The sequence below is a fragment of the Polypterus senegalus genome, chromosome 7 (assembly GCF_016835505.1).
Source record: "Polypterus senegalus isolate Bchr_013 chromosome 7, ASM1683550v1, whole genome shotgun sequence".
In the NCBI taxonomy this organism is placed as follows: Eukaryota; Metazoa; Chordata; class Cladistia; order Polypteriformes; family Polypteridae; genus Polypterus; species Polypterus senegalus.
Window position 1 is genome coordinate 70947419 of NC_053160.1, and position 131243 is coordinate 71078661.

General features: G+C 38.8%; 1 protein-coding gene across 1 annotated transcript; it reads right to left on the reverse strand.

Annotated features, from left to right (window-relative positions):
• Positions 1 to 39841: 39841 nt before the first annotated feature.
• hsd17b3 (hydroxysteroid (17-beta) dehydrogenase 3) lies at positions 39842 to 94417 on the reverse strand. The gene is made up of 11 exons (XM_039758862.1): positions 94207 to 94417; positions 70452 to 70498; positions 68042 to 68117; positions 62965 to 63072; positions 58842 to 58909; positions 56144 to 56188; positions 53519 to 53553; positions 53278 to 53359; positions 50855 to 50920; positions 48102 to 48251; positions 39842 to 40255 (listed from the first exon to the last, which is right to left on the reverse strand). Exons 1-11 carry the CDS (start codon positions 94355 to 94357, stop codon positions 40160 to 40162), a joined length of 924 nt encoding a protein of 307 aa, XP_039614796.1. The 5' UTR covers positions 94358 to 94417; the 3' UTR covers positions 39842 to 40159.
• Positions 94418 to 131243: the final 36826 nt, after the last annotated feature.

Here is a 131243-nt window from a genome sequence, read left to right on the forward strand (position 1 = left end):
CCTCACATGCCCATGACATGTGGCATTGGCTGACTGATGATTTTGTACTGGCCAGTGAGCATGTCCTGTAATGGTCTGGCATTCAACCAAGAAAGGTCCCACTTGGAACCAGTGCTACAGGCATCACCCACCTGCCCTGTGTGGTTTTGTTTTCTTTTACAGTTCAGTCACGTGAATGAGGAATAGGAAGCCATTACTATAGGCAGGGCCTTTTCCCCTGGCATGCCCATTGAATTACTGAGTTGCAAATAGCACCTAATTCAAATTGATAGATTTTAATGGTAGCTCTATAGTGACATTTCCACACATTTCAACTTGCAAAACTGACTTTCAGGCAAATCAGAAAGTGTTCATATGACTTTGTGTCCAAGACAGAAGAAAGGTTTCGACAGTTTCAGCCCCAAAATGGAAATCTAATGTTTGTCATTCACCGCAGAGAACATTCACTCGCATTGTTTGTATTTTAATTTCCTAATTTCATTATCCGCCTTAATAAAAGGATAAGTGTTTGTGTGTCTGTCTGTATTTCTGTCTATGTGAACGCTCAGTTTCTGTGTTTCTGTCATTCCAACAGATGGTGCATCATATACATTTTTAGTAATAAAATGCATTGCATTTGTCATTTCAATGGATGGCACATCACAAGCATTAACACTGCTTTTACAAAACCGATACCAAATGGCATATAAGAGAGACATAAGCATTATATTGTTCACCGCAAACATTACAACTGACCTCTACTGTACATTGATTAACTTGTCTTAGATGGGTAGCACAGCTAGTTTCTTACAATACAGTGTCTTTCGTGCTTGTCATCTTCCATATTCACACCTGAGTCATTGCATTTGTCTTAGTTGCTCTGTCTAAATGAGAGTTAGAGGATTTTTTTTGTGAAGGACCAGACTAACGACTTAAAAGAGAGATGTGCAAGGATCGAACCCAGGAAGCAAAACGTTCTTTTGTCAGAACAAGGGTGAAACAAGAATTGTAGTCGAGAGTGCAGCTAAATAAGTCTTAAACCCAAAATCACTAAATCTCAGATACCTGATGATATTCGTATGGCCATGTCACATAGAACAACACTGGAGAATTCTGGGACGCATCATCATGGTAGCCATCATTGCTGTTGTCAGTATATAGTGACGTCCACAAGAAAAACAAAATGGCGTTGTTGCATAACTGTACCTTGGTAGAATGAATTCATTGGGTGTAAAAACACCAAAAGGGTGTATAAATTTGTTCCCAAAAATGAATAAAGTAACCAATCACAACACTGGCAGTATTTGTTATTAAGGAGCAACACACAATAGCAAAAATGGCTACAAATAGAAAATAGCGACTAAAAGATATACAAAAACAGGCCAGGACAAAAACTGGTTTTGCTCAAAACAGGTCTCACACTAAAGTGGGACCTCAAGCAAATGGGAGTCTTCAGGCTTGGCTTTGGTCAAAGCATCCAGTCCCATGGCTCACATTCTGTAAATGGTATATACACTCAAAATTATTTATGGTCTTTTATTATACTAGTGAGTTTGAACAACACAACCATGACAAATCATTTTCTTTTACATAATGTTAGGTATGAACAATCGCTGGCAGAAACCAGAGGTGTTGCTTATGCTATACTGTGTAATAAGTACCCTGCCATATACGTAGGACAAATGTCTAAGAAACTGGGCACATGTATCTATGACCATCAAAATTCTGTGAAAAAGAGGAAAGATTCAACATCAACAGTGTTCAGCCATATTGACATAACTTGAATTGGAACAGCAGCTCAAGTTAGGAGAAGAGAAATCTCAAGAAGTGCACAGCATGTGGTTCACGGATCAAAACATGATTAACACATGCATCACCTCGAATTCATCAGTGACTCACACCTCCTTCAACATGAAACGCTGTTATCCCCTTATGTCTAATCATTTATTCTCTGATGAAGATACTTGGCAGGTGTCAAACGCTCAGGAATAAAATGTACTTGGAAATGTGCTTTCCTTTTATCTGTAATAAATGTAGAAATATACATCTTGTGGTCTGAAAGGGGCATGCCAGCTCCCCAAACACCCAACACAGATAGACGCAGGCACAAGTCCAGCAACACACATTCTTTTATTTTTGTCATGGGAAACTCTTACCTTAAGCATTTCCAACAGCACAGTATAATAAAGCAAAGTACCAAGAAGCACATAGCACTTTGTCTTCTTTCCTCTCTCTTTCACTGCCTTCACTGTTCCTCATCCTCCAGCCAGCGTCATCTTCTCCCGCCCAACTCTGGCTACAGGAGCTGTGTTAAAGGGCTTCTTTCATGTGACACCTGGGAGTACTTCTGGTGGCCTCTTAACGTGATCCTGAAGCACAGTTGGGTAAGGTGGGAGCCCAACAAAGTAGGGCTCCCCAATCCCTGCAGCCACCCATGGCAGCACCCACGGGACCAAAAAGGGATAAGTAGCAGCAATCCATCTCCCATTAAGCCCTCAGGGAATCTGTGGCATTGTAACAACCCAGGGGGGCTGCCATCTAGGATTCCAGGAGAGTCAATGCCCTATGCATGCTCTCTTCCACAGTCCTCCCTATATAACAGCATCCTGGCTGGATACGGGCATCCGTCACAATGCAGATGTAGACAAACTTAATAGAACACCTTTGGACAACAGATCAAGGCTCCAAAACAACATTTATTGATTACTTTTCACCACTAGATGTCACTGTTATGTGATGTTTTGAATATTCTGAATGATCAAATCTTTTTGTGAATTATTCCAGTTGATTCAGTCTCTAGAATGCCATTACTGCTGCAGAAGAACTCACTTTTCCAGCTTGCCTTTAAAGGCTGAGGGCAGGCCATTAGCAGTGATTCAAGGGGTGGTCCCGCCTCTTGGGGTACCACCCACAAAACACAAAGAACATAATGACATTTAAAGAAACAGTACATAAGTAATTCTAAGCATAAAAAAATAATAATACATTAAACATAACAACTAAATGAGCAATGAACAGAGTGATATTGTCAATAAGCTGAAAAAATGAACAAAAAGGGCAAAGAAAAGGACAAAAGACAAAGAAAAGGAATATAAACACAAGCCAAAGAAGGAACCCTGGTTAAAACATAACAGTATTGGACATAAAACAGAAACTATAACCAAAGATGGATGCTCAGTCGATCACCAATATATTCACACCCACACTGTGACAATTCAGAGTTGCCAATGAACCACTACAGCAATGCCCTCAGTGAGTGTGAGGCACTGGAGTAGCCCACAATAAAAAGTCACTTACTGGGTTATGCCCACTCACATATTTGTTATAACCAAGCTCATTTGTAAATTGTTTTTGTATAATTTCATTTTTTAACATTATTCTCTCATATTGAATATGTAGATTCATGATTTGTGTTTTCTTTGGATATGAATTATTGCTGTGTTGAATTTACAGTATGTTTATCTCAGAAATCGTTCACAGTGAATGTTACAGGGGCTGCCATTTTGTGTTCCTGTTTCCATGACATGTACAACTGCGTTGGATGACAATCATCATTAGAAACATAACAAATTTAACCAACGAGAGGAGAGCATTTAGTCCATCAAGCCCATGTGTTTAGCTAATAGCTAAGCTATCCAAATATCTCATCCAGATTCTTCTTAAAGTTTGTGAAGGTTTCTGCTTCAACTACATGTATTGGTAGTTTGTTCCAGAGTCCCATAACTTTTTGTATGAAAAAGTGCCTCCTGGCTTCACTTTTAAATGCACTTGCCCTTAATTTCGACTGATGTCCTCAAGTACGTGATTCACCCTTACCTGGCTGGGTGTGATGATGCAGGTTCTTGCTCCATGTTCCCATCTCTCTTTTGGGAGCCACTTGAACCCGACACCGTCAGTAATGTAACCGGATGAGCTGCACAATGAGGACACCAAACGAAGCAAGTGGAATGGTGTAAAGTGCAGAAGTGCTTTTATTAAAAACGAACAAAACAAATCCAGTGTTCAAAAGAAAGTGCAGTGCTGCCAAACTTCAATAAATAAATAATCCATAAAAAAACAAGTGAAATGTGCAGGTTAAAATAATCCAATAAGTATTCTATTCAAAAACGAGGTTAAAGCAACAATGGCTGGAAGCAGTCTTTTAAAAACCCAATGCCTTCTTTAGATGGCGGCTCTCCGGTTTCTCCCATCTCTATCCTGCAACAGGAGAGTCATCCTACTTTCTCCTTTCTGGTCTGGTAGCTTCCCGATCCCTGCCTTTGTTCAGCTTCTCCAGATCAAGACTCAGGTTCCCCAGCGACCAGGTTGCTCACGCTAGGGCTTCAGCCTCCCAAGCCTCCAACTCCCGCTGCCTTCTGCAGGGATCTAACCACCTTCCAGTCAAGCGCTCCTCTTAAGTGATCAGCAGGAATGACCACCACTTTCTGCCCCAGAGTGAGAGCCAAACACTCTACTAAGGGGGTCTACTCCCAGCTGCCTGTCGTTTTTATAGTGAGCCTACTCTTGCTCGCTCACCCACTCACTCACTCACTCACTCACTCACTCACTCACGCACCGGCTCCTTTGCCTCCTGCCTTCTTCTCCCTTAACCTCCATTCTTTTCTTTCAGTTTCTTTTCTTTTCCTTCCCTTTTCCTCCACACTCATGCTCCTACTATATATAATAGGTACGTGGAACAGGTGCAGCGATTACCAGCTCCCGGAATCAATTACGGATATGGATGATTCCTCACCTGTGGACTTAAGCAAAGAAACACCTGCATCACGTAGCATCCGAGAACCACTCTGGCCACACTACCACGTCCCCTCTTTAAGCTGTGAGTGCGGCGATTATTTATTTAAAACCTGGCTTTTTCTTTCTAAGCCACAGACCTGCTATATCATACAGGGATGCCTCCTTAATGGAAGAAATGGGGGGAAAGGACCTTTAATGGGGCAATACAGAGGGCAGCCCTCCTGGCATGCTACAGTGCCACAGGTTTAGAACATGGAAGCTTAGAATGCATGGAGAACTGAGCATTCCTCTGCAGGGCTGCTGCCAACCCTCAGAAATGTAGTCAGAAGGAGATTGTGGAACACCTGGAGCACTTCCGGGTGCTTTATTAAAGGGGCCAGCTGCCACAACTCAGGGAGCCAGAGTCAGGAGGAGGAGGAGGATGAAGCTTGCTGGAAGAAGAGTGGAGGCAGAGAGAAAGAAGAAAGGAACAGTGTATTGGTGCTTTGTACTGTACACAATGTGAATTTCCCTTTGGGATTAATAAAGTATCTATCTATCTATCTATCTATCTATCTATCTATCTATCTATCTATCTATCTATCTATCTATCTATCTATCTCTCTATCTGTACTTACTGTGCTGTGTAGTGGGGACCAAAGGAAAAGTGCTTTCACACTTGCTGTGTGGCAAGACTGTGCTCTGTGTTAGTTGTGTTTGGGGAGCTGTATGCCCCCTGGTAGTGCACCCTGGATCAACTTCATTAATATATCATCCAAGTATTGCCCAATTTTCTAAATATTTTCAGATTCATATTAAGACAACAATTCAACAATATTACTTTCTGATTATGAGTTTTGCCCAAGCTCTGGATTAGACACAAGATATCACTGATATCTTTGGTTTTCGACTTCAGCATGTTCTTGGCTTTTTTTTTTTTTTCTTCTGACCTGTCATTGATAGTCCTTGCCTCTAATACATCTTGGCAGTACAATTCTGACAGGCAGACTTTGGAACACACTAATGTGGGAACAGCAGACAGTAACATTTCAAACATCTTGGCAAGGCTCAGATCGAAGCCTCCAACAGTGTGCACCTGCAGCATTACCCAACATGACCCTGCATCCAAACCACATTTTAAGTTTTTCTAAAGCACTCAAACATTGTGGGCCCCAAAAAAGATCCCAAATCATAACACTTGCAAGGCCTAGTGGATGCCTCCACAGCTGTAGAATTTGGAGTAAAATCCCTTAGGCCAGGGAAATACTGAACACTATGCAACGCGTGAACTTAAGGACGCTGCTGCTATTCTGTCTATACTTGCATGTGTAAATCTGGAGGATTTCACCAGGTGGCAGTACGACAAATCATCACGTGGAAAACAACATCCTGTTTCGCTGTGTTGTGAGTTGAGGGAAGAAAGATGTTAAAAATAAAAATTCTTTGCATCCTGATGTTGTTGCGAAGGTGCAAAAAAAAAAACAGCAACACAGAAGATGGTATGTAAGACCTTGAAATGCATCGTGTCATTACGATGGGAAATGTGCGACACTTGTATTGCCTATGCGAGAAATGGAGGAAGAAAAAGCACCATAAATACATGCACATGTCAGCATTTGATTTGCTTCACCGCATTGAACCATTCATCAAATATTGAAGTACACAGATTGATCTTGTTGGAACTGCAAGTCTGCCATCACATGTTGATAATCAGAGGTGGGTAGAGTAGTCGAAAATTGTACTCAAGTAAGAGTAAAAAAGTACTTGGTGAAAAGACTACTCAAGTACTGAGTAACTGTTTGATCATAATAAGTAATTTATTTTTTAGAAATGTTGTAATAAGACAGACAAAAATATAAAATAATGTGCAAATTCTGCTATTTCCAAATAATAAAATAAAAAATGAGTAAAAATAAATAACATCTTTACAAAATAAAGTTTTTCACAACAAAGCTTTTGAAGCCAATACCTACAATAGGTAACATGTATGTATGAATAGTGCAAACTACTTACAGTGACAAGATATACTGCACACCAGAGGTGCCCAATACAATGCGATCGACCGATAAAGGTAGTGCAGGTAGATCGCGTTCCATTCAAAAAAATGTTTTTTAAATGTGAGTCTATCATATATCCTTCCTATGGCATTTGCCACTTGATTAACATACAGGGCGGCCAGTCTGAGATCTCTTTTATTCTAACACACTGGTCATCCCGCACCATGATCAAATGTGCAAGCTACTGCAAAACTCCAGCTATCTAAGTGATCTAGTTACCCTTCTAATTTATATCGACTAAAGAAGGGATTTAAAAAAAAACTTTTTGGGGAGGGGGGGCAAGGATATGGGCTGGATGTGGAATTGGAAGAGGATTTTTTTCTCTCACAATGTCACAATCGGTGCGTTTGTCTGATCTGTCAATCTATCATTGCTATTCCAAAGAAGGAAAATGTGGAAAGGCACTTTCGAACTGTTTATAAAATCTACGAAACTGACTTCCATCCGAAAAGCGATCTGAGAAAGAGAAAGGAAAGGGAACTAAAATCGTAGTTAATCGGACAGCCGTCATTTTTCACTGGGCTGAATTCAAAAGCAAAGGCAGACACACCAAAGCATCGTTCCAGGTGAGTCACTTGATCATTAAGCATAAGAAGTCCTTCCAAGATGGAGAGATGATAAAAGAGGCCTTTGTTGAGGCAGATGGCTAGGAAGAAATTCCTGCTGAGATTTTGAGACCCCTGGCCGGAAAAAAAGGAGCTTCTCCATGTCATTAAACATGCAGAATACAGGCAACTTGATAACGATCAATGGCAGCTAGACTTGCCATTTTTTTTTCCGATCTGACCAATGGTCAATATGATTAGCTCAGTTAATGCTTTCAAACGAAAAATGCAACATCTGTCCTCAAAGCTGCAGCACGTTGATTTGGGGAACATCCAATACCTTGCATCAGAGCTGGAGACACAATGGAAGTCGTGTGCGCAACTTGACAGCATACGCTACACAGAGCAGATTGAAAATTGTCTGACAGACTTTGACAGATGTTTGCAAGACTCAGCTTTACTTGAGCCAGTTGCTACATTTAAGTGCTATCCATTTAGGGAAGATGTTGAGGGTGATTCACCTGCATCAAAAATTGCAACACTGTTTCACCTAAAACTCCTCTACATTGGAGGATGAGAATTTTTCCACTACAGGCGATGACATTCAGCTGAAGTATGGGGCTCACGGACAGTTTTGGAACTTACTCACAGAGGAAAAGTACCCAAATATGAGGAAATGTGCTACCTCCTTGACTGCATTATCCGGCCCTACTTACTTATGCGAGTCAGCCTTTTCCCACATAAAGATTATTAAATCAAAATACTGTAGTGACCATAAATGCTTTGTACTGTACACAATGTGAATTTTCCTTTGGGATTAATAAAGTATCTATCTATCTATCTATCTATCTATCTATCTATCTATCTATCTATCTATCTATCTATCTATCTATCTATCTATCTATCTATCTGTACTTACTGTGCTGTGTAGTGGGGACCAAAGGAAAAGTGCTTTCACACTTGCTGTGTGGCAAGACTGTGCTCTGTGTTAGTTGTGTTTGGGGAGCTGTATGCCCCCTGGTAGTGCACCCTGGATCAACTTCATTAATATATCATCCAAGTATTGCCCAATTTTCTAAATATTTTCAGATTCATATTAAGACAACAATTCAACAATATTACTTTCTGATTATGAGTTTTGCCCAAGCTCTGGATTAGACACAAGATATCACTGATATCTTTGGTTTTCGACTTCAGCATGTTCTTGGCTTTTTTTTTTTTTTCTTCTGACCTGTCATTGATAGTCCTTGCCTCTAATACATCGTGGCAGTACAATTCTGACAGGCAGACTTTGGAACACACTAATGTGGGAACAGCAGACAGTAACATTTCAAACATCTTGGCAAGGCTCAGATCGAAGCCTCCAACAGTGTGCACCTGCAGCATTACCCAACATGACCCTGCATCCAAACCACATTTTAAGTTTTTCTAAAGCACTCAAACATTGTGGGCCCCAAAAAAGATCCCAAATCATAACACTTGCAAGGCCTAGTGGATGCCTCCACAGCTGTAGAATTTGGAGTAAAATCCCTTAGGCCAGGGAAATACTGAACACTATGCAACGCGTGAACTTAAGGACGCTGCTGCTATTCTGTCTATACTTGCATGTGTAAATCTGGAGGATTTCACCAGGTGGCAGTACGACAAATCATCACGTGGAGAAAACAACATCCTGTTTCGCTGTGTTGTGAGTTGAGGGAAGAAAGATGTTAAAAATAAAAATTCTTTGCATCCTGATGTTGTTGCGAAGGTGCAAAAAAAAAAACAGCAACACAGAAGATGGTATGTAAGACCTTGAAATGCATCGTGTCATTACGATGGGAAATGTGCGACACTTGTATTGCCTATGCGAGAAATGGAGGAAGAAAAAGCACCATAAATACATGCACATGTCAGCATTTGATTTGCTTCACCGCATTGAACCATTCATCAAATATTGAAGTACACAGATTGATCTTGTTGGAACTGCAAGTCTGCCATCACATGTTGATAATCAGAGGTGGGTAGAGTAGTCGAAAATTGTACTCAAGTAAGAGTAAAAAAGTACTTGGTGAAAAGACTACTCAAGTACTGAGTAACTGTTTGATCATAATAAGTAATTTATTTTTTAGAAATGTTGTAATAAGACAGACAAAAATATAAAATAATGTGCAAATTCTGCTATTTCCAAATAATAAAATAAAAAATGAGTAAAAATAAATAACATCTTTACAAAATAAAGTTTTTCACAACAAAGCTTTTGAAGCCAATACCTACAATAGGTAACATGTATGTATGAATAGTGCAAACTACTTACAGTGACAAGATATACTGCACACCAGAGGTGCCCAATACAATGCGATCGACCGATAAAGGTAGTGCAGGTAGATCGCGTTCCATTCAAAAAAATGTTTTTAAATGTGAGTCTATCATATATCCTTCCTATGGCATTTGCCACTTGATTAACATACAGGGCGGCCAGTCTGAGATCTCTTTTATTCTAACACACTGGTCATCCCGCACGCATGATCAAATGTGCAAGCTACTGCAAAACTCCAGCTATCTAAGTGATCTAGTTACCCTTCTAATTTATATCGACTAAAGAAGGGATTTAAAAAAAAACTTTTTGGGGAGGGGGGGCAAGGATATGGGCTGGATGTGGAATTGGAAGAGGATTTTTTTCTCTCACAATGTCACAATCGAAGTGCGTTTGTCTGATCTGTCAATCTTTAATTGCTATTCCAAAGAAGGAAAATGTGGAAAGGCACTTTCGAACTGTTTATAAAATCTACGAAACTGACTTCCATCCGAAAAGCGATCTGAGAAAGAGAAAGGAAAGGGAACTAAAATCGTAGTTAATCGGACAGCCGTCATTTTCACTGGGCTGAATTCAAAAGCAAAGGCAGACACACCGAAGCATCGTTCCAGGTGAGTCACTTGATCATTAAGCATAAGAAGTCCTTCCAAGATGGAGAGATGATAAAAGAGGCCTTTGTTGAGGCAGATGGCTAGGAAGAAATTCCTGCTGAGATTTTGAGACCCCTGGCCGGAAAAAAAGGAGCTTCTCCATGTCATTAAACATGCAGAATACAGGCAACTTGATAACGATCAATGGCAGCTAGACTTGCCATTTTTTTTTCCGATCTGACCAATGGTCAATATGATTAGCTCAGTTAATGCTTTCAAACGAAAAATGCAACATCTGTCCTCAAAGCTGCAGCACGTTGATTTGGGGAACATCCAATACCTTGCATCAGAGCTGGAGACACAATGGAAGTCGTGTGCGCAACTTGACAGCATACGCTACACAGAGCAGATTGAAAATTGTCTGACAGACTTTGACAGATGTTTGCAAGACTCAGCTTTACTTGAGCCAGTTAAGTTTAAGTGCTATCCATTTAGGGAAGATGTTGAGGGTGATTCACCTGCATCAAAAATTGCAACACTGTTTCACCTAAAACTCCTCTACAGTGGAGGATGAGAATTTTTCCACTACAGGCGATGACATTCAGCTGAAGTATGGGGCTCACGGACAGTTTTGGAACTTACTCACAGAGGAAAAGTACCCAAATATGAGGAAATGTGCTACCTCCTTGACTGCATTATCCGGCCCTACTTACTTATGCGAGTCAGCCTTTTCCCACATAAAGATTATTAAATCAAAATACTGTAGTGACCATAAATGTATTGAATTGTTAATGTGCCATAAGGGTTATACAGTTATGCAAGGTACAACAACATATATTTTATGTATAAAGTATATATATATATATATATATATAGCATTCTTAATGTAGGTAGATCATTTCGACATGGTCATTTAAAAAGTAGCTCACAAGCCAAAAACAGTGTGGGCACCCCTGCTGTACACTGACAGCATAATACTGCATATTCACTTGCCTCCAAATAGCACAGCTGATAGAAAATAACATTAGAACAAAGCAGCTTGTACACATACAAGAAGTCTCATTTTACCTTGACTGTCTGTGACTGTGCATGTTTGGTTAAAACGTGCTTGTTCTTCACTCAGTGAAGTGATAGTTAAGCTTCAGCAGGAGTTGGTTCTCATTTTTCATGTATTTTTTCTTTTCCTGTCCGCTGTCTGTGAGGAATTTGTGCCGCTAGGACGCGACAGATTGTATGTGGTCATGTGACTGCATGGCTACGTCTGATTTGTGAAACAGAGTCATGTGATTATTGTTGCTACATCTGATTGGTGAAATGGAGTCTTGTGATTATTGTTGCTACTTCTGATTGGTGAAACAGTCATGCAGTAGATCCACTGGCGGATTCTCTCTAGCAAAAATATAGCGTACTGTATCTAATGAAAAAAAAGTAACGATTCCAGTGTTGCCCGATGTAGCGGAGTAAGAGTAGCGGTTCTCCTTCACAAATGTACTCAAGTAAAAGTAAAAAGTATGGTGCAGTAAAACTACTCTTAGAAGTACAATGTTTTTAAAAAGTTACTCAAGTAAATGTAACGGAGTAAATGTAACTCGTTACTACCCACCTCTGTTGATAATAAACCACGATGCTGACATTATGTACCAAAACTGGAACTCACACACACCACCCATATTTTTCCTGATACGGCAATTCGCACAGGCATCACATTAATTTCTGACGAGGTGCTCAGAGGACGCGTCAGAAGAACTCTGGGAATGCATGGCAGCCATGATGTGTGCATGTAAGCATGCTGAGCGTGAAGTATAAACCAGCCTTAAAAATTAAATACACGAACAGAAAGAAAAGCCAAAAAGGACTGGCAAAATAATATTTAAAATAGAAAGAAAACAATAAATCAAAACAAAAAACTGTGCCAGGGAAGAGACCACATAACACACTGGGAGAGCATCATAAGAACCGGAGATGCAGTAAGTTAACCATAAAGGCTACTTCAGTTCTAAACTCCAGCCTGGATTGTCCAGAGGCCATAGCAGAGAGTAGGATGTTGGCTGCTACCATGAGCCATGTCTCACACCCTCTGCATGACACGCTGGTGACCAGTAGAGCATCTCCAGCACAAGGACGATTCTACCACAGCGATCCATGGAGCACTACTGGAGCTGTTTATTATCAATTGCCTTGAGGTCTAAATTCTGTTTAAGTTATGCTTTTTTCTGCAATTTTAAATAACATTTATTTATTTATCTACTATATAGAAGTATGTATGTAAATATTAATTTATTTGTATTTATTTATCCTGCTGTTTCATCTTGAATATATTCTATGCTGCTTTTGTGTTCTATAGCTCATCTGTCTATCTATGTCTGTTTACCGCGCTGTCTGTCTGTCCACCTATAGTGATAGTTTGCCCAGTCTAAACAAGGTGAATACATAAGGAACTCTTGATACCTCAAAGCATGTCAGTCTCTTCCTCCATTTGAAGATCAGAACTCAGCCACTGCAGGACATGCCCAGGAGGGACACCATGGGCATATGGATCATCCAGTGAGGGCAACATGAAGGACAAACAGCCCAGTCTTATCCTGTCAATGGTAAAAAGGAAGAGCTGAAGCTCAACAATCAATTGAGAGGAAAAAAAGAGGAAAATCCACCCTTTTAAGGAAGTTACAAAGAGAATCTTTGCCATCAAAAAGAACCATGTACAGTAGATGTTGTTTTTCCCTTTTTGAAAAGCCCTCATACACTGTACTTGTGGAATTGTATGGAGCATTGGCATTGGAGTACCTAAAGTCTATAAAATACTTTGTTTAATTCAAAATGGAAGAGCTACAGCACGAGTTCCGTAACTGAGTGCCAACTTAGTATTGGTGCTTAGCCTCTAATTTCCTGGCACTTTGTTAAAAGTTGTTTCCAGCTTTGCACCATATACTCCTGAGATTACAAAGCTCTGGTTATAAGTAACCATAAAGATAAATTTAGCACACCCTCCCAAAAATGAATGGATGGACATATCTTCACTTTGGTGTGTTGACAGCAGTCCATTTAAAATCAGGCACTACACTCATGTGCCATGAAAGGCAGAGAGTGCAGCACTCTCTGCACAGACTGTCAGAAAATCTGGGCTGAAATGGTACCTTCTGCTCTAATAGGTGCCAGCATACAAATGGTGCAAGCACATCAGCAAGGAGACACCATTCAGAGGTCCTTAAGTTGCTCTTAAATCCTTAAAGAATGTCCTCATCACGTCTGACTTTCAATTCTCAGCATTAAGTGTGATCACATTACAAAGAGAAATGAAGTCACAGCGTCTCTGTGCTTAGCTGTCTGGAAACATTTCCTTTAATAATGTTGACTTGTTGAACATTAATGAAGCCTCTCTTCCTCTTAAGACTCCCTTAAATCACATTAATCATCATTATTTTTTTTCATGTCTTATTAGAAACCTCCCTTCAGCAAATTACTCTTTAATAGAATATCAGTTAACTACGGTCTTGTTTAAGGTGTCTGTGAAAACAAGTTAGGATCAGCCAGCCAACCACTTTTCAATGGCTGCATCTTGACACCTTTGCAGGTTTATTCTCAATAGTTTTTGAGGAAAGCAGTTCTGTTTTGACCAAAAGATTTCTGTTTTTGTGGTGCACAAAATCCAACAATTGTCAGAATCACTCATCAACAAGAGTTAAATCATTCGTCTCTAAGCAGTTTGAGATATGAGCATCATGCCGCTTCTTATATGTTTTATGAAGAGCTCCAGACTTTTTTTTTAATACCTTTTTTCTTTAATGAGTCTTGCTAAAGCAGATACACAGTATGGGCCAGAGCTCTGTAGCACAAATTATCCATCCATACATCCATCCATTTTCTGCACACATGCATCTAGCTGAGTGTCATGGAGGTCAAAGCCTATCCTGGCAGCATCAATAAAAAGGCAGAAGCCAGCAGTGCCCAAGCTGCCAGTTCACAACCCCATTCAGTGCCAGTCTAGACTCACCATTTCATATAAAGTAAACCTTTGGAGTGTGAGGAAGCAACTGGAGTGTCACAAAGATACTTGGAGAACACGCAAACTCTACCAGGGATCTCAAATTCCAGTCCTGGAGGGCCACAATGGCTCCCAGTTTTCATTCTAACCCTTTTCTTAATTAGTGACCTGTTTTTGCTAATTAACTTTTTTTGAATTAATTTTAATTAACAGAAGAACTGGAAAAGACAACAGAGAATAGTAGAAATGAGTACAGATTAGTTATGATTGCAAATATCTGAAGAATATAATCATTCTGTGTCCATACAGTCTATCAGGAATACAACTGAAATGTAGCTATGAAAAAGCCAAATTAAAATAACAGGTTTTACCATTTTTTTTTAAATGATCCAGAGTACTAGCCTGCCAAATTTCTGTTGGTAAAGTATTCCAGATTTGGGATATGTAAAAGAAAAGTTAACTACTTGCAACTACTAAGGGTTAAAAGCCAACAAAGCTGTTTTGCTGTAACTGTAGATTATTCATACAGACGCCTGTCATAAGACAGGGTGCAGTAAGCTGACCTAGGACAATTTCCTCTTTAGGAACGCGTCTGTTAGACACAGGAAAGATGACCTTTCCTTCTTATGGGCACATCTGACATGTACACAAAACAGAAACAGATCGCAGATTTGCACAATGTAAGATGCAATGCTTAAGTAACTGATATAATGCTTTTATAAGTAAGGGGAACTGGGAGGGAGGAAGAAAATATAAAAAAGCTGGCACATAAAGGGGAACTTTGCTCTTCTGCCTTACAACGCATGAATCCATGAACTCACCTGTGCCTGAATAAAGACTTTTTTAATTAGTGACTCCTGTCTTCCTCGGAGATTTCTTCCACAGGTACATAACAGCAAAAGGCCGCCTCACCACTTCTTTTAATGTTTGGCTCTTTGAATTATGAGCAGACCTCCATTCAAAGATCTGAGGTTACGACTTGAAGTGTAAGGGGAAAGGCATTCCAAAAAATAGGATAGAGCAAAATTATTTCAGGCTTTATAACCCATTAGTCGTATTTTAAAGTCCATTCTGAATGACACAGGTCACCAATGTGACAACGCTAAAACTGGGCTCAGATTTTTCTTTTTCTAGTTAAGATTCTGTTAGCTGCATTCAGTACTAACTGTAACGATTTCTCAGATAGTATAATCTGCAGTAATTCAGCGTCTTTTAAATTTATAAGGGGTCTTTTGCAATACTCCTTAAGTGAAAACATGCAGACCTAGTGATCTGGTTAATAAGCGATTTAAAGCTCAGGGCAGAGTCAATGATTACCTCAGTCTTGACTTTAAACCATAAGGGATAGAGTTTATTTCTATTATCCTTAAATTATCCTTTATTTCTAAAATCCTTGGAACTGGCGCCATCAACATTATCATGAATCACGTCATTTCTTTTAGTACAATATGATTTAGCTCTTTTTTCATTTAACAAAAACTGGAAATTAAACATTTGGAACCATATCAGCTGAGAATTATATTCCACAAAAATTGAGGAACACTGTATTATCCATGCAGTGTTCCATTTATTGAATAAACTTTCACTTGTGTTTCTGCTTGTAATGTTTTGTTTTTGATGTATGTTGTATTTTATGGCAAAACAATACATTCATAGATCGTCATTTTCTCATCGGCCTAATACATTATGAAACCTAATGTCTATCCTTTGCTCCTTCGATGCGGCTCCAACGATCTTTTCTCGACCTTATCCACTGTTTACTAACTCGTACCATCAGATCTGCCACACACTACTCACTTGGGATCAGAGGCAACACCATCTGCACTCACTGCCCAAGTCAGAATGCTTCCTGGCGCTCTCTGGTGTCCATGCATTTAGTCCAATAGATTTAAGCAGTCATGCTCATCTTATAAAAGTGTTAAGTTTTGAATGCCTACTGTGAAATGATCAAACTCGACACACTCAAAAAGGTTTGAGGCAGCCACCCTTGTGTTACCTCTGGCTGCATTGGGTTTTGAAAATCAGACTGAAGTGTCTTAAATGGAGTCCAAATGTGAACTGAATACAGGGTGGTCCAGATCTAATTATGCAAATCCAGATAGTCTGGGTGACTTTGATTTATGCGGGGACGATTCCAGTTCGGTGCGAAGACGATTCTTCATGTTGTCAGTTCGCACACTTCTCGATGGTCCGGGATTTTTCAGGTGATTTTCTATGTAATAAACTTAATAAGTTATAGCATAATGAAAATTGCATAATTAGATCTGGACCACCCTATAAAGGTTGCAAAAATTACAACTTTAAATGCCAACACCAGAAGTGACATATGGGAACCGGACGTGACCTTCTTCTGATGTCATAACTGGAAATTACGTCATCGTAGGTGCCGGAACCGGAAATTACATTCTTTCAGGTGCCAGAATCGAAGTTACGTTCTCCAGTGTGCCGGAACTGGAAGTGACGTTCTTTCATGCGCCGGAACCAGATGTGATGTTCTCCTAGGCCTCCAAAATGTCCTAGTGCTGCTGAATTAGGTGATTTTAAAAGTGGTTTACCTCACGGATCACTGCTGAGGTCACTTTACTTATTAAAAAAAAATAATGCACCAGTAATTTAAACAATAAGCTGGATAACTTTCCAGATAATACCAAACTTGGTGGAACAGTGGATAAGGTAGAATCTGTGAAATTATTACGGAGGGACATGCACAAAATAAATAAAGGCTTGGGAAGATTTGTAGTAGATGACATTTAATGGTCTGTAAGCAAGAGTGAAGTACAGTATTACTTGTAGGAAGTAAAAATGTGAAATTTGAGTACACAATGGGAGGTCTAAAACTGAAAGTACACCTTATGAGAAGGACCAAGGAGTCATAGTGGACTTTTGACTTTCTACATCCAGACAGCGGACAGGAGAATTTAAGAAGGCCAATAAGATGTTAGGTCGTATGTCACAAGTGTGCTGTGCAAGTCCAGGGCAGATGTTTTTAAACTATATAATGGAGTATTGTGTACAGTTTAGGTCTCCATATTCCAAAAAAAACTCCAGAAAAGAGAAGGCTGATTCCAGGGATATGAGGTTTGAGTTATGAGGAAAGACTTAAGGAGATGAAGCTTTTCATTTTAAGCAAATGGAGATTAAGCAGTGACATGACTGAAATATTTAAAATTATGAAAGAAGAGAGTACAGTGGCTGCCAGCTACTAGTTTAAAATTGACTCATCAGCAAAAACATGGGGACATCAATGGAACTCTGTTAAGGAAAAATGTGTGTACATTCAGAAAGCTTTTATTCACACAAAGAACCACAGACAAATGTGGAAGACCAGTGGATCTCAAATTCAGTCCTGGAGACCCCCTGTGGCTGCATGTTTTTGTTCCAATGAAGTTACAAAACAACTCAGCCATTTTATGTTCCATTGACATGATTTAACACTAGAATTACCAGAGCCTACAAAAAAACTCATAGATCTGTCCCACCTTAAATTGCTTTGCACCTCTCCATCAGCGTCTTTTGTCCTTTAAATGTATTGATAAACAGCAAGCAGCCGGCTATCACATCCCCCACCTGCGAACAGTTTTCTCAGCTCAAGTCTGTTTACCTGCATGTCAGTTGCTTGGAGTTGTATAGAGCTATTCAAGAAGTGCACTTGTTCTGTTATATTTGTACCTTTTGTGAAAGTGTTTATTTGATATTTGGAAATCAGGCTTAACACATTATACACTTCATGTCCACATTTTGTCAATTATTACTAAAACATGAAAAGCATTTCTGTTTTAACGATGTGCTTACTGTACATAGATTGTTGTAGACACAGAACACACATGAAATGCATGTGTTCCAAATAACAATATAGTATTTATGAAAGGTGTGATTTTGCTTGACTTCTCACTCTATACAACTCCAAGCACCTGACACGCAGGTAAACAGACTTGAGCTGAGAAAACTGAGCGCCGGTGGGGGATGTGATAACAGACTACTTTACTGCTTATCAACACATTTAAAGGACAAAAGACGCTGATGGAGAGGTGCGGAGCGATTTAAGGTGGGACGGATCTACGGGTTTTTTCATAGTCTCTGGTAATTCTAGTGTTAATTAACTGATGGCATTAAACATTTGTATTTTTTCTATATAACTCCCTTTTGTTGTTTTCATTCTGTTCATTGTTTTACAGTTAACAACAACTAGAGAAGACAGCCTGCTAAAACGACACTGAATGCTGAAGGGCTGTAAGTGTTTCAGCGTCAGATCCACTAATATTGTCATAGCTTTGCAGCCTCTGCTGTAAGGACACAACCTCAAGTCATCCCTGTTGACACAATCTTGAGCCATCTTATTGCAATGCACTCACATTCTTGGCTCAGCAGAGCAATGTCACAGGGCCATCTTACCAGCATCATAGACCCCCAGGCCAAGTACTGCACTGGGGTCCCTGTTTTGATAGCAAAACAGAAACATACATAGGCATCAGAAACATTGTGGGCCCCTATGCTCCTGGAGCCCCCCCGGCCAGTGCCCATTGTGCCCATATGTATTCTCAATCCATCCTCTCACGCTGAGCCTTTAAAAACATCAGTTTCTCCTAATGTGTTGTTTCATTCCAACTGTCTCTACTGAACTTTCAGAAAACACAGCATTATTATCATTAATGTTTGAACTTTGTTATGATACAGTATATATATATATATATATGTCTTTACATATATTGGTCAAAGAAACAGATATGTGATTAAATCCTCTTTATTTGATACATTTTAGCCATCTGTACTGATTGTGCTTCTTTTGTAATATTACATCAAGCTCATTTGATTCACAGTTTAACAATATCTGTAATTTAATACAAAGCAAAACATTCCAGTAACGTTTGTTCATTTTGCTTCAGTGCTCGACTCTTCATTTGTCATCTTATTCAGCGATCTGTCGAGCTTCGCAAGCTACACATTAGTAGTGACAGAATAAACGTTCTCAGAAGAAAATAATAGACTAAACAACCCGAACACCTGGAAAAGCCGAATGAAAATCATAACAATGAGTAAAGTTTCAAAAAAGAATAAAAAATACACATGTAAAATACACACATGCTTGGTATGCTCTATTAAAAAACACATTTAGTTTTGTAATTTCTCCATTGACACTAAAAGACAAACTTTAAAATAACAGCTGCTTTAACTAACCTAGGAGATCAATAAATAAAGAGATTGGTTATTACAAAACATGGCAACTGCAAGGGGTCCCCAGCACTGAGTATGAGAGCCATTATGGTAGACAATAGCATTGGAAATTCATTTGTTGAATCAACCTTATGCTGCATAAAAGAGGCAAACAGGATTGTCAGGCTTGTTGGCCTGAAAGTCCTCTTCTTTACAAAACTGCTGCCATGTCTTAATGTTCTAATAATCTATTGAGTTGTTGTAAACTTTTAAAACATGTTTGCAGACATGTGGAGTTGATCAATAATTGTATTTATTAATTGTGTATGTAGCTGTAAGTAGTGTCTTCCTTTCTAACAGCACAGAATATCATTTTTTGAGCGTGACCTGACAGTCAGATCTGGGCCGAAGTGAGACTGATTCTGGATATGACCAAGGAGAACCCAGAATTACTGGTGACAAAGCAAATACCATCCAGTGAAAGCCCTGACATCTTTTACTTTATTTGAATATTCTCACCACCTTTTCCAATTCCAATGTAACATCTAACAATAATGTTTAGCTAGAATCCAGCTCTATACACAGATAAGTGGCTGTGTATCTATCTGTCCGTCTCATTACTATGTCTCTGTCACGCCAACAGGTAGCACATAACAAACATTTCTAGTAATAACATGAAAGTAAATACAATCGAGTCAAATTTAACAAACCTAAAATCAACTTCCACATGAGAGAAAGAGAGGAGAGCCAACAACAAGAGCAATTCTTTAAAAAAAAAAAAAAAACAGAAAAGAAGGGAGAATATTGTTTCCCCCAATATAAAACCTTAATCTAAACTGTTATTAATTAGGTCTGCCATATTTTTAAAAACTGCAGTGGGCTGGCGCCCTGCCCGGGGTTTGTTTCCTGCCTTGGGCCCTGTGTTGGCTGGGATTGGCTCCAGCAGACCCCCGTGACCCTGTAGTTGGGATATAGCGGGTTGGATAATGGATGAATGGATATTTTTAAAAACTTTTAAAAGTAGTAAGTTTTATTACAACATGCATTACAAAATACATTCCATTAGATGGTGCACTGCAAACTTTAATGCTGAGGTCTTTGTTGATTACTTACATTTCATATCCTCTTAGTTTTAGACTCTTTGAGTATAAGAGCATTTTCTTCAGTGACAAAGCCTGAAATTGAAAAGTTGGGGGTGCAGGGAAACAACTGGGTGGGCAAGTGATAAACCATTCTTACGTTCTAAAACTGTGTGGGCCGGAGGCGAGCTCCCTTGGTTGTCCCCTTGAAGTTCAGAGTGGCTTGATTCATTAGTGACTGAGGTAAGGATTGTCTTGTGGTCCCCTTATAGGTGAGAGACTCAAATGATCGACAACTGACGATTAACATAAATCAAATAGAAGCGTCTGGGGTGCCTGGCCTCAGAATGAGTAGCTTCTCCAATGGTTTCCTGCTTTCCAATACACTTCCCCTCAATTTGCACTGATGTGATTTACAATCTATTTTTAAGAATTCAATCAGCTTTACTGAATTCTTTGGGAATTTTGAAGAACCTGAATTAAATCCTTACACAGCCCTCTTGCATTAAGAATTCTTAAAAAAGCACTGTAGCACTTTTTAAAAACATATTTCCCCCCAGCACATAATGTAATATGTGTTGGTTTACATTATATGTGCTTTTTGCCATCTTTAGTCTAGATAGCAAAATTAGAGCCAAGCCTCCATCGGATTTTATAATAAAATGTAATTAATATTACTTGTAGCCTTCATTTTTTTGCAGGATCAGTTGATTTGAAAATGTTCAGTGCTTCTGCATAACAGCTCCACAGTTCTGGGTTCTTAAGGCCAGCTTGAGACCCGCCCATCTTCTCCCAGTGTGCATGTTAGGTTAACTGGCCAACGGCCACTCAGATATGTGACTAAGGCTTGTAATGGAGTGGTGCCCAGCCATGGTTGGTTACCAACTTGCGACCAGAGCTTTTAGGATACCAAAAAAACTTCAAACAGAATAGAAAAGGAATAGTTAGTGGATACGTTCTAAAAAAGATGAAATGATACTTTACTTGCATGTCCAGCCAACATGCAACACACTGCCACTCTCCAGCACCATGATAAACAAGAAACCATCAAAATACAGAACATTATTTTAATTGAAAACACAGATCATCCTACCAGATATACTTGTAAACTTGTAGTAGTCTTGTGTATATACTTTTATTTATCATTTTTTATCATACCTGATGCTTCACCCAGGGCTAATGCCTGCCTTGCCCCACTGCTACCAGGGTAGATTTCACCCAACCATGGCCCTGAGATGAATTATGTAGTTCTGATAATGGATAGCTGGATGGGCCTTTCACCATCACTGGGGCCAGATTTACATGTTGTAAACTCATCCGTACCTGAAGCACAACAACCAGCAAAATGTATGAACCCATTAAGACAGAAGGCTTTTGAGCAGTATGAAGAAAGCAGTAAGTAAAACTTGGCTCTGTTTAATCAGAGGTATTCAGCGCAAACAGTACTTTTTAATTACATTTATATCAGACTTGCAAGGCACTAAAATGTCTCAGCGTTTCCTTTAGTTGGAGCTATGACAGACAAGTATTTCTAAAGTAAATCAAGTTTTGTGTTTATTTTTACCCAGTCATGTTATTTCAAGAAAAAATAGAAAATGGATAAGGAAATCAAATCATTCCAGTTGTTGTTCTAGAGGTATTTCCTGCCATTTGGGAAATATGAGAAGAACATGCCATACTTTTGGAAAGTAACAAGAGTTCAAAATGCCAACATTTAATAATTGCCAGTGCTTCTAGGAAAATCTTGATTTATCCCTTCAGATAAAGAAAGGTTAGTGTTTATAATAAAGTTAAATTGCTTTTACAGCCAGTGGTAAATATTTTTCTATACCTAAAACACAAAAATTACTTAAGATCTTTCAGAAGAGAGACAGTGGTTTTTCATAATTAAGTAAGAGATCCAAAATATATTCATAATATAGCCATTTTATAAGGGATACATAATAAATACATTTTATACATAATAGATTTATTGATTAATAAAGCTTGGAGCATCACAGTTGAGATATTTTGACCTGCAGAGCCACAGCACCATGCGTCTCCGCAGGTCTATGCCAGCAGTTCCAGGGTGGAAGTGACTGCACATCTAGACCAGCAGTTTGGTAATACACATTTATACCTCGTCGCAAATCAAATTGATTGACATGCTAACCACACCAAACCCTAACCGCAACAAAACTAACCCTTAACCTTAATCATTTATCCTACATGCTAACCATACTAAGCCCTAAACTTAACCCACTGTCCACTAACTGCTGTTCTAGAACTGCTGGTCAGAGACCGGCGGTGATGTATGGTGCACTGGCCCTGCAGCTGGATATTATTGTCCACCTCTAACTGCATGCCAACTCGTCTCTATCTTTCTTTTTCTTCTGTAAATTGCTGCTTCTCTTCCATTTTTCTTTTAGCACTACCTTCTCCTTCTCTGTTGGTGGCCTGTGTCAGACCTTTCGGGGCATAACTTACTTTGTACTTCCCCGGCATCACACTTGTTTTGTTTCATGCCTAATGGGAAGGCCAATACTTAAACAAAAATCTTTTCCCAACTCAAAAAAAATTGATACATTTATTAAATAAGCTAATTTAATGAGAAAATAGTTAAAGAAATCCATTAACCAATAGTGTTGGATTGGTACTAAAATTGTTAATTTGGTATCAATTCCCAATAAACCGAAACAATAAACGCTCAGTCACTGTGAATTCCCAATCACATTAAAGCAATAATGGGGGTCTCTCATGAAGTCCACATCATGCTGAAGCAATAAGTGGGTGTGGGGGTTAGACTCGTCTGAAGCCCCAATTGTGTCAAAATGTGTAATTTACATTTGTGAAATCTACAAAACACATTTGTAATAGTAGATGTTGTCCCAAGGGGTTAGGGTGGGAATTGGGTTTGAGAGGAAATGCGACATTTACTTCCGGTACCAAAAATCCCGAAATGCTAGTACCATACCATTTTAATATTTGGGGTTTTCAGAACTTTTCCAGTACCGGTACAGCGTAAAACTCTAATGAACAATTCAGTCAATAAAAATTTATAACCAAAAAACAGAAACAAAAAAATGAATAACTAAAAACTAACAGAAAAAAACACAAATTAAACCTGATACATGAAGGAAAAACATGAAAAGAAATAACATAACCTAAATCCGAGACAAAATGTAAAAAAACAGAACTCTAAAACTTAAGGTGTCAAAGAGACAGGAAAGGTACAAAAAAACAACTTACATCTCAATAACCAGAAAGGTTTACTGACTCCAAGAGAAACAGTATGCTTCTTATAAAATGGACTGGAATACGCAGTACATGTATGTGAAATAAAATAAAATGCAGGGTTAGAATCTGAGAGTCACCAGATCTATCAATGAAACCAAAATTAGAAAAACAATCAAAGGTTAGGAACAAGAGCAAAAGATTTGAGAACAAGGAAATAAAAAAATGTCTTAAAGTCACAAAAAAAATACACAGACAGGTTTTAAATTTGGGATAAAAAATGGCAACTGAGATGACCTCTTAACCTCTCAGCAATTGACCCCTAGAGGTCATGCCCCTAGCAACCAGGATCCACATCAGACAAAGGAATTTACAAAATGGCAGCTCTCAGGCTAAAACAAAATGGTGTTATGGCAAAAACACTAATAAATTCTGCCCCTACTATTGCATAGCCTGCAAATAAGTTAATCACAAATGCATTAAATCTGACTTCAGAATCAGAATCTGTAAGTTTCAAAACCCCAGTAGAGACATATAATTAGCCAAAATTCATTCATAATAAAGCATAAAAAAAATTTAAAAATACCAATCATAAGAAAATGAGCCACAGCAGCAACTAAGCTTGTTAAGAAAATAGTAACTGTCTTAAGGGATCCAAAAAACTGACAAGACTAAATCTAAATCATTCATCAAAACTGAAATTAAACTCAGAAACAACATTGTAAAAAGTTCTTAAACTAAGTTAAATTATTTCCCCCTAACTGAGGCTGACTTTGATTTAAGCTTTGTTGTTTTTATTTTAAAATTTATTGAACGCTCGGATAGCAAATCTACTGCAATGTCCTCCTAAAATACGTTCTCAGTGATGATGTCAGACATAATGATGATGCCGAATAGCATGCCTAGCAGTGAAGGTCCTCATTATAAACAGCACAGGCCAAAAATACTAAAATGACTTTACTGTCAGAAACATAAATACATAATAAACAACACAAAAACACATGTAAAATTATAAATGTAAGTTCCTGCAAATTGAGGTTTTGTGACTGCAGCACCAGTTAATTGATGTCCTGCCCATGTAGTCATATAACAAAATGTAAGGAACCAGGAAAAAAAAAAACACAAAATTAAATGTAGACCAGAATAAGGTGCAAAATGACAAGCATTAAGAAAAATATAAAAATGGCTAAGACACTTCAGTAAACCTTTGATGAACAATTATTATTATTTTGTTTTCTGAATTTTGCTGGTATTTGCTATGAGATTGTATAGTTTTTGATAATAATCTAAACTTCGGTAACTACATCAGCATCATTTTGGATGTAATCTTTTTAATGGACAGATCTGTACAGCCACAGAACTTGCTCCAAGAAACCCTTAAAATCAATGCCCATAACCACGACAACATTTATTTCAATAGCACATTTTCATACAAACAATGTAGCTCAAAGTGCTTTACAGGATGGCAAAGAGAAAGTTACAAGAAAAGACCAAACAAATAAGATTAGGTAAGAATATTAATGAATAAGGTCAGGTCAGGTCAGGTTGGGGAGCATGCACTGGTACAGAGTGTTGATGCACCCACCTTATGACGAAACAGCTCGGGATCCTGGTTGACAACCCCGCAGGCAGACATGTGGCCCAGTCCCGCCCTCCAGAAACTGCACCACATGGCCGTAGTGCCGTAAATGACACTCCCTCACAATGCAGTTAATGTGCTCCATGAGCTACAGCTCATTCGACACAAAGTCAAGGATTCTCTGAAGGTCACTGGATAGTGTCCATGTCTCGTAACCGTATAGCAAGGCAGAGGCGCCAGGACTGTAAAGACCTGGACCTTCATCCCTTTGCAAAGATATCTGGAGCACCTGTGGTAAAGTGAAGTCTGCATCTTTTTAAATAAATAATCACCGCATTCCCATCTTGGTAGAAAGGGGCATGGTAGCGTGGCAAGAGCGGTTCCTGGGTGCGATGCGGGAGCGGATGGCCCTACACTAAGTGCACAGGTGTAGGATTTTCCATGACCTCAGTTGGCACCAGGAGCTGCTAATCGACACAGTTGTGCCACGTCCCCATTTTAAAAAGGGAAATGCGAGTGCAAGGACGGGAAGAATCAGGAATCGGAAAGAATCATGAAAAGAGGGAGGTTAGATGGAGAAAGAAAGAAAGAAAGAAAGAAAGAAAGAAAGAAAGAAAGAAAGAAAGAAAGAAAGAAAGAAAGAAAGAAAGAAAGAGGAGAGGGCAGAAGGTGGAAGGAGCCAGTGCGAGCGAGTTGAGAAGAGCAGGCTCAAGGGAAAGAAGGCAGGCAGCTGGGACGTGAGAGCCCCTTGAGTTGAGTGAGGCTGACACCCGGAACTGAAGGAATGATTGCTCCGACTGAGTAATTTGGAGCGCCGTATAAGACCAGAAAGGCAGTGGAGGTCGAGGAGGCTTTGGAGGAGAGCATGAGTGCCCTGACTGTTGGGGACCCAAGTCTTGGTCTGGCAGGGGAGCCTTTCCATAGCCATGGGACAGCAAACAACCAGACCTGAAGGAAGGTCAGCTGCGTGTAATGCTAGGGTGACACTTCTGCTACAAGGCCCGTATGGGATAAGCAGATGAGCTGCCAGTTAAAAGAGGAATGCACTGGGATTTTTAAAAAGGGAAGTTTCCTGTGTGGACTCTGGCCCGGACACAGACAGACGGACAACATAGTTCACCCAACACACTGTTTATTTACACTATATACAAATTTACCGTGCACTCCAATCCCCAGTGCCTTCAGCACCGATCCCCCAAAGTCCAGGCCTTACAGTCAAACAATGCCTTTCTGGCCGCCTCCAGTCCTCTCTCCAGCTCCGTCCTTCTTCCACCCGACTTCCACTGCTGACTGGAGGCGGCCCCTTTTATAGGAACCGGATGGGCTCCAGCTGCTTCCGCAACCTCCCGCGGACACACCCCTGTGTGGCGGAAGTGCCAGGCTCCCGGGATAATAAGTCACTGGGGAGGCCTCCAGCATAACCAGGACGGATGCCCCCTCTTGGTCTGGAGGAGGCACAAGCCCTCCTCTCGTCCTCCTGGGCGTCCCGGCCGGGCTCCAGCACCAGCCGGGGACCACACCTGTTAGATGATTTTAACTTTATTTTAATGGACTGATGACTATCAAAAGTTTAAAAGGCTCCCAAAAATGAGAAGAGGGAGCATGGAGCCGGACCCACACCGTCACTGAGCCACATACCCCTTTCCAGCAACCTCATGACCCCATGCTCTCCCAATCTGTCTACTGACTTTATAGGAAAAGTCACCAGAGACATGAATGTCAAAGTAAATAAACCTCTCGACAATGTCGACATTCTCTCCGCAGACAGACACACTGCTGATGGCTATGTCTAAGAGGTCATGAAAGGCCTGGATTTTTACCAACGGATACATTTCCTGACCCTAGTCCTCCCCATTTATCCTGGCTTGGGACTGTAGTATTGTTCCTTGTCTTTCTGCAGGCTTTATTAGATACTGATCTGAAGACTAAACCTGGATCATAACCAAAACATTTTATTCAAAGACAAATAAATCTAAAGGAGTATTCTGTTACTGTAGTTAATGTTCAGTATTACAGTGGTCTCCACAGCTGCCCCAAATCCGTCCATTATCCAACCCACTATATCCTAACTACAGGGTCACAGGGGTCTGCTGGAGCCAATCCCAGGGCGTAAGGCAGGGAACAAGCCCCAGGCAGGGTGCCAGCCCACTGCAGGGCGCACACACACACATACCAAGGACAATTTAGAATCGCCAATGCACCTAACCTGCATGTCTTTGGACTGTGGGAGGAAACCAGAGCTCCCCGAGGATACCCACACAGACACGGGGCGAACATGCAAACTCCATGCAGGGAGGACCCGGGAAGCAAACTCGGGTCTCCTAACTGTGAGGCAGCAGCGCTACACACAGTGCCACCCTGCCGTCCCTAATCATTTTTTGTAATTAAAAGTTTCTAAACCATGCATGCTGCTCTACTGGTAGCACTCTGTATGTTGGATCCAAAAAAACTGTGTCAGGCTTAAAAATCCTCAACCCATCTGACATTAAGAGGTGGTCAAGCAGCTCATAATAAAGAATATAAAGAGAGATGCAAAGATGTATTTGTGTCAGATGGGTTTATCATATGCCAATTTTATATCCACCTTTTTATGACAGAAGGTGAGTGTTGCTTGTTCACGCAGAAGTAAAGTGTAATTTAATCAAGTGGATTTATTTTTGGCCTAATCATAATGGAGATATTTCAAATTGTGTGCTAAAGTGATTGTAGGATTATTGAGGTATGCTTTTCATAATACTTGTTAGTACATAGAACATTTGGATGAAAAATTCTGTCTGCAAATTTATGGATGAGATGTAACAGCTTTTCTGTAGATTCATTTTATAAATGCATTTCACAAACTCAATTATTGCATTACTGGACTATTAGGAGGCTGCGGCTGCTTCAGCAGAAATGGGAGGAAAAAGTGGAAACTTGGAAAGGAAATCTTCCCATTAAAATGCTGCCAAGGTCCTCTGTAAGTTAAATTTATTAGGATTCTTTTTTGGGATTTTTTTTTATTTATTTAAAATTAATTTTACCTATTGAAAAACCAAGTGTTGCACTAAGACTCTTTCTGTTTTTGTAAATTTTGAAAAGACTATTTTTAAAAATAGAACTTGAAAAAGACTTTCTGAAGGATTCAGGTGGCAGACCAAGAGTACTATAATTCAATTTTTAGTTAGCTCTTTAAGTGAAAATTCACTTGGTCATTTATGACAGGTCTCTAGGTCACACTTATAGGTAATCTTACCTAAACACAACTAAAATATCTGACTCCTTCTTCTTTCGGCTGCTCCCATTAGAGGTTGCCACAGTGGATCATCTTCTTCCATATCTTTCTGTCCTCTACATCTTGCTCTGTCACACCCATCACCTTCATGTCCTCTCTCACCACATCCATAAACCTTCTCTTAGGCCTTCTTCTTTTTCTCTTGCCTGGCAGCTCTATCCTTAGCATCCTTTTCCCAATATACCCAGCATCTCTCCTCTGCACATGTCCAAATCAACACAATCATTGTCACCATCTCGGACCCATATAACATAGTTGGTCTCACTATCATCCTGTAGACCTTCCCTTTCACTCTTGCTGGTACCCATAACCTGCATGTCCTCTTTCACCACATCCATAAACCTTCTCTTAGGCCTTCCTCTTTTTCTCTTGTCTTGCAGCTCTATCCTTAATATCCTTCTCCCAATATTCTCAGCATCTCTCCTCTGCACATGTCCAAACCAATGCAATCTCGCCTCTCTGACTTTGTTTCCCAACCATCCAACCAGAGCTGACCCTCTAATGTACTCATTTCTAATCCTATTAATCCTTGTCACACCCAATGCAAATCTTAGCATCTTTAACTCTGCCACCTCCAGCTTTGTCTCCTGCTTTCTGGTCAGTGCCGCTGTCTCCAACCCATATAACATAGCTGGTCTCACTACCGTCCTGTAGACCTTCCCTTTCACTCTTGCTGATACCCATCTGCCACAAATTACTCCTGACACCCTTTTCCACCCATTCCACCCTGCCTGCACTCTCTTTTTTACTTTTCTTCCACAATCCCTTCCACAATTACTCTGTACTGTTGATCCCAAGTATTTAAACATATCCGCCTTTGCCAACTCTACTCCTTGCATCCTCACCATTCCACTGACCTCCCTCTCATTTACACACAAGTATTCTGTCTTGTTCCTTCTGACCTTCATTCCTCTCCTCTCTAGAGCATATCTCCACTTCTCCAGGGTTTCCTCAACCTGCTCCCTACTATCACTACAGATCATAATGTCATCAACAAACATCATAGTCCACGGGGCCTCCTGTCTAATCTCGTCTGTCAACCTGTCCATCACCATTGCAAATAAGATAGGGCTCAAAGCCGATCCCTGATGTAATCCCACTTCCACCTTGAATGCATCCGTTACTCCTACAGCAGACCTCACCACGGTCACACTTCCCACATACATATCCTGTACAACTCTTACGTACTTCTCTGCCACTCCCGACTTCTTCATACAATACCACAGCTCCTCTCGAGGCACCCTGTCATATGCTTTCTCCAGGTCCACAAAGACACAATGCAACTCCTTCTGGCCTTCTCTGTACTTCTCTATCAACACCTTCTGAGCAAACATCACATCAGTGGTGCTCTTTTTTGGCATGAAACCATACTGCTGCTCACTAATCATAACCTCACTTCTTAATCTAGCTTCCACTTCTCTTTCCCATAACTAAAATATCTGACTATGCCACCCAATTTTATAGTCTGAGAACTCTTGAAATTATTTTAACAAGCTAAAAAGTTTAAGTAATAAAATTATTAAACCAAATCTTAACAATAAGAACCTTTATAATTTCATGATAACAGTAAACAGGTTCCTTTAAATTAGGCGGAGATTAAACACACAATGAAAAACACAGCAGCAATTTCAAGACAAACATTAATTTCTGTCCCACCAGACAATATAAAATCCACCAAGAAGATAAAAGTAGATGAGAATCTAAAAATAGCTGGAGTGAAAACCATTTATTAAGAGAGTACACCGTCCACATTGTAAACGTCTGTTATAGCATAACAGTAGAGGATACAACCTTTGATGGTGCAAAGTCCAAGTTGCGCACTGTGTTACTGCAACAATTAAACTCCCAACTGTCCCACTGAAACACTGTGTTCACCGAATGGCTTGTTTCCCCACAGAAGTCTTGCTAACTTGTCGAATCCTTGTCTGTGTCTCTCCCTCGTGGAGTGAGCATTCTTTTTCACTTCGGGATTCTTTGTGTTTCTACGACAACCTAGGCACGCCGTGCTTCTTGTAAGCCAGCTTCGCTCAGTCCCCTTCTGAGTATTCCTTCTCTTGCTAGACCCACAACTGGTGTCTATCTCGTAAAACTGTCTCTTCCTCCCTGGAGGTAGATGTCACCATCTGTGTGTCTCGCATCTTGACAGCCACATACCATCATCTGGCTGCGAGTTCCTGTGGTCCATACAAGTGATGTTGATAGTGTTCTTGGTGGACCAACTCTACTCTACACCACCCACTGCCCAGAAGTATATAACTGATTCAGTCTCTGCCTAGATCAACATGTCAATCGATTAAACAATGGTACATACCAGTTTCTTTTGCTAACAACAGTGTAAACACATTTTCATTGGTTAACACTAGAATCCCTGAAACCTACGAAAATATTTGTAGTTCCAGACCACCTTAAATTCCCTTGCTCCTTTTCATCAGCGCCTTTGTTTTGCTAATATGTCAGTCAGCATTGGCAGCGAGCAGCCTGCTATCTCATCCTCCACCAATGGAGCTGAAGTCGGATACAATGTTCTCCCATCTGATGTCTGTTTATCTGGGTGTGAGGTGTCTGGAATTGTATAGGATAAATAACATCTCGTTCTTTGGAATACATACATTTGAAATACATACATGTGTTCCATGTCTACAAAGATCTGTGCAAAAGTAGGACGTCAGGAAATGCGAGGCAAGAAATGTTGAACACATAAATAAAACAAACATTTTTCATGTTATACTAATAATGACAAAATTCTGATGTGAAATGTATAATGTGTGAAGACTGAAGTCCAAATATCAAATAAACACTTTCACAAAGGGTATAACAACTGCACTTTTATTCAAGAATATAACAAAAGAAACAGAAATTGCTCAATTTACATGTTGCTGTCAATGAGTAAAAACCAAAACTCAAATATCAATCGACACAAAGTCAAAATGTCTGCTTGGGTGGTGTACAGGTAAGAACTGCTGCCTTCTAATCAAGAGGTTGTGGGGTTGAGCCTGAGTTCTCCCCATTTTGAGTAGTGAGCTGCTATTATTATTAGTATTACATAATAAAAACGTTGATTCTAGTGTTAAACAATAGTATTGCTGTCAGCTACCAAGAAGTACATACATCACTGTATGCCAATTTGAAACCAATGCCCCAGAACACACTAATTTTAAATTTAAGCAAGCAGTTCTGTATTACAATATTGCATGTTGATGCGATACCAGTCAAAGCAGTCTGATCTTAAAGCAGGTGACTCCTTTGCAAGACAGGTAATTCTGTAGATGTTATAAGAAAGGTGCTATATTGTGCCCGACCCGGCACAGACTGACCCAGAGACACGTGTAAAATACAAACAAGACTTTTATTTTCTTTAGCTGGAGGGCACGTCTTCCCCGTGAACCCCCCAGCCACAACACAGTCCCAAAAGCACTTAACCCACAACACAAAATCCTCCACCTTGGAACCACCACTCCTCCCAGGCAACCTCGTCCCTTTCCTCCTGATTCTGGGTCCTGAGTGGTTGATGCTGGACCTTTTTATAGCCCACCTGGAAGTGCTCCAGGTGCTTGATCACCTGTTGCTAATTGCAATTCCGGGCAGGGCTGTAGAGGTGTCAATGTTGGCTCCTCAGATCCCCATGGAATCCTGTGGGAAACTGAGGCACCATCGTTAACCAAGGAGGCTGCCACCAAGCGTCATGGGGGAGGTACTGAGAAGCCCATGGCTGCTCCCCCGGAACATAAGTATAATGGACATCCCGGCCGGGCATGGGACCCGGCCGCCTGCCACAATGTCCAACAACAACAACCTGTAACAGAATTATTCAGGAAATTTGCCTTTTCACTCATCACCCCAGTCTCAACAAATATGACTATTGCCCTCTCATCTCTTGACTTTTACATTTATTATTTTACATGTATTATTTATTTAGAGAGATACTCTTGACAGTCACAAATGCCTACCCCTACACTTGTTCACACTGGGTATACTCTGTGTGTTTGTTGAAAATTAAAGCATTTTTCAGTAAGTGTAATTTGGTTTAAGAAAGATATTAGCTGCAAGGTTTAGCCAAATAGATTTGATATATAGAGTTATATAGACATCACTATCACTGAAGAAGAATGATGGCAGCTTCTCTGGCTACAGTCATGTTTCTTTGGTTCAACAGACCAAGTACTTCAAATTTCCAATCTGCAAATGGGCTGAGGTCAAATTTTTTTTAACGTTCCCTTATAGGAAGTAATTGTCAGGACCAGATAGCTTCTAGACTTCATTTCCTTTGCTTTTATTAAGTGTCCATTTCTCTTTCTAGTAAGATTTTCACTGTCCTCTGTATACATGGCACAAGGTTGGTTTAAGATCCCACCCGGATGGCTTAGATCCTTAACAGAGAGTTCATTGATTAAGGCCTCCATGCCATCAACACATGCCCAGAATGGTATAAAGTAATGGTAGAGCCACCCCTGACATGACAGTGCAGTATTCCTACTACTTCACTGCTTGATCATTTACAAATTGTCCAGAATGCTTCTGCATGTCTTTTGACTGGCATTAAAAGGCGTGAGCACATTACTCCAATCATGGCGTCTACTCATTGGCTTCCTGTTCAGTGCAGAATTTAATGTACTATTGATTGTTTTTTTAAGCTTTAAATGGGATGCAACCCCAAATATTCAGATCTTCTTTACCCAAATTCAGCTACCAGATTATTTAGACACTCAACAAAACACATCTTGCATGTGCCATGGACACATTTAAACAAAAATTTGACTGAGCATTTTCTGCTGCGGCTCCACGGTTGTGGAATAGATTGCCAGTTGAAGTTAGGTGTGCTTCCTCCACTTTGTTTTGAGATCAACACTTAAGTTTACTCATCTGTTCACTCCAGCCCTCACAAGCATTGCAGACATGTTTTAATTTTCTTACTAATTTTTCAATGTATTTTTATTATAAATTCTGTTATTAGAGTTAGAGTTGTTTTGTTCCTACTCTTAGATGTAAGTTTTACGGTGAGGCTTGGTGATTTTTCTTCTTCCACATATCACCTGTAGAGTTCCTCCATTTGGACCCTGTCTTGTTCTCTTTATATATGCTTGTTTTAGGATCAGTTTTTCAAAAAGGTATCATTTCTTTTCACTGTTATGCAGGTTGACGCTCAGTTAGTATCTATCTGCCACTAAAATCTGATGAATCTCCAAACACAATTATTACTTGTTTTGGGGATGTTTAGTAGTTGATGTCAAGAAACTTCCTTCAAATAAATGAAAGTAAAACAGAAGTTGTTATATTTGGTTCAGCAAATTCTATCAGCCTTATCAATAAAAGTTTAGGCCCTTTTGCCAGCAAATGTGCACACCCATGTCAGTAATCTTTGTGTCATCTTTACAGAGCAGATAATAGATAGATAGATAGATAGATAGATAGATAGATAGATAGATAGATAGATACTTGCTTAATCCCCAATGGGAAATTCACATAGTCCCGCAGCAGCATACTGATAAAAACAATAAAAACAGTATTAATTAAAGAGTGCTAAAAATGCAGTGCAAGTTAAAAAATGCGAGGTGGAGAGTGTGAGGCAGGTATAACAGTCTATAATCTTGTGTAGTGTTAACATTAACCCCCCAGGTGGAATTGAAGTGTTGCATAGGGAGGGGGTGGAACGATCTCCTCAGTCCATCAGTGGAGCTGGACAGTGACAGAAGTCTGTCACTGAAACTGCTCCTCTGTCTGGAGATGATACTGAAATGTCAGTTTCTTGCAGCTTTAAGAAGATCACCAAACTGAAATCTGTGCTTTTGTTTAAAGACTTAGATAGTTATTCATGTGTTTATGTTTTCTCGTCTTGATTATTCTAATTCTCTTTATTTGGACATTAGTCCACCTTCCCTATCCCATTTGCAGTTAGTTCAAAGCACACAGCAGCTAGTCTCCTGACTGGTATGATGAAGACAGAGCCTATTTCTCCAGTGCTGGTTTCTCTGCATTGGTTGCCAGTTAAATACAGAATACAGTTTATTATTTGTCTTTGAAGGACTCAATGGTTTAGTACAGTGGTGGGCAATGTCAGTCCTAGAGGGCCACAGTGGCTGCAGGTTTTTGACCCAACCCAGTTGCTTAATTAGAAAAAAATCCTTGCCAATAATTTAATTTCATGTCTTGCTAGTGCTTTAACTCTGCCATGTCAGATCATTCTCATATCCTAGATTTTCTTTTCCTTTCTAAGGAAATCATCCAAATGATTTGAAGTCTAAAACGGGTCAGTAATTCTCAGTCCTTCACTTTTTTCTCTTCACTTTCCTTCCAAGTATTCAATTAAACCAAATATTGCACAATAAATACACACAGGTTTAAATGTAAACAAGCTAAATGGAGAAATGCTGGCTTCTTTTGTCATTTGCCTCTTATTGCTAATAAGGAGCAATTAAAAACCAAAATACATCTATTTAAGACTAAAATAAGCAGTAAGGGTTCAAAATGTTAACGAGCAAGACAACTAAAATGAAGCAGAAGTGTTACTTGAGCAATAAGTGCTTCTTATTCAGTAACTGGGAGGGAACAAAAATCTGTAGCCACTGTGGCCCTCCAAGAACAACTTTGCCCACCCCTGGTTTAGTACCATATCATATCTCAGACCTCCTTTACCCCTACTCCACCTCTAGGCCTTTGAGCTCATCTGATCTAAAACTTCTATCTGCAGAAACAGCAGACTACTCAAAATTACACTTGCCACTGTAAAAAAGGTAGTCTAGCAAGACGAAAGGTCAGAGATCATTTTCTGGACTTTCCACATATGTAAACCCAATGCTGTCGAACCATTCGTCATTTTTGTGATGCACACCTTGTGAACTTGGACTGAAATAGTCTGTTCTTTATATTTAACTAACTGCCTGCCCATTAGGAAAAAATCTAGAAAGGTGTCACCATATGTACAATCACTAGAGAGCAAAATCATACTGTGCATGCCTAATATTTTCTGTTTCCAACAGTTATGGCAGTAAAACTAATTTTAGATATTTTTTGAAAATCATTCAAGGGTAGAAGGTATGATGTATTGAAGTTATTAATATAATAATGAAAAGGAATCAAGGTCTTCTGATGCTCAGCCTGTCAAATTTCCTGAATTCATAAATGAGATAACCAAAGGAGATACAGAACGTCTACACAGATCTGCCAAATAGTACACTTTCAAGGATTCTCCAGGCTGCATTCTATCCCATGTAATGCGGCTGTCACAGATGTAGCCAAAATTTGGCAGGTGCTCAAGTAAAATGAATAATAAATGAAGTGCAATGAAGCAATGAAAATAATCAAAGATTTATTAAAATAGTCGTTGAATGCGTATCATTGGTAAGAAACTACAAGAAGTAAATGTGCAGAAGGCATTGTGCATTTCAAGGATTTATAACCAGGGGCCTCATGTATAAACGGTGCATATGCACAAAAATGTTGCGTACGCCCGTTTCCACACTCACTTTGAGATGTATAGAAACTAAACTTGCCGTAACGCCACACACATTCTCACTCCAGCCTCACCCTGTGTGCATTTCCACTTGTGAAGGATGACCGGCCATTTATCCCGGCCAATACCCCCAAGCCGCCAGGTGGAGCCCTCCTTGCAGCATGGAGGTCTCCAGAAGACCAGCAGGGCATCATGGACAATGGAGTTTTTATGCAAAGCCCTTCTGGATGCCGTGGGGGCCACAGGAGGGAGCTGCAGGGAGGACCGAGGGCTTCTTCGTGCCCTGTGACCCGGAGGTTCGTCATTGGAAGAGCGACGGACTTCCGGGTTGAAAAAAGGACTATTTACCCTGACCAGGAAGGAATAAGGACTTGTGGACTGTTGGGCAGAAACACCTCCAGGTCAGGGAGTATAAAAGGACTATGGGAACTCACAGACAATGAGCTGAGTTGGGAGGCAGGGTGGCTAAGCATCTGGGAGTTTGGAGGATTGGTTTATTTGAGAATTGTTGGTTTATTAGAGAATTGTGGAGAGGAACGTGCTTTGTGCACATAATTATTATAATAAATAATAATTGGACTTTTATCTGGTGTCTGACGTGTGGTCTGAGGGTACAAGGGTGCGAGCAAGTCCTTAATCTGTCACACACTTTTGTCAGTAAGCCATGTTTTAGTGTGAGTTCTACGCACAGCGTTATGCATGACGCACCAGGTCTTCTAAAAATGAAAAGGTAAAATACTGAAAATAACTATATATAGAAAACAATATGCATGAAGGAATTTATACATAAACCTAAAGCCATTTATTCTTAGCATTTGCCTTAAAAGAAATACAGAAAAGAGAATTTGTAGTTTGTTAGTCAACACTGTGATGACTTTGGTGGTATTCCAATAATTACAGTATCACTAGCTAAAAAACAGATGCTTCATAATGTCACAAACGCTTTAATAATACCATTAAATAATAATCTTAAACATGTCTACTTATTTAAATATGAATGGCTTACTGTATTTTTTGTTCACTCACTTTCTCTACCTTTAAGCAGATCTCTTCATGTTCAAGTGTTTTATATTGTAACACATAGGGCACCAGAGTATAGAGCAGGGCTGCTTAACTTTGCTCCCAGAGGTCTGCAGCGGCTGCAGGATTTCATTCCAACCAATTTCAGAAATAGAAACCAAGGCTCGTAGATACTGTAATGAAACCTGGTATTTAATCATATGGCATGTGAGTGATTTCATTCTTTATCACAAAGGCTTATTTTCTGAGGACATGATGATATGTTTTGTTGTGCAGATCAGATGTGTACTCCTTGGTCCTTCTTGCTCATTTACATCTAAACATTTTATTAAAAGATATGTCATGATGCATATGCACAGGTTTAAGCAGAAGCATGTTAGCTGGAGAGCAGGGGATTCCTTTGTCATTTGTACCTCCTTATTAACTGATGGCTGATTAAGAAAACAGGCAATAATTAAAACTTTAATGCCGCTGTTTAGAGATAAAATAGGCATTTGACAGTTCTGAATTGTAACAAATGAGTTAAGTAAAAACTAAACCCAAAAAATGAACTTTAGTAGTAAATAAATTGGTTCTAATTTACAAATTTGATTAAAGCAAAAACCTGCAGCCCCTGCAGACCCCTGGGAATGGACTTGAGTACACCGAGTATGGAGGAATATTTTGGACAAAATTAAATAATGTACTGTGAAATGTAACAATATGCTGCATAAATAAAAAAATGATATGTCAGCATAAATAAATGTGTCATGAAATATGTTTGTATTGCTTTTTTCTTTATGTATTTAATTATTTTTATATTTTAGTTACACTGTAAGCTACAAGAAATAGGCCTTGAAATGAAAGCTGTCATTTTTGCCCATCAAAGTTCATAGGGTGGGCTCTAGTGAGTCCTCTGTTTTGATTGGTAAGCCGTCAGCAGAGGGATACACACAATTGCAACTTTGCACAATCCTGTGAGCTACAAGGTGCCCAAGGCGACCGAAGTGCATGCTGTGACTGTGCACATCCATGGAAGATATGAGTGCTGACAAAGTTGGCCACAATTACTGCACGAAGCAGCTACTTAAATTCAAGGGGCCATAAACTCGTCATTCTCACAGGAGTCCGGAGTGCCTGCCTAGAAATGTTGATGGCCGAAGGTTTACATGCATCAAATCGCAGGACCAAACTCTTAAATTTCATGGGTAAAAATGGCAGTTTTCTTTTCAGGAATTATTTCATGTTTGTGCCATGTCATTGAGACAAATACATAAAGAAATAAGAAGCAAAAATGTGTTTATGACACAACTATTTATACTTGCATACCATTGTGTTTTTAATCATATTTGTCACATTTCGCAATACATTAACTTACTTGCATATTTTTTTGTGTTTTTTTTTTATTTTTGCCTGAAATATTCCTGTATACCACAACTCCATGAAGTTACAAGAATTTGACAATAATTTTATAGTTATTTGTCATGTCATGTCATCTTATAACCTGCTTAATCCTCATCAGGGTCTCAGGAGTGCTGGAGCCAATCCAAGCAAGAATAGAGTGCAAGGCAGGAACAGACCCTGGACAGGGCACCAGCTCCCCACAGGACAAACATCCACTCCTCAAGCACACACACGGCCAATTTAGCGTTGCCAGTTCACCTAACCTGCATGTCTTTGGACTGGGAGAGGAAACCCACACAGGCACACATGCAAACTCCACGCAGGGACGACCAGGGACACAAACCCTGATTTCCTTAATGGCTGTCACTGCTCCACCATGCCGACCACAGTCATTTGTGTAATATTCAAAATTCTTTCAACAACATTGCAATAGCCCTCGTCAAGATTTTTATTACAGGGCATTATGTCTTTTAAAATAAAGGTGATGTTATTTCAGAAATTCACATTTGCAGGCATGTGTTCTGATTTATTGATTTTACAAATCTATTGAATGGCAGCATAGATGCGGGGGGCTACCTCACAGCACCAAATCCAGCTGAAGCACACACTCACATGCACGTAGGGTTAATTGGCAGCACTAATGGGACTGTGTGTGAGTGTGTCCTCTGATCGACTGGCAGCCCCTCAGAATAGACACCAGAAAGCTGACCTCATTTTATTGGGTTTGTGTTGTTGTTGAAACTACTTTCAATTTGTCTGTCCAGGCCTGTTGTTTACATCCAATCAGCTTTAAAATTCTCCTCTGACATCATAAACCAGGGACTGTATGTACAACGTGCAGAGGGGAGTAACCAAGTGCACCCCTGGACTTAAGGACATGTCGTATCTGTTTAGTGTCGAGCACATTAGAGTGCAAAGGGACCTAATCGGGGTCTTCAGAATTCTCAAAGGCATTAACAAAGTAGTCGCAGCTGAATTCTTTTCTTTTTTTAACAGGGAATCACATACTCGAGGACATCAGTGGAGACTAAGTTGAAGTGCATTTAGGACTGAAGGCAGAAAGCAATTCTTTACTTGTAGAAAGTGGAACAAACTACCAAAATATGCAATTTAAGCCGAAACATTGCAGCATTGAAGAAGCATCTAGATGAGATATTGGGACTGCTTCACTATAATCTAAGCAAACAAGCTTGATGGACTGAAAGGTGTCCACTCATCTGTCAAATTCATGATTTTCAAAAGGCACGCCAAGTCTCAAATATTAATACATTTAAATGAAGGCAAATGTGTTCTTTCCAAGCTTCTTAATACATTTTTATTGACAAAGAAAGGGCTATTTTTATTCTTACAACATGGGATTATGTGTACCTTTTCATGCAGTTCTTGTTTCAGGATTTCAGTCCCTGACTACTTGAATGTAAATGACTACAACAATGAGTGTGTGTGTGTGTGATTGTGCCCTTTGATTGGCTGGCCCCTATCCACTGCTGGTCCCTTCCTTCCTTGCACCTGATATCATTGATGGTCCCCGTGCCCTGTGACCTTTGTAACAATAAGCTGGTTAGAAAATGGATGGAGAGATGGAGCTGTACACCTAGTGATTGAACAAACTTATCAGGTTACAAAGACTACAAACAAAATATATTTAAATAACAAAACGTTTTTGAATTAACAGTATGAACTGGATGTCTTTACAAGGGATGTGTACACAATACAAATACAAAAATTAAAAAAATTGTATAATGTATACTGTAAGATGACACAATATAACAATAGAGAAAAAGAAAGGAGCTTCTATATCAGGGTCCATCTTCGGCACTAATATACTGTACATTAAATAATGAGCCATAGAAATCAAGAGGAAATACGTTTATTTACTTGTTCCAGGAAAGTATCCAAAATGAAGTCACTGTGTATTATCTTTAAGGGAATTGCCTTTATTATCCATGCCTGTGGGAGAAAGAAAATAGAAAAACAAAATAAAAGTGGGTAAAGATTTGAAATACAGTGCAAACTTATCTTATCTTATAATTGTAGCCTGCTTCTTTTCTGTTAAGGAGTGGTGCCATGCTGAGTCCTGTTGCCTTACAGCTGTGGAGTCCTGGGTTCAAGTCACAGCCCAGTCAATGTGGAGTACGCACATTATCCCAATGCCCATGTATCCTACATCCCAGTATCATTCCTATCCCAAAGTTCAGAGCGTTAGGTTAATTGTCAGAATATGTGGCAGATAGTGTCTTACGATGCACTTGCACCCCATCCACGGCTGTTTCTGCCCTACCAGTGTGGAGATTGCACATTTTTGCCATATCGTTTCTACTTTCATACGTCTAACACTTGCATTTTATGTTAATCAGAAACTTAATTGGCTACATATCTCTATAGCAGCCTTTGATAGACTGAACCCTTTCCAGGGTTGATTCCCGCATTGAGCCTGATGTTGCTGGAAGTGGCTCTTGCAGTCCTGCAGTAGAGCTGTGATTGGTTACTCTGTTAAATCAGTGTATTCAAATGTCATATTTTATTATGACAGAGAGCTTCTTTTCTGTGCCGTGGTGACAATTGTTGTGAAATGGTGACACCAACATGATTAAAATGGTAAAATCCATCAAAATACACCCACAAGCCAGACCAGGACCTTTACTAGCCTGACTAGAGAATAGTCTCACTTCAGGTAGCCTGACCCCAAACTAAATAGGCAGGCTTTGGCCTATACAGGCCCAAAAAAGGGCTTGTAATTTCAATTTTCAAAAATATACTTTAAATGATCAAAATTCACTAAAGTCCTATCAAGGGAGTGAATAAAACATCAAACCTCTGATTTGATAGACAAGACAAACACATAATCTTTATAAAATATTATTCAAACTAGCAAATTACCCGCGCTTCGCAGCGGAGAAGTAGTGTGTTAAAGAAGCAATGAAAAAGAAAAGGAAGCATTTTGAAAATAACGTAACATGATTGTCAATGTAATTGTTTTGTCACTGTTGTGAGTGATGAGTGTTGTTGTCATATATATATATATATATATTTACACACACACATAAACATATATATATACATATCTATACATATACACATATATACATACATATATATCTACATATATACACATACATACATACACACACATATATACACACAAATACATATATATATACATACATACACACACACATATATAAACATATATATACATATACATACATATCTACATATATACACACACAGCTATTTCGTATCAGTGCAATACGCTGCTTGTTAAAACGGATAACTCCCGCTCTTACGTGCAAGTCTGCGTGGATATTATGAACTATCGTATTTGTTCAAGTTCTATTTAAATTTTAAATAGATGGAATTTTTATTTAGTCGACAGAAATATCTTTGGTAGGAATGGTAAAAACAGACAGGAATATTATTCGTGAATAAATCAACTCAAACCTTAAACAACTTATAATATTTTGCTCTCCATAAAAATATATCCTGTCTAAATTATACAAGTTAGAAATAAAGTAAACGTTAAAAGAACAAACATTCAAATTTCTTTACTCTTATGTAATTTTATATAAAAATAAACTTAGATTTTAAATATCCCAAAAGATTTTGCTCTCCATAAAAATATATCCTGTCAAAATTATACAAATTCAAATATGAACATGCTGCATAACAAAACCTGGAAATATAAATAAAATGTGTTCCTTTCAGCAATAACAAATCAAATCATTCAGTTGTCTTTGCTCATATGTCATTTTAGAGCTGGACGCCTGGCATCTTTTTTTGGCAACAGGTTCGTTTCTGTTTGGTGTGAGGTTCTGTGTTGTGGAGATTCTCAGGATGGATTGCAGGTGCTCATCAGTGAGGCGACTCCTGTGTGCTGTTTTGTTAGTCTTTATCACTGAGAAGAGCTTCTCACACAGATATGTGCTACCAAACATGCACAAGGTTCGAGCCGCATGTAGACGGACTTTTTGTTCTTCAAAGTCACCAAAGCGCCGTGCAAACTCAGTGCGCAGTGCGCTCAGTTTATCAGCAAAGTGCGATTTGGGAACACCGTAGTGACGACTTGGTTTAACATTACTTGGCAACAGGGAAAGTGGGGCAAGGTGCACTGGTGCATTTGTGTCTCCCATAAAAGCAGCTTCACTTGAAATCACTTTGTGATTGTGCACGGGTTAAAACGTCCGCTGAAGTGTCAGATTCTTATTTAATTATGCTGCTTTCTGTATCTTCTGCATTGCATTCAGGTTACCCTGATGTTTTATCTCATAGTGCCGCCTTAGATTAAATTCTGTAATTACAGCCACATTAGCTCCACAAATGAGACACACGGGTTCAGTAAACATATACTCAGCCTCCCATCGGTTTTTAAAGGCTCTATTTTCAGAATCAACTTTTCTCTTCAGCATCGTGTGAGCTAGCTTCGCAATAACTTGTTCGGCAAGGCGGCTGAAGCGCTGCATTATGGGATCTGTAGTTTATTGTGTTACCAGCGCTTCATATACCCGGCTTTAATAACAATAATACAGTATATAAAATGATCTCGGGCGGATATAATTACACGCCGGGCGGATGTGGCCCGCCCTTGAGTTTGACACATATGGACTAAATAGAACTTGAAAAGATATATTTTTTCAAATGTGATCGCAATTCAAATAGAGTTGACGCGCACTACAGCCTGCATCCTCCCTCGCTGTTACTTTTTACCGCTCATCTAATGAATACACTGAGTATGGCTTTACCAAAACAATCATTGATGGTGAATAAAGTATCCATTATTCGAGTATGTAGATCGGATATATATATATATATATATATATATATATATATACCCGCGTATCGCAGCGAGAAGTAGTGTGTTAAAAAGCTAGAAAAGAAAAGGGAACATTTTAAAAATAACGTAACATGACTGTCAATATACAGTATTTGTTTTGTGAGTGTTACTGAGTGTTGCTGTCATCAAGGATTTGATTATCATTATTTCTTTCAATCAGGTTCGTATTTGTAGGATGTGTTGTGTTCAAGTTACATTCCGTGTTTGTCAATCGTTGTAAAGATGACAGGTTTCATTCATCGATTCGCTTCTTACTGCATCAATAAACAGCTCGTCTTCTTCTTTATCTGAGACCTGACACACTGCATGCACGGGTTTTTTACACTGTCTTCCTTTAGCGGACATTGACTTTTTCCACCGTGTGCTTTGTTTCCGCAGTAGCTGGATTTATGAATATGCTTATCAGACGCTTCATATTTTTGCTGCCTTTTCAATTGTGTAATTCGGTTTTGTTCAGCTTTTGGAACTGTTGCTTTTATCTGTGCACTGCGCCAGTTCACGTGAGCCACTCGTGTACATGCATCGAAGGTTCCCAGCTGTGCTGGTGCCATCTCGTGCTATGTCCATGGCTGTATTTAATGTTACCTTAGTCCTGGCACTTTAAAACTTTCTCTCGCAGTTTCGCTGAGTTTGTGTCAAACACCACCCTGACCATCTCATCTTCCTCTCCATAAACACAGTCCTTCACCCGTGAATATTTAGTGGAGTTTGCTATTGGATTGCCGCTGACGGACGGCCTTATATGGGCAGGCACTAAATTACAAACGCCAGCGGCAGCCTGTCTATGAACTTAATTTAAAGTGTAGGTTTACATCGTGCTTTGTTTCCGAAGTAGCAGAACTCATGAATATGGTTGTATATGTCACTCGCTCGCTTCTTATTGTTTCGCTGCCTTCTCAATTATATAATGCATGTTTTCTTCAGCGCTTTTTCGAGGTCTTCCTGGTTTTCTATGTACTGCGTGATTACGTGGGAGGCGTGATGATGTCACACGAAACTCCGCCCCCACGGCGTTGAAGCTCATCTCCATTACAGTAAATGGAGAAAAACAGCTTCTAGTTATGACCATTACGCGTAGAATTTCAATATAAAACCTGCCCAACTTTTGTAAGGAAGCTGTAAGGAATGAACCTGCCAAATTTCAGCCTTCCACCCACACGGGAAGTTGGAGAATTAGTGATGAGTCAGTCAGTGAGTGAGTGAGGGCTTTGCCTTTTATTAGTATAGATAACAAAAAGAAGCACAAAATATAAGGGCAAAAATGAAACGAAAAGGGTTTGCCTAAAAAGGTAATCCAAGGCTGAAAAAAAAAATAACAGAAAAACCCAAAGAACAATAATCACACACAAAACACAATGAACCTCTGCTGGCATCTCTTTTATCTGATTATAAACAGCAGTGGTGTCATGGTGGCCCCGCCTCTTGGGGTTCCACACATAAAATATCAGGAATGTAGCATAGAAATATAAACATAACTACTAAATACATTTTAAATAAATGATTGATGGTATTTAGATAATAATCAAAAACAACTGAAACTAAAGTTCAAAATGAACAGAAATGACAAAACATATATAAATCATGGAATGAATGTAGGCTGATGCATAATAATGTGGAACTGTGCCTTGATCTCTAAATGTCGAATTTGTCCATGCTGATATGAGTAATGCTACACTAAACTAAAAAATTAAAACATGACATGCATCCTTTGCCTAGCCAAACCTCATATCTCCATTTTGATTTGAATTGGAACCTCTCCCAGCAGCATAAGCAAGCAATGCCTAATAAAGCAATAAAATTCTCACTTAGCCAATTTAGTTACTAATTAAGTTATGATACAAAATCTGTAATGTGAGCGAGAGCCAGAATAACTGGAGAAAACCCAAGCAGACACGTGGAAAACATGCAAACTTTTTACAGGCATTGGCAAGGCCAGGATCTGAGCTCCGATCCCCAGAGCTGTTAGGCTGGACTGCCATACACTGTCATGTTGCTCTTCTTTCTTTATGACTTTATGATAATTTTCAAAATTTATTTAATATTTTGTGCATGTTTCCTACATGTTTGTTAACTTAGAGTATTGTTAAACACATTAGGCTGTAAAATATAATACCAGGCACTGAAGGCAGGTTTCTTTTCAATTGACAGCTTTATTGAGAAGCTAGTTGTGCCAGCTCTATGGCAGCCTAACTTGCAAGGCATGATTAACCAACACAACTTTGCCAGTCCCATTAATTTAAAGTCTTTCAGACCTAGACAGGTGCCATGCAAGTCTTATTTCCCCTGAAAGACAGTTTGCAAAATTAATCTCTATACAAAAAGCAGAAAAAGACTTGCATCTTTTAGTTCCTGCTTTTGCTAATGCTGAGAGACATTAAGGTATGTTTTCAATGTCAGTGCTACTAGTCAATTTCTTTTGTTATTCTTAGATGTTGTCACGCATTGGATGTCTGAGGGTCACCTTCCAGGCTCAGATAGGGTACACAGTACCACGCCAGAATGAGAGTGGGTGCTGTCACAAACAGTATTGTCTGGTTTGTTTCCCCTGCAGTGCCAGGAAGATGCCGAATGAGGGCAGTGAGTCCCCACCCATGGCACCCTGGGAAGCACCACCTCTTCCGATCGGACTATATAAGATTGGGAGTGCCCAGAAAATGTCTGCTCAGTTTTGGTATTACATGACAGAGCTCCTTGTTTTTTAAAACTGCTCAAGAGAGACACTCCTTTAGAAAAGCCAGATAGGCCACCCTGATAATCAGTACACCATCGCACACTATTTTTGTTCTGTTTTTTTGGACAATATCAGTAATTTGTTTGGTCCAGCTGGCGCCCCAAATTTTTTTGGCTCTATTTTGATTCCTTCCACTCTGATACTGTATTTATGAAAATCTTTTCAGTTTCAGCCTTTAGTAATCCTTCCATCTGAAACTGCACATACAGGTAACGTGTGGACTTAACCGTACAGACTTAACAAAATAAATTATATGTTGACACCTAGAGCCATTAGTATAAAAGCCTGATGTAGGCTCTCTGTGCCAAATTATATAACAGTTTTAGCTGCAGGGCCATCTTTTGTGCACAGATTATGAAAATGATAAGTAGAAGCTAACAGATTTTTAATCAGTAAGCCATAGTACAATTATAATTAAAGTGTAGTTATATTTAATCATGCTAAAGAACAGTAAAAACTGAAAATTATTATGACAGATCTTTTTTCTGTCACTCAGATGACTTTTTGAATGCTTTCAATAAGTAGTTTTGTGCCTTTTTATGCAGCTCAAGTTTTATGACGTCAGAGACTAACTTTAAAGCTCATTGGTTAGAGGTACATGGCTATCCTGGTCAATTTATGAACAATTTTAATTCCAGAAACAACAGAACACAGAAGGAATTCGATTGATCTTCTCAGTAACTCTAAGTTAGACAAACAGGTTTCAAAACGATTGGATGATAAAATTGTTTATAATTCTGAAGCTGGGTAAGCAGGTTCTTCAAAATGGTGATAGGGGAAACAGACAGAAGCAGTGAATGTGATTTTGCATGCATGTTATAATCATTACCTTACACAGAGAAATGTAACTACAAGGAGCAAATTGCATAATTGTCACACCTCAGTTCAGTGATACCTTTGACACATTGATTTGTGTTTAATGTAATGTCACAGGTTTTGTTGCATTCTTATTACCTGTATTTACATTACTTTTCCTTACTAAAATTTCATGCCAACTTAACCCTTGCTGCCCCGTGAGTTCAAATCCTAATCTAGTCAATGGGTGGTCTTTGCTGGTTCTCCCTTTCTCTGCGGATCAGCAAACAGAAATTTCTCTAAGTGTTTCAAGTTGCCTTGTATACTTAGAACAAAATTGTATGTGCAAGAAAGTACACAGAGATGAAACAACACCATGCCCAGCATTATTTCCTACCTTGTACTTAAGACTGTAGACCCTTGTGCCCTGCAATGCTAAACTAGAATAAATAAATTTGCTAATGTGAGCAAGAAATAATAGTTTGTATGCTATTGCTTCACTGAATATGAAAAGTCATATAAACAAGGAGTGACCGACTGCCTTGAATGAATTGAACTAATTGACACAACTTTTCAAAATATTTCAAGGCATACAATAACACAATGGCATAAAAACAAGGACTGAAAAATGGGGTTCTGAGCTTTATTTAGGACCATGAGGTGCACAAAAACAGTTGTTGAATTTACAGAAGAAGGGAAAAAGTCATGGCATTGATTTTTCCTTTTTATAAGAAGTACAAACTAAGGATTATTTGTTAAACCTGCATATTCTAGATGTGTTCATTCAATCCGGAGACCATTAAGGGTGAGAGACTGACTGACCATGTCATAATGTAACCACGATGAAAGAGCCACCTAGCCATCGAGGCACACAGGATGATAAGACTCCTAGCAAGACAAGCTGCGATCCATCCAGGTATCCAGGTATTGGTGTCATTTTCCACACTCATTCGCTTTGCTTCTGCTTTATTAGGAACTTTATGTTAGAGGAATGTTAATCTATAATGCACGAATAGAGGTTTAAACATTCTCTTCTACTTCAATTAAGTGTTCTGTCTTTTCAACTGGTGTCATAGGTATAGAGAAAGCGATGATGTATTGAGCTGCAGTAACAGTCAACCCTGATGGGGACCACAAGTGAAACTGCAAAATGCAGCAGTATCTTTGTGTCAAGTTGGTGAGTGTAAAGATACAAGGGTTACAGCAGAGATTTGAGACACTCTGTGTAATAAAAGAGTCTTCAAGTGAGAAAAGGACCACAGAAGCACCTTTCCAGAATGAAACAATGGTGCTACATGGCGAATGACTAAACGTCCAGTCCTATTGTCATATGCAGTTATTTTCTTCCTTATGGATTTTTTGGTTCAGCTAAAAAGTCTTTCATTGTTTATGAAACAAGATTATAATTATATAGATTATTACAAATTATTATTACTTACCAGAATTTCATGAGTGAAGCATCCAAAAGTATAATCTCCTAACAAAACAAAGTCCAGTGATTCAACTACAAAGTCTTTTGCTGATTTGGTCACGACATTTTTCTTCTGGTAGCGGGTCATTGCAGTTGAAACTCCAAATGGGGCAATACACTGAACAAGTACAAAAAAACGCATGTTAAAAATGAGCAACGTTTTTAAAAATAATAAATCTTCCAAAAACAAAATTAAACATAAATGAATTGTGAATACAATTGAGGTTTGTTCAAATAAATGAAGGTAAGATATTTGGAGCCTCTTTTCAGTGAATATAATGCTTTGTTTTCACATAAATTTTGGATTTTGCTGTTCTGTTTTTGTCCCACTGTACCCAGCTATATTTTATATTGTTACCAATATGACAGACAATGGAATTTACCATCAATTTTATTTTAATGGAAGTATCCCTGTCCATATAAAGTTTAAAAACCTCAGGAAAGCATGGCCTACTTTCAATAATTATAAAGTGCCACACTTTTAGGTCCAGGGAGTAAGGGCTGTAAGCTGAACTGTTTGGCAACAGTGTAACAGAACTTCTCGATCACAATACATTGTACAGGGTGAGCCAAAAAGAATTACAGTACCACATTTCAAATGTTTATTCTACAAAAATTCTATATGGTAAAATAAATTTCATTACGACACAAGAAAGGGTATACAAAATAGATTTTTTTCACTATGTTTTAAAAATTATGTCTTCAAGGTGGTGGCCATCATTAGCAATACACTCTTTGAGACGTTTGCTTTCAAAGGGAATAGGGGTGATTTTGTGGCAAATAGCATCCTTGAAGGCTTCAAGGTTTTGATGTCAATGTGTGTATACTGTACCTTCTTCTACAAGAAGAAATTGCAATGAGCGAGATCAGGTGAACATGAAGGCCACCCAACATTGCTGCGCAGAAAGATCAACTGTCCTGGAAGCATCTCTTGCAAAACTTCCATGGATCTCCATGCCGTATGAGCTGTTGCTCCATCCCGTTGAAACCAGATCCATCTTCGTCCAGTTGGGACCGCAAAAAGTTCTCTAGCATTTCAATGTAACATTCTGAAGTGATGATGACCGTTGCTCCCCTCTCCTCAAAAAAGTAAGGGCATACAATGCCAAATTCTGAAAAAGCGCACCAAAATGTAACATGCTCACTGCGCGGGGGTCTCTAGTGAAATTCCACGAGGGTTGGTTTCAGCCCCATTGCTTGCTTACAGGATTTACGCAACTATTCAAATGGAAATGTGCCTCGTCACTGCACATGACAACGGTATCTCAGTTTGCAGAATCTTCGCTCAGAACTCTCTACGGCTCTCCCAGTTTCTCTCAGTGCGTTCCTGCACTACCATCATTTTGTAAGGATGGAAATTAAGGTCCTCATGCAAAATCCTCCTCAAACACGTGCTGGGAATGCCTAAGGCAGAAGCATGTCTAGGAGACTGTAAAATTGATGCCTTTACAGCTTGGATGTTTTCAGGCGTTCGTATGGTCCAAGGACGGCCTGGAGATTTTCTGTTCAATGTTGTACCCCTCTGTCTAAATTTAGCCACCCACTGAATAATTGTTTTCCGATTTTGGACGTCACCGTTAAGGAGGAATGCTGAAGTGCGTTCGGAAGGCGCGTTATGTAGTGATGATGGATTTGTTGTTTTTAAAGAACACTTCAAGAGCAAAACCATGGTGCGCATCCAACCAAGGCATGTTGCCGACTGAAAACTACAAGGGATTGTCTATCAAAGGACCCCATGCCCAAGCCACACGGCTGCATCTACCTCAGGCAATGACCTTGAGACATGTGGTAATTCATTTTGGCCCACCCTGAATAATGGAATGGATGGGAAGTTGGTCCACTTTATATAGGGAGCGATTTTGAGTTCAGTACTAGAAGAAATTACCCCAGGATTTATGCACTGAGACCATAGAGAATATGGTCAAACAGTCTTTCACATCAAAAAGAAACTAAGATTTGAAAGCACAAGTCAGATATTCACAAAAAATTAATTAGGTAAAAAAATGGCAGAGCAATAGAAGCATATCAGAGGAATGGTGAACTCAGATGAAGGTCAGGGTATCAAAGGTTTTGAGGACAGTCTTCCAGCTGCTGGCAGGTGTCTGTTCACTTGCGGGTGGTATATTATTAGCAAATTATTAGAAGGGTTTACATACAAGTTAGGGAAGTCTCTTGCAGCCCACTTGCCATAGATATATTGGGCCTTGCTTTCAGCATTACATTTGTTACACTCCAGATTGCAGTAGAAGAAAGGCTAGAAGTCATTCTTCACACGTTTTGTAATCAAAATTCAGTGGATTTAATTTGAAGGCAAAACAGATCAAATTCTCATTTACTCAATAAGGACTGAGTTCTTTGTAATCGCTAACAACTGTCAACTCTTGCATGTGCTCCTCCATGAGCCCCTTTCCAGTGTCATTGTGTCAATTTCTGTCCTTTTATACTAATCATAGATATTCTTACATGTTAAACACATGTAATGATTAGAAACTTTCCAGGTATTACTCACCTAAGTCAGAAGTAGTAAAATGTAGTAGTAACAGTAGTAGCAGCAGTAGTAGTGTAATAGTGCTAGTGAAATTCTTATTTGCATGTTGTATGGGGGACGCTTTAAAGTTTAAACTCAACAGACAGATTTAACTAATTGGAACTCTTCTATCTAATCTCTTTTTTTTTTTTTTTACAATTTTCAAGCCAATGCTTGATGGGGTTTATTATTACCTGAATAATAACACCTGCTGAGTGGTATTCCGCTTGAAGACCTCTTGAAAACCTTTCCACAAAGACCTTAAAAAATGTTGCAAACAAGACAATAAAGCAATGAACACATTTTGAACAACATTTGCTTGGAGTGATGAGTATTTAGGTATTTTAATTTCACTAAAATCTTATCAATGGATGAGGTAGGATATTGCATGAAGTAGCCCAGCAGTCAGGGTTTTTAACTTTCTAATAGCCCAGGCAGTACCTTGATTTTTTTAATAAATGTTTTCACAGATTTTGCAGAAATAAGGTACTGGTACACACATCAATTGCCGTGTTTTTTTTACTGGAAAAACATGCTATGTGTCTCATTTTCAACTTTCTTTATTAATACCATCCATTCTGTTATACCCAGGGTGTCATTTATTTTGCTTAAGTATATAATTCATAGATTTGCTTTACAAATAATTTGATAGAAAATTAAATTGTAATGGAAAGGATCAGCAAACATAATATACAGTGGTGTGAAAAACTATTTGCCCCCTTCCTGATTTCTTATTCTTTTGCATGTTTGTCACACAAAATGTTTCTGATCATCAAACACATTTAACCATTAGTCAAATATAACACAAGTAAACACAAAATGCAGTTTTAAATGATGGTTTTATTATTTAGGAGAAAAAATCCAAACCTACATGGCCCTGCGTGAAAAGTAATTGCCCCCTTGTTAAAAAATAACCTAACTGTGGTGTATCACACCTGAGTTCAATTTCCGTAGCCACCCCTAGGCCTGATTACTGCCACACCTGTTTCAATCAAGAAATCACTTAAATAGGAGCTGCCTGACACAGAGAAGTAGACCAAAAGCATCTCAAATGCTAGACATCATGCCAAGATCCAAAGAAATTCAGGAACAAATGAGAACAGAAGTAATTGAGATCTATCAGTCTGGTAAAGGTTATAAAGCCATTTCTAAAGCTTTGGGACTTCAGCGAACCACAGTGAGAGCCATTATCCACAAATGACAAAAACATGGAACAGTGGTGAACCTTCCCAGGAGTGGCCGGCCGACCAAAATTACCCCAAGAACGCAGAGACGACTCATCCGAGAGGTCACAAAAGACCCCAGGACAACGTCTAAAGAACTGCAGGCCTCACTTGCCTCAATTAAGGTCAGTGTTCACCATAAGAAAGAGACTGGGCAAAAACGGCCTGCATGGCAGATTTCTAAGACGCAAACCACTGTTAAGCAAAAAGAACATTAGGTCTCGTCTCAATTTTGCTAAGAAACATCTCAATGATTGCCAAGACTTTTGGGAAAATACCTTGTGGACTGATGAGACAAAAGTTGAACTTTTGGAAGGCAAATGTCCGTTACATCTGGCGTAAAAGGAACACAGCATTTCAGAAAAAGAACATCATACCAACAGTAAAATATGGTGGTAGTGGTGTGATGGTCTGGAGTTGTTTTGCTGCTTTAGGATCTGGAAGGCTTGCTGTGATAGATGGAACCATGAATTCTACTGTCTACCAAAAAATCCTGAAGGAGAATGTCCGGCCATCTGTTTGTCAACTCAAGCTGAAGCGATCTTGGGTGCTGCAACAGGACAATGACCCAAAACTCACCAGCAAATCCACCTCTGAATGGCTGAAGAAAAACAAAATGAAGACTTTGGAGTGGCCTAGTCAAAGTCCTGACCTGAATCCAATTGAGATGCTATGGCATGACCTTAAAAAGGCGGTTCATGCTAGAAAACCCTCAAATAAAGCTGAATTACAACAATTCTGCAAAGATGAGTGGGCCAAAATTCCTCCAGAGCGCTGTAAAAGACTCATTGCAAGTTATCGCAAACGCTTGATTGCAGTTATTGCTGCTAAGGGTGGCCCAACCAGTTATTAGGTTCAGGGGGCAATTACTATTTCACACAGGGCCATGTAGGTTTGGATTTTTTTTTCTCCCTAAATAATAGAAACCATCATTTAAAAACTGCATTTTGTGTTTACTTGTGTTATATTTGACTGATGGTTAAATGTGTTTGATGATCAGAAACATTTTGTGTGACAAACATGCAAAAGAATAAGAAATCAGGAAGGGGGCAAATAGTTTTTCACACCACTGTATAAATGCAGAATGATAATAAGCAATAAATTATTCAATAAATATAATGGAGAAAGAACAAAACCTACAACATAATAAATAACACAATATAGCCGAGATTTGAACCCAAGACTTAGAAGGTCTGAGGCAGTGGCATTGACCATTGCAATGGAAGGATAGATTTTTTTTATAGATTTAGTTTTGAAGAATGTGACACACAGTTGAGTCCAACGCAGTGACCATATTTTAAATTGTTTTCTTTGATCATGGTGTCTTTCAAGTTTATTGCCACTTTTTATTTTTGAGAATTGTCAGTAAATAAAAGTACTTTACAAATAAATACCTTCGAAGCTGAGTAGATGTTATAATATGGACAAGGAAAAGAGCCCGCACCAGATGATAAATTAAGAATTAATCCTTTCTGCCTAAATTTAAAAAAGCAAAAAATTATAACATTTTTCATCATTTACTGATAATAAATGTACCATGCTTACAATTAATGAATTTCACACTAAAATAGACTTACATGGATTCCATGTTAGTTTTGATTAAGGTATAGCATGCATTAAAATTTTACTAAGTACCTTTTTAGCATATGAGGCAAAACAATCTTCGACATCTGCAGGGAGAATAAAAGAGTTAAAGAGGATTCAGCTTGCAGTACCAGAATGACTTCTTTCTAATCTAATGGGTTACTGATCTTTACGATTGACTGCTTTCTCTTCCAGGCTTGGTTCCTTCCTTGTATGCAGTGCTGTCCCCTGCAAACTACCGATGTTGGAAATTCGTTCTTTAGTTCTAGTTAATTAGAAGTTAAAACCTGCTGTTATTGGCGCCTGACATTTATGTGGATGCCCACTTCAGACCTGTCCACACTCTCTTATTTCTTTGTAATCGTCAGAAAACTGATTATGGCAGTTATGGTAGTGGCAGCAGACACGTCAGTCTTTGCACCCTTTTTTTTTACTTTATTTGTCACTTGCTGATTAAGAAATATATTTTTTGTGAGCCAGAATTAAAAATAAAAATTAACTGTAAGTTACAAGGTACTAGTCAGCACAGCTGCTAATCAGATGCCATTATGTGCATTTGAAAAAAAATCAGACATAAAGATTATTAATGTAGTTTAACTTAATAAACTGTTCAATTAATAATCTCCAAAATGATATCCAGCGAGGAATATCTGACTAAGCAGAATGAAAGTGGGGACAAGCATATCTGATTTAAAGGCGTGTTTAATAAAAGGAAAAACTACACTGCAAAAAAATGAAATCTAAGCAAGTACTTATACCATGGCATTAAATTTTGTTTTCCTTATTGTAAGAATTATTGACTTATCAAAAAATTTGTATTTATGATTGTAAGAGCCAATCTTAGAAATTTAAAGTTTTGAGTTAAACTCATATTAATTTTGGCTTAATTTGAATAGAATATAAATTTCTTCCATAGTCATAGCTTATGGTATAGTCCTTTCCCCCTATAAGTTAGTAAGAGATAGAAACTTCTTGTTATAACTGAGAAACAGTGTGATAATAAGCTCAGTTGTGTTTAGAACAGGACCCAGTAAGCAGAGACTAGAAAGACCCATTTTCAACTTAGAAATGGGATAAGCATACAGTTTTCTGACCGTTATGAAATGGTTCAGAAACATCGTTATAAAATGGTTCAGAAACATCGTTTTGAAATGGTTCAGAAACGTTAAGTAAATAGTAACGATTTGAGATGTAACAAGACTTAATCTTTTAACAGAACTTTCTTAACAAGAATTTTTTCTTTTTTTTTGCTATGTTAATTTTACTTTGAAATTTAATTAAACTTTTAAAAACGAAGATATTTTGTCTGTGGAATCATTTCTGCGTGTCAAGCTTTTGTTGAATCCAATTTTTTGAGTCTTGAACTTTGGAAAAATGCAGCTACAATGATTATTTGCCTTACTTTAAGAAATCTTGTCAAATAAATTGTACTTACCCCATTGGCAGATTTTTTTAATAAATAAGATCAAAACAACTCCCATTTAAAGTTTTTGTCTATTTTTTGCAGTGTAGCTTCTAGTAAATGATGTAATTTACCGTTGTGATGTTTCTCTATTTGAAATTACAAGCTAGGAAAATGGATGGATGGAAAACAGAGTGTCCATTGTAGCCACTTTTATCAACTCTCCCGACAGTATTTGGTTTGCATCCTTATACACAGTAAGGTTTCCTTGAATAACCCATGCAGGCCACCTCATACAGTAAATAAGCTAGAACACGTGGAATGGGTGGTCTGTTTCTTACTAGAGAAAGCTTCGTTCAGTAGTGTCTGGTGTGATGATAAAGCTATGTAGGGCAAACTAGCTTACTTACTTTTATTGTGGTCAAAGTGTATACTTCCCACATCCTAAGATGATTGAATTGAATTGACCAGAATATTGATTTTAGGGCTGAATCAAAAGGATAGTCAATTATTCAGGGCCAGGGTCAACACCGGAAAGGCTCAATACACAAGTGGTAAGCCAACTCCAAACTCTGTTCTAACATAACTAGAAATCTTTTCCCTAACTAAAGTAATTTGTTGACAAGATTCATCACTGATTTTGATTTATTTTTTTGTACAAACACTTGGACGCAGCCTGAAGTAGGCCATCATCTTTTATGGGCTGGCCCAGAGGACACAACAATTAACAACAATCTTCATGACACTGCGATGTGACAGAAATGAGAAAACCAGCAGAAAAAAAAACAGGCAAACATGAGGAGGATGTGTAATTGTCACCAAATCTGCTACTCTAAAACTTTAATTTGTGCATTCATTTTTTCTCTTTTCTTTTACAGCTAAGTCCAGTATATGGTTGCCAAATGGGACAATCATTAATCTATCAGATGGCACACCAAGTTTTTACCTACATGTACTAAGGCTAGATCTTACAGCTATGACTATAGACAAATAAATAAATTGACAAACCAAATTTTTCCTACACTATGACCACTGTGACATCCTAAGTTTTATTCAAAAGAGAAGATTTTTTGAGAAGAAACAGCTCTTTACTTGAATTAATCAGTACAAGCGTCAAACAGTATACTATATGTCCACCATTATACTTATCATTAGTAGTAATTGTAGCTGTGTCATGTACCTTAAAAAGATGGTAATTATATGCAGAGTATCAGGTTTGTTTAGGAAGCAGATAATAGTAAATTAGCTTACCATATTTGCTAGATATTACATACCATAACCAAAGATGTCATGTTGCAATTGATCAATTTAGGGATAATCTGTATCAAAAGACAATACATATATGTTAAATAGTATAGTTGAAGTGACTAAACTACTGTAATTTCTTAATTAAAATTTAGCCATTAAAACAAATAATCAAATTACAGAATATCTGTTTTGTAACCAGATGCCATAATGCAATTTAAGGGTCTTCTGGCAGATTTAAAATAGCCAAGCCCAAATGAGCACAATAGCATTTTTTGAAAAGCAGCACTTAAAATGTGAATGAATAATCCTGTGCCTTAGGGGTCTGGTGTAAATCTGGAGCATTGTTTAGTTAATCAGCTTTGTTAAGGACTGTCACGCATGAATGCCAAAATGGGGGGTACTTCCAGGCTCACCTAAGGTATGTGATACCACCACGGGATAAAAGGGGGCGCTGTTGCTGACAGTCTTGTCTTCTTTTTCCCTCACAGCTTTGAGAGACCTCCCCTTGAGGGCAACAAAGCAAAGGAAACCCCACCCGTGCCAGTTGGCTCAGTATAAAGGGGAGATACTCCTGGACGGTGGAGTGTGTGTTCGGACCTGACTGCTATAGACAATGAGAGAGACTGTGTCCTATAAAAGAGCGCTATCCCAGGGGAACTGTCCCAGTGACAGCGTGCCAACGAGTGCATGTTTTATTTTTGTTGGAATGCCCTGTTGGCACCCCAAGCATTTAGATTCTACCCTGCCTTATTCACCCCGCTATAGAACTACACTACTGAATTCATCATAGCTAAGTTCATTCCAGAAAAGGTTTTCTAAAAACGCAAAACTATAGCAATGTAATTAATAATTGTATAACATATTGCAAAGTTTAAGGTAAGCAAGTAAAGAAACGTGTAAGACTAGGTAGGTTATGAAAGTGTATGTCATGGACTACAATATGTATAGAAGGAGTGAAACATAAATTAGAAGCAAAGTGATACTTTATTGCTCAGTTAAAGACCTCAAAGTTTAAACTAAGGGGCTTGGAGATCATAAAGAATGATGTTTAGTGGACAAAGGCTTAGGAATTCAAGTAGACTTTTATTTTGCATTCTCTTTTTAACCTTACCTATATATAAGAATTTCTATGTGACTGGAGCTTACTGACACTTATGCCTGCCTACACTATGTAATGAAAAATAGTAACCGTAAGCACACACCCTAGCCATCGCAATCTGACAATGATGATCTTTTACATGGATGAAAGGAGAGAACGAGACAGCTTGGTGATTTGTGCGTCACGATTGCTATGTCGTTTTGAAATCCCATAAACTGTAACGGCGGTCATTGGAGCTTTGAAAACAAAGATGTTAATTACAGAATGATTTTAAGAGCAACATGGGAGCATTTCTAAAGAGTTTTTATCATGAATGCATTGTAGGTTAGGGGTAGTTGCAACAGAGAATTTTCATTTCTAGAATAAGCAGATTTCTTTTATCGTGCATAGCTAATACGCTTATTTGTATTACTCTGTTGTGTTATATTCCATAATTACATCGTAAGTTTATCTAAATTGGATATAGAACTACAAAAAAATGTCTAACCAATATTATAGCTGTGATTTCACTTGTAATATGTCAAAACAATAATGCTATTGAATACTTTTGGGATATACTTGTTTTATCCAAGTCAAAGCGAACGTTATTGTCATCTCAACCATATAAAAGTACAGTATACAGATAGACGATATTGTGATGCTCAGGGTCCACAGTGTAACAACATGAAGTGCAAATAAAAAATTAAAAGTAAGTTAAAAATAGAACTAAAATTAAAATTAAAACACAAACAAGACAAGACATTGTGCAAAGACAAGATTGATGCAATGTATGGTATTATGCAATCTAGATACAAAAATACAGTCAATAAAAATGTAATATGTAACATTTAAAGTAAGGAGATCAACAATGCTAAACCAATAATCAAAGACTTAGAACGTTTCCCTAATTTAGTACACCATTTTCAAGACTTACTATCAAAAATGAAAATGAGACTTTTTAGAGGCTATTCCTGATGTTGGATGATTACATGCAGAGCATCACTCTCTTTTCTACCAGAGACTCTCTGTCATCGCACACATCAACTTACAGAATGGATGCTGTTATTACCAACAAACTGCATAAAAGATGACCTGGAGATACACCTAATCAAAGAACAAGCAAACATCAGAATTGTGAGATAAACCAATCTTTCCACTAAGCCAAAACACTAACCACAACACTAAAGTCACGAGTAAAGAGAAAAAAGAGTTGTTAACCAGGAATTAAAAAAATAAAAAGGTCCTATGGAAACTGCAATGTGTAGGCATTACCCACAAATCTGGATGCCCTAGATAGCATTGTGTCCCACTACCTGGAGAATCCTGAGAAGTGTTACCAAGGAGAGAGATGATGAAAATGTCATAAAATGGTGGTGTGCTTGGAAAAAAAAACAAAGATGGCACTGTGGTAAAATGATAATAAAATGTCAACCTTGTAAAAAGTGTATCTACTGCAAAAACTTAAAATCGAAATCCTTGTGTCCTAAACACCTAAAATTGTTGACAGATTATTAATTTTCATGCATACAAGTCTACAAAAAATGTACACAGTTATCAAATCACAATTATAAAATGGCATTTGTCTAAACTATAGGTAACTTTACCTAACTACTGTGATAATAGCAATTAAACCATTTCCAACATACCTTTTCCAGATTTTCAGTGTCAAGAAATCGACAAGGCTTGTAGCTGTTAATCATTCCAACATTGTTAACTGTGTGAACAATAGCGATAAGAGCAATTATTACATTTAGCAGTTGTAAATGTCATATGTAAAGTACAAGCCAGCATTCAGGCTAAACCGTTTTAATAACTAATTAATTGTGTTTTTCCTAAGACCCTGCATTAGCCAACAGATATCACAAGTAGAAAAAGAAAAGAGAAATAGGAATGGTGTGTGTATGTAGCTTTAACGGGAATTGTATTTAACATGAAATGGAAGGGAAGACTTCTAGACTGGCGTGTTTGCTTTGCCCCCAGTATTCAAGTTTTAGGAAATGAAAAGTATTGGATAAATTAGGTTAAGAAATAAAAAGGTGGATAGCTTTTGGATGGATTTAACTTTCCAAAACAGATACTTGTAGTTAAAATAATTTTTCATTAACATTTGTTGATTGTTACATGTTTTTAATGCATGACTAATACTTGCTTATTTGTTTGCATCATTTATGTTTTGGATTTTATGGGAACCAAGTTTTGTGTGTCCAATCACCTGATAGTTGCTAGGCACATGAAGCACATATGACATAATGGCGGCTATGAGATATACATGATCCACTCATTAAAGGAATACTCCACCCAAAAATTATATTTTATTATATGTTGCCTACAAATAAAAATGCATAATCTCATGTTTTCATGCAGAATACAGAGGAAGAAGTTTTTGACGTAACAAGTCTATAGCGGCCAGTGCTGTATCACTGCAAACGATTTGAAAAAACGTCCATGGAAAAGAGAAGAAAAAAGTCTCACGTGACTCGTGCTGCAAAATCCATATGTCTGTTATCCAGCTGCTTACTCACAACATGCAAAAGAAATGCTTTTTTTTGCTAAAATATTGTTAAATAGATACTTGCTGAATTGTTAACAGGTAATGTAAAGATATGGAAGCCATATTTTATTTATATTTTTGGAGTGAAGTATAGTGTCATGCTGAATCAAATATATTTAACTCAATGCCACAAAAAAAGACAAGCAGTGTGTGGAAATATTTATATTGAATAATATAAGAAATTGAAAAATATGGAGCAAAATACAACATATATATACAGTTGGGAGTCCCAAATTAAGAAATCCCCATAATATCAGCACCAAGTGATGGCAGCTGTTGGCTTTGCCTGATACCCTGTAATTTTCTTCCTGGCTCCTATTTTCTTCCACTTCAATAATTTTGAGGTGTGCAGTGCTGCTCGGCCTCTGATCCAGAAAGTGCCCATTGACAGATGCTGCTGTCAGCTTCCTCTATTCTGTATTCCTTCTGAGTGTCATGGATGTATCTTTGCAGGTGTCCTCCAGATCTGATATGATCCTTCTCACAATATGTGTGATAAAGAGCTTCTCCGCTACTATGAAGTTTGTGCAGCAATGAGAATATTGTTCTGCCTCTGACTAGGTGTTTCAAGTGAAGTCTAGCGGCTTTAATGGCATGTCATCCATACACAATGTTGATGCATACATTGGCATGAAATCACATCACCCAGGACTGTCTTGCAACATATACACAAATAGTATATACACTATATTAATAAAAAAATTAAAGGAACACTTTGAAAACACATCAGATCTAAATGGGAAAAAAAATCATGCTGGATGTCTATACTGATATGGACTGGGTAATGTGTTAGGAACGAAAGGATGGAAATGAAAATGATCAACCTACAGAGAGCTGAATTCAAAGACACCCTGACAATCAAAGTTAATAAATGATGTGGCAGGCTAGTCCATTTTGCCGAAATTTCATTGCAGCAACTCCAAATTGTACTCAGAAGTTTGTGTGGCCCCCCACGTGCTTGTATGCATGCCTGACAACATTGGGGGGGCATGCTCCTAATGAGACGACAGATGGTGTCCTGGGCGATCTCCTCCCAGATCTGGACCAAGGCAGCTCCTGGACAGTCTGAGGTGCAACCTGGTGGCATCGGATGGACCGAAACATAATGTCCCAGATGTGTTCTATTGGATTTAGGTCAGATGAACGTGGGGGCCAGTGGATGGCATCAATTCCTTCATCCTCCAGGAACTGCCTGCATACTCTCGCCACATGAGGCCAGGCATTGTCATGCACCAGGAGGAACCCAGGACCCACTGCACCAGCATAGGGTCTGACAATGGGTCCAAGGATTTCATCCCGGTACCTAATGGCAGCCAAGATGCTGTTGTCTAGCCTGTAGAGGTCTGTGCGTCCCTCCAAGTATATGCCTCCCCAGACCATCACTGACCCAACACCAAACAAGTCATGCTAAATGATGTTACAGGCAGCATAACGTTCTCCATGGCTTCTCCAGACCCTTTCACGTCTGCTCAGGGTGAATCCACTTTCATCTGTAAAAAGCACAGGGTGCAAGTGGTGGACCTGCCAATTCTGGTATTCTATGGCAAATGCCAATCAAGCTCCACGGTGCTGGCAGTGAGCACAGGGCCCACTAGAGGACGTCGGGCCCTCAGGCTACTCTCATGAAGTCTGTTTCTGATTGTTTGGTCAGAGACATTCACACCAGTGGCCTGCTAAAGGTCATTTTGTAGGGCTCTGGCAGTGCTCATCCTGTTCCTCCTTGCCCAAAGGAGCAGATACTGGTCCTGCTGATGGGTTATGGACCTTCTATGGCCCTCTCCAGCTCTCCTAGAGTAACTGCTTGTCTCCTAGAATCTCCTCCATGCCCTTGAGACTGTGCAGGGAGACACAGCAAACCTTCTGGCAATGACACGTATTGATGTGCCATCCTGGAGAAGTTGGACTACCTGTGCAACCTCTGTAGGGTCCAGGTATCGCCTCATGCTACCAGTAGTGACACTGACTGTAGCCAAATGCAAAACTAGTGAAGAAACAGTCAGAAAAGATGAGGAGGGAAAAATCAGTGGCCTCCACCTGTTAAACCATTCTTGTTTTGGGGGTCATCTCATTGTTGCCCCTCTAGTGCATCTGTTGTTAATTTCATTAACACCACAGCAGCTGAAACTGATTAACAACCCCCTCTGCTACTTAACTGACCAGATTAATATCCCATAAGTTTCATTGACTTTATGCTATACTCTGATTAAAAGTGTTCCTTTAATTCTTTTGAGCAGTATATATATATATATATATATATATATATATATATATATATATATATATATATATATATAACATATATGTATCATAATACAGGTCAAGTGGAAAGTAAGAATTAAACAAAAATTTATACTCTACTGAAATATATTACACTATACTATACTAGTGAATACACAAAAAAGTAATAGGTAATTTAATATACACTTTGATGACTGTTGAATTAATTTGGTTATTAGGAAAACCTGGATGTAAAATGAATAACAAGTGTCAACTTTTCTGTATTATCTATGTAATTGGGAAATGATTTACAAAACAGACAATTATGCTTCAGATTCAATCCTACTAATATTATTTATATGTCTATTTTTCTTATAGAAGTTTCAGGGTCTTCTCGGTGAATAATATTTACAACAACAGAGATGCTCATGCTGATCTAATGCAGCTTAATAATTGCATTATTTTTTTACTACATTTATATGAGGACAGACTCTTTCCCTGTGATCTGCCCCTTTAAATTAAGAGGAATGTGTAACAGCACATCATTAATTGAGAGAAGGTGAGACGTTAATGGCCAGCATACTGCCATTAGCAGGCAATCAGTTAGACAGCTGAGCAAATTGAGGAGAAACACAAGGACAATGCAAGGCCAGCTGCAGATTAATTAAACTTAGTACTGATCTTCTGCCGCTGTTCATTGCGCCAGTAGATACCTGAGGGTCATCTTCTCTTAGTTCCATACTACACTGTCTGGTCTTGATCCACTGCTAGTACGATACTCTCCCAGGTACACTGCAACTGACCCATGCTGAACAGACACACATTGTTTTTTGGGCTTTTACACTATCAGGCAGCAAGTTGGTACAGATAACAATCCAAATTGCCTTCCTAAATGGCATAAGGAGACAACACAGCTGACTTTTTACAGTATGATATACAACATAAGACCCTCATTAAAAACTGATGTCTTGTTTTGAACAAAACAGAGTAGGCCACCATACCCAGAATTCCAATTTCAAGTCCTTTAAGTTGCTCTTCCACATTTTCATAGATGTCATTCATTGTAAAGTCTGCTTGAATTACTTTCACCTTTCTTCCTGTTGTTTCAACTGAAGAGGAAAGAAAAAGTAATAATATGAGTTGGGAGTCAATGATACAGTATATCCTTTTTCATCATTGTAATGAAATTAGAAGGGAAGTGGGAAAACTGCACCAAGCCCAGCCAAAACTAAGCAGTCAATAGTAACTAATTAATGTGTTTGAAAAGGAAACCGATGGCAAAACATCAAAGACACCTAAAAAAACAAAGAAATACAGAAAGGGAAAAAAAAGCAAAACAGGATAATTAAAGAAATTGATAATAAAAATCATCACAGTGAATTAAGAGGTGAAAGCACAAAAAAGCACGTAAGCCTAAATCTTTGAAAATAAATCAGAACTCCTTCTAAACTCAAGAACTTTGAATTTATTCTTGAAAACTGAAGTTTCAAGGAGAAGCAAGAGGATGAGGAGGTGGCAGTCTTGGCAAAGCAACACACTCAGTGCCAAAGCACTGACTGCCCTTTTGGTCTTAACTCCTTTGGAAGACTAAACAATAATTCAAAGTATTAATGACCGCGCCTTAAGGGCAATGATTAGTTAAGGAGCTTAATTAACTAAACCAGACATAATTAAAAAGAAAGGGAAAAGAAAACAAGTGATAATGTGATGATCATAATGCCCCCTTAAGCCAGATAACATTATACGTTTGAACATTGACCACTAGCCCCTTACACACATACTGTACATTTGGGGGCTTATCATGAATTTACTGATCTTATCTTATTCTTGCCAATCATGAAGATCTATTAATTTCTAGTTAATTCTAGTTCTAGTTATTTATTTCTAGATTAATAGTGTTCAAACCTGACCATTCCAAATAAGGGCTTTCAATCCTAAAAGTTTTAGAGAAGTTCAGTCAGTCATTTTTCAACCCGTTATATCCTAACACAGGGTCATGGGGGTCTGCTGGAGCCAAACCCAGCCAGCACAGGGCACAAGGAAAGAACAAATCCCTGGGCAGAGCACCAGCCCACCCCAGGGCACACACACCCACACACCAAGCCCAATTTAGGATCGCCAATGCACCTAACCTGCATGTCTTTGGGCTGTGGGAGGAAACCCACGCAGACATGGGGAGAACATGCAAACTCCATGCAGGGAGGACCTGGGAAGCAAACCCAGGTCTCCAACTGCGAGGCAGCAGGCTACCACTGCGCCACCCTAGAGAAGTTCATAAACCATTTAATTTTAACTTGTTGAGAAACTGGGAAACAGCAAAGCGAAACATTTGACACAAATACAGAGACTTCTAGAAAAACTTTGCTAAAACTGGTAGAGAGCTTTCCTGTTACTTAAGCACATTCATTCCATCCATTTTATAACATGGACTCAATTTTAATGCAGAGGGTTCAAGACCATGTCTGGGAGAAATAGTGCTTAAAATCCCTTGAGAATCCAAGAACAGCTCACACAATTCAAGATGTGTCTAATTTCTAGTCATTTACAAATGGCTAATTCTGTTATATAAATTAACAACTGTTCATGCTTGTTTGTGAAAATTATTTGATTGATCATTCATCTGCATAAATGAATCTGTTATTGAAAAGTCTGTTATAATTTGATCTTTCTCTCAAGTGTGTTTTAAATATGCTGGGTGTGATGTTTTCATTTTTGGCATAACCGTTTTATTACTTTATTAGGCTTACAAATGAGAAGATTACACAGCAGGATTTTAAGAATATCAAGTTCAGCTTTTGTTCCTCTGTTACTCTGTACTCGTGACAATAAATTTGTACTTGAGACTGAACTCCAGTGGAGCGATTTATTGGTAAATTCCTGACAAGGCCTGCAAATGTGAAAGGGGTCACTGAATATACAGTAGGTCTGTGAACTGTGTGCTCACTTAAAGCTGGCTCCAAATAAGAAACAGCTGTGTATTAAAAATAAAACTTAATTGGTTCCTTTTTAGGGTCAAAGCCTTTCCAGTAGCAGCAAGTCCAGTGCTGAAAATGGCACAAATCCACCTCACTCGTCTGTAGAAAAGCATTGCGATCTCTTCTAATGCAATATTCAGCAAATCAGTGAGCAGACGCAGTATTACGTTACAACTAAAACACACTTCTTTCACAAGCTTGAAATTTATTTTCAAGTGACTGTTATCAGCAACTGTCTGAAAGGAATGAATAAGGATAAAAACAAAAGATGTGACAATTTCAATCACAAAGATCAAGCCTCCATATTCAAAACTACTGACTTAGAAATATCTCCAACCAGGTTTAATCATTTTATTTTATTATATTTTCATTTATTTTGCTTTTGAAATGTATTGTGCTCATTGCTTTGAGGGTAAGTAAAGTAGCATTTTCTGATTAAGCTATTCAACTTGCAGCATTTTACCACAAAACTAAAAAAAAAAATGTGGAAATGACATTTTTTATATTTGTTTTTGAAAATGTAATGTTTCTACATTTATGTAATAAGCTTATTAAACTTATTCTCAATATTCTCTACCGCATTTGATTACAATAATAAAAAGTTTTTCTTCTTACATTAGCTAAAATAATTGAGGCCTAAAAAAAATTTTTGACTCTCCATATGAGAGTGTTTGCACTTGATGCAGACAATCCATGCGGCTGTTATATACGTTAGAAAAAAGAGAACTTGGTCACCACATAAAATTATGCTCATAGTAAAAAATATGCATATAGTAGGATGTAAGACTTTGTGCCATAGCTGTACCTTTTAGTGGCCTTGCATGATAATCACTAGTTGGTGTCATAGATAACAAAAGGTCTACTGTAGAAATGTGTGATGAAGAATGTGGCACTTGGAATATAAATGTATTATTATTATTATTATTATTATTATTATTATTATTATTATTATTATTATTATTATTATTATTATTATTATTATCCAGGATGACTTACAAAGCTAGTGCAAAATGCTTGTAACACATTTAAGATACGACAATCACCTACACATTGATCCTCTTATTCTCCATAATTCTCTTCAAGACTCTGATACTCATTTGGAAAGCCCTGAAATGTCACACTCTTCTTTTTTGTCTTTGCTTCTCACTCAGCAAAAACTGCTGAGGTTTTCTAATGTCAGGCATCTGCTAACTCCAAAGGCCTACACTGTGGCTTTCACTTTACTCAGTGTTTCTAGGTCTTTCAGGATGGATAGATAGATAGATAGATAGATAGATAGACAGACAGACAGACAGACAGACAGACAGACAGACAGACAGACAGACAGATAGATAGATAGATAGATAGATAGATAGATAGATAGATAGATAGATAGATAGATAGATAGATAGATAGATCATGGTTTACAGTCACAGTGCTGTTGGTATAAAGGAGTCCCATTAGCTTTTCTTGATACACTTCTGCTAAATAATTCCTTGACTAAAAGTCCTAAGTGTTAGTGTGTCAGACAGAGGATGTGCAGCATTGTTCAGATTCACACTTAGTTTTGTTTTAATTCTGTCCTTTGGGGGTCCAGAGTGCATCCTGTAACTGAGCTTGCCCATTTATTTAGCTTGTTAATTTGGTGGGCCTCACTTGAAGGTATATCACAGCCAAGCCCACCACCGCATTTAATGCAATAAAATATATAATAGATGTATTAGTTGTATTACATGCAATACATCTGTTTTAAGAGAGACATTCTGAGGAGTACCACCTATAGATGCATACATCTTTAATCTATAAGTACTGCATACCAAGTTTTCAATGTACTACTGAATATTTTATGTACTTACTGTAAGCTGGAAACTGACAGACTTGAGATGGAAATGTTGTTGTAGAAGCAGGATCGGAATTGTGCTTAAGAGAACAAGTTAAAAGAACACATAGCCAGTAGTCAAAATTCTCTTACAAATGAATGTCAAGAATGAGGTGGTAAAACAGACTGAATTAATGTGTCTTCTTTTACTAAGAGAATAATCAGAAAGTAATAAATAATAAAGAAACTGTCCATTGCCCACCAATGGGCTACTGTATGTTAGTGCACATTTTTTATATATTTTTTTCAGCCAGTCCCAGATGTTGGAGACAGCACCCCAAAAATGAAATAAAATTATCATTTCCTCAACACAGGAGGCAAACTGAGACTGGGAACCAGCAGCAAACAGCCCTTAGGAAAAGTGGCCTAAATTTAATAGGCGGTCAGAGGATAAGATAGTATGGAGTATAATGATAAAAGTTATTTGACTTTATATCTACACGTCAGTCAATCTTAAAATGCTTTTGTATAATATGGTTGATGGGAAGCTAAGCTGATCGTAGCAGAATTGGGCACAAGACAATATTTGAAGGGTAAACACCTTCATCTAAACACTAGGTCACTTTAGAGTTATCAGTTAATATGAGATGTATTTTTTTTTGGATGTGATAATAAACCAGAGTACCCAGAGGAAAAACTTACATAACAGTGAGAAAAAGACCAAACATCATACATACCTTACCTGGCAAAAAGCTGAAGCCAGATGTCTGGAGCTGGGAATCAATAGAAGTTACGCCTGTGCTATTTTTCACCGTATGCCACTACATGAAAAAATACTGTTTATAAAAAAATTGCAAGTATTTATTTTCGTGAACCCTTCTCTAGGCACATGCACATACCCAGCTGGTACACATATGGCACATTTTGCACTTTGATGCAGCCCTGAATATGACGCCAGTTCAATGTATGGCAAACAGAACCCATTTGTTTATGTGATAGTACTTTATGAGTTTATTGGGTCATTATTGTCACAAGTGAAATCCTTACTTGCATGTGATAATCAACACGCAACACATTGCTACGCCCTGGCACCATAATTAATAAAGTATAACTACTTCATTTTAAAACTTGTTTTTCTTATTCTTACTTATGAGCAGTTAAGTTAACACATCTTCAGTAATCTCATATGAACATAGGAATTACATGCAGACATTCATAAGGTACCACAATCCAAGATAAAATACCACCTCTTCATGACCAAGAGAACCTGAATAACTGCCAACAGATTATATGGTAGCTACTTACCAATTTCGTTTGCAACTCTTTCCAGTTTTTCAAGAGTTCTGCTGATGAGGACAATGTTCATGCCTCGTTTTGCAAACTGAAAAACAACCATTTATTCAATTAATCAAAATTGTCCTGATAAGTGTAGTGGTCATTAAATTGCACCTCACCAAAGAAAGTGAGTCACTAAAAGAGAGAGACATGCTATGCGACATAAGGACTTAGAACATACAGGCATTCACTCTTACAGAATCTGAGTGCAAAGAATACCAGATCTTCAAATGACTGTCCAGTCATCCATTTCCTAGTTCACAAATCTTGTTCAGGATCACACAGGGCTGGTACTTACCCTGTTATGGTACCACATTTGGCAGAAACAAACCCTGAATTGACCAGCAAGTAAAATGATTATGAGTTAATTAAATAAAGCAATTCTACTATAAATGTGATAGTATTAAAAAGTATGCTGTCCATGGTGCTGAAAATTATATCCTTGAAGGTTCATGGGGTCATTAATGTTATGTGTAGAGAGTACAGTGGAATTCTTACTTGCATGTGTTACTCAGCAAGCAATACGGTGGCACTCGATGTTGCCATGATTAGAGAGTAGAACTCCCTTACCTCAAAACTTCTGTCCCATACTTGAACAATTTCCAAGCATGCTTTTCATTAACAAATAAAACAAAGAAGTTTATATTACACATATTAGAGTTCATTTGTCTTCCAGTTTAAGGCTTTACAAAGTTAATTTTCAATATCCACACAAATTTTGCAATTCAATTAATTCACAATGGGGAATCACACTTTAAAATGCTTCTGCAAAGTTGTTGAAATCCTTTCAGTAACAAAGCCAAAAAGCAGCATCACTGAATGTCAGTACTAATGTTTAAACTGAGAAATTCTATAGAGATGGGTGAAATAAACATGCTTAATTCATATCGTCAATGACTGGGTCACGATTAGATAGATAGATAGATAGATAGATAGATAGATAGATAGATAGATAGATAGATAGATAGATAGATAGATAGATAGATAGATCTAACAGTCATTAGTCCATCCATCCATTATCCAAGCTGCTATATCCTAACTACAGGGTCATGGGGTCTGCTGGAGCCAATCCCAGCCAACACAGAGCACAAGGTAGTAAACAAACCCCAGGCAGGGCGCCAGCCCACCACAGCAGTCATTAGTCATCCATGTTAAAGAATTGTGCCAGGCTAACGTCACTCACAGTAAAACAAAAGTAAAATGAAATTATGTAAAAGTAAATGACTATTAACACAGGGGTAAAAGTAATGTTCATGACATGAGCTACTGTATAGTTCATGAGCTGTGTACCAGTTTTGCAGCTTCTTAATTACATTTTCATAATTTTTATAATGTCACCAAAGTGTCCTCACATATCTGATTTAGCATAATGCGTAATTATGAATTTTGTGATATATTTTCCAGTAGTTTACTTTGCTTTTGTAGCATCAAATAATACAGTATGTTGCTGTAATGATGACAGGGAGTGTCTTGCCAAATACATGGGTGTCTTTCTCAATGGAGAAGAAAGTGAAAGGTGTTCCTTTCACTCTCTACCCCGTAGGCGCTCTCAGAAGCTGGCCATTGTTTTCACTATCAACTGAAAACTTGGCTGCTGCTGCTTTAGGATTGGAGAGAAGAGATTGGAAAAGTGTTGATCAAGCACAAATACTTTGTTTTTGTATAATTATATTCATTTTGTCTGAACCTGTTACATATTTTTAAAATTTTGGACTTCACCCAAACCCACAGAATTTAACAGATATTAAAATCCCCTGTTACACCCATTTTGTTTACCCACTGTAGGACTGTAACTTACAGTAAAATTAATTGAACTTGTTGATTTATCTGCATACTGTGTGTGTTGGAAAGATTACACTATCAGTGTAAGGGAGAATGTATGGATGTGCCACCACAAACTCCATTAATATCTGCCATGTGAGGATTTTTAACTTTGTAAAATCCATCTTTTTAAATGTACAAACCACTTTTGAAATTGACTGTCATACTAAGCAAGCCTGCTGCAATGTTTGTATTATATTGTGAGAAACCCTGCAGATACTTTAAGTATCTCCCTGCACACTTTGGGATCATTCATGTTGTGTGACACTCACTGTGTTCCCTTCTAATCCTTAACTAATATGTGTGTGCATAATGTCTGAAAGAAACATTGCATTATGACAATTTCACATACACCCTTCTCCACTTGTGAAAAGTGCTCTAATCTTGCCTGTGGGTAAATGAGCTCAAATATATACATATCATATTAAGAAGTGAAAGGAATTTTTTTAAACAGCAAAGAATCTTAAGGATCTTTTTTATGTGTGGAAATTTCACAATTCCCAAGCAAAAAGTGCAATAATTGGTGTAATCAGCTTCAAATAATGTTTTGGAACATTACCTCAAAAGCATATTCTCTCCCAATTCCATCGGTTGCTCCAGTAACAACTGTGGGAAAAAAAAACACAATTTTGAATAACAGAAATACAAGTAAGGGGTTTTTGAAACAAAAAATACATTGCATTTTAAATTATAGACAGCATAGTGGTACACTAGTCAACGTTGTCGAACAGCTCCAGTATCCTTCTTAGAAGACTCAGCCTAGAAAGTGTGTGTAGTTCTTGCGCCCACCTGGAATTTTCTGATTTCTTTTGGTCTCCTAAAGCAGTGCAGGTGTAGTTGATTGGTTACTATAAATTGCTCCGGCAGGTATGTGTGTTCCCTGCAATGGCCTGGCACCCCATCCAGCTCCTATTTTACACTCTGTGCTCCTGGGATCCTTGCAATATTATACTTTCTGTGTTCAGTATATATGTGGCCCTTTATAGCCTTAGGCAAGCTTTGTACATGATGATATTAGTGCTTGGAGATCTGCACACATCTTCAGCCAGACGATAGCAAAATAGAAGAGCTTTTTATGGAAACTGCATCATAACTATGGGCAGAGTGGTGACTCTGAGGCTAGGGATTTACACTGGCAATTGGAAAGTTGTCTGTTCGAGTCCCATAAACACCAAAAGTGACTCTACTTCAGTGGGCCCTTGAGCAAGCCCCTTAACCTGCAATTACTCCATCCTGGGTATGACGTTAATCTGCATGTAGGCCCTCCAACCTGCAGGGAAACCATGGGGGTTGGTGGCAGAATTGGCACTGCAGCCACCATAAAAAACCTCTCACTCGTTGGCTGCACTTGGGTCCTAATCTGGGATCTGAGTTGGTTTGTCATGTGGTGCTCCTAGCCTCTCTCATCATAACTCAAGGTTTCTGAGTCTTAAATTCCTTAGTGAGGATACATAAAAGGACTATGAACTTTCACTCTCATTGTTAAGATGCACTCATCTCTTGTATATATTTCTCTTCTGGTTCGTCCAGCTTCCACTTCAAAACCGGTCCCGTCCACACACAGCAGACACGGCATTTCTCGATTCCTATTCGACCTCTTCCAAACCCTTCCCCATGCTGCCTGCTGCTCCTCTTCAAAACCGGTTCTGCCCACACGCAGCTGACACGCAGTCCACCAACACAGTGTCAGCAGACATACACACAATCCTCTTCCCGTTACCACAGGTAATTCTTCACCTCATTCCTGTCTTCCCATCCAAGAGTACAACATTGGAACTCCAGACCAGCAGTGCAAACACTGTCATGCACTATACTGGCCTGCTGAGCATAATACATCCAAGTACTCGAGGTGCTGCCACGATGGTAAAGTAGCTTTACCACCTTTGCGGGAGCTACCAGTGTCTTTACAACAGCTTCTTACACAGCAAACATCAGAAGGTAAAAATTATCGTGAACACATTCAAGAATACAACCCTTCTCTAGCGTTTGCTTCCATGGGTGCACAGATAACTCAACCTCCTGGCCACGGACCATACTGTTTTAAAATACACGGGCAAATTTATCACCAAATCTCTCCACTATACGCTAACACTTCTACCTCTCCAGGATATGGACAGTTGTATGTTTTTGACACAGCACAAGCTTCTGAAGTACGCTTACAAAATAAAGCAAACTCTGCATGCTGTGAAATTTACTTCTCCAGCTAGATTCAATGCTCAGAACCATCAACCCCTTCGCTAAATCATGCAAACACATGCATGAAATCTCTCAGCCCAATCCAACAGCATCTGTACGAATGGTTTTCAAGGAAAACCCAGGGCAGGATTTACGAGGATACAATGCCCCGACATGTCACACTAATGTTGCAACGATTTTCGTCGGAGAAGGTGGTGAACCCCCTGCCGAAAGGGACATTTGCATCTATCCCAGAGGCAACTCCTGTAGAGAGTCCTGTACAGATTTGCACGCTCGATATGAATTGTGATCCTATGGTTTACCCACTTTTATTCCCTTACGGAGACATTGGCTGGCACAAAGATTTACAACATGTTCCCGATAAAAGAACCGCCAAACAAATCAGGCTTACTCAATGCCAATTTTACACGTACAGATTATCAATGAGGAATACATTTAGTATTTTGCACTCCAGTGGCAAACTATTCCAGCAGCACATCGTAGATGTGTATGTTAAAACAGAGGGCACGCGTCTCAGCTATCTCAGATTACATCAACAAGATCTGTGCGTAGAACAATACAAAGGACTATCAGACGCACTGCAAGCAAAGACTGAAAACAACAACGTACGTGTAAGCAAAATGATCTTATTACCGTCCACATTTCCAGGAAGTTCAAAACTATTGTTGTACGTGGCTTTTTCTAGGGTTAGATCTTTTGACTCATTATCTGTCGTCTCCAGCAAAACACCTATTCACAACTGCGTCTTTCAAGAAGTATCTTTCTTCTTGATTTCTGAATTCCTTCCTCACCGTTTTCCATTCCTATTCTTACACCGGCGTACGCTACAGCGGGCATCAGCTAGTAATTTAATATTTTATCTAAGAAAAAATGGCACTACATATCTATCTTTGGCATGTCCTTATTATTATCTCTTATTAGTTCTCTCCTTATTAAATTTTTTGGCAAGATCTATGAGTTAATAAGCATAGGAGCACAAGAATAAGAGTGAGGAGTACATCAGGTGAGCAACTTTATAATGTTTTCTGTTAATTACTGTGCATTTAGAAAGTATTCGACTCCTTCACTTTCTGCACACTTTATCATTTTGTAGATTTAATTTTAAATGGATATATTTGCCATTTTTGCTCATTAACCTACACTCAATAACCCATTATGACAAACTGAAAACGTGTTTTCAGAAAAGTCTGCAATCTTCTTAAAAATCAAAAACTGAAATCTCTAATTCATATAAGCATTCAGACCCTTTGATGTGGCACTCCAAATTGTGGTCATGTGTATCGCGTTTGCTTTGATTATCCTTGAGATCTTTCCAGCGTCCTGCGGGAGACAAATGGTGTCTCAGCCATCCCTCACAATGGATAGACAGAAAACAAAACTTAATGCTCACTCCTTTTCAAAAACTATTTTATTTTTTTCACCTTTACCCTGTCTCTCATTTATCAGTTTCATTTATTACAATCAAGCCCATCAACCCATGCCATTCAAGTTCTCTGGTTGTGGTTTGCAATATGTTTAATATAAAGATAGCTGACAGTGACATTTTGTGACCTGTGCTGGTATCACAGATTGGCATTATACCCTAATTCTGTATTTCATTTTAGTAGAAAATCTGTATTTTCACGATTGTCTTGAGATAATGTTATGGATGAAGGTGGTGTCAGATGATATGAAATGTTGAAGAACACCAAGGAGAATGGAGGAAAAAAATTTGGGAGGTATCTGGCTAACCTTTGAAAACCCAGAAAATAGCTATGGAACCATTGATGATGATGTGAATATGCGGAATGTTTTTTGGAGTTGATAAAACAGACCAGAACACAGAATAAAAAGCGTGTTTCCTTACATCTGAAGCCATGGACAGAGGTACAGCATCTGCAGCCTTGTCTTAGAATGCTGTGCACACAAGAGGAATGGGCACATATAATAGTGCATCAGATGTTCTTCCACGTAACTGTCAAGTGATGAATGTAAGAATGGAGAACTCTGAGAACTCGCCTGACATCACATAAATAGAAGCAGGTTGCATGCAGCTCAGAAACTGTGCCTGCCAGAGTGGGTTGTCACCTATTGCTCACCTATTGCTCTCCGCAACATGAAGCTTCCCTGTGGTCTTTAAAACATGTGACACCACAAAGCCAATTCTTGAACTGAAACATTCTATTAGAAGTGGCCTCGGTGTGGAATTTAAAAGCAAGAAAAATAAACAGCAAATACAGCAGGAGCTAGTATGATGTATTGTACAATCACCATCAGCTCTGCTTGTGTTACATAGGTCTGAAAGACAATACATTATTTGAATACAGACACACCTCTATACTGGAGATTTAACATATAAAATAAAAACAAATGCCATTGGCTAATTATAAAGATTAAATAATAATTTTGAAAACCCAAGCCTCCTCCATTGGGTACGTACCTAGCACATTACCATAGTAGGATTCATGCCTCTTATTTGCACTGCCATTGTCACCGTGTGACTCTCAATGCTCGATGATGAGTAAGGAGTTAAACTGTACCTGGACACCAAGGTGTTCGTATCTGCAAGTGACTTTGGTCTGAAACAAATAAGACCACACTATTTTTGCTGTTAAATTGTCAAGAAGGAGTCCTTCTCTGCCATCCCAACCCTCTGCAAATTATGCCAAAGAGTCATGAACTAGGCAGGTCATCCGAGATGATCTGTCGATTCAACACCCAGGTGCCACCATTGATGAACTGTGACTGACATAATAGCTCTCCTAACTGCAGTCCCTTTTTAACTAGTCAACTGCATGCTGTGCTAATTGCAAAGAGCTGGAACTTAGCTTTTCTTCAGATTGATTACATTTGTGAAAGAAACTAGGCCGCATTGTGTTTGAAAAGCTAATCTGAAGTCATTTTTAGCATTTTTCAGGATTGCATCATTTCACATGGGTGGTTTAGTAATACAAAGAAGCATTGTAATGTGCCATAATATTTTGGCCAAAATGCACAGTTGGAAAAATGACTGGATGCCTGACACATGGCAGATGCGACATGAATAATTTGATCTTTTTTCATTAATGTTTTCACAATGTTTACTATTGTTCAACGAAAGTCACTCCCATTGAAGCCCACTACCTATTTCTTAAGTATAAAGTATAATATAACTTTGGTAAAAGACTTTGCTTAAACTTTTAATAAGAATACAACTACAGTTTGCATCCTTTCACCTTAAATGCCTTCTGCAGTCCCTGTTCTCTTTCAAAATCTTTAACTCACTTCATCATCAGATAAGGTTGTTGTATTTGCTAATCATGGTGCCAGGGAAAGGTGACATGTTGCATGTTGTTTAGCACATACAAGTAAAGAATCTTACTCGACTCTACGCTGTACACGTGAAAATAATCCATCTTAATAAAAGGTGTCTGTGTGTCAGTCTGGACGCTATGTTTCAGTCATTCCAACAGATGGCACATCACAAATACTAATGCTGCTTTTTTGAACCTCATACCAAAATGGATATAACAGAGACATATGCTTTGCATAAGGCACTGAAAACGCTGACACCGAGGTCTATTTTAATTATTTAGATTTCATCCCTTCAAAAGTAGTACAGCTAGCTACCTATAAATCATATAAACCTATACAGGGTGGTCCAGATCTAATTATGCAGATCCAGATTGTCTGGATGACTTTGATTTATGCGGGGACGATTTCAGTTCGATGCAAAGACGATTCTTCATGTCGTCTGTTTGCACACTTTTCAATGGTCCGGGATTTTTCGGGTGATTTTCTATGTAATAAACTTAATAAGTTTTAGAGTAATGAAAATTGCATAATTAGATCTGGACCACCCTACAGATCTATACCTGTAGACAACATAAACATATACAATATTCATGTTTACTTCACATTAGACTGTTTAATAATTTTTCTGATTGATGAAGTTACTATTTTTATTTCATTCTGTCTTTTACTACAGTGAATTATTTCTGCCACATCCATCACCACCCTTCTTCTGGCTTCTTACAAATACATTATGTCAGGGATGCCAGGGGCCATGACCCGGCCGGGACGCCAGGAGGGACCGGAAGAGGGTCAGAGCCCTGCCTGGATCACGTGGGGTTTGCCTTCCGGGTTGCTTTGGGGGCCACGGGTCAAGGGCATGGAAGCCTTTCCCTGTAGGGGCCCGTGGTCACCGCCAGGAGGCACCCCAGTGCCTTGGGGACCTGTTACCCCAGCACTTCCGCCACACCAGGAAGTGCTGGGGGGAAGATTTATGACAGCGCCCGGAGAGCAGCCGGGAGGACAGCCGGCACTTCCGCCACACTGGGGCGTGGCCAGAAGAAGATTGCCGGGAACACCTGGGGCTCATCCGGGTCCTCTATAAAAGGGGCCGTCTCCATTCATTCGAGGCTAGAGTCGGGTGGAAGGAGGACGAGGCAAGAGGAGCTGTGGAGGCGGCCCGAAGACAAGGCATTGTGAAGCCAGGACTGTGTATTGGGGTTTGTGCACGTGATTAGGTCTGAGTGACCATTGAACTGGGTCTTTGTGACCATTATATTAATTGTAAATATTGTAAATAAACGTGTGGTGGTTTGAGAACAACATGTCCGCCTGTCTGTGTCCGGGACAAGTTCACAATTATTAATATGTCCCTTATGAAGCTCAGGCCCATATCTAATAAAATAAATAAAGCATTATACTAATTTGTTTTTCTCGTAGATGGTGCTATTATATAACATTTCCAGAATTATGGCACTTTCCACTTTCTCCCCATTATGTGTAGGTTTATGCTAACACACCAATGACATACTGTGAGGGTCCTTTGCTGTAACAGCATGTGATGTTTTGTGAGGACTGAGCCAGATGGTTTAGATTCATCACACACTTATAAATGTCAGTCTTATTCCCAAAATTTAGCTACTGCATAGCAATCAACTGACAAAGCAGAACAAAATGTTCTAGAGCCATGTTCTCACCATAAACAAAAATCTAAGAAATACAGAATAATTGTTCTTAAAACAAAAAAGCCCATTTAACTGCTGCATAATCAGGAAGCTTCTGGTAAAAAAATAATAAAATAATATTTTCTTTACTCTATATTTCTATCAGAAAGTCTGAAAGAAGATAGTGTTAGTAATTATATTTGTGTAAAAATATAGGCCTTTTACCAGTAGTCGACTACCCCAAATGAGCTCAAAAACCATCAAACCAAAGTGGTTTATTTATTTAATAGATAAGGAGCAAGAAAGGAAGATGTTGCAAACTATACACTGAAATGATCCAGCCAGATCTGGAGTTTGGTAAATACTGTAATTTATCCATCCACACATTATGTTTCAAAATCAAACTTCCATCCACTAGTGTTTATAGAGTCATGGGAGGGGGCTCTGTCCCACCAGTATCAGGCACAACTCAGGAATCAAGAGACTCAGTCTTAGTGCAGGTTACATTCAAACAAAACATAGACTGCAACATGTCCTAATTATATTTCTGTGGGGCAGGCCAAACCAAACCTTCAAGCGGTGCATTTGGATTTTGTGGGCAGGCACTAGTCAAGCAGAATTTTTTAATCTAAAATCAAATTAATCTCAGTCTTGATTTTTATCAATCTAGTTGGATTCAGAAGGTACTTGGACCCCTTCACTTTCTGAAAACTTTTTTGTATTATAAATGTAATACGAAATGGACAACTTTGACATTGTTTAGGACAGAGTAGTGGCTCTGAGGCTAAGGATCTGTGCTGGTATCTGGAAGGTTACCAGTTCAAATTCTATTATTGCCAGAAGGGATCCTGCTCCGTTGGGCCCTTGAGTAAGACCCTTAACCTGAAAGTTGCTCCAAGGGTGCTGTACAATGGCTGACACTGCGCTCGGACCATCCAAAGGTCAGGCAAACAGACAATTTCCCTTCAGGTATGGTTACAATATTCCAGATTTCTACCCATCAATCTACACCCAATAGTCCATAATGACAAAGTGAAAACATGTTTTCAGAAAGGTGTGCAAATGTATTAAATATTAAAAACTGAAATCTGCCACTTACATAAGTATTCTGACCCTTTACTGTGGCACATCCTGTTTGCTTTAATTATCCTTGAGATGTGTCTAGACCAGGGGTCTGCAACTCCAGTCCTGGAGACCTACTGTGGTGGCAAGTTTTCATTCTAACCCTTTTCTTAATTAGTGACCAGTTTTTGAGAACCTGACAGAAATGAAGACCATCTGAGCAGCATTCCATCAATCAGGAGTTTATGGTAAAGTGGCTAACTCACACTAGGAACTTGCCAAATGCCATTTAAAGATTTTAGAGTCCTCCTTGGGCCACAGAAGGGCTTAACTGCAGACTGCATGGAAGTAATTGCCAGCTATGATTTCAAAGTCTTTCCTTCCCCTTGGGCAGTTGAAGTTGAAGGTGCAAGGGTCTGATACTTTACCCAGTATTTGTTGTTTCATCATTGTTAATTTCTTAATTATTATTGTTTAAAATTAACCATTGGCTTGTAACTATCAATTTTTGTGTTCATTTTTATGATTTAAGATATGCTTCTGTCATCATATACAACAGACCTGAGTGTGAGGCCATGTCGGTTGACATTCAAATGAGCTGAAAACTTGAGTGAGCAAAGAGAATTGGAAGAATCTCAAGGCTACCTTTCATTTAAAACATCTAAGATTCTGAGCAACACAAAGTGGGATATATATATATATATATATATACAGTATATATATATATATCATATATATATATAATATATATATAGTAAAGGGTCACTGTTGCCCTTTTTAACCCCAACAGACAGATGCAGGACGCAGGCTAAAACACCAAGAAATTATTTAATTTCTTCCTTTAAAGTGCCCACAAGCACCACAGCCACAAATAAACAGACAAGTAATCATTAAACCTCTCAATATAATTCTCTCTTTTCTCCACCAAACCTCTCAGCAAGCTCGGTCTTCAGCAGTCCTTTATATAGTTCTTGACCCGGAAGTGCTTCTGCTCTTTCTCCCACGTGATTTACCAGCACTTCTAGGTCAGACAGAGAATTCAAGTTTTTTGTCAGCCCAGAAGTACTTCTGGTTTTCGGTCCTCATGACTCGACAGTATTTCCAGGCTATAAGGGAAGCACAACTATATATATATATATATATATATATATATATATATATATATATATATATATATATATATATATATATATTTACTGTACAGAGCTATTCAAAAATGTATTTGAAACAAACCGTATAAGACAGAAAAGTTTGGTCCTATGGTTCTTGAGGTTGCATGCACTCAACGTGAGCACCATGTGTAGTGTGACAAACATCAAAACGGTATCCCATTTCTTGCCACAAACAAGTCAATTCATCCCTAGTTACTGAATTCACAGCTTCCTCAATTTGATGTCGCAAATCTTGAAGATTAGTGGGCATAAATGGAACAAACACTCTTTCTTTAATGTACCCCATAGATAAAAATCACAGGAGGTAAGGTCTGGAGACCTGTGAGGCCATAGATGATGAGCAAGATCTTGTTGTCCACCTCTTCCAATCCATCGTCCTGGAATGGTGTTGTTCAGGACCTCCAAGTGGAAATGAGGTGGGGCACCATCTTTCATGAAAATGAACTCATTTGAATCTTGAAGTTGAATTTTTAAACTTTGAACTTTCATCTATCCAGTGATGCACAGAATGTGTTTCTGACTTATACAGTTTGGTTAAAATAAATGTTTGAAATCTGGTCTTTCATTTATATATATATATATTGTCACAAAAATGAGACATGAACAGATAAAGGTTTGGGGCAGCCACCCGTGTAATATAGTATCCCGGCTGCAAAAGTCGTTTTTATCAAAATAACCAGCACTGAAGTGCATACAATGAAGTCCAAAACAAGACTGAGGGAAAAGGGAAAAGGGGCAGGTTTTTAAAGGGGAAGACAGGAAGTGAGGTCATAAGGATCGGGCACGTGGTCTTCAATCATTGGATCACACCCAGACATGACATCAGAGGGGCCGGAGCTGGTGAGGTCGACTTCCCTTGGCTCGGTCCCAGAAGTGACGTCAAGAGAGCCAGGTGGAATCTCCCGGGAATGGTCTACAGGCAAGGGAGAAAAAGAGTCAGTGTACTCTGCCACATCCCGGCATGCCGCCGAACTGCCTTCACTCAAGCCCTTTAGCTGTCTCCTGTGCGCACGTGTGTGACTATATATATATATATATATATATAAAATATATATATATACTGTATATATTTTGACACCCACTGCACGCCCAACCTACCTGGAAAGGGGTCTCTCTTTGAACTGCCTTTCCCAAGGTTTCTTCCATTTTTTCCCTACTAGGGTTTTTTTGGGAGTTTTTCCTTGTCTTCTTAGACAGTCAAGGCTGGGGGGCTATCAAAAGGCAAGGCCTATTATAGCCATTGCGGCACTTCTTATGTGATTTTGGGCTATACAAAACTAAATTGTATTGCATTGTATTGTATTGTATTAGATTTTCCCACACTCAATCACCACTGATCTCTGTTATACCTTATTGCAGAACCAGCTGAGGATAGAAAGGGCGAAGATCCAGAGCAAGGGAAAGAGTATGGTGGAAAGGATTTAGAACTGGCCTGCATCTATAAATATGAGGTGTTTGATTGCTTTAAAAAAAAATGGATGAATTTTTACATCTATGCAGAACTGATGCTCTGAGACAATAACAGATTGGGACTGTAGTGGAAATGGCTGTGGTCATGGATGCATGCAAGAATGTAGCATAACAGGTTTAATATGTAGACCAGTTATCACATTAATCTGAGCTTATCTTTCTTGGTCTGGTTGTCTGCCAAAAGGTACCCAACAGATAACATCAAGAACAGATAACATCCAAGAAGTTCAGGCCACTGAGCATCACGTGGAGAGCAACTAATACTGATAAACAGATACAAATAAGCAGAATTGTACCACTGGAAAACAGAGAAGACTACTGCAATAGGCATTTTTAGCTTTTCAATCACAGCTCCCTATTTTTTAGTTAATAAGGAGTATGAATAATGTATTGTATTGCTAACACCACAACTGAGATGAATGCATTTTATATTCTAAGAGAGGAGGTCCGAATTCACAGCACACGCACCAATTATTATATATGTGGTGACAAGTCAAGCAAATTGCTAGTGGATGTCACAACTTTTATTAGTCAGTATAAACTACCTAACCTTGACACTTCTGTCTTCCTTACCTGAAAAATTTTAATCCCATTGCTGTTAATAGCGATAATACCTTAACCAGTAAAACTGGGCAAAGAAATCAACAGTATAGATTACTGCAGAATTTTCATTGTAATGTATACCTGATGATTCTTTAATCAGTTTTATCTCAATTATTAATCATTTGTTTATTGTTATCCGTTGTTGATTGTGTTCAGTATTTTCCTTGCCCTCTGTATGTTGAACTTGAGGGTGCAGGGTCTTCCAACCCTGCAGCTGTGGGACCACCCTTGACTTACAGTATATAAGTTCCAAGGCATTAGCTTGTAATCTTGTTCTTCAGTTCCTGGATTTGGAATCCCCTTTGAGACCCGTTTTCTGTTTTAACTGTTTCATTAATGGATTTTTGACTGGTTTATGGTTTTGCTCTTTGAATTCCGGACTTGGTTTTGATTGTTTTTTGAGGTGTATCTTTGAGACAGCATTCTGTATTTCTGCCAATTTCTATCTTTTTGTTAAATAAACATTTCTTGCAGGAAACATTGTTTTTGTTCATTTGGGGGTTGAGTTTTTAGAGCTTCCTTCTCCCTTTCTTTGATTTATATACTTTGGGACCTTTTGCATGTACAGGCCGCAAAGCATACTTTTTGAGATTGAGGATCAAGCAAAGGGGTCGATCTACTATTAAACTGATAAAACTTAAGCTTCGGGTCCCCTAATCCTGGAAGGGGACAAGAACCAACTTTAAATTTCATCCCCTATAATTCAAAAACTATGAGGTATGGGAAATTTTCATGGTCTGTGCTTCAAGGGCCAAATATCACTACAGCATTTGAAATAAGAATAAGACTCATGATCAGTATGGTCTGAACTTTGCAACTAAAAAAACTACTTACGAGCAAGAGAAAATAGTTTCCAAAGAAATGTATTATATGGAATAGTTTATACATGACTTATACATAAGGGTAGTCTGTCAGTTCTGCAATCCAAATTCAAAGAGTTAGGTGCCAAGCTGAGGAGCAGAACTGACAAGGTAGTCTTCTCCGAAGTTCTGCCTGTGCCACGCGCCAGTCCAGGTAAGATTGAGGAGATTGATTAGAAGGCTTAACTTCTAATAAAGTTAATGACTATGAGGAGGCAACAAAAGGATACGATCAAAGTGGAGCTTATGATATTATTTATCTGGATTTTCTGAAAGCATTTGATAAGGTGCCACATGAAAGGTTGGGCATCAAGTTAAAAGAATTGGGAAGTATTACACATAGAAAGTAAAAATCTTAGGTTTGAATACACAATGGGCGGTTGGAAAATCGAGAGTACACCTTATGAGAAGGAGTTAGGAGTCATGGTGGACTCTAAGCTATCAACTTCTCGACAGTGTTCAGAAGCCATTAAGAAGGCTAACAGAATGTTAGGTTATATAGCACGATGTGTGAAGTACAAGTCCAAGGAAGTTATGCTCAACCTTTATAATGCACTGGTGAGGCCTCATCTTGAGTACTGTGTGCAGTTTTGGTCTCCAGGCTACAAAAAGGACATAGCAGTGCTAGAAAAAGTCCAGAGAAGAGCGACTAGGCTAATTCCAGGGCTACAGGGGTTGAAGTATGAGGAAAGATTAAAAGAGCTGAGCCATTACAGTTTAAGCAAAAGAAGATTAAGAGGTGAAATGATTGTAGTGTTTAAAATTATGAAGGGAATTAGTACAGTGGATCGAGACTTGTATTTTAAAATGAGTTCATCAAGAACACGGAGACACAGTTGGAAACTTGTTAAGGGTAAATTTCACACAAACAAGAGGAAGTTTTTCTTTACACAAAGAACGATAGACACTTGGAATAAGCTACCAAGTAGTGTGGTAGACAGTAAGACGTTAAGGACTTTCAAAACTCGACTTGATGTTTTCTTGGAGGAAATAAGTGGACAGGACTGGCGAGCTTTGTTGGGCTGAATGGCCTGTTCTCGTCTAGAGTGTTCTAATGTTATACTTGTCTAGTGTTTTTCAGTTTGTTTTACCCTTTTTGGTTATATTTTGGCGTTTGGTGTAGCAATACATTATGTTGTGGCCTGTAAAAACCGTTTGCCATTTGGAATATCCCTGCTTTTCATTACAAAGCAAGTGTGTTTTGATATTGTCTTTCACTACAAATATTTCGGTGTACCTGAGAGTGGTAAGACTTTCAGAAAGTCTTCGGCAATCCTACCCATTTATACCAAAAATTAATCACTTTCATGTGACCCAAAAACTATAAGAAAATGTTGCAGTTATTGCACTAAATTATTTTCTAACTGTTCCAATAATAAATTATCTGTTAAACAAACTTCTCACAGATGAATAAGTCTCTCTTTTAAACATCAGCATCATCTAAGTAGAACTAAAGAAGGCTTTAAACTCCAAGAGTAAAGGGAAGGCTTCAAGGCCGGGGTGCCTTCCATCTGAACACATTTCCTCCTTTTGACAGGAACTATCCCGGCCTATCTTTATAATTAATAAGGATGCTGCTTCTTCTAGACACTAAAGTCTTGGGGTCAACATGTCAAGAAAAGAAAGCAAATGGCCCAATATTATATCAAAATGATCATTTTTGAATACTGATGCAAAACTTTAGATTTAAGGTCCATGTTTGTCAACTGTTTTAAGTCATTAAAATATGATCCACCCAGACAAGCTGGCCTCATCCTCTCCTAGGTAGTGCCTGACAATGTCTGGAGACTCTTGCATGTCAGTGACTCAGCCTAAACTCTCCAAAAACCTGTAAGATCTCTTCTCAAATAACGCTGACAAGATAGATTCATTGGTTGTTGCTAAGGTGGGTTGTGAAAAGAACAAGCTTCTGTGAAGAGGTGGCCTCAGGGATATGCAAGGCCTATGGCTGACCAACCCCATACAGGGCTATTTACATCAAACGCTGTTACCGGTATGTGTAGACTGCATAAACTTGTGTGCAAATTTAATAAAAATAATTTTAACATACACCGGATTTTCTCATTACAGTATTCAGCTAAATTTTTGCAAGATAACACGCAGACTTCATCAAAATATAACAATATAATCTATTTAAAAAGTGAAATTCATAATTCATGACAATACCATGACAGTGTGAAATGTGATGCGGTGTCATGCGGAAATTAGCAGGGCATCTTCTAGAAAAGTACCTAAATTGCAAGTACACTCTGAGTCTTAATATGGTGTACATTATAGTCTTAACTCACGTTGATGTCTTGTCAGCCAGTTATCATTAGCAATACATGCTTTTGTGCATTAATATTCAGACATGTTTATGGTTTCAGTGTTTTGACAGGAAATGTGAAATTAACATAGAGGTATCATCATGAAATCTCTTACCGGTTTCCAGGTTCAGAAATGAAAATCCACTTTTCCACAAGGACCAGAAGGTGGATGAGTCAAAAAACAAACCCAAAAAGGTGGAGCTAATGATTAAAAATGGGAGACAGAAGTCATAAAGAACTAGCAAAGCTAAATCAGGATTCAGAAATCAGGTAAAAACCCACAAAGGTCTTAGCCCAGAAAATGTTTTAAGCAACGCCTAGACCCTGAAAAAATGTTTAGTTTTTGTCCTCAACTTCCCCATATGTCACATACAACTTGATGCCAGCTTAAATACTGGTGCACTAGTGACAGGAAAACCAGGCCTTCTGGGAAAAAACTCACAGCAATAGTAAACAAACTTAAATCCAAAGCAGCGACTCTTCCAAGAAAACAAAAAAAGACAAGACTTTAAAAATGATAAAGTTCCCAAAAACAGAATTAAGTCCAAAAACTAATCCAATTCTACACCATTAACTGAAAGATATAAGAAACAAACAACATGTAGCCACAAAACAAAAGCTAAAGGTGTCCAGAATGACTAAACACTGACCAATACCAAAATTCCCCATTCCTTTCCTTCCCAAAATGGGAACCTTCTCTGACTACAAAAATCTACTGAACCAAACTGTGGCTTTAATAGTTTATCCCTACAGGCCCATCTTTCTCCTTCCACTGTTGTCACTGAAGGTTTCAGGAATCATGAAGATAACATTCATACCTCAGTTAAGTACATATTGGACTTTTAATTATTCTAATGTCTGATCATTGTTAAAATGAACTTTGTACCTCATCTTGATTTTGTAACTGATAAGTGAAGGAGCCAAGTCTCGTTTCACATTTGTTTTAGGTCATTGCTAATAAAATAAATTTTGCACTTGATTTTCCCAATGTGAAACTGTGGTGTAGTGGGTCCACAGCTCAAGTCAACTGGGCACTTTTTAAATAAATAATCGGCGCACTCACGGCTTAGAGAGGGGGCATGGTATTTGTGGTCGGAAGCGGTTCCTGGGTGAATTCGTGATGCTGGCGAACCTCGCTTAAGTGCACAGGTGAGGAGTTGTCCAAATCCGTAATTGTTTCCCGGGAGCTGCTAATTGCCACATCTGATCCACGTCCCCGTAATAAATAGAAGCACGAGACGGCTAGCAGGGGAAGATGAGGGGAGAAAAAAAAGTGTACGGAAGTTAAGAGAAGAGAAGAAGGTGGCAGGAAGCAGGCAGGAGAAAGCTGGTGTGTGAGTGAGCAAAGAAGGCAGATGAGCAGTGAGCCTTAGCAGGGTGTGTGGCTGAGAGCTAGGGCAGTCGATTGTGGTCGCTCCCGCTGAGCATTTTGTGAGGAGCGGGAGTGACCAGAAGAAGGATGACTCGCCGTGGAAGACAGTGGGAGTCAGGAGGCTTGGGAGGTGGATGCCCTAGCGTGAGCATCCTGGTCGCTGGGGAACCCAAGTCTCGGTCTGGGGAGAGCAGATACGAAGCCAGGGATCAGGAATCCTGCAGACCAGTAGGTAGAGCAGGTCATCTGCAGCTAGGGTGACTCCCCTGCTTCTCCCATCCAGGCAATGCACCAGGGGAGTCGCCAGTCACCAGAAGATGAATGCACTGGGCTTTATTTTTTAAAAGGACAGCTTCCAGCCATTGTTTTAACTTAGTTGTTTTTTTTAAAGGATTTTTTTTTTCTGTTGGATTTTAACCTCCACTTATTCACTCGTTTTAATGGATTATTTATTTAATGACATTTTTGAAACACTGCACTTATTTAATTGAACACTGTTTCGTTTGCTGGTTTTAATAAAAGCACTTGGCACTTTTGCACCATCCCCTTGCTTTGTTGTGCCTCACTGTCTAGCTCATTGGTGACATTACCAACGGTGTCGGGTTCAGAACCTGAATGGGAGCATGGAGCGAACCCGCATCGTCACAGGAACACAAACTCATACTCAACAAATATAATCGTATAGTATGTAGTGTTATGTAAATTGTAAGTTGAAAGCGCTTTTGTTCACTCGTGATATATACACAATTCATTTTACAGAAATGTGTAATCCAAACACACACACATAAAATTCTTACGTGTATTGCAAAATGTCACACCTCAAATGCATAATATTCTGAGAGATGTATTCGGTTGTGATGATTCCACTGAAGACATCTTTGAATATCTTTGAACCTGCTGACTAAATTCTGCATGCATTTTCATATTCCAGTGTCTTTGTTTCAAGATGGTGTACAGAAACAATAAGGTTATAGCAATTGATGCAGATGGGACCGTTCACAATTTTTAAACACTGTATGTTATAAAATATGTTTTTAGCGACATCTACTGGATAAATACAGGCAATACAGCAGATTTTAGGGGTGGAGCTGAAAGTCTGAATAAGTAGCTGGCGAATAAATATCCAAGCATGGCCACATGACTAAGTCACAGATGTCTTGGGCTGTGAAGAATTTGAAGCTAACATTTAGCTGTTATTCATGTTTATAAGGTTGCATCTGTCTGAGGAATTATTTTTATTAATTGTAAAGATTTGGGAGAGAGATCAGAGAAATGAACACCAATACCACGAACCAGCATGTAGCTTCAAAAGGCGCATGAAACCGTTTTGATAAGGCACTGGATGTGTGTGTAATTCTTAGGATCATGGATAACTTTTTTGTATTGTTATTTTGTAATGTTAAAAATATATATTTTATTAAAATACTGCCCTGACTGAAGTGCAGTGAGGCAGTGGGGTCATCGCTTCACCCCAAGCGACAGCCCTGCTTAGCTCTAATTCGCTACCCAGTCACTAGTTTCACACTCTTTCTCACCTACACTCTGTCTCCACCATTTTTCTTCATAAATTATGAAACAAAGTACAAGGCTCTTCCCCTAGTTTCACTTTGGCAAAGAAACCACTGACATTCCACTCCTCCCGTTTCCTCAAGTACAATATGTAAAATCAGAAATTACTCTAGAAAACGCAAACACAGCAAACTCTTACAAAAGTATTCAGACTCCTTCAAATTCTGCAGTTTCTTCTCTTGCAGATTTAATTTTATATGGATGCATTTGATAGGAAGAATCAAGGGAAGGACGAATGTAGTCAAATACAGAGGGACCCTTAAGAATTTAACCTGCTCTAGGGCATGTGACCTCAGACTTGGGTGGTGGATTACCTTTCAGTCTGACAAAGACCCAAAGTATACAGCCAAGACAACGCTGGAGCAACTTCAGGATGAGTGTCCAACTGCCTTTGAGTGGCCCAGCCAAAGCCCAGACTTAAAGCTCATGGAACATCTGTGGAGCAACCTGAAGATGGCAGTTTTCTCATCCAATCTAAAGGAGCCGAAGAAGATTTCCCAGGAAAAATTGGATCAACTGCCCAAATCCAGGTGTGCCAAGCTTAATAGTAGCAAAATTCAGAATTTAATTTACTTAATATTTTGTTGAGAAGCACTGTAAGAACATACCATCTAACATTATCTGTAAAAAAACACATTACTTAAATAATATGAGCTAAGAACCACCACAGCAGGAGAAAATGCAGAAGTAGTAATTGAGAAGGAGAAATTCTTACTTGAACAAGTGAAAAAATATCAGCACCACCCAGCGCCACGAGAAACAAAACCGGATTAGCGAGATGCTTTAGATGCCCTTGCGTTTAAATACCATCAGAAAAGTGTGTAGCACTACACTAAGCAAGGACACACAGCAAGATCGAGATTTTGTTTTGTCCATCCATCAGTCTTTTTTAAAGTTTTTTTTTCATATAAAAGAACTGTTTTAGTTCATCTTAGTATCATCAAGGCAGCTTTTAACTCTGGGTGGTATGCCTTTCCATCCCACAGTACAGCGACACACACGTTAACTCCTGGTGAAAATTTAGAGACGCATTTTAATCTAATCTGCCCGACTTTGTGATGTTAGACACAACTGGATTACCTACAAAAATCCACAAGGAAAAGGCAGAAAATAACTCCAGACATTGTGCAAGTCGGGCATGAACCCAAGTCTCTCCGAGACAGCAGCAGCATTAGCCAATGTGCCACATTGTTTCATTAGATTACACCAAAACAATTCTTTTCATCATGAATACAAAAAAATATAGAATACCAGCACTCATAGCACAACAAAAGGTAAAACAAGAGCATGTATGAGATGAAAATGACACTGCAATTTCAAAACAACATAATGCAGGAATGTGGCCTTACAGTAATCCTAAAAAGATTATGCCATGGCTTATCTTTTGAGCATATTGTTTTCATTACAGTATGAAGGTATCAATCAACAGCAGAACGTATGCTTCAGTATGTACTTGCAAAGTTTTGTGCAAGCCTGATTTGCATGACATGAATATTTTACTTATTTTTAGCTCTTTGTTATTTGTCAATATAGATAATTACATTTTCTCATCAATTTAACAAATTATATAAAGGTCATATACTATCTGTTTATCCCAGAGCAAGATTATAATTCTTTCTTTTCTGTTTAATAAAACATTGCATTTAGATTTGCTCATTAATCATATTGTCAGACATTTACAAAAAGACTCAAATATGGCATATACAGGGTGGTCCACATCTATTTATGCAGATCCATATCGCCTGGGTGACTTTGATTTATGCTGGGACAATTCCAGTTCGGCGCGAAGACGATTCTTCATGTCGTCAGTTCTCACACTTCTCGATGGTCCGGGATTTTTCGGGTGATTTTCTATGTAATAAACTTAATAAGTTATAGCGTAATGAAAAATGCATAATTAGATCTGGACCACCCTATAGTATATACGTACAGTGTGTAGAGTATGTAAATCTAAATATATAAAACAGATTTACTGAAGGTGGCTGTTTTGCCTTCATTTGTATGGTTTCTGTCTTACATCCAGTGCTGCAAAAATAGGCTTCAGGTCCTCACAACCATAAAGTAAATTGTATAGACTGTGTGCTTCTTTGATTGCTTCTTTATCCATTTTGTGCACTTGATTAATTGAGACCAAGGTTATGGAATCTAAATTATATATATATATATATATATATATATATATATATATATATATATATCGTGTCACGCACAAGCGAATAGGAGACCGCGGACGGACCTTAAACTGCTTCGAAAGATGTTCGCCGGCAGGGAGTGGCAGAGTACTAACCTTTCTCCTTTAATGTCTTCCAGGAAAAGAGACGCTCCGCCATCATAAGCCTTCCCAGTACGTCTACTTCCGCCCTTCCTCCGCCATCTTTCCTGACGTCAGCAGTCCCATCCTCCCTCACGGTTTCTTCCCAACATTCCTCCACTTCTGGCTCCTCCCCTATAAAATGGCCGCCGACGCCTCAGAATAGCGTTGCGCATATGAACCTGTTTTTGTGTTTGTATTTTGACCTGAGTTTTTTGTTGTGGAGCAGTTACAATATACGGGGCCGGAAAACCCCAAACCTTTATACTGTTTGCTATTGCATCTTTTACAATATATATATATATATATACTGTATATGTTGTATCAGACAACTGGGGACCTTGCCCCACTGGGACGTGGCACAAGGAAGGACCGGGAGAGGGGCAATATATTCCTCTGGACGTAAGAGGGCAGCTTCCCTGGATTCCATCAAAGCCACAGATACAGAGCTGGGAAGCTCATCCCTGTGGGGGTCCATGGCCACCACCAGGGTGTGCGTGGACCGCAGCACAACCGCCACAGCAGGAAGTGCTGCTGGAACAGGAACCAGATATGGCCGGAGTGCTTCCGGGTGCAAGGGCAGCACTTCCACCACACCAGGAAGTGCTGCTGGAAGATCATCAAGGAGCACCTGGAGCACATCTGAGTGTGCCATAAAAGGGGCCGCCTCACTCCATTCGGGGAGCTGGAGTCGGGTGGAAGAGATGTGGAGTAGAGGTGGCAAGAGAGTGAGAAGCCTAAAGGACTGTTAGCATTGTGGCTAATTGTGCACTGTGGTATTGTGTTAAGGAATAAAACATGTGTGGTTTGGACATCTGGCTGTCTCAGTGTCCGGGGCATCTTTCTATATCTATCTATCTATCTGTCTCTCTCTCTCTATATATATATATATATATATATATATATATATATATGTTTTTATTTAGTTTTTTGTGTTTTGTCTCCCTCTCTCTCACTTGTGTACAGTCTATTTATATATCCCTAGGGAGACAAAACACAAATAAACTAAACCAGCTAAATAAAAACAGGCTCCATGTATTGTCAAAAAACACAACACACAAAATATGGAGAAAATTACACAAAACAAGCAAGGCAGGAGAAACCACACTAACATAGCTGTCTTACTTCACAAAGTTTACAGCTAGATACAAACTATTTGCATCTATTACTTATATGGCTAGCTTACAAATATATTTCTCTAATAAGCAACCAAAAACTCAAAGCCAGACAATCCAACCCTAGCTCCCCATACAGTGCTCTGTCCTTCTCCTCTCACTCACATACTCTCTCTGACCTAAAACCCAAAGAAGCTTAATTTATAAACCTACACCACACCCATAACCCAGGTGAGTTAATTAATAAGCATTTTAAGTGGGTAATTAGGGCAGGACTCAATTAAGGTAAACACCAAATTAGAGTATAAAAAGAAAAGTCTAGAGTAGGTTGTAACATACTCCCACCCCTAAAGAAAAAAGTCTACAAATACATATTTTTCTTTTAATCATAAATTTCTATACATTAATACAAAAAAGAGCATCAGCAATTATATTTTCTTTACCCTTTTTATGCTTAATAATTAGGTTATAATTTTGAGCAATCAAAGACCAACGCATTAATGTCTGATTAGAATTAAACATACTGTTTAAAAAGGTAATAGGACTGTGATCTGTAAAAAGACCATTACAGGGAGTACAGATTTGTTGCTTGTACAAACGCATATATGTTGATCTTTATATTACAGAATTTATACATACTGTATACAGTAGTTTTATATATATATATTATATATATTGTGACAGATAGAGGGCGCTATAGTCGTCTTGAACCCTCAGACTATACGCCAGACACCAGATAAAAGTCCAAAATAATGACTTTTTATTAATCAACAGTGCACAAAGCACCTTCCTCTCCACAATACTCATTAAATAACACAATACAATCAATAAACCAATCCTCCTCTTCCAGACGCGTTGCCACCCTTCCACCCAGCTCAGCTCATCGTCTGAGTATGTTCCCACAATCTTTATAGTCCTTGACCCAGAAGTGTTTCGCTCTCTCTGTCCATGTGACTAGGAACACTTCCAGGTCAGATAAAAAGTCCTTTTTCTTCAACCCGGAAGCACGTCATTCCTCTTGTCCATGTCACTCGGACGTACTTCCGGGGTGTAGGGCAAATACTCTTTGTTCCTACTCATTGTTCCTCTCTGTGTTCTCCTCTAGTGGCCCCCATGATATCCAGCAGGGCTGTGGATAAAAACTCCATTGTCCAGGATACCCTGCTGGTCTTCTGGGCACCTTCATGCTGCAGGGAGGGCTCCATCTGGCGGCGTCAGCTTGGGTGAATCCCCGAGTCGAGGCAGATTGGGAAGCGCGTCACGTATACCCACAGCCTGGCTCGTGGCTCGTTGCGCGAGCCAATGCTTGTATTTAGATCCGAATTTTTCGTTCATACTTTCCTCTTATCTTGAATTTCTCATGTACAGAGGTGATCGTATCTAGAGGTTCCACTGTATATATATAGATGTATATATATATATACATATATATATATATATATATATATATATATATATATTTATATATATATATATATAAATATAAATATATTCAGTCTATGTAGTCCAACTTACAATAGAATCAATTTTGACTATATAATCATACTTAGTATATGAGGAATGAATTCTAATTGTTAAAAGTGAAACCTGTCATACAAAGTTAGTCTTTTCATAACTGATTAGATTTGTTTATATGGCAGCTTAATGTACACATTTTTTCATTTTTATATTACACATACTATATATACTGTCATGCTTGTGTGCCTGGAGATCACCTTTCTGGCTTTGCAAAATAAGCAAAGGGCAAACCAATAGGATCAAAGACCAAAAAAAAAAGCTAGCTCTGTCAAGCTAAGCAGTACCACCCCACCATGATAGGGGGCACTGGCACTAACACTGTCTTCTTTCTCACCCACAATTCCAAGAGACAGCCCGAGGAAGATGCCTAGCACCCAAATTCAGCCCCTTCCAATTGAGACCAGAAAAAATAAAACAGTTGGTTCCCTGGAAGATGGCGCCTCGATTTAGAATCAGCTGGCAATGGAGATGGAGATTCCACTGATGGAATCCTTAATATTTGTAGTTTTATGCTTTAAGCCAGATTTCCATGTGTGCAAAAGCGCTGAATGAGTATTGGTTTGTTTCTTTGTTTTGGCACCTACGATTAAATGATTAAATGGGGTAACCTGGCAGGTGCCCCAGCTCTTTTTCTGGGCTCCTTCACAGTTTGTTCACCGGTCACCAGGTAACTGCCTGTGTGTCTGTCTGGTTGCTTTGTCAGTAAAATAGATGGTGCATCACAAACATTACCACTGCTTTTACGAATCCCGTACCAAATGGCACATAACAAAGATGTATGTACTGCAAACGTTAATGCCAAGGTCTGCATTGATTACTTAGATTTTAACCAATCAAAGATGAGTTGTACAGCTAGTAATATCTTATATATAAACCTCTACGCATGGAAGTGTGTGTGTCTGTCTGTCTGGCCCAGAAGTGCGAAGCTACAGCATGACGCTCAAAGAGCCACCAAGGCGGCCCCAAGTTAACAAGTCGGAAGAAGAAAGAAGTGCAAGGCTACAGCATGAAGCTAAAAGAAAGCAAATCCATCACCAAAATGAAACCACCAACAAAAGACAAACCCGCTTAGCCACTAATACACAAGCGAGGCAAACATATTGTCAAAACTAAACCACCCAGGAGAGAGAAACTCGCTTAGCCGCTGATAGACAAAGTGGGCGAGTACATCCACAAAACAAAACTGTCGACTCTGCATTTCAGTTTTTTTTTCTGATGATTTCAACAGTTTCTAGGAGCCCGAGCTTTTTACAGCACAGGCTTACAAAGCTAGTATATATATATAAATATATATGCTAGCTAGATAAATACAGATACAGATTTAGATATAATAAACTCACATCTGCTTTAATAATGTATACATTTCACCTCAATTTAATTTAGTTTTTATTGTGTACTGTTTTTCTCCTAAGAAAGATTTAGAGCTGTATTCACATTTGCAAACATAAAACCATAACTGATAAATTAAAAACTGACATATATTTCAGCGCACACCTATTAAAAAAAAAGTATAATGCAATATACTATAATGTGAATTTAATTTTCTGTTCCCAATATCCTAATTTAGGAAACATCAATTTATCATATCTAGCAGTATTGAAGCATAAAAATGTGCTTAAACAAAAAGTATATATTCATTATTTATAGTAATACTACAATTTGTTCATTTTTGGAAGCAGATGGTTTTTCTTTGCTGTGTTTTTAAACATGCTTCTGAATGATTGATAGCTACGTAAAGAAACAAAAAGCTGAAGTGAGTGAGTTGCTCGGACTGACTTTACATTAGATTACAGCCTAGAGTTAGACAGCATTAAGATTCCGTATGTACAGTAATTAGGAAGGCTTACCTGCCCACTCTCCTAATGAGATGAAAAAGAGATCAGGCACAGGACACCAGATCTTTGGGGAAAAAATCTTCAAGAAATAATAAACCTTCAGAGCAGCACAAAACACCACCACAGCACCCAGGGAAATAAATGTGAGCTGCAAGAAATCCATTGGAGTCTGCTCAATACGCACACCTCACTGTGCCTCACTGACAGCGTTTTAAAACTGAATGCTCTGGAATGGCATGTAGAGACACAAACTTAGCTCATCTTTCTTAACAGACAGCCCTGCTGGCCAATCATAAGTCATGCTGAAGGCTGTTAATCTTAAACCAATGGCTCCCTTCTTACATTTGAAATGTAAAATATGCAAAAGGAAAGAAAGCAAGGTTTGACTGGTAAATCTATGCTTAGCCCCAACTGAGGTAGCATATTGTACTCCAGCCTTTGGCACAGAATGATAGACTCATTAAGTGATTTTGGGGTGGATTGTGAATCTGCCCTCTGATGGATAAGCATGCCCACCCAGAAATGAACTTTCCCAGCCATGCTCAACACTGGTTCTCCGTGAACTTGTGATTTAAAAAGTGAGCTGACAAAATAACTGAATAAAATCTCCTGAGAAGGCAGCATTTGCTTATTAATCTTAGGTGTTCGTTTTTTTTTTTTAGTCACTTAACTAAAAAAACTGCTAGTTTTATATGTCACTTGTTTTAAATTCTGTTTCAGCATATCAGTAATCCCCGTCAAAGAATAACATTCGTCAAATTAGTCATAAACAAAATATTTCAATTATGAAGACTTTTTCGACGTGCTGTATGCTCTGGTGATTTTTTCACCCATCTGTTGTTATAAAGCTATTTTCATTTTTACCTTGTTTTTGTGGGAAATCCTTTTTAATTACACTGCACACAGAGTGCCATTAGGCTCCGCAGACTGCAAAAGAATGAATGTTTTAAAAAAGGCATGATTATGAGTGGACATTTGGAGGAACGTAAGAGTGATGGCCATCCCCACTGAGTGAACTTTGCTTTTTTAACCCTTTCATTAGCAGGTCCTGGCAGGGCTGTGAGATTAATTCCAAAATAAATCATTCTGCTTTTAATCTAGCGTCTGGCATCACTTCCTGAGCATGTGAATTAGCTGTTACAGGGCGTCATGGAAAAGCACTGGTTTATTAGGATTTATAAGCCAGGATGTTCCATGCAGTCCACGGAAGATGACTGTGACCAGTTGTACTTCATGATTTTAAAATCTTTTTTATGAGCTGTGTGGATTATACATAAAAAGAGCACTAGGTGAGTACATTAGACCCAGGAAAATAAACAAATAGTGAAATGACAAGCACAGAAAAAAATCATCAGACAGTTGTACTGTGCATTACCATATTCTAACCCAAACTATATTCGTCATATATTTGTCACATCTGAACAACTGACTCTCCAACAGGTGCCTTCTAGTTGGTGTCTGTGTGTAAGAAAACAAAAAAAAAACAAAGACGGGAGGTACAAATTATTTTATTCACGTTGGTCTTTCTTAGATGGCAGCAGGGTTCAAACACACATTTAAGCAGGATGTAAGCCAACTTTTGGAGTTTACTGTAAGTACTGTGTAAGCAACTATTCATTAAAAATCAGCCAACAGGCAATGCAATTGCAGCCAATTCAAAACACTTTATGATTCTATATATGCTTCCCTTGATACTCATTTTCTCTTTGTCCTTCATATGATGTGCCTGCTTTCGTGCTAAAGCAAAAGACTTTAAAAAGTAACCACAGCAAAATTAAATATATTTTTAGCATTGGATTTTGTGCATCAAATAATAGCCATGAATCTAATGAACATGTTAGTAAATTATCACTAAGAAAGTAGTTTTAACTGTACACCGACTGGATACAAGGGCTGCAACTACTATCTCATCAGCCTGCCAGAAAACCAGACTGCAGTAAGGAAATACATAAGAGTGCTACAGAGTTGCTTTTTGCAGAGATGTCTGTGCACAATTGCAGTCACCTACAGCATAAGCACAATCATAATTTGGAAGAATAATTTTAGGGTAACATGGCATTCATCTTAAAGAAATAGCGTAAAGGGTTAATAAATGTCAGAACATTTTTCAGGCATATGAGGAAACGAGATAAAGGTCAAGTGAACAACACAAAGATGACTAAGAGATGACAAAGAAGTCAGCAGATGTCCTGTAAACAACCAGAATGGACAATTGTTACAGTATAAGCACAGCAATTTCAAGGGTGGTGGCTCAACTCAATGGTATAAGAACCAGAATATAATATAACAGACTTTTATTTTATAAAGTCATTTAGGTGTAAACCAACTGTAAATGTGTGGACACTAGGGGTCACTGTTGCCCCTTTAACCCCAACAGACACAGGACTCAGGTTAAAAACAAGAAGAAGTGATTTAATTTCTTCTTTTCCTTCTATGAAGTGCCCACAAGCACCACAGCCACAAATAAACAGGCAAGAGAAACACCAGGCACAATAATAAATTCTCTTTTTCTCCACCACACCTCCCAGCAAGCTCTGTCCTACACCTCTCGACTCCAGCTCCCCTGCTGGATCTTCAGCCGTCCGTTAAATGGTGCCCAACCTGGAAGGGCTTCTGTTCTTCCTCCCACGTGACTTGCCAGCTGGAGAACTCGAGTTCTTTGGTCAGCCCGGAAGCTCCACATGATCCATTAGTACGTCCTTCGACAGCTCCCTCTAGCGGCACCCATGGCACCCAACAGGGCTGAGGAACTGAACTCCAAGTCCCAGGATGCCCTGCAGGAATCCAGCCCTATACTCCAGGGGAGCTGCCATCCAGCATCTTGGGCAAGGCAGAGTCCACAAGTTGCTGCCTTCCCCCATCCTTTCATACTTGGGGCATCCATCACACAATGAACCAACCAGAGTAAAATGTGTGCATTGATTGACACTGTATGTAAATTCATTAGTTTATAAAATGAGCTTCTCTTCTTTGTTTCTCTTATCATTCTACCTATGCTGAATGCTCCCTGTATAGCATTTTGCAGAGGAGTACAACAACAACAACAACATTTATTTATATAGCACATTTTCATACAAACAGTAGCTCAAAGTGCTTTACATATTAAAGAATAGAAAAATGAAAGACACAATTATAAAACAAAATAAATCAACATTAATTAACATCGAATAAGAGTAAGGTTCAATGGCCAGGGGGGACAGAAAAAACAAAAAAAACTCCAGACGGCTGGAGAAAAAATAAAATGTGTCGGGATTCCAGACCATTAGACTGCCCAGTCCCCTCTGGGCATTCTACCTAACATAAATGAAACAGTCCTCTTTGGATTTAGGGTTCTCACGGAAGGGCTTGATGATGATGATGGTCACGTAGACTTCTGCCTTTTAATCCGTCCATCATTGTTGTTAATTAAAAGATACAATGAACAGCTTTTCTCCTGCCTGATTACTGATTTGTCCTGTTAGAGGATAATTTGCTTTCTTTGATTAAAATGTTGATGTCTACCACAGTAATGACCCAAATTATTGGGCTCTGAGCTACTTGGCAATAAAATTGATCTGCCTAGTGAAGTGTGAAGGCAGAAACAGTTCATTTACGTTAAAATCAAAACGTAACGTTGCTGAACCCAAAACTCTAAACTAAATAGTCAAAAATCCAGAACCAGAATCACAAACCAGGGACACTAAAGTTCACTGTAAAAGCTTTTCCCAGATTCAGCAATCTCAGAGAAATAAGAAGGATACTGTGCTGACTTTTAAACTATCATGATAATGACATCCCATGCCACCAGTTCCCAGTCGAATGTGCATAGCAATGTTGTAGCTGCGATTCACGAAATTGTGACAACCGAATGAAAACAAACATAAAGAGATGTAAATAGTTTACTGATTTTAATTTGAAATCAAAAGAAAAATTAACAGATTAGATGGTAATCAAAATCGAAAAAAGGAATAGAAAAGACATAATATACAATAAAAAGGAGCCACTGAAAATAAAAACAAGCCCAATTCATAGCACAAATTGCACAAATGTGTCAATAAGACAACAGTCTAATCTCTACTAGCTTGCTTACTGCCACTGTCTTTAACAATTTGTTTACCGTAGATACTCATGTATAAGTCGGGTCTTGAAACCCGAAAAATCAATCATAAACAAAGACCCCGACTTATGCGCCCATTTAAAAATACAACACTTAAATTATTAGTATTTTTTTTTTTCATCTTCTTGCCTCCTCCAATCTCGCATCAGTTTCTCAGACACATCAAACTTTGTTGCAGCAGTGCAGTTACCAATTTCTTTCGCTACTTCAACGACATTTAGTTCAAAACCATCTTCATATTTCTTCTGATCAAACATTCCGTCATAGATAAGGTATGGTCTTACGATAAAGGTACTGTATATGAGGGTGTGAGATACAAAAAACACAAATCAGTGCAAACGTTGCTTCGAAATAGTTCGGGTATTACCGTGTGGTCACATAGGCACAATACATAGAAAAAAAGGCTGCATGCTCCGTGGTTACTCTCTCAGGTAGGCGTTAGCATATCATAAGCTCTTGGACCAATTGCGTGAGCTTTCCATATTCAACTTATACGATTGACATTATAAAATAACAAAAATTATATGGTAAAACCAAGCCCCGACTTATGCGCAGGAGAATTTATCCGCAAGTATATACGGTAGTCTGACACACCAAGAATTTTTCTTTTGAGTTTTCTTTTTCTGCATATCATTCCTAATTGAAGGGAAAGTAATATGTTTTTATTTAATTTCGTAGTCCTAGGGTGTTGTACCGTGTTAGCCACTGTGAATGCAATGAGAAGTCAAGCAAAATGACACCTTTTATTGGCTAACTAAAAAGATTACAATATGCAAGCTTTTAAGGCCCCTTCCTCAGGCAAGATGTAACCATTGATTGATTAATTGATTACAACTTGCCTGAAGAAGGGGCCTGAGTTGCCTCTAAAGCTTGCATATTGTAATCTTTTTAGTTAGCCAATAAAAGGTGTCATTTTGCTTGACGTCTCACTATATTCAAATTTAGGAAATCACTAATCAATATTAAGAGACCATTTGGGAGTCCAGGAGCTCCTGCAACCTTCCAGAGTTAGTTCTTTAATCCATGGGTGCTCTGATTTGATTCTGGAGGACCACAGTGGCGGCAGGTGCTGCTGAAGCGTTTTAGTGGTTCATTTTGGCTAACTTGCTAGTGAAGTTATTATTTGAAACATTTTGTTAAACTTTATTTTATTAATTGTTACTTCCCAGTTAGGGTTTTTGGGATGCTGACATTTTTTGCATTTAATTTTTATCATAGAAATGGTTATAAGTTGTTAGAAATTATTTTGCAGCATTTCCATTGCCATTTTGTTTTTTCCTATGTGCCACCTTCTTATCATGACACAGCAATGGTGGCTATATGGCTGACGTCATCAACATGCCACTACAAATATCAACACGTCAAATGTGCCACTGTCTGAGTTTGCAGATATCAAAGAAAAATGTTTGTTAGTTGTCCTATTAAGATTTCAAAGTTTTGATTTTGCTTTGATTTCAATTTTAGTGTATTAACTAACGTTTCATAGAACTGACTTTTGGTTTTGCCAATTTATGTTTCCTCTCCAGATTAACCCTTTAAACTAACATTAACACTACGATACTGAACCCTTATTTATTTTGATTATTCTTAAACAGCTACATTATCTCTCTTTGATTGCTTATTGTTTTCTTAGTGTTCTCTTCGACTATAATTGATCTGTCTGATTTTAAATTTTGTACTTTAGTTTTGTTTATAATGTTTGTTTTATCTATTGTTCGGTGTCCTTGAGTGTTTAGAAAAGAGCCTACGAATAAATGAAATGTATTATTATTATTATTATTATTAACTAGCTGAAAAATTAACAGTGGAACCCGCAGTTTACCATCTAACTTGCCCCTACCTATACTATTAATGTGTCTATCATTTTTTTATTGTTAGGCTATTCTTTTTTGTTTTTATCTTTTTTTTTATAAATTCTCCTTGGTGTGTAAAAATCATTGACACTTTGTTTTAGAGATTTTAGAGGTAAAGGAATCTCATGGTCAAAACTGTATTTACACTTGATACAATTTTGACAATGTTAAAAATAAACATTCTCCAGCAATGCCATTTTGTTCTCAAATGCACTATTTTGAGAGTTAGTTGTCAGCTTATGTCAGGTCAACTGAAAGTGTGCAATGTGGGATATCAACTAGTTGAAGATATAAAGGTCATACTATGCATTTCCTGATTGTCCAAGATTGTGGATTCTCCGTTTGTAATAGAATTCATGGTTATGAATATTTTAGCCCTGCTTTTTGACTTTGATTTAAGACTCATGATTTAGCTCTGGTTCTGTGTTCTTTTTTTATTTTTGGTTATAAACTTTCCCACCACATTTAATGGCTATGATTCTTGGTACACATCATGAGCACTGTTTGCTTAACTTTTCATCTTTCTGATTCTGACACCTTGACTTAGCAATATCTTCTAATTCCATGTTCTACTCAAAAAAAGCAGTCAGTACAATCCTGAAGTCATTATAAACAGACTTATGGGCAGCCAGAACAAAATTATTATTTGAGAAGGCTTGGATCGAGTAGCCGATGTGCAATGAGGTCACAAGTCACTTTGGTGTTGGTCACGTTGGTCAGGTGTCAACATACTATCATAACAATCAAAACAAATATAATTTAAAGATAATGTGTAAAGAATGTGAGAATGTCCAAAAATAAGATTTATGATAGATTTGTTTTTCATAAAATATTTAGAAAGAAATGGAAGATAAAAAAGTGAAATGCTGATAATTACTTCTCTGCTCTGGTCCACAAATCATTTGGATTGTACTCTCTCAGGAAAAGAAAAATCTACAGTATAAGAAAAACCTGATGTGGCAGAATATAAATAATTTATAAGTTCCATTATTGGCAAGGAGTTAGCTTTTAATTTTACATACCGATACAAATTTTGTTGCATGATCAAAAATATGAAGCACCTAAAATACCAGTAGTATTACAAGTTGCCTGAAAACATAAAATAATTGACCCAATTTTCTTTTTATTTTCCATCAGCAATTCATGAAAGCATTGTCAGATTCTTCATTGCTGTTGCAGCTTTGAAATAAATTTTGTGTGTAGACAGAGCCAGCAGCACCATATAGGCAAACTATAGGGCGGTTAAATTTTCAGGGGACAGCATTTTGTCAGCTGTAATAGGCGTATCCACCTAGGTATGACTCCCTTTAATCTCCGAGGTATTTGATGTGCAATAATATGTATAGCAATTTTCTTCAAGACTCCGTGGTTGGTGCACAACATCTTAACTTTTGGCAAGGGCAGCAAAAAAGCTAGAACTGGCACTGCCAGTGGATATTATTAGCAACAGATGCAACTTGTATATGAAGATTTATTTATGTCAGGAATGAGGAGACAAGGTCCTAGCACAGTGTTTCCCAAACCTGGTCCTGGGGACCCCCTGTGGCTGCAAGTTTTTGTTCTGACCAATTTCTGTTTTTAACTGAACTCCTGGGCTTATTAAATTAACTGATATTTCCCAAGTTCTGTCTTTAGGGAACAATATAGAAATTAGAAAACTAATTTTCTAATTTAAAAAAAATATTCTAATGTACCAAGCCTTTATACAGTATAGGAATAATGTATTTTTTTTTCTTTTTAACAGTATTTTCATCTTGTTTTTCCTTCTACTTTTCAAAGTGTTCTAATTGTTATAATTAATCCATTATTTACTAATTAGTGGGTCTGACTCTAAAGTAGCTGCAGCCTTTGATTATTCACTGTTGTTTGCCTGGGTGTCTGATCTGCTCGATTTAAGTTGTCATTATTAAGATACAATGAAGGGGGAAAAACTGCACAGAGAAAGGGCAAAGTATAATGAAATCAACAAAAGAGAGTTAAGCATTTAAATCTATAGCAAAAGCAGAAATATTTTTAAATCTAATATATAAAGCAGAGTCGAAGTATGTTTGTTTGTCCGCCATACAAATCTGCACCGGGCGTCCGATCGCCACCAAACTGGGCATGGGGCTCCTTTGTGACCAGGAGGAGGTCATGGGGTATGTTTGGTTGGGAAAAATGTTCGGGGTGAAGCGCAGGGCACCTTTAACCGACAGTTCCGCACACGTTCCCGTTCTGCCAACAGGAGAAGGGCTGCTGATGCAAGACCGGATGAATCATCTCAAGAAAGGGAAACCAACAGGAGAAGGGCTGCTGATGCAAGACCGGATAAAACATCGGAAGAAAGGGAAGGGAGGCTGTAGTCGATGTATGTTTGTTTGTCCACCGGGTGTCTGATCGCCACCAAACTGGGCATGGGGCTCCTTTGTGACCAGGAGGAGGTCATGGGGTATGTTTGGTTGGGAAAAATGTTTGATGCAAGAGCGGATGAAACATCTCAAGGAAAGCAAACCAGGCTGTCTGCCAATAGGCGAAGGGCTGCTGATGCAACACGTGGACCAATGCAGCACAATTTAAAAAATATGGCTTTCGCATATAACTGACTGGTTGCATATCATGAACATCTTGTTGCTGTTATTGGCCGAAAGGATCATATCTGTTTTCATTGTACAGCTCTAAAATGGAAAGGAGAGTCACTGGGATTGTGTTGCTCAAATGTGAAGGTGAAACTGCCATCTCTACTTCGTCCACCTAAACCTCTACACTCTTTGATGTCAGGATCAACACCAATTTCAAAGCATTTCTTGAACAACATGAGGAAGTACAATTCCTGTTTTCAAATGACTTCTTTCGGTGCAACTAAACAAATACGAAAGGATGGGTTCATGCCCACATTCAGAGTGCAAGGTCAAGTTTACCATACAATTACTTCCATTAACTGATGGGACAATTGAGTTCCTTCAGATCTACTTCATGGGAGATATTTCTACAACAGAGCATCATAGACACAGCAAAATACCAAACGTGAGACTGGACATTGTGATGGATTTAGAATGATTCCTTCATGAGAACAACGCATATGTCACCCTTTTCAAAACTGCACTTCAACGTATGTCAACAGATGATTATAAAGTTGTCATAAGAGACAGGGAGAGCATCACCGACGATTCAATGCTCCAACGCTTGATGAGGTTGCCATTGTAATGGTAGGCAATGACTTTGGGAAGCGGGACATTATTATTGAGAAAAGGAAGAGAAGTCTTCAACGTGTAGCAGACACACAGGTCGTATGATGCCATTCAGTATCCACTAATCTTTTGGCAAGGCGAAAATGGGTATTACTTTGGAATTCCACAAACAGATCCATCTACGGGTAACTCTGTTGCTGGCAAGAAACTCAGTGCAATGGACTTTTATGCTTACCGACTGATGAGCAGAGTTTGTGAAGAGAATCACATCTTGAACTGCTGGCAACCTTTCCATAAATACATATTGTTGAAGCAACTATCAGAAAAGGTTGTGCAAGACGTGAAAATGTTTTCATACCAAGAATACCGCTGATTCAAAATGATTTACCCTTTGATTTCAAACGGCTACAATTTCCTGTTCATTTGGCTTTGGCTATGTCAATTAATAAGGCTAAAGGGCAATCGCTGCAAGTTACAGGCATCAATTTGGAAAATCCATGCTTTCCACATGGACAACTCTACGTAGCATGTTCTAGAGTGGGCAATCCTCAGAATTTGTTCATTTTCGTACCACAAGGGGCTCTGGAATAACCACTTGTATTACCTATTACAATAAAATGTGAATCAGAAAAATGTTTGTTCTATTTCTATGTTGGGTTTCTTTCATTTGGGAAATTCATTATACATTACCAGGCAACGCCGGGTGCTCCTGCTAATGTCTTATAAATGTAAAAATCATGCTGCTGTGCTTTTCTGAATGTTGAATAAAAGAAAAAATAATACCAGCTAATTAAATGAGCTCAGTGTTATCTGGTGTTTTCACTGATTAGGAATCTGATTTGAACAAAAACCATCAGCCACAGGGGATCCCCAGGACCGAGTTTGGGAAACACTGCAGAATGCAATGTCCTCAAATCTTCATTACAGATTTGTTCTTTATTCATTGTATACTATTCCAAATGTGGATTAAGAAGAAGGAGCAGATGGATTGACAGGTAAATAGTTTTGTTTTTTGCTCATTTGCTGAACATTACAGATTAGAATATAATATTTAAAATTTCTGTGCCATTTTATCATTTCAGATCCCACATGTAAATTTCCCATAAGTCCATACAGCCATTAACTTCCTGGTTCCAGTTATTCCTGCACAGGGTTGGAAGAGGTGATGGAGCCATACCCAAGCAGAGAGCAGAAACCAGTCCATTGCAGGACACGGTAACACATATTAGTGGGTGCAATCATCATGTTTACTAAAGCTCACAGGAGAGATGCTTGGTTTCCAATTTGAAGTACTCTGAGATGGAAGATATGGAAGCAAAATGTGTGCCTGAATCCTTTTAGCTTGAAATAGGCATTTAGTGAAAATGATATAGACTGACATACTCAAAATGTGAAAATAAAGTGAAAATGGGCCAAAATTTTCCATTGGGTCCCCTCCAGGAATCCTAATATTTGGTTAGATTAGATTAAATCACCCCAATGTAAACACTTTGGGAAGTTGATTTATGAGTTTCAACCAGCTTTACAAGGATGCCTTACTGCAGCCAAAGAGAAAAAGAAAAATGCTGTTGAGCACCCTTATTTTATGTCCGGTGCACTTCCAAACATTGCCAAAGTAGGCCATTGTCCTGCTGCAGAGCATGTAGCAAGGCTAAGAAACACGGCTAAATTGATCGAATAACTGACATTGCTGTTGGCTTAAAAATAGAGGTACAGTATGTGGCTGAACGTGCAACATGTGACAAATAACATATTTAGTACAGTATGTACTAGCAGAGAAGGTTGTGGTAACCAGCAGAGTTAGACAGTCGTACTGAACAGGCCATCTGGGTTACACGATTTTCACAGATAGACATACTGTATCAGTGGGATAATTAATAGCCTGTAAATGTGCAAGATTACTCCATCTATCAGAAGAAAAAGATTTGTTTTGCAAGTATGATTATGTAATCTCTCAAAACATCAGTGCATGAAGCTGGTTTATCTGGTTTAAGTGTTTTAAGACAAGAAATGTTCTGAAGTGACGCCGCAAAAATGTTGGTGAATATTGGAATCTGGCCAAGGTGTGTTTGGAGTTTGCATATTGTTTCTGTGTTACATGGGAGTGTAGGCAGTAGTGTTATCTAAGCAGTGACATTTCTGCACAGACCTTCCTCGGTAGTATAACTTATTTTAAAAAATGTGTATAAAGACCCTCACCATTGTCTTCTTAAGATGTTTTTCCAAATTTCTATACAATGCTTATCAATTTTTTCTCATATGTTCAATTGGAGTACTCAGCTAGAAAACATTTGCTTCTTGTAGAATGTGATATTGTCTTTGTGCCTTGCTCTTCCAGCCTGTTTCTAGGATCAATTGGCCCTGCAGTGTTCTATATACACTCGCGTGTTTGATTGTGTGGGCATTTCCAACAAGAACTTTCAGTTTACCAATGGGTCTTGAATGACATCACTCTTATTAAAGAACGTTTTCTGTTTTCTTTCTTTTTTTTTTAAATCACACTTTTGTGTTCTCAGTTCTTCAGTTTTTCCCATTCACAGTCCTGCAGTACACGTCAACAAAGAGGCGTGAAAAGTCCAATAATGTTTGCCACATTAATTTGGAAAGACACCAACAGTATGATGTTCCTCTTTCAATGAAACACAGGTTCCTGTTGTGGAAAGATCAGGTATGTTTGGATGAAATCATTTCTTTAATTATTGGATGGCCTCACACTTACCGCTTGGTAGTTAGTGCACTAATGGACGCACATTGTGCAGAGTGTGTAGTCTGCATGCTCATTCCATGTTATTGGGGCTTGTTCTTATTAAACTTAAAGACAGCCAATATCATCCGCTGAGTAGTAGGTGGTTAGTTATGAGGCTCTCGCTTTACTTAGCATTGAATTCTATATGACTGCATTTTGTCAAATGATGAAGATGTCAGAGGGCATCACAATCATCTGTTGCCAATCGAGACAGACCAGGTATCAGGCTCCCATTATTCGGTTGATTGAAAGATGCGTGAACTTGTTTCACTAGTCATTAGCAAATAAAGAACACATATTATCAGTTAGGTAAGTTAATGTTTTATATTAAAGAATTCTGGACACATAGTCCTGCGGTGGGTTGGCACCCTGCCCGGGATTGGTTCCTGCCTTGTGCCATGTTGGCTGGGATTGGCTCTAGCAGACCCCCGTGACCCTGTGTTCGGATTCAGCGGGTTGGAAAATGGATGGATGGATAGACACATATTAGAAATTCTGATATGATCGCACACAATTTTCAAGCCACTGAAGTTAATTATACAAAAATCTGTCTCATTTGATAATACAATACAATACAATATAATACAACAACAACAACAACATTTATTTATATAGCACATTTTCATACAAAAAAATATAGCTCAAAGTGCTTTACAAAATGAAGAATAGCACAATAGAAGACATAATAAAAAATAAAAATAAGTCAACATTAATTAGCATAGAATAAGTAAGGTCCGATGGCCAGGGTGGACAGAACAAACAAAAAAAAAACTCCAGACGGCTGGAGAAAAAAAATAAAATCTGCAGGGATTCCAGACCAAGAGACCGCCCAGTCCCCTCTGGGCAAGTGTGTACTATATTATGGCTCAGCATTAGTAAAGGCCTGAGCTGAGAGAACTTCTTGCACGAGTTAAGCTCCGTCATGGGGGAATGGGACAGCAGGCTGCTTCTGCTGATTAACACATTTTCAAAACAGAAGACGCTAATGGAGACGTGCGAAAGGAATTTAAGGTAGGACAGGATTACAAGTTTTTTCGTGGTTTCAGGGATTCTATTGTTAAGTACTCATTGAAAACTATACTCAAAAATTAAGAAAATACATATAAAGAAACATTTTAATTGTCAGTATTTATTTTGATAATGTTTATTTATCGAGGGACTGTTTTCAGCTCTGCAAACTTTTTATCCGATAAATATGATGCTGACATACTGAGTGTTCATAATGAACTTCTTAGTGTATCCGAACAGTTACATAGATGTACTCCCACAATTTGCAAAAATATCCCAAAACAACAAATAAAACATTGGCAAGTAATAAACAAATAGGAGGAATAAAATATAGAAAAGCATTGAAACTTACTAAATACAACTCCATTATGTATAGCACTAGAGTGCAGGTGCAGAGCGCATTGAACAATTCTAAGTCAAAATATAACTATAGAGTACACTAATTACTAAAGCACAATTTTAGAATTTTTCTTCAGCGTTCAATACCTTCCAGCCTCACATACTAATTGGGAAACTGAATAGTATGACTGTAAACCCATTTATCCCATTATGGATTCAGGACTTTCTTTTAAATCGTTCACATACAGTCAAGGTACAGGATGCTTTTTCAAAGGTCATTTATTGAAACATAGGAAGGCCTCAGAGGTGTGTCTTATCACAAGTGACCAGAGACTGAACAATGGCGGACGACACCACGCTCATAGGACGCATATCTGGGGAGGATGAAAGCCACTTTCTAAATCAAGTGGACTGTATGGTAAAGTGGTGTAATAAAAATGATCTCCCTATGAATGTAAAAAAAGACAAAAGAAATGATATTTGATTTTAAGACAGAGAAATCTATGTTCACCCATTGTTTTGGGGGAGGAGGTAGAAATAGTGAATAAATAGAATTACTTAGAAACTAACCTAGATAACAGTCTTAACTGGAATGAAAAAACAAAAAAAGGAAATTCTTTAAATGCAATTAGTGCTTATTTCTCTATTTAAAACAGACAAGGACCTTGTGTTGTCCTTTTAGCCCAGTATGATCCAGTCTGTTCATTGCCTGGTTTAGTGGTCTGACCATCCAAAATTTTAAAAAGCTCCAGCAGATTACTAAGCATGCGGCTGAACGTATTGGGGCTGATGTAGATGATCTGGCAAGTGAGAGTCAGAGGACAATGCTAAAGAAACTGGAAATCATCTCAACTGACGACAGTCATCCATTACATGGAGAACTTAACTCCAGTAAATCAGGAAGGATAGTAGCTTTGAAAACCTACACAAATACCTCCAGAAATTCTGTTCTTCCCTGTGGTATATAACTTTTTAATAAGGAATATCAGAGAAAATGATTAAGGTTTGATATGTATCTTGTAACCATTATTGTGTAAATATGCACTGTCAAAATGCCTTACCTTAACCTGTCTTGTCTCTTATCTGTTTTGTTTTATTTCTTTCTGTCTTGTTATTAGATGCAACTGAAAAGGTACATTGACTAAATAAAGAAATCTGGAACTAGCATGCAAATAAACACAGAGCTGCTAAAACACAGAAAGAGCAATGCAGACCTGATTGAATATCCATTGAGACCAACAATATCTGTCTATTAATTGCCATTTGACAATGGTGGAGCTTAAAATTGTAAAAGAGAAAGTTAAAAATAAAGTAACAGTTCTGAGAACCACAGACAACTGGCCACCTAGCCGCTCCTGTGTTGTCTATAGTGGAGTCAGTGCTGGCCATCCAGTCTGAGGACATAATCTTTTCATCCAGTGATTACAGTTCTCTTTTATCTGAAAGGACTTTTCCATGTGCAGGAGAACAGCCTGGCAGTGGCATCAAGTGCTACATTTAGATACAAAGAAGAGAAAGAGGATAGAGGAGGGTTAGTGACAGTTTAGAAATTTGGTGCTACTTATATTTCTGTACAAATAACTAATCGTACCAAATGTTGTCCAAAGAATCAAGTCTCATGTTGAGTTCCTTAGACACAGTCCAAGAAAGCTGGACCAACATATAGTCTAGTGCAGAGACAGAGTATGTGGTTCTGTTCATGAAGAATCATTAGGGAATTCCACTTCCAGCTCACCAAAACCAAATGAAAAACTGCCAGGCTGTTGAGGTATGCAAGTGAGTTTGATCATCTGTGAGATTGCTTTCACACTGTTTTGCTTCACCTCCTTTCTCATTTTCTTTTTCTTTTTTCCCCACTTTTAATAGCCAATGTCAACAGACTTTTTTATCTTTGATGCACAAATAGATGTCTCAGGTAGTCACTCAGGCAGCGTTCCATTTTATTTAATTCCAGGTAGTCTTGTCAAAGACTAAATAAAACATTTGAAAAGTCTGTGCTTGTATATTTACATGCCAATATTACAGTGGAACATAAGTATTTCTGCATAGCATTCATTACTAGAGATCATCAAGATTTTAGCTGCACAAATCTTTGTCATGGGTATGTTCTGAATGTTGCATCACAGTCAAAAATGTACATATTCAAAGATAAATTACTTATACTTCAGTGAAATTTATCAGATCAAGTGCACTTTAATGTGGGCATGTCTCTGAAGTCCCTGGCCTGTAGCAGAACTCAGTGTACAGATCTGCACTGATAGGCGGGGGACAGGCACTCCAGGCACTCACCCATGGCAGTCAACTAAAATCACTTCTGTCACCGGATCTCAACTCAAGGGCACAATAACCAGCAGGTTCTTCAGAGGAATATTAGAGTTGAATGAAAGGAATAGTACACCTAAAAATCAAAAATCATATTTTTTCTATATGTTATTTAGTCCATTAGTTTTTAGTAATGGCTGAGAAAAGCAGCAACATTAATGTCATGTTTTCATGAACAGACAAAGTTTCTGACAGGACAAGAGACAATGGTGATCAACAGCAAACAATATAAAAGCATCAGAGAAAAAATCTCATGTTACCTAATCCACCTCCAATAATATGCTCACAGTGTCCATAAGGCATATATTTTGACTAAAATATTGTTGAATAAATAAATAACTGAACAAAAAATGAAGGTAGTCCTCAAACAGGAAGCCCCTTCACACAGGGTTGTGTTGTTGAATTGAAGACTTTCCTCTCCCATCATTCATTTGTCAAGAGTCCTGTCTTCAATTCAAAAGAATTTTACATATTTTTCTCACTAATCACTACAAGTCACATTTGTGATCACTTTAAATAACATAACATATAAAAAATATTTCTAGGTGGAGTATGGATGACAAAAGAATTGAATAATTCTGATCCAGCTAAAACATCTGTCTCCCTACTTTACATTAACATACACTCACTTTTGTCTTACAAATATAGCAATTAGGATATTTATTACGATATTACAAATATCTCACTAAACTATGTATATTGTCACACACGTGCGATTGGGAGACAGTTTACAGGCTCAAATTAGTGCATTTACCTGCCAGACCAGGGGTTGGTGCTGCCCTCTAACTCTTTCTCTTCTCTGGAACAGTCTTCCTCCTGTACTGAGATCAGTGTAATCGGTTGAACAGTTTAAAGCCCAGCTTAAGACTTACCTTTTTAGACAAGGTTTTGCGTAGTTTTTGTTAGTATATTTTTACTTTATTTTATTTTTATTACAACTTCTTTGTTCTTTTATTTTATTTTACAGCACTTTGTGACACCTGTCTGAGAAAAGCACTTTATAAATACATTTTAATTACTTACTTACTTTCATCTGATTTGTTGATATTTTTCCATGATACCGTACTGTTATAGTAAATGGGCTTTTTTAAGGCACAACAGCACCACTCACCAATAGCATGGATGGATGAGTGAATAAGAGGATGTGTTTTGACAGGGAAAAGAAGCAGGATGATATGTGCATGACCTCTGAAGTGGAAGAAGAAAGGTTCAGCAAAGCTGAAGTTGGATGTGGTTACACACTCAAGGTCTACAGAGCATGGAGGGAGAGGTCAGTACTGGAGGAGTTCAGCTTAATGTTCAGAGTACTAACAAAAACCATGGTTGGAGAGAGGAGAGTGTCACGCAAGTGTGCTTGGGGAACAGTTTACAGGCTTAGTTGATGCCACCTGGGGGCAGTGTGCTATAACGGTATCTCTTCTTCTTTCCCCCTCATAGAAAGAAAGATTGACAGGCCAACATCTGTGATGTCACTTCAAGGTACCAACCAACTATACCTGCCTCTTCCTCCCAGAAACAATCATAGCTGGAGATACCGCTATCTCGGGGCAGACTCAAACACCACACAGAAATAATCCACGAAATAGCGCTATACCACAAGTTTTGTTTTGCGCCTTTTGAGCACATTTCAATATACGGGGTTTGCCTTTGGGTGCCCCAGACCCTTTAAAAGAATCTTGTGTGTTCGCTCTTACAAGAGGAAAATAAAAACTCCTGCCAGAAAATGAGGAAGAAAATAAACCTCCAGAGTTAGTGAGGTCAAAAGATCACCCAGCATGCCTCTGGTCATATGTCAGTACATAAATACATCACCAATCACAGGCTTCTCTTGTCAAATGTACTTCATCTTCCCAGCATTGCAGGTGACCATGGCATAGTTAAGCCAGGTGGCATTTGTGGCACTATGTACGGAAAAACAAGAAAAATAGTGATTAGTGACCAGTGTATAAAACCACAAAAAAAAATCCATCTTACAAAAAGAAGCAATTTCCAAACTTAATCAAAGCAAAAGGAGCATATAGAAAAGGGGAGTCTGGGACACATGAGGTGAGCAAACATCAGGGGACACTGTAGTGTAAAATTCAAAAGAGTCACTACCAGGAGATTAAAAAGCATTTGCAGAGTGTGACAGTTTTGGAACAAATGAAGGACGGTGTCACAAGAAATCATAATTTTTAATAGTAACCGGTGGGGGCTGGTATGCTGTGGAGTTTAGCCTTCACAGGACTGACACAGGGTCTTGAAGATAATTCTGAAATGAACAGGAACAAGCACAGATGAGGCAGCTGTATTGAAAAATGGGTGCTTCTCATGGCCTAACAGATAACTTCACCAGAAGAGTATCTGATAAATGTGGTCTGTTATTAATTGTGCAGGACAAAAACTAAGAAGGACCTGTTGAAGTCCAAATCAGGTCATTTATTTACGCAGGATGTGATGTTATAACCTCTTGTGCCTAACAAACTTGTCGTTGTTTTCTACCATCCTGATAGAGGATGAGCCAGTCTGTCACCAAATTCTCACTAATTAGCAAATGTTACTTGGGACACTTCTTCATTTGTGTTTCTCAGCATCATCGGGTGTTTCAGCCTTTTAATCACAATACACCCTCTGCTGAGGCAGGCCCACCACAGGCTGATCAGACCTCGGTATGTGTCTCATGCTCTTTGGAGCCCAACTGGGGTCCTTCTTCTTCAGCCATATTCACTGGCTACAGCATTCTGCAATCCCTGATGTTTCGTTAATTGTATGACGTAGGTTTTTGCCATGGATTCCCTGGTCCCTCAGCAGCCTAGTAATGGTTGTTGCTATAAAACCTTGACAACCAACCTCCACTGGGCGGACCATTGCTCTCTGGCCTTGCTGTTCTGCCTCAGCAGCCAACTCAGCATAGTGCAATATTTTCGTCTCATTTGCTTCATCCTCCCAAGGCACTGTCAGTTCTACAAAGTAGACAGTACGCTAAGAGCGAGACCACAGAATAAAGTCTGGTCTCAAGGTGGTAGAAGCTATTTCTGACAGGACTGTACAACCTTGTCCTATCCCAGTCAAGGGCTGCTTCCAGCTATCCCATCCTGGTGACTGTGTGAAGCTCCCTCTGCCCTTGTTCTCCCACTTAGAAAAACAATGTTTTTAGGGCTGTGCATGATACTTTAGGGGGCAATGCATTGGTAGCTGGACTAAATAATGGACTGAACAAACAAACGAGCTTCTGAGGAGGGGGGATTATGAGTAAGACTGCAGTCTCCTAGAACACATTAAAATATGAACTTGAGAGTTTATTCCAGTGTCAAGGGAAACTCCAAGGCTGGTACAAGAATGTGATATGTTGATGTATCAGTAATACTTTATAAAACTGCAAAATCTTCAAGGTTGCTATTTACACTGCATGACAGCAGAGGACTTCTGGAGATATGGCAGACTTTACTGCATAACAGAAACTATACTGGCCATTTCATAAGATTTAACCTTGTTTTATATGGAAAAGGAAACATAATCAATTTACATGAAGTGGTCATAAAATGATCGTATTACATTTCACTTGGGCTGCTGTTTCACAGCTCCATTTGACTTAGAATTCCTGCTTGGTCCATGTCTGGACAGACTGTGATTGGCAGCGCTGTATCTCTGTGGTTCTCAAGTTTTCTTTGATATCCCAAAGACATGTGAATATGTTGGGTGTTGACTTTAGACCGGCTCAGAATGACTGAGTAAGTGAAAGTGCCAATCAATGCACTGCCGCTTCATTCTAAGGGTTGGTTTAGGCCTTGTGCCAGATGCTGCACTTTTCTCTCATTCTCAAGATGGATTGAGTGGGTCCAGACAAGCAATGGGTGGATAAGTTGAGTATGCTTGGAGACGGACTGGAACCCTATTTAATGGAAAGATCAAATTGCTCAATCTGCGTGCTATGATAACCTTCATAACTGATAGCTTGGAACCCACCTAAAGACATCAAACTAATCATTTGGGATACATGATAATTTGGGCTTGAATCCTTGACCCAACTGCTATCTAAGTAGAGTTTGCAAATTCTACCTACATCTGTGTTTTTTTCTCCATGCACTAACACATCCCTAAGACCTACACATAGGGTTAACTGCATTCATTAAAGTCTCTAACTTTGCCCCACACGAGTGTGCCTGTGATCATTAAAATGTCTCAGATTGGTTTCTACTTTGTATTTCAGTGTGGCAAATAAAGGCACCTATTCCCCATTAAGCTGCACTCAATAAATAGGTAGGAAAATGTTAAATGGAAGTGAAGGTGAATTAATGCAAGGACTTTGACAAGCAGACGGGTGCCCAAGATAAATCTTGGCTTAGCTCAGCCATTGTATGGGTTCTGTAAGCCTTTTTTCCATATGTGTACATTTCTTCTGTTATCAGCCCTTTACTTTCCTTTTCTTTTCCCCACTTCAATTCAATTAACAACTTTTTCAAAGCACCTCACCAGTCCTCAATTGTAAGAGATAATCCCTCTTCATTTGGCAGGCCTTTTTGATGCTGGAAGTGACCATTTGGGCCTGTCTAATTCCTGATCATGTGATAAATTACTCCCCAAACTGCAAAAACAAACTGTTTCATTTTTGGGTCTAGTTTTTAATTTGTTTCTTATTTTTAACTCAGAAATCCAAAGCAGTCTACTGCCTTCATTATGCATCTTCCCTGAGTTCTTTCATCTGATGACAAATTATGGCCAGAATTTTTGTGAGTTTTTGCTCAGGATCACCTCCGACTGGGCACTCAGTCTCTGTGGCCAGCCATGTCTGATTTCCACAAACAGAATCTCTTGCCAAAAGACATGGGCTTTTTCTGGTATAAAAACAACACCCTTCTAGTTTGTTTTCTGGGACGCAATATCTACATCCAGCTGACCACAGACAAGATTTTCAGAGCTATGTGAACTACAACGTGGGCTGAATGCAACATTCCTACAAGTATGTGAGTGATGACAGGCCATTTGTTAGGTTAGATTGTTTACTTAAACAAGTGCAGATTCCATACAAGAACAGAATGTGTTGGCTAGCCTTGCTAATGGCACCAATAAGTATGAAGATGTTCTATTCACCCAAAGTATGCTTTTATAATTTATTTCAAGACCTACAGATGAACATCAGCAGTAATTTTGGCCTTTTTCATAACAGGACAGATGAGATTAGGGTTTCCAGACTCTTTTTTGGCCTCATGCCCTCTATCTGGCAGGCGAAGCTAAAAACATGAAAAATGTCTAGCTTTTGCAGGGAGTACCAGCCCTAAAGATCTCCAATCTTTACATAATTTACATAAGATCATGCTACTATCTCTTGCTTTTCAATATCATTTACATACATGATCACTCTTTGATCTCCAAGGCACACAACACACAGCTCATCAATTGATTGCTCAAACCCTTGACCTGGTCGTTCTCTCAAGTGAAACTTTCAATGTATCCTACTTGTCCTCCTTTCCTACCTTCTGTGTCCTACTTTGGCTACTCAGGTATCTGGCAAATTTAACCAGAACCTAATGTAAGGGCATACAATGAACGAGTTATACGGTCACATTTTCTTGATCTGACAACAAACTTTAATGTACTGCCTAGAAACAGAACTAGCAGAACAGCTTGTGAATAACATATTACAGAAGACAATTTTTCTTTAAATAAACTCATGATTGAACTTTTCAGCATCCTGCTAAGCAAGAAAGTAATTTAATTATCCTATATGTCAAAAATGTGAACAGAATATTTTGACTAATGCAATATTGGGAGTATTAAAGGCTGGAACAGTGTGAAATATAACACCTACAATGAGTGCAGATTTTAACAGAAATAATCTCTCCATTTGTAAGTTAAAGATGGCCTTATCTCGATGACAAAAACTCCAACTAACAGATTTTCTGGGTATCCCTTTATAATAACTTTGATCAATAAGTCAATAGAAAATATCATATATCATATAGCAATGCTTAACACATCATTCTAAAAAGGTATAAATGTTAAAAATGATAATTTTAATATTGTTAGAACTTTATAATAACTTTCATTAGTTAAGTCATTCACAAAGATTATAAACTAAGAGGCACTAGTGAAAGATGTGGATCTAGGGTCCTAAAATAAAGGTGACTCATATTGAGTGAGCTGAACTTTTCCATGCTGGAAACACAAGCATTTGCTTTCACCATTAAAAATACAGCCTGACAAGAATTACATTGGTGAGCTAACTTTACTAAGTAGTGTTCTTCAAACAAACATTCATTTAAGGGTGTAAAAGCGTGGTTGGAAGTTTCAGATTTATTTCACAATAAATCTTTTTTTATTTTGGCAGCACACTTTTACTTTCAACTTTAAAAAATACAGTGTGCCATTGATCACATCGTTGAAGTGGTCTATAAAGGAACATCAATGTAAAGATTAAAAAGCAATGCCTTCATATGGTCAGAAGTTTTGACCAATGTTCTTGATATTGCTGTGCATTTCTCTGTATACAATTCAAGTTAAATGTTAAACACATTGTTTTAAGACGGTAAGGTAAGGAGCCCTTCACGTTTGGAAATGGGCTGTGTTACACAATAAAAGGTTTGATATACTGTAAATGTACCTTCTCACTGTTGCCCCTACACATAAAGAACTTAGCATTTTTTATCTTATTGCCTGGAACTTGTGACAGTAATATTTATAAATAAATGGCCTAAAGACATGCTTCTGCTACAATCAATCAATCAATCAATCAATCAATAAATGAAGCACCCACATTCTCATGAATATAAAAAAATTAAATGTACCTAAAACTTCAGCTCATCCACATTCTCATGTAAAATCACGTCATCAATAAACAAACAAAAAAAAAAATACAGGCCTGTCATACATTATTCAGTGGGCAGTCCATTCTTCAATCCAAACCCAAACAGCAGTGTACTGAACTTTAATATAACTCTTCAATTAAGTAAGAATATATATATATATATATATATATATATATATATATATGTTACATAGTTTACTGTCAAATAATGCAAATAAGTGACACACGTTTCACCCTTATTTTGGGCTCATTAGACGTACACACTCCACTGCACCACCCATACAATCAGATCGAGACTCAGACTACAGATGCTGTGAATATAATTACTCTGATCTCCAGGCTGTCAAATAAACAAACCACGCGCTGTGACGCAGTGTTAACGGGACTTCGTCTCTGACACTGACATCTGAGGTTTGATTCCTGCAAGGGGTGCAGTGGAGTGTGTACGCCTGATGAGCCCAAAATAAGAGTGAAACACATATTACATACTCCATTATTTGACAGTAAACTATGTAACATACCATGATCTGCTTCTCGCAACTGAGAGGGCCCGTGGTGGATGTTTACAGACTAGCAGAACAACCACATGCGTTTCCACTGCACCACCCATACAATCAGGTCGGGACTCAGACTATGGATGCTATGAATATATATATATATATATATATATATTTATATATATATATACACTCACCTAAAGGATTATTAGGAACACCATACTAATACGGTGTTTGACCCCCTTTCGCCTTCAGAACTGCCTTAATTCTACGTGGCATTGATTCAACAAGGTGCTGAAAGCATTCTTTAGAAATGTTGGCCCATATTGATAGGATAGCATCTTGCAGTTGATGGAGATTTGTGGGCTGCACATCCAGGGCACGAAGCTCCCGTTCCACCACATCCCAAAGATGCTCTATTGGGTTGAGATCTGGTGACTGTGGGGCCATTTTAGTACAGTGAACTCATTGTTATGTTCAAGAAACCAATTTGAAATGATTCGAGCTTTGTGATATGGTGCATTATCCTGCTGGAAGTAGCCATCAGAGGATGGGTGCATGGTGGTCATGAAGGGATGGACATGGTCAGAAACAGTGCTCAGGTAGCCCGTGGCATTTGAATGATGCCCAATTGGCACTAAAGGGCCTAAAGTGTGCCAAGAAAACATCCCCCACACCATTACACCACCGCCACCACCAGCCTGCACAGTGGTAACAAGGCATGATGGATCCATGTTCTCATTCTGTTTACGCAAAATTCTGACTGACTGAATGTCTCAACAGAAATCGAGACTCATCAGACCAGGCAACATTTTTCCAGTCTTCAACTGTCCAATTTTGGTGAGCTCGTGCAAATTGTAGCCTCTTTTTCCTATTTGTAGTGGAGATGAGTGGTACCCGGTGGGGTCTTCTGCTGTTGTAGCCCATCCGCCTCAAGGTTGTGCGTGTTGTGGCTTCACAAATGCTTTGCTGCATACCTCAGTTGTAACGAGTGGTTATTTCAGTCAAAGTTGCTCTTCTATCAGCTTGAATCAGTCGGCCCATTCTCCTCTGACCTCTAGCATCAACAAGGCATTTTCGCCCACAGGACTGCCGCATACTGGATGTTTTTCCCTTTTCACACCATTCTTTGTAAACCCTAAAAATGGTTGTGCGTGAAAATCCCAGTAACTGAGCAGATTGTGAAATACTCAGACCGGCCCGTCTGGCACCAACAACCATGCCACGCTCAAAATTGCTTAAATCACCTTTCTTTCCCATTCTGACATTCAGTTTGGAGTTCAGGAGATTGTCTTGACCAGGACCACACCCCTAAATGCATTGAAGCAACTGCCATGTGATTGGTTGATTAGATAATTGCATTAATGAGAAATTGAACAGGTGTTCCTAATAATCCTTTAGGTGAGTGTATATATATATATTGACAAACTTGATTTATCAAGAAAACTCTTTCCTTAATACTGGTAGTGTTGCACATTCAAGTAATACACACAATCACTACATACCGCAATATTCAAATTCAGCCTTCACCCTTTAGTCCTGATAGCAGGCTGCATCGGTTAGTGTTGGTAGGCAAACTCAAACTCCCCCTTTAAACTTCAATAAAACACTCCTATTGTCACAACTGTTTGAAATCCAACATGAAAGAAATCATCATTAATAGTCTAATTTTAGGTGCACTATATATATACAGTATCTGCTCCAGCCACCCCAACCCCGACACAGACAGTCGAAGATACAAATGTTATTTTCACGTGGGGAAGCATTTTCTTTGCTCCCCACAAGGGCACAATACCCACTGCAAAACACAGCACCAAAGCAAAGTCCTTTCACTTCCAGTCCTTCTCAGCAGCTTCATCCTGCTTCCTCCTGACTCTGGACAATGAGTAGTGGTGATTGGCTGCTTTTATAGAACATCCGGAAAAGCTCTAGTTGTCCAGTGACCTTCTTCTGGCAGCACTTCCTGGTGTGGCACAAGTGCTGCCAAACAGTGTCCTATAAACCTCCAGGTGCCCCCTGGCAGTGGTCATTGGCCCCAGCAGAGTTGAGCTTCCATGCTCCAAACCAGTGTTCCGCTGTAAGCCAAGGAGGCTGCCCTCTATCGGTCCAGGGGAGAAAATGTTCTAAAAAAACTCACTCCCCAAGTCCATCCATTGTCAGGGCATACTTACAGCCTTTCTGTTAGTCCACGTCCACAATGTCGAACTCCAATTCCGTCTTCCAGTTGGTTCACCAAGTTGTTCAAAAACCCCCATATCCCACTTAATTCCCACGTCTGTCATTTTTTTCTTCTGAATCACTTTATTTTTATTATTATACTTCTCATTTTTTTTTACATTTAATATGGAGCCCTGTGACCCACATGCCCTCTCTCCATGCTGACACGTGTCCTCCTTGCATGCCCCTACCCACATTCTTTTTTTCACACCATCCTTTTCTTCTTTAAAAACTAACCGATCCCAAGCTGAACTGGCTTGAGTAACTTAGTATACTAATAAACATTTTCCCTTGTTTTAACGGTAAACCAATTTCCTTTGAGCTGATGCAAATATAAACCAAGAAAAATGATTTATCCACCCATCCATTATCCAACCCGCTATATCCTAACTACAGGGTCACAGGGGTCTGCCGGAGCCAAACCCAGAGCACAAGGCAGGAAACAAACCCTGGACAGGGCGCCAGCCTACTGCAGAGCCCACACCAAGCACAATTTAGGATCGCTAATGCACCTAACCTGCATGTCTTTGGACTGTGGGAGGAACGGGGAGAACATGAAAACTCCACGCAGGGAGGACCCAGGAAGCAAACCCAGGTCTGCTTACTGCGAGGCAGCAGCGCTACCCACTGCACCACCATGCCGCCATTGATTTATCTATATGTAAAATAAATACTATTTAAACAAACATTTTATTTATTTTTTCATAAAAAATATTCAGATAATCTTCAAAATTGTTACATAAACACAGTAAGCTCCTGCATTCTGTATCCCCCAGTGCTTCTTCTGCTTCTCTTTCCTATTACGTCTCTGCAATCTGCTGGTGTCGCTGGTGTTCTTTTTCATCTGACTGTGGCTGTCATGAACTGAAGTTTTGGAGCACAGTAGAAATGGGAAAACTGTCATGAGGACCACAAGAGTATTTGGAATGACCAGATAGATAGATAGATAGATAGATAGATAGATAGATAGATAGATAGATAGATAGATAGATAGATAGATAGATAGATAGATAGATAGATGTGAAAGGCACTATATAATAGATAAGTGCTGCTTCGGTTTGTCAACCCAAGAACCCCTGTGAATGGCTGATGCACCCTTGACATCTCTTCTCCAGGAGACACAGTGGGATCTGCCCAAGATGTAGGACTCAAATCATCTAATAGCAGTCTCGGTGATGCCAAGGTCAGAGACAGTGGCAGGAAGGATGTTGTGGTTGCCTGTGTCATAGACAGTTGAGAGATTTGGAAGGATCAGAACTGATGACATGTTGGTCGATCTAGCTGGTCGACCACAGTCAGTAAAGCTGTCTCAGTAGAGTAGTTCCTTTTGAAGCTGGTTGGGATGAGCAATCTATTCTTAGCATTGCTACAAGATAAATATTGACAGTAAACTATGCACTTTAATCTTTAAGATGACACATAGTATTGCACATTATGGTTGCATAAGTAAATCCTGTAAAAGAATGAGTAATTCATCATTTTTTTCCAATTCAGCACCTTTGACCTGGGTGTGTTGTCTACTGACCTTCAGTTTCCTTCCATATAGCATAACAGAGTGGCGGTGTGGGTGTGAATGTGCCTTGGTGACCTATCCAAAGCCTGTCCCCACCTTCTGACTAATGTAACAGTGAGACCTGGTCAGTTAATGACATCAGTTTACTCTGAGATTACTGCCCTGATTCAAAAACATTACATTCCTGTTGTCAAATTTCATAGTCATAATTTTCTTGAGTGGCATTAGTCAATAGTGTGTACAGGGCTAACCCCCCATAGCTGAAATTTGTAATTTATTATAAAAACCTATTTATTATACCTGCTTAATCCACTTTTAATGTTGGGGAACAAGCAGGTGAATAGCAATGAGTGGAGAATGCATTGCTGGGAATTCTCACCAGATTGGGACCAATTTAGAATCATCATTCAACCTGTTTGAAAGGTGAAAGGAAAATGAAGAGAGACATTGGAAGAATAAGTAAACTCCACTTCTATTTAAAACAAATATGAGCTACTCAGTCCTCTTATTACACTGTATTTCAATATCCAATCACAGAATAGACTATTCATTTCCAAAAACAATTTGGGAATGACAAGGCAAAACACAATCGCACACACATCCCCATGTATACATATTTAGAATCCTTGTTTGACATTATGAAATTATGAAAGTGCAGATGTGGGTTGCAATCTGCTCATAAGCAGATCATAAAGATCTTGGTCTGTGCCACATACACACACAAAGGCATTTATGGAATGAAAATAATTATGGGACCTGCAAGAAAAAGACAGTCAGAAGGGGCGGGGCCATTCAGTGAAGCTGTGAAGAGGGGGTGTGCCTGAGTGAGTTAGAAAAAGAGAGAATTGATCAAGCTTTTAAAGGTCAGCTGTGCTTCTTAAATTCATTGGCCACGATATATGATTGGCAGCGATTCGCACAAAGGATCCTGGTGTGGATTAGCTAATGGAGTTGGGAAAGTGAATACAGAAGGTGTTGCCTCTTGCCAGAGTTGGCAGTGTGAGGTGGAGCCATCAGTATGAATGTGCTGAAAGCAGATGAGGCAGATGAAAGATCATTTTAGCTCCAAGGAAGGAGCCGTGGAAGATTAGAGGAGCAGCGGCATCCATGGCATTGGAGGTGGGCTGAGGAAGGAATTGTAGTGCTGCCAATAAACTCTCATGCGTGAACAATGAAAACACACTGCATTTCACAATGTACGCTACCAGCAGCAGTGACAATAAAATTTCAGCTGAATTTAGAGATATCTCAACATTAGCATCAAATACTCAACTACAAAAGCAGAAATGCAAATGAACAGTAATACATTTTCATTTTTTTTTAAATAGGCAAAGTGCTAAATCATATTGTACATAAGTAATCGATATGATTCATGACAAGGATGATAACTACTCTAAAATAGCGAGACTGCCAATCGAGTCTTGCTCTTTACATCACTCTTTTGGGTAGCTTGTTGACCTTAGAAGGATGGCTCGCAGTTGTCAATGTAGCTGGAACTGATTTGCGACTTTGGTAATCCCTGCAGCTGGCTCTGATGATGAAATAGCAGCTCATTTTGTGGATGATATATCTTGTCAGTGCGTTACACAGCCCACCCTTTGAAAATGATGGGGGTTGTCTTCATTTTTGCAGCAGTCATGTTGCCAGTGACTTGCACACTTTGTTGTCATATGACACAGCAGAAATGTTGAAAGCTGATTCATCGGATGGTGCAGCAGGAATGCTGTGTGCAGCACCAACAGGTGTTCAATACTGTACTTCTGTACAATGAGCTGTCCATTTAATGTGGGTTTGTGGACCTCCTTGTGTGATGATACAGATGTACTGTATCTCTTGGAAGTGCTGTTCTGTAATACGTCTACGATATGCCTTGTCATTTCCATTTACAGTCTCACTGCCAGCCCTGCCACACACTGATTACCAGTCAGGAACTTGATCTGCTACACTTTTCCCCAGTTCCATGAGCCCAAAACTCCACTGGCTATGATAGACACAGGTCAATGGACCTTAAAAAATGGAAAAACGTGGGGAGCTGCACAGGTAAGTCTTTTGGCTTCATTGAGCTGTTGCTGTATATGGCATTTGAGGTCCATATCTAAGCTTTCCAAACTCTTCAGAAGTGTCCAGCAAGTCCATTTCAGGTATTCTGTCAAACTGTTGGTCTTCTCCTTATCCCACCCCTGCCACCAATGTAGTACTGATAATAAGTGCCAATGAAGTCTCACTTTTTACACCACTTTTTTGGGTAGGTTGCTGGCCTTACAAGGACAGCTCACCTTTGCTGTATTAGTTGGAATTAATTTCTGACTTCTTTACAGGTGTCCCTGCAAAGTTCTGAAGTTGTTCATTTATATAATGGAAAATGTTATCAGAGGCAGTACAATAAATATAAATATATCATATAGATTGGGTCACAAAAACGTCATCAACGGGTTTCCTTAAAGCATCCATGTGGAAATGAAAAGTCTAAGCTGCACAAGCACACACCTCAGCAAAGGTCTGATTAGAATAGTGCAGGGTCAAAGGGCCTTCCCAAGTCAGGTGCTGAGAAAATCTTAGCAGACTCCTAAAAGAAATATTTTTTAGATAAGAAACTGTAATAAGCGTATCATGTAAAATTTCAAAATCTGATTTTGAAGACTGAATTTATTTCACCATTAACATTCTAACACTATGAATATCAATGAGGCAACACCTACAACAACAACACTCTTTATTTATATAGCACATTTTCATTCACATGATGTAGCCCAAAGTGCTTTACAGAATGAAGAAAGAGAAAAAACACAGAATATAAAAATAAAATTAGGCAATACTAATTAACATAGAGTAAAAGTAAGGTCCAATGGCCAGGGGGGACAAAAAGAACAAAAAAAAAGTCCAGACAGCTGGAGAAAAAAATAAAATCTGCAGGGGTTCAAAGGCCACGAGACCGCCCAGCCCCCTCTAGGCATTCTACCTAACATAAATTATCTCAATCAGTCCTCATGGTTTTCAGGTTTCACATGAAAGAACTTAAAGATGATGGTCTGGTGGACCTCTGGCCTTCAAGTCTGCTACTTATTTAATTCTTGCAAATCAGCACCATCTACTGGGGGATGAGGGCAGTGCCCCAACTACCCTAAATGCAGTAGTGTTGCAGAGCCAGACATGATTCTCAAAGGAGAATACATATCTCAGGACGAGCCATTAAAAATGTGTAATGAATAGCAGCCAATATCCTACACCCACACAGCTTCTTCCTAAAACACTTGCCTCTAATTCCATCAGTCCATGAGCTAAACTAAACCGTCAGGTTCAGGGAGAGAGCAAAAGAAATTGAATAAAAGACTTGACGCTGAAAGAAAATAAAAAGCTTAACCTGCTTTAATCCATTTAGGAGCTCAGTGGCACAAGGTAACTGAAGCTTAATGATTAATTTGTACGCTGTAATGACAGACGCAACAGACAGATACACATGCACACGCATATGTAGACCATCGCAGCTACAGGTGTTTGAGAAGTTCTTCTGTTTGCTATGGTATCTTTCTGCAATTTTAACTATTGCATCACTGTATTGTAGCGGACTAAAAAACCCAGCTAAGATTGACACCGTTGATATGACGATGATTAATTTATTTTTTCGGTGAGGATCCCAGGTACCCACCCAGCTTTGGCCCCACTCACATACACTTCCTCACAGAGATAAAAAAGCAACTGGTAATAAGACAGAAATTAAAGAATGTATCAAACAATAATAAATGAAATATATGCAAACTACAATGATTCCACCCTAGTTCCCCTTATGGCAATCTACTGTATACTAATAAAAGGCAAAGCCCTCACTGACTCACTCATCACTAATTCTCCAACTTCCCGTGTAGGTAGAAGGCTGAAATTTGGCAGGCTCATTCCTTACAGCTTACTTACAAAAGTTGGGCAGGTTTCATTTCGAAATTCTACATGTAATAGTCATAACTGCAACCTGTTTTTCTCCATATACTGTAATGGACTTTAGCTCGATGGCCGTGGGGGTCGGAGTTGCGTGTCACATCATCACGCCTCCCACGTAATCACGTGAACTGACTGTGACCGCAGTACGTAGAAAAGAAGGAAGAGCTCCCGAAGAGTGCTGAAGAAAAACGCATACAAGCTTAGTCATAAGTGCAGCTACTGCGGAAACAAAGCACGGTGTAAACCGTAAGTTTAAATTAAGTTTATGGACACGCTCCAGCTGCTGTTTGTCATGCCTTCGTCGAATGCTTTATTCTCGAGATACAAGTTTAATGAGAACACACGAGGTATAAACGAGACTTTGGATCACTTTGTAACAGAGTTAAATTTTGCTGTAGCGAGAAACTTTTAAGTGCCGGGTCTTAGCTAACATTAAATAAAGCCGTGGACATCGCAACATCACACAAGAGAGCAGCTCACGTGAACTGACTGAACGCAGTACGAGTGATCACTTCCATGCATCAAACCTGTTCAAAAAACGCATTACACAATTGACAAGGTAGGAAAAGAATATGCTCCGAGCTGAGTTCCACAGCTAATGCGGTCTTGCGGAAGCAACTTCGTCACACTGCCAACAAATACTCACAGAAAAAGTTAATACACACGCTGTCTCTAGAGTTTCTCCACACTCAATGTATTCCTTGCATCCCCGTTATACCCTCTGATCTCCCATTTCAATTCAAATGTCTCAAATTTCCAGTAAGACTCTGCTTCGCGATGACAATTAATAAGTCTCAGGGACAGACCCTACAAAAGGTTGCCATTGATTTGAGGCAACATTGCTTTTCTCCTGGACAACAATACGTTGCAATCTCAAAAGTAAGCTCAGTGCACAGCTTGGTCATATTACAACCGGAGTGCTGAACTGACAACCCGGTGTACAAAGAGATCCTTAACAAACAGTTATTGGTATATTTTCCCTCAGTTTAAAAAGGTTTTCTTTTCTTCTTAATAAAAATTTAAAAGCAGTACTTCGTTGCTGCAAAGCGTGGGGATTTTGCTATATACAGTGACAGTACAGGGACGCCGTGAGGGACCGGATGTGGGTCTGTGCCCACCCTGGATCACGTGGGGGTCGCCATCCTGGTTGCTTTGGGGGCCACGGGTTGAGGGCATAGAAGCCCGAACCTGTAGGGGCCTGTGGTCACCGCCAGGAGGCGCCCCAATGCCTTGGGGACCTGTTACCTCAGCACTTCCGCCACACCAGGAAGTGCTGGGGAAGAATTAAAGGCGCCGGAGAGCTGCCGGGAGAACAGCCGGCACTTCCGCCACGCTGGGGCGTGGCCAAACAGGGGAGTGTCGGGAACCACCTGGAGCTCATCCGGGAGCATATAAAAGGGGCCCGAGAAGAAGGCATTTTGTGGCCAGGACTGTGTGTTGGGGTTTGTGCACTATTTTGGAGTGGGTCTTAGTGACCATTTATTGTGAATATTTGTAAATAAAATATGTGTGGTGGTGACAAACAACATGTCCACCTGTCTGTGTCCGGGTCGGCTCCACAACAGTATATATATATATGTATGTATGTATGTATATATGTGTATATATATATACAGTATAGGTAGATATGTATATATATGTGTATATATATATGTGGATATGTGTGTGTATATACTATATATATATATATATATATATATATACCTGTATATATGACAGCAACACTCATAACAGTGACAAAACAATTACATTGACAATCATGTTACGTTATTTTTAAAATGTTTCCTTTTCTTTTTCATAACTTCTTTAACACACTACTTCTCCGCTGCGAAGCGCGGGTATTTTGCTAGTACACAATAAACACAAACTCAACAATAACAAACCATAGCAAAAACCACACACTATGAAAACCATGAAAACGGCAACTGATGAAATGAAATGATGGAAGTAGATAGTCCAGAGATCTGCATGCTGTATATGAATGTAAAGGTCAGTCCTACCAGTATTTTCTGATGAGATGATGGTGTGTGAATGGGATCAGGAGTGCACCTTTCTTTGCAGGATGACAACAAATCCTCAGACAGTCCTTATGCAGCAGGAAGACACCAGACAGTCCATACACCCAAAACAGGAGACGATCCAGGAGAAAACAAGAATCCACAAGTAGAAAAATAGGAAGGCAAACAAACAGGAAACTCCACACATGAAACACAAAAGACTTTTTTCCTCTGTAGAACTGGCCTCCTTTTAAAATGTTGCGCCAGCCTCCTTGTGCCCAGCAGCCCCTGCACCCTCAGCAGACGACCAATCAGAGCCGCTGTAGGGACTGCTGAGAGTTGAAGTTTCATTCCCCAGTAGCACCACTATAGTACAGCATAACAAAGGTGTTATGTATTAAAGCACTGGGGCTATTTTGTCATGGCGTGTTTGCATTTCCAATTAGACAATAATGTTTACCCCCTTTAGATGTGCATTCAGAAGGTGGGTGCTGTGCAGCCTTATCCATTATTTACTGGTACATTTAGGCAGATTTGTTGATTCGGGTGTTTTGAGCACTGAAATCGGCATCTCCTGTGGCTCCTCATTATCAGCTCTCTTAACTACAGTCCTTTTGACGAAGTGTGACATGCCATTTACTTCAAATGCATATTATGCAGTTCATATTTTAATGAATAAAGCTGCCAATTCTTTCAATCTTACATCTACTCCTATACTATTGGCATAATGCTGAACAACAGAGAGCACACAAGGCACCTGTGATGACGTATCCATCATGTTTACCACTCAACCTACCATCTATTGCCAATATACAGTATATCTAATGCTACAGAAAGGCTTTTCATTTGCATTAGGTTATATTTATTTTTAAAACATGCAATGTGCTCTCCACATACACAACACACATTTATATGATCTATAGAGTTTTTTAGGAGACTTTTCAACTATAGACGATTCATCGTAAACCACAGCTTGCTCTCTGTTGAAGAGAGTTAACCACAGATCTTTTCAATTCAAAATCACCTCCCCATATTTGAGTATCGCCTTCATGAGGCATTGGATTGGTTTGGAAATGGGACGCTCGTGAGCTGTCTAATTGTTCCCTCTCATTTTTAAGCAAAGTTCACTCATGGTTGTCTCTGTACGTATTATCCGTCTGGCTTGAGCGAGACAATAAATGCAGAGTCACCACTGCACACATACTATATATAATAAAACATGATAGACCCCAGAGATGACACCTTGTCTGATAATAAGTTAGCCAGTAAAAAAGCTGCTCCGAGATTAGCATTTGCAGACACAGCCCTTAGTGAGTACTTTGGCGGTATCTCCCGGCTATTTTGTCCCTTTTCCTGTCCCTCTCTGCCTCAGAGGCAACTTGTATGGCCACTGTCCACATCCAGAGTGCTCTAAGCGCTGTTACTGCAACATGGGTATCATGGCGCTGCTTTTAGGTGGTCCTATTCTCCTCAGACTGGAGTTAACCACCTGAGGAGTTTATCCCTGACAGCTGCAGACCCACGTGAACTACACTATTGTTTCCATGGAACACCTCAGTAGTTCTTACAGCACACTGGTTGAAAAACGCGGTGTTATAGCGCACTCAGATAGATAGATAGATAGATAGATAGATAGATAGATAGATAGATAGATAGATAGATAGATAGATAGATAGATAGATAGATTTTATTTGTCCTAGGGGAGAATTTAACAAAACGCAGAGCTTCTGTAAAAGGCTGCTTCATGCACAGCACCCAGAACTGAATGGCTGACTTTTGTGCTACTTATAAATTAAAAAAAATAACCTAACAATTTAAATTATCCTTAGGGTGCCATTCACCTTGGGTAAAAGTATCAGACAAATATTAAGTACATAATAAAAGATTACATCACTGCATTCTCCAAGGGATCACATACAGATAAGTATAAATGACAAGAGCTAACTCTAACTCTTATCATTCGCACCCAGTCATACCGGGACAACTAACAGCCACATATTTTTCCTTGGGATGTGGAAAAGAAAAACCTAAGAAAATCCACACAGGCGCAGAAAGAACATATCAATAGCACAAAGATGGTGAACTGAACGGGATTCAAATACATGTCTCTGGAAATGAAGGGAGAAATGCTAACTGTAGCGCTGCATCAATTAAAATTGCATTCATTTATTCAAATCAGCTTATATGCCGCTCTTCAATGATTGTTGTTTTGATTCCAAGACTGCCGGTACTTCTGGTGCCTTTCCCATGGGCAGAAGGGCAGTATGGTTGTGGCACCAAGAAGGAGGAACAGAATGCAACTGGGTTAGCAGTAGTTTATAATTACTGTAATAGTTATATTTATGTACAACTGACAAAAACGCAAAAATAATAAGAATAATAACCTTAATTGTTCAAACATGTCTATCTCAACAGCACTGGGAAAAGCAGGATGCCAGCTTGTTACGCACAGCCGGCTAATTTAGAATCAACGATCAAGCTAACCTGACTTTTGGATGCGAGTGGAAATTAACATGGAGACGGGGGGAGCATGCCAATTTCACATAGAAAGAATCCTCTGAGAATCTTTACAGTAGTGTCACTTTTGCTATTTTTAATTGGCCAGTACCCTTGTCTTTCTGTTTATGGAGTGTTCATATCCTCTCAACAGTCAGCAGGATGTCAGTTACTCTGATCTATAAAGTGCCACACACCCATCCACCTTGGTGTCTCATTTGAGTATTTTCTCATAGGAGATGTTTTGGTTAGAGCTGTTTGCTCTGGTTTTGAATCCTGCCCTGGTCACAGTCTGTGTGGAATTAGAACACTACACCAGTGGAGATAAGAACATGCTGGCATTAAGACCAACAAGATTGTAAATTCTATTCTCCTAAAGACATGCAGGTTAGGTGCATTAGTGATTCTAAATTGTCCCTAGTGTGCGCTTGGTGTATGTGTGTGTGTGTGTGTGTGTGTGTGTGCCCTGCCCAGGGTTTGTTTCCTACCCTGTGTTGGCTGGGATTGGCTCCAGCAGAGCCCCGTGACTCTGTAATTAGTATACAGCGGGTTGGATAATGGATGGATGGATGGATAGATTGTCCCAAATAACATCAAGTTGATATTTGAACAAGTGAGGCTCTGGGATATAAAGGTGTCCCATCCAGGGTTTGCTACTAAATCTACCTGGATAGCCCATCAGATTTAGCAGTTGTTAGGATATTTTTGTATGACTAACAACTAAGTTACAAGTGAAGAAAGTTGCTGCTTTTGTTGAAAAGTATTGTCACCAAGAACTTTCTTTTTAACCCTGTATTTTGTAAAGTATGCTGGCACCCAGACCTTCTCCCTTCTCTTCTATGCACATTGTCCACATACTGTCCAAAGACGCATTTATAAAGATGTTATGACATAACCCTAACGCATAGAACTCCCTGTAGGGCTGAAGTAGTCCAATACTTTCATTCTAACCAATTCCTTAGTTGGACTCGGGGGGCCTTGCTGATAGTGAAACTTGTCATTAAATTCAATTTTCTAATACCAAATTCTGTGATTTTTTAGTAGTATTATCCAAATTTTTTACAGACAGTAGTAGGTTACAAATCCTCAATGTTTAATTTTTTTTTCTTTCAAAATATTTTATCTAAATTGAAACTTCATTGATTAGCTCACTCTGATATCAGTTGTAAAGCTGATCAGCCATTGGTTCTTTTCTTATTTGCATCTCATTGTTAATTAAAAGCTGATTAAAAACAAAACAAAATTAACAAATATGAATGCAGCTGTTTAAGATTAAAGGCAACAATAAATGGTCCCAATTTTGAATGAGTGTGCAAAAATTAAGCACAAAAATCAATACTGCATTAGCAGTAGTAATTGACTAATAAGTAAGAATTTGCCAGAATGAAAACTTGCAGCCACTGCAGCCACTCTGAGACCGATGACCCCTGCCCTAAAGAAATATCTGTTGTTAAATTCCCTCAAGACTGTCTTACTTTTTTAATTTAGAAAGTGCAGAGAGCCACTTAGTGGTGCAAACTGGCAATACAATTACTCTGAACATTAGCATGTCACTCAAAGCAGCAGTGACATCTAGTGGAGCTATACGGTAGAGCACAATAACAACAGTTCACTCTGCAGTTCAAGCAGTTCATTGGCTTTTATCCTGACTGCCAGTTTAAAAGGTCTGCACAGACGAGTGAAAAAGAAGATATTATGGTATACCTTGAAGGACATGTTATCATTATTGTATGTAGCAGTTTGTATTGTTCATGATGGCTTATTTTGCTCAGGGCAAGCACAAGGAAGAGTTCTGATGTCCTGGCGACATCGGGCAAGTAAATCAATTAACTATTGTAGTTCATTTTATTTCTTCACCAAATTGAATCACCACACAGTCTGGCTTATTATTACTTGTCCAACTATCCAGTGCAGGACAGATGTTTTCGTGAGAAGGTTTCTGAAATGCAGTGTCTGCAGAAAAGATTTTATGGGGATATTTTAATTTTAAGAAATATTAAACGTGTGCAAGTCCTAAAAAGGACTGGAACATATAAAAACAAACAGCCTAAGAAATAGATGATGCTTAATAACTAAAAGAT

What these genes read in the sequence shown, in the direction of transcription:
- hsd17b3 (XM_039758862.1), bottom strand. Translation starts at nt 94,357, where the DNA reads ATGGATTTCTTGCAGCTCACATTTATTTCCCTGGGTGCTGTGGTGGTG. An exon ending in ACACTGAAAATCTGGAAAAG is followed by an intron (nt 56,189 to 58,841) that starts GTATGTTGGAAA and finishes CTTTTGATACAG; the next exon opens with ATTATCCCTAAATTGATCAA. An exon ending in ACATCTACTCAGCTTCGAAG is followed by an intron (nt 50,921 to 53,277) that starts GTATTTATTTGT and finishes ACATTTTTTAAG; the next exon opens with GTCTTTGTGGAAAGGTTTTC.